Here is a 144179-nt window from a genome sequence, read left to right on the forward strand (position 1 = left end):
TGCGGAATCTGCACGTTCTCCTCGTGTCTGCATGGGTTTCCTCCGGGTGCTCTGGTTTCCTCCCACAATCTGAAAGACGTGCTGGTTAGGGTGCATTGGCCGTGATAAATTCTCCCTCAGTGTACCCAAACAGGCGCCGGAGTGTGGTGGCTGAGCGATTTTCACAGGAACTTCATTACAGTGTTAATGTAAGCCTACTTGTGACACTAATAAATAAACTTTAAACTTAGTTTTGGTCTTTTTATCTGAAGAATAATGTTCTTGCTATGGGAGTACTCCAGTTTCCTCCCACAGTCCAAAAATGTGGAGGTTAGGATGGATTGGCAATGCTAAATTGTCCCTTAGTGTCCAAAGATGTGTAGGTTAGGTGGATTGGCCATGCTAAATTGCCCCTTTAGTGTCCAAAGATGTGCAGGTTAGGGTGGATTGGCCAAGCTAAATTTCCCCTTAGTGTCCAAAGATGTGTAGGTTAGGTGGATTGGCCATGCTAAATTGCCTCTTAGTGCCCAAAGATGTGTAGGTTTGGTGGATTGGCCATGCTAAATTGCCCCTTAGTGTCCAAAGATGTGTAGGTTAGGTGGATTGGCCATGCTAAATTGCCCCTTAGTGTCCAAAGATGTGTAGGTTAGATGGATTGGCCATGCTGATTTGCCCCTGAGTGTCCAAAGATTTGCAGGTTAGGGTGGATTGGCCATGCTAAATTGCTCCTTAGTGTCCAAAGATGTGTAAGTTAGGTGGATTGGCCATGCTAAATTGCCCCTTAGTGTCAGGGGAATTAACAGGGTAAATAGGTGGGGTTACTTGGATAGGGCCTGGGTGGGATTGTTGTCCGTATAGGCCCGATGGGCCGAATGGCCCCTTTAAAAAAAACAATCACTGGCAAGGTCAAACATTCATTATATCTGTGCAATTTCTGAATCATATTTGAATTGTTGAGGAGAATGCTCTGTCGTGAATATATATCAAGTGCTCAGCACTTCAGGGAACAGCTGTCACTCATTCAGTTATGAAGTGTTTTGTCACCCCCTAGCTGTGAGAGGAAACTACTGCGAGACAAGGCGTTTTGTTCCTCTTCTGGGCTGATCTTTCATAGGCATTCAATGAGTGCATGCGATTGTATGTGTATGTCTGTATCTGAGTGCGGTTGTAGGGGGGGATCCATGTCGAGTGGTCTTGCCTGGTTGATTTGATTTGATTTGATTTATTATTGTCATATGCATTAGTATACAGTGAAAAGTATTGTTGCTTGCACTCTATACAGACAAAGCATACCGTTCATAGAGAAGGAAACGGGAGAGTGCAGAATGTAGTCATCATAAAATCCCGACAGTGCAGAAGGAGGCTATTCGGCCCTTCGAGTCTGCACTGACCACAATCCCACCCAGACCCTACTCCTGAAAACCCACATATTTGCCCTCCAATCCCCTGACACTAAGATCAATTTAGCACTGCCAATCAACCGAATCCGCACATCTTTGGACATCTTTGGTTACAGTCATAGCCAGTGTGTAGAGAAAGATCGACTTAGTTTTGGTTTCTTTATCTGAGGAAAGATGTTCTTGCTATGGAGAGTGTTCCAGTTTCCTCCCACAGTGCAAAGATGTGAAGGTTAGGTGGATTGGCCATGCTAATTTTGATTTGATTTGATTTATTATTGTCACATGTATTAACATACAGTGAAAAGTATTGTTTCTTGTGCACTATACAGACAAAACATACCGTTCATAGAGAAGGAAAGGAGAGAGTGCAGAATGTAGTGTTACAGTCATAGCTAGGGTGTAGAGAAAGATCAACTTAATGCAAGGTAGGTCCATTCAAAAGTCTGACAGCAGCAGGGAAGAAGCTGTTCTTGAGTCGGTTGGTACGTGGCCTCAGACTTTTGTATCTTTTTCCCGGCGGAAGAAAGTGGAAGAGAGAATGTCCGGGGTGCGTGGGGTCCTTGATTGTGCTGGCTACTTTGCTGAGGCAACGGGAAGTGTAGACAGAGTCAATGGATGGGAGGCTGGTTTGCCTGATGGATTGGGCTACATTCATGACCTTTTGTAGTTCCTTGCAGTCTTGGTCAGAGCAGGAGCCATACCAAGCTGTGGTACAACCAGAAAGGATGCTTTCTGTAAAAGTTGGTGAGAGTCGTAGCGGACATGCCAAATTTTCTTAGTCTCCTGAGAAAGTCGAGGTGTTGGTGGGCTTTCTTAACTACAGTTGCAACATGGGGGCATCAGGACAGGCTGTTGGTGATCTGGACACCTAATAATGTGAAGCTCTCGAACATTTCTACTTCGTCCCTGTTGATGTAGACAGGGGCACGTTCTCCTTTATGCTTCCTGAAGTCGGTGACAATCTCCTTTGTTTTGTTGACATTGAGGGAGAGATTATTGTTGCCGCACCAGTTCACCAGATTCTCTCTCTCATTCCTGTACTCTGTCTCGTCATTGTTTGAGATCCAACCCACTACAGGTGACATCAGCAAATTTGAAAATGGAGTTGGGGGCTGGAGAGTTGGCCTCTTTTAGAAGTCATAGAAACCCTACAGTGCAGAAGGAGGCCATTCGGCCCATCAAGTCTGCACCGACCACAATCCCACCCAGGCCCTACCCCCACATATTTACCCACTAATCCTTCTAACCTACACATCCCAGGACTCTAAGGGGCAATTTTTAACCTGACCAATCAACCTAACCCGCACATCTTTGCAGGAGGTTTTCCAAATCACACGCCAATCAGGCCTTGGCGATGCCAGCTCCAGGCCTTCCCCCAGAACAAAACTGCACCCCCCGATCCGAGGGCCAATGTCACGCCAACCGTGAGCTGGCAGCCAATCAGGGGCCATTGTACTCAGGAGGGCATGTGACCCAGGCCGCAGGTACAGCAATGTCAGACAGGAGGGGACTTTGGCAGGGAAGGTACGGAGAGGGGTGCTGGGGAAGGGGGGGGGGGGGCAACATGGGGTAGTCAGCAGTAAAGGTGGTGGGATAGTCCCTTGAGAGAAATGCAATGGGAGGCGGAAGAGGAACTGCACCACCCTCCCCCTGCCCCCCCAGCCCCCCCCCCACCACCACCACCTCCGCCGCCCCCCCCCCCCCCCCCCCCCCCCCCCCCCCCCCCACATCCTCTCCATCCACAGAGCTGAAAAGCTGACAGTTGTAGCCATTGCGCAAACAAGCAGCACGGTGGCACAGTGGTTAGCACTGCTGCCTCACAGCGCCAGGGACCCGGGTTCGATTCCCGGCTTGGGTCACTGTCTGTGCGGAGTCTGCACGTTCTCCCCATGTCTGCGTGGGTTTCCTCCGGGTGCTCCGGTTTCCTCCCACAGTCTGAAAGACGTGCTGGTTAGGGTGCATTGGCCGTGCTAAATTCTCCCTCAGTGTACCCGAACAGGCGCCGGTGTGTGGCGACTAGGGGAATTTCACAGCAACTTCATTGCAGTGTTAATGTAAGCCGACTTGTGAAACTAATAAATAGACTTAGTTTTGGTTTCTTTATCTGAGGAAAGATGTTCTTGCTATGGAGAGTGTTCCAGTTTCCTCCCACAGTGCAAAGATGTGAGGGTTAGGTGGATTGGCCATGCTAATTTTGATTTGATTTGATTTATTATTGTCACATGTATTAACATACAGTGAAAAGTATTGTTTCTTGTGCACTATACAGACAAAACATACCGTTCATAGAGAAGGAAAGGAGAGAGTGCAGAATGTAGTGTTACGGTCATAGCTAGGGTGTAGAGAAAGATCAACTTAATGTGAGATAGGTCCATTCAAAAGTCTGACGGCAGCAGGGAAGAAGCTGTTCTTGAGTCGGTTGGTACGTGACGTCAGACTTTTGTATCTTTTTCCCGGCGGAAGAAGGTGGAAGAGAGAATGTCCGGGGTACGTGGGGACCTTAATTATGCTAGCTGCTTTGCCGAGGCAGCGGGAAGTGTAGACAGAGTCAATGGATGGGAGGCTGGTTTGAGTGATGGATTGGGCTACATTCACGATCTTTTGTAGTTTCTTGCAGCCTTGGGCAGAGCAGGAGCCCATACCAAGCTGTGATACAACCAGAAAAAATGCATTCTATGGTGCATCTGTAAAAGTTGGTGAGAGTCATAGCGGACATACCAAATTTTCTTAGTCTTCTGAGAAAGTAGGAGCGTTGGTGGAGCTTTCTTAACTATAGTGTTGGCATGGGGGGACCAGGACAGGTGGTTGGTGATCTGGACACCTAAAAACTTGAAGCTCTCGATCCTTTCTACTTCATCCCCGTTGACGCTTCCTGAAGTCGATGATAATCTCCTTCATTTTGTTATAATTGAGGGTGAGATTATTGTTGCTGCACCAGTTCACCAGATTCTCTATCTCATTCCTGTACTCTGTCTCATCATTGCCCCTTAGTGTCCAAAGATGTGTAGGTTAGGTGGATTGGCCATGCTAAATTGCCCCTTAGTGTCCAAAGATATGTAGGTTAGGTGGATTAGCCATGCTAAATTGCCCCTTAGTGTCCAAAGATGTGCAGGTTAGGTGGATTGGCCATGCTAAATTGCCCCTTAATGTCCAAAGATGTGCAGGTTAGGTGGATTGGCCATGATAAATTGCCTCTTAGTATCCAAAGATGTGCAGGTTAGTTGGATTGGCCATGCTAAATTGCCCCTTAGTGTCCAAAGATGTGTAGGTTCGGGTGGATTGGCCATGCTAAATTGCCCCTTAGTGTCCAAAGATGTGTAGGTTCGGGTGGATTGGCCATGCTTAATTGCCCCTTAGTGTCCAAAGATGTGTAGGTTAGGTGGATTGGCCATGCTAAATTGCCCCGTAGAGTCAGAGGGATTAGCAGGGTAAATATGTGAGGTTACAGGGATAGGGCCTGGGTGGAATTGTGGTCAGTGCAGGCTCAATGGGCTGAATGGCCTCCTTCTGCACTGTAGGGATTCTATGATGTCACTTTTACATCGAATTATCAACTGTGATTTTTGCCAACCACTAGATGGCAGGAAGTGTTTCCCAGCCTTGCATTTACCTCATATCCCAGACATGGTCTCCAGTGAGGTGAATTGTTTTGTTAGTTATTTTATGATATTTGAGAAACTTTGTTTCCTACTGTACGGGAGTTATAATTTCAGAACACAAAAACCAACAACGGTTCGCACCCCAAGTCTCTGATTAACACCCATTGACTGCAGAATAGAGTAGAATAGAATCTTGGCCTCAACAATTTCTGTGGTAGTGAATTCTACACATTCACCACTCTCTGGGTGAAGAAATTTCTCCTCACCTCAGTCCTAAAAGATCGACCCCTTATCCTCAAACTGTGACCCCTAGTTCTGGACTCCCCCACCATCGGGAACATCCTTGCTCCATCTACCCCGTCTAGCCTTGTTAGAGTTTTATTTGTTTTTAACAGATCCCTCCCTCATTCTTCTAAACTCCAGCAAACTCAATCCTAACCCACTCAATCTCTCCTCATACATCAGTCCCAGGAGTCAGGCTGGTGAACCTCCTCTGCGCTCCCTCAAGAGCAAGAATATCCTTCCTCAGGTAACAGCACACAATATTCCAGGTGTGGCCTCACCAAGGCCCCGTATAATTGCAACAACACATCCCTGCTCCTGTACGCGAATCCTCTCGCTATGAGGACCAACATACCATTTGCCTTCTTTACCGCCTGCTGCACCTGCATGCTTACCTTCAGCGACTGGTGTACAAGAACACCCAGGTCTCATTGCACACTCCCCTCTCCTAATTTATAGTCAGTCAAACATTAATCATAAAATCCCTATAGTGCAGAAAGAGGCCATTCAGCCCATCGAATCTGCACCGACTCTCTGACAGAGCATCATACCCAAGCCACCACGTCTGCTAACCCCGCATACTTATCCTGCTAATACCCCTAGCATACACATCTTTGGACACTAAGGGGCAATTTAGCACGGCCAATCCACCTAACCCGCATGTCTTCCGGACTGTGGGAGGAAACCGGAGCACCCGGAGGAAACCCACGCAGAAACAGTGAGAATGTGCAGACTCCACACAGACAGTGACCCAAGCCGGGAATCGAACCCAGGTCCCTGGCGCTGTGAGGCAGCAGTGCTAACCACTGTGCCACCGTGCAAGGGTTCATTCACATGGGTGGCACAGTGGGTTAGCACTGCTGCCTCACAGCGCCAGAGACCCGGGTTCGATTCCCAGCCTCGGGTCACTGCCTGTGCGGAGTCTGCACGTTCTCCCTGTGTCTGCGTGGGTTTCCTCCGGGTGCTCCGGTTTCCTCCCACAGTCCGAAAGACGTGCTGGTTAGGGTGCATTGGCCGTGCTAAATTCTCCCTCAGTGTACCCGAACAGGCGCCGGAGTGTGGCGACTAGGGCATTTTCACAGTAACTTCATTGCAGTGTTAAGGTAAGCCTACTTGTGACTAATGAATAAACTTTAACTCAGACACGGGAGTAACTCCACACAGACAGTCACTCTAGGCCGGAATTGTACCCGGGTCCCTGGCGCTGTGAGGCAGCAATGCCACTCTGCCACCCGTTTAGCTCCCTCATCGTTAATACATATCCTGAATAGCTGTGGGTCGAACCTGCATCTGACCTTGAAGGAAAAGGCTACAAGATGAATCGTTCATGTCTTTACTGACGTGTACTGTGCTTAGATACAGGGACTTTGCCTTGCGACGGATGAATCACACAGTCACAGACTGAGTGAATCATCTGTTTAATCTGAGGTGTATAGCAGAAAGGTATGAGTTGCCATGAGATATACCTGAATCACACTGGAGAAGGGCGTGTGTCCTTAGCTTTTGACCTGGTATGCAGGATGCATGCAAAAGCCAGCATGCAAATTACAGCATGAATCAGACGAGATTTCCTGTATATTTTCATGACATTCAGACTCATCCTGCATCTCCCAGTCAAAAACAAACTTTTTTTTAAAGTTTATTTATCAGTGTCACAAGTAAGGCTCATATTAACACTGCAATGAAGTTACTGTGAACATACCCCTGGTCGCCACACTCTGGCGCCTGTTCGGGTTACACTGAGGGAGAATTTAGCACGGCCAATGCACGCGAACCAGCACGTCTTTCGGACTGTGGGAGGAAACCGGAGCACCCGGAGGAAACCCACGCAGACACAGGGGAGAACGTGCAAACTCCACACAGACAGTGATCCGAGGCCGGGAATCGAACCTGGGTCCCTAGTGCTGTGAGGCAGCAGTGCTAATCACTGTGCCGTAACCAGCACGTCTTTCGGACTGTGGGAGCAATGATTCTGTTCAGATAACTCCCCACCATTCACAAACAGGAATGTGAGGGCAAGCTCAAGGCTTCTGGAGGACATAAGCAGACCGGTAAAATGGACAGACGCAAGGTGGATGAAACTTAATGCTATGAATTGTAAAGTGACCAATTTTTAGTCAGGAGAATGAGAAATGGTATTAAAAAACAACCCCCAAAGATTCTCAGCTGGTGAGGTAGTGTCTGAAGTAGCATCGGGTAGAATGCCGAGGTGGCACGGTGGCACAGTGGTTAGCACTGCTGCCTCACAGCGCCAGGGACCCGGGTTCAATTCCGGCCTAGAGTGACTGTCTGTGCGGAGCCTGCACATTCTCCCCGTGTCTGCGTGGGTTTCCTACGGGTGCTCTGGTTTCCTCCCACACTCCAAAAATGTGCAGGTTAGGCAGGTTGGCCATGCTAAATTGCCCCTTAGTGTCAGGGTGATTAGCTGGGTAAATATGTGGGGTTACAGGGATCGGGCCTGGGTGGGATTGTAGTCAGTGCAGACTTGATGGGCCGAATGGCCTCCTTCTGCTTTGTAGGGACTCTATGGTTCTAATTGAATGGAATTGATTTGATTTATTATTGTCACATGTATTGGGACACAGTGAAAAGTATTTTTTCTTGCGTGCTCGACAGACAAAGCATACCGTTCATAGAGTACACAGGGGAGAAGGAAAGGAGAGAGTGCAGAATGCAGCGTTGCAGTCACAACTAGAGAAAGATCAGCTTAATATATGGTAGGTCCATTCAAAAGTCTGACAGCAGCAGGGAAGAAGCTGTTCTTGAGTCGGTTGGTACGTGACCTCAGACTTCTGTATCTTTTTCTCCGACGGAAGAAGGTGGAAGAGAGAATGTCCGGGATGAGTTTCCTCCCACAGTCTGAAAGATGTGCTGGTTAGGGTGCATTGGCCGTGCTAAATTCTCCCTTCATGATTATGCTGGCTGCTTTTCAAGGCAGTGGGAAGTGTAGATGGTGTCAATGGATGGGAGGCTGGTTTGCGTGATGGGCTGGGCTACGTTCACAACCCTTTGTAGTTTCTTGCGACCTTGGGCAGAACAGGAGCCCACACCAAGCTGTGATACAACCAGAAAGGATGCTTTCTATGGTGCAGCTGTAAAAATTGGTGAGAATTTGTGGGAAGAGAGACGGAGGGGGGACTTTTCCCGTCCTGCCTGCCACAGGAATCGTAGCGGGCAGGGGTGGTGCGGGGAGGGGGAGGTCGATCCCAATGTCGGCTGACCTCGGATGGGATTTTTCAGTTTCGGGGTGAGCGAGGCTGGAAAATCCCGCTCAGAGTTATCTGTTTCGGGTCAATGACTTTACATCAGAGAAGTTTGATATGTTTACGGAAGGATAGAGGCAGGGGATGGGAGGGGGTGTGGGGGCGGGTAGATCAAAAAGGAAGGACTATGGTACCCTGGAAGGCAGGAGATGTTAAATAACAAACGACAATGGAGCAAGGCAAAAGGACTTTCTTGTTCTTTCATTGGAGGTGGGATTCACTGGGCAAAGCCAATGTTTCTTACCCATCCCTAATTACCCTTGAACTCAATATTTCAGAGACGCAACCACATTGCTGTGGGTCTGGAGTCACATGTAGGCCAGACTGGGTAAGGGCGGCAGATTTCCTTCCCTGAAGGGGCATTAATGACCCAGATGTGTTTTTACGATAATCAATGATAGTTGTCATGGTCACCATCACTGGGGCTAATTCCAGATTTATTAATTGAATTTAAATTCCCCCAGCTGCCGTGGGATTTGAACCCGTGTCCCCAGGAGTACAAGCCACTGGATTATCAGCCCAGTGACATTATGACTTTGTCATTATCTCCCTCTTGACCGTAGCACAAGTAACGGAACAAAGGTTGAGTCTGGAGGAGTTGCGGATGGTAAATACAATCCTGACGATCTCTACAGTGCAGAAGGAGGCCATTCAGCCCATTGGGTCTGTACCAACTCTCTGGAAGAGCATGTCACTCAGGCCCACTCCACCCACCCTATCCCCATAGTCCTGTGCATTTACCCATGGCCAATCCGCCTAACCCACACATCTTTGGACACTAAGGGGCAATTTAGCATGGCCAATCCACCTAACCTGCACATCTTTGGACACCAAGGGGCAATTTAGTATGGCCAATCCACCTAACCTGCACATCTTTGGACACCAAGGGGCAATTTAGTATGGCCAATCCACCTAACCTGCACATCTTAGGACACTAAGGGGCAATTTAGCATGGCCAATCCACCTAACCTGCACATCTTTGGACACTAAGGGGCAATTTAGCATGGCCAATCCACCTAACCTGCACATCTTTGGCCAACAAGGGGCAATTTAGCATGGCCAATCCACCTAACCTGCACATCTTTGGACACTAAGGGGCTACTTAGCATGGCCAATCCACCTAACCTGCACATCTTTGGACACCAAGGGGCAATTTAGCATGGCCAATCCACCTAACCCGCACATCTTTGGACAACAAGGGGCAATTTATCATGGCCAATCCACCTAACCTGCACATCTTTGGACAACAAGGGGCAATTTAGCATGGCCAATCCACCTAACCTGCACATCTTAGGACACTAAGGGGCAATTTAGCATGGCCAATCCACCTAACCTGCACATCTTTGGCCAACAAGGGGCAATTTAGCATGGCCAATCCACCTAACCTGCACATCTTTGGACACTAAGGGGCTACTTAGCATGGCCAATCCACCTAACCTGCACATCTTTGGACACCAAGGGGCAATTTAGCATGGCCAATCCACCTAACCCGCACATCTTTGGACAACAAGGGGCAATTTATCATGGCCAATCCACCTAACCTGAACATCTTTGGACAACAAGGGGCAATTTAGCATGGCCAATCCACCTAATCTGCACATCTTTGGACACTAAGGGGCTACTTAGCATGGCCAATCCACCTAACCTGCACATCTTTGGACACTAAGGGGCTACTTAGCATGGCCAATCCACCTAGCCCGCACATCTTTGGGCACTAAGGGGCAATTTATCATGGCCAATCCAGCTAACCTGTACATTTTTGGACACGAAGGGGCAATTTAGCCAGGCCAATCCACCTAACCCGCACATCTTTGGACACTAAGGGGCAATTTAGCATGTCCAATCCACCTAACCTGCACATCTTTGGACACTAAGGGGCAATTTAGCATGGCCAATCCACCTAACCCGCACATCTTTGGACACTAAGGGGAAATTTAGCATGGCCAATCCACCTAACCCGCACATCTTTGGACACTAAGGGGCAATTTAGCATGGCCAATCCACCTAACCTACACATCTTTGGACTATTTGACTTTGCTGATATGACAGAAAGCCATTAACAATTGCTGTGCACCTTTGTGGCCAATCATCGTCACACGCACCCTATCAGGATGGTGTCACCGTTCATCGCTGATCCAATGCCTTGAAGAAATGGACCGTCCTGTCGTTTATTTTGTTGCTGTTTGCGCGTTTCACTTCCCAATTCTTCTAGAAATGGAGAAACAGTCTGATCGGAGGGGCACACTGTGCAGACAAGGACACAAAGGCTGAATATCTTGGACACAGGGAGTCAGAATTAGAAACAGAAAGTCGTGGAAGACAGATCCGGCAGTGTTTACAGAGAGAGACAAACAGACCTTACAGGTCGTTGACTTCCCGTAACCTAACGTGATTCACCTCAGCACAATCATTTAAACAATGATAATTAAGATCCTAGACGTCAGCGGGATTTCAGAACTCATAGCAATGAACTTCCTCATTCACAACCCTTCTTTAAGACACGGAAACTGTGATCTCACTCAGCAGTGACACCTGCAGGTGACAACAACTTGCTTCTTATAGCTTCTTAAGACATCCTTCCGGCATGGTGGCACAGTGGTTAGCACTGCTGCCTCACAGCGCCAGGGACCCAGGTTCAATTCCAGCCTTGGATCATTCTCTGTGTGGAGTTTGCACAATCTCCCCATGTCTGCGTGGGTTGCCTCCGGGTGCTCCGGTTTCCTCCCACAGTCCAAAGATGTGCGGGTTAGGTTGATTGGCCAGGTTAAAAATTGCCCCTTAGAGTCCTGGGATGTGTAGGTTGGAGGGATTAGCGGGTAAATATGTGGGGGTAGGGCCTGGGTGGGATTGTGGTTGGTGCAGACTCGATGGGCCGAGTGGCCTCCTTCTGCACTGTAGGGTTTCTATGAGATGTGCAGGTTAGGTGGATTGGCCATGCTAAATTGCCCCTTAGTGTCTAAAGATGTGCAGGTTAGGTGGATTGGCCATGCTAAATTGCCCTTTAGTGTCCAAAGATGTGCAGGTTAGGTGGATTGACCATGCTAAATTGCCCCTTAGTGTCTAAAGAAGTGCAGGTTAGGTGGATTGGCCATGATAAATTGCCCCTTAGGGTCCAAAGACGTGCAGGTTAGGTGGATTGGCCATGCTAAATTGCCCCTTAGGGTCCAAAGATGTGCAGATTAGGTGGATTGGCCATGCTAAATTGCCCCTTAGTGTCTAAAGATGAGCAGGTTAGGTGGATTGGCCATGCTAAATTGCCCCTTAGCGTCCAAAGATGTGTAGGTTAGAGGGGTAAATACGTGTGGTTATGGGGACAGGGTCTGGGTGGGATGCTCTGTTGGAGATTCAGTAAAGGCTCGTTGACTGAATGGCCTCCTTCTGCACTGTAGGGATTCTATGACTTTTGTTCCACTATCATCTGGAAGGACAAGGGCAGCAGATACCTGGGAACACCACCAACTGAAAGTTCCCCACCAAGTAACTCAACGTCCTGGGAAATATATCGGCCATGCCTTCACTGTCGCTAAATCAAAATCCTGGAACTCTTCTGAAAGACGGTGACAGTGCAGCACTCCCTCAGTAATGAACTGGGACTGTCAGCCTCGGTCGCTTTGAGCTCACAATCTCTGGAGAGGGACTCCAGCCCACAACTCCCTGACCCAGAGACAAGATGACCCAGAGACAAGGTGACCCAGAGACAGGGTGACCCAGAGACAGGGTGACCCAGAGACAGGGTGACCCAGAGACAAGGTGACCCAGAGACAGGGTGACCCAGAGACAAGGTGACCCAGAGACAGGGTGACCCAGAGACAAGATGACCAAAGGTAGGGGAGTCTAAACTTTTCCCAAAGGTCGGGAAGTCTAAAACCAGAGGGCATAGGCTTAAGGTGAGAGGGGAGAGATACAAAAGGGTCCAGAGGGGCAATTGTTTCACACAGAGGGTGGTGAGTGTCTGGAACAAGCTGCCAGAGGTAGTAGTAGAGGCGGGTACAATTTTGTCTTTTAAAAAGCATTTAGATAGTTACATGGGTACGATGGGTATAGAGGGATATGGGCCAAATGCGGGCAATTGGGATGAGCTTAGGGGTTTAAAAAAAAAGGGCAGCATGGACAAGTTGGGCCAAAGGGCCTGTTTCCATGCTGTAAACCTCTATGACTCTGTGACCAAGATCAGCATTGGAGGATGTGGACAAAGCAGCAAAGATCAGGAAAGCGAAGAGAGATAAATGAAAATCGTAGCAGGCGGGACAGAAAATTTGGTGGAACATTTAAAGGTCCGCTGACTTCAGATGGGATTTTCCAGTCCCGCTGAAGTTTTTGAGCACATCTCTCACACACACCGGGTAGGATTTTCTGTGCAACCCGCCGTATTTTTGACGGTGACGGAGGTGTCCCGCCATTGGCTGGCGGTGGGATCTCTGGCCCCATCTTTGTCAGCGGGGTTTCCCGCTGAATGAACCCCTCGCTGCCTGGAGACGCCGGCATGAACAGCCCAGAAAATTCCAGCAAACGTTTATCCCTTTGGGAAATAGTGGGGGTAGGGTGAAACCTAAAGAGAAAACGTTGGAAAATCTCAGCAGGTCTGGCAGCGTCTGTGAGGAGAGAAAAGAGCTGAAGTTTCGAGTCCAGACAACCCTTTGTCAAAGCTAAAAGGCCTAGAAAGTGGGAGATATTTATACTGCAGGGTGAGGGAATGAAAGATGATTCATAGCCACGGAAACCAGGGGAAAGGCTGCTAATGGCAGCCCACAGAGAGAATAAAGGGTGTGAATGGCCAAACAGCAGAGAAGCTGAAATCAGAGGGTAAACTGTGACGATGAGGATGTTGGGGGGAGATGGGTGGGAGAGAGATAAAATTGAGAAAAAGGGGGAAGGGGAAGCAAACGGGGAGAAAAGGTAAGGAAAGGAGAGATAAAGTAGGGGGGGAAGAATAGGGGGGAAGAAAAATGAAGAAAGGCAATAAAGAAATAATAGGTAGGGAACAGTAAAAAATTAAACAAAATAGAATGAAAACAAAGGGGTGGAGGTGGGGTCGAGCGAATCATCTGAAGTTGTTGAATTCGATGTTGAGGCCGGAAGGCTGTAAAGTGCCCAGCCGGAAGATGAGATGCTGTTCCTCCGGTTTGCGTTGAGCTTCACTGGAACATTGCAGCAGACCAAGGACAGACATGTGGGCATGAGAGCAGGATCGAGTGTTACAATGGAAAGCAACCGGCAGGTCAGGGTCCTGATTGCGCACAGACCGAAGGTGCTCAGCAAAGCGATCACCCAGTCTACGCTTGGTCTCTCCGATATAGAGGAGACCACATTGGGAGCAGCGAATGCAATAGATCAAATTGAAAAAGGTACAAATGAAACACTGCTTAACCTGGAATGAGTGTTTTGGACCCTGGATGGTGAGCATGGAAGAGGTAAAGGGACAGGTGTTACACCTTCTGTGATTGCATAGGAAGGTGCCGTGAGTGACGGGAGAGGTGTTGGGTATAGTGGAGGAGTGGACTAGGTTATCCCGGAGGGAATGGTCTCTGCGGAATGCTGACAGAGGGAGTGAAGGGAAGATGTGTTTGGTGGTGACATCACGCTGGAGTTGGCGAAAATGGCGGAGGATTATGCTTTGCATGCGGAAGCTGGCGGGGTGAAATGTGAGAACAAGAGAGACTCTATCCTTGTTCTGGGAGGGAGGGGAGGGAGTGAGGGTCGTGGTGTGGGTTGAAGGGGGAAGGGTTCCTGAGCTGACTATCAGCCTGCCAGACTGCATTATGAATGCTCCTTCCATGGTCAACAGGTTCTGGTGTTGGGCTTGAACCCAGAGATCTAGTCCAGAGGTAGGGACACCACAAGACCTCCCTTACAAAGTAATAAAGACACAGGTCCTATTGTATACTCTTAAAATGCTCCATTGGTTAGAGTTATATCTGTCGCAAAGGGAAATGCTGGTGATGGTTGGAGGTCAAGGTTTACCAGGATGGTATGGAGGGCATTAGCTAAGAGGAGAGGTTAGATAAACTTGGTTTGTTCTCACTGGAACAACGGAGGTTGAGGGGCGACCTGATAGAAGTCCACAAGATTATGAGGGGCATGGACAGAGTGGATAGTCAGCAGCTTTTTCCCAGGGTGGAAGAGTCAATTACTAGGGGGCACAGGTTTAAGGTGCGAGTGGCAAGGTTTAAAGGAGATGCACGAGGCAAGTCTTTTTGCACAGAGAGTGGTGGGTGCCTGGAACGTGCTGCTGGGGGAGGTAGTGGAAGCGGATACGATAGTGCCCCTTCGTCCAAAGATGTGCAGGTTAGGTGCATTGACTATGCTAAATTGACTCTTAGTGTCCTGGGATGCGTAGGTTAGAGGGATTAGCAGGGTGAATATATGGGATTACGGGGATAGGGCCTGGGTGGGATTGTTGTCAGTGCAGACTCGATGGGCTGAATGGCCTCCTTTTGCACTGTAGGGATTCTATGTATCTATGATAGTGACTTTTAAGGGGTGTCTGGACAAATACATGAATAGGGTGGGAATAGAGGGATATGGTCCCCGGAAGGGTAGGGGTTTTAGTTCAGTCGGCAGCATGGTCGGTGCAGGCTTGGAGGGCCGAAGGGCCTATTCCTGTGCTGTAATTTTCTTTGTTCTTTGATCTTTGTCGATGATCTTAGTTCCAGGACATCACTGCAGGAGTTCCTCAGGGGAATTTCTTAGATCCAACCGTCTTCAGCTGCCTTATCAATGACCTTCCTTCCGTCATGAGTGGGGATGTTTGCTGATGATTGCACAACGTTCAGCTCCATTCACGACTCTGCAGATACTGAAGCACTCCATGTGCAAATGCAGCAACATTCACACCAAACAAATACTCAGCAATGACCAAATCCAACAGGAGATCATAGTCCGTTGACATTCAATGGCATTCCCATGGCTGAATCCCGCACTGTCAACATCCCGGGAGTTACCATTGACCAGAAATTGAACTGGGATCCAGCCATATAAACACAGTGGCTACAACAGCAGGTCAGAGGCTGGGAATCCTGCTGCGAATAACTTACCTCCTGATTCTCCAAAGCCTGTCCATGATCTACAAGGCACAAGTCAGTGATGGAATACTTCCCATTTGTCTGGATGAGTGCAGCTCCAACAACACTCAAGAAGCTTGACCCCCATCTAAGACAACGCAACCCACTTGATTGGCACCACATCCACAAATATTCACTCCCTCCACCATGGACACACAGTGGCAGCCGTGTGTACCATCTACAAGATGCACTGCAGCAACTCACCAAGGCTCCTTAGACAGCACCTTCCAAGCCCACGGCCACAGCCATCTCGAAGAACAAAAGCAGGAGATACATGTGAACACCATCACTTGGAAGTTCCCCTCCAAGCCACTCACCATCCTGATTTGGAAATATATCTGCTGTTCCTTCATTGTTGCTGGGTCAAAATTCTGGAACTCCCTCCACGCCGACACTATAGTTAAGAAAGCCCACCAATGCCTCTACCTTCCAGGGGGCTATGGAAATTTGGCATGTCCTCGATGACTCTCACCAACTTTTACAGATACACCATAGAAAGCATTATTTCCGGATGTATCACAGCTTGGTATGGCTCCTGCTCTGTCCAAGACCGTAAGAAACTACAAAGGGTTGTGAACATAGCCCAGTCCATCACGCAAACCAATATCCCATCCATTGACTCTGTCTACACTTCCCGCTGCCTCGGCAAAGCAGCCAGCATAATCAAGGACCCCACGCACCCAGGACATTCTCTCTTCCACCTTCTTCCATTGGGAAAAAGATACAAAATCTGAGATCACGTACCAACCCACTCAAGAACAGCATCTTCCCTGCTGCCATCAGACTTTTGAATGGACCTGCCTCGCATTAAGTTGATCTTTCTCTACACCCTAGCTGTGACTGTAACACTACATTCTGCACTTTCTCCTTTCCTTCTCCCCTATGTACTCTATGAATGGTATGTTTTGTCGGTATAGTGTGCAAGAAACAATACTGTTCACTGTATCCCAATACATGTGACAATAATAAATCAAATAGAACAAAGAACAGTACAGCACAGGAACAGGCCCTTCGGCCCACCAAGCCTGAGCCAATCCTGTTGTCCTATCTAGACCAACCGCCTGTATCCCTCTATTCCCCATCTGTTCATGTGTCTATCCAGATAAGTCTTAAATGTCACTAACGTGTCTGTCTTCACCACCTCACTTGGCAGTGCATTCCAGGCATCACCTCTCTGTGTAAAACACTTCCCCCGCACATCTCTACTAAACCTTTCCCCCCTTACCTTGAACTTGTGCCCCCCTTGCAATTGTCATTACTGCCCTGTTCACCTTACCTATGCCTCTCACAATTTTATAAACTTCTATTAGGTTGCCCCTTAGCCTCCGTCTTTCCAGGGAGAACAATCTCAGTTTGTTCAAAAGAGAAAATGCTGGAAAATCTCAGCAGGTCTGGCAGCATCTGAAAGGAGAGAAAAGAGCTGACGTTTCGAGTCCAGATGACCCTTTGTCAAAGACCCTTTGTCAGTTTATTCAATCTCTCCTCGTAGCTAATACCCTCCATACCAGGCGACATCCTGGTAAACCTTTTCTGTGCTCCCTTCAAAGCCTCCACATCAAATCAAACCTAACAGCACTGTGGGTGTACCTACAACTCAGGGACTGCAGCGGTTCAAGATGTGGAGATGCCGGCGTTGGACTGGGGTGGGCACAATAAGAAGTCTCACAACACCAGGTTAAAGTCCAACAGGTTTATTTGGTATCACGAGCTTTCGGAGCGCTGCTCCTTCATCGGGTGAGACTTCTTGCAGTTCAAGATGGCAGCTCACCACCACCTTCTCAAGTGGCAATTAGGGATGGGCAGTTAGTACATCTCTTAGACGAATAAGAAATAAGATTGCAAAGTATTTTGGCCTGCAGAGGGAATTCTGGAGGCTCTTTCTTAATTGACACGTTTTGTCGTGTGATACTTATGTGCCACAAGGCAGATTTTTTCATATTCAGGTAAAATCTGGGAGCACTGCCAGTTGTGTATCGAAGCATAGGGTGGGGTACAGGTGGGAGCTCTGGATTGTGTCCAGCACCCTGTCCAGTCTTGTCCTATTTTGCAGATTCCAGTATTCCGATTCTGGGGAATGTTGAGTTGAATCAATGCACAGCCGTCCAATCTGGAAGGGACAGATAGTTTGGGATTTTGGGTATGGCCTTTCGTATTCCCATCCTTGCTGGGAGTAAGACGCAGGAGCAGAAGTAGGCCATTCGGCCCATCAGGTCTGCTCCACCATTCAATGAAATCCTGGCTGATCCTCAACTCCCGCTGTAATAACTTAGGAAGCCAACTAGAACGGAACGACATTTTATTTGCCAAAGCAAAGTTTAAACCACAACCCTGTGGTACATGTACGTGAGTCCCATCCAGACAATAGAATAGTGGACCCACTCAGGGGTCTGCCTTGTCAAGGGCTCAGGACACAAGTTCCACCCAGTTAGGCAATTGCCTATTGCCACAGAAACTTGTTTTCCACCAGTCCCATTGGGAGGTCTATTAGAGATTGTCCATGTAAGTCCTGGGGGCTATCACACCGCCTTGTCCCCATAACCCTAGATTCCCTTACTGATTAAAAATCTGTCTATCTCTGCCTTGAACCATACTCAGTGACCCAGCCTCTACAGCCCTCTGTGGTAAAGAATTCCACAGATTCACCACTCTCTGGGAGAAGAGATTCCTCCCCAAATCTGTTTTAAGGTAACCCCTTACTCTGAGATTATGACCTCTAGCTGTTCACCCTCCCCCTTCAGAGTGTCCTTATGGGAAGGCGATGGCCTGGTGGCATTATCGCCAAATTATTAATCCCGAAAGTTGGCTAACGTTCTGGGGACCTGGGTTCGAATCCCGCCACGGCGGAATTTGAATTCAATAAAAATCTGGAATTAAGAATCTACTGATGACCATGAAACCATTGTCAATTGTCGGAAAAACCCATCTGGTTCACTAATGTCCCTTTAGGGAAGGAAATTTGCCTAGTCTGGCCTACTCGCCATAGACAATACCTTTCAAAACTCAGTCGGTTGGTGCTCGCTGTTCCCCCTCTCTGCTCTCGGCCATTGGCCATTGGGCGGCACGGTAGCACAGTGGTTAGCACTGCTGCTTCACAGCTCCAGGGACCTGGGTTCGATTCCCGGCTCGGGTCACTGTCTGTGTGGAGTTTGCACATTCTCCTCGTGTCTGCGTGGGTTTCCTCCGGGTGCTCCGGTTTCCTCCCACAGTCCAAAGATGTGCGGGTTAGGTTGATTGGCCATGCTAAATTTGCCCCTTAGTGTCCTGAGATGCGTAGGTTAGAGGGATGAGCGGGTAAATATGTAGGGATATGGGGGTAGGGCCTGGGTGGGATTGTGGTCGGTGCAGACTTGATGGGCCGAATGGCCTCTTTCTGCACTGTAGGGTTTCTATGATTGCCTCTCTGGCCTACATGTGACACAGTAAGAAGTGTCACAACATCAGGTTAAAGTCCAACAGGTTTATTTGGTAGCACAAGCCACTGTGCTACCAAATAAACCTGTTGGACTTTAACCTGGTGTTGTGAGACTTCTTACTGCATTTACCCCAGTCCAACGCCGGCATCTCCTCACCATGGCTACATGTGACTCCAGAGACGCAGCAACGTGGTTGACTCTCAACTTCCCTCCAACATTCTAAAACAATCCACAATGTTCTAAAAGAAAAGCAAATTTGCCAAACCTGCCAAAATGAAGAGAACCTTGAAAGACTTTTCAGATCTGGATCTGCATCTTGGGGAAAAAATAACAGAAGTTCTTCCTTGGACCATGCCCGACACATGTACCAAATTTCCTTGAAATCCGTCCATTCCTTTTTGAGATATATTGTCTACAAGCCAACAGATAAACGGACCAAGGAGTGAAAGCATTTACCCCCCCATTCACCTTCAGTGGTGGAGGTAGTTAACAGTTGATCCAACATCAATGACCACTTTCTGAAGATGGTTTTAAAACTTCTGCCACTATTTTAAAACGACGATGGATAAATCCACAGCACACTCTGCCAGTTGCTGTTTGGAGGGTCACTTCACTCGGCGCAATCCCCTGCTGACAGCAGATTTCCTTCCCTAAAGGGAAGACTCCCTAAAGTGAACCAGATGGGTTTTTCCAACAATCGTTTCATGGTCATCTGTAGACTCCTAATTCCAGGTTTATTTTGCTGAATTCAAATTCCACTATCTGCCATGACGGGGTGGCACAGTGGGTTAGCGCTGCTGCCTCACAGCTCCAGGGACCTGGGTTCAATTCCCCGGCTTGGGTCACTGTCTGTGTGGAGTCTGCACCTTCTCCCCGTGTCTGCGTGGGTTTCCTCCGGGTGCTCCGGTTTCCTCCCACAGTCCAAAGATGTGCGGGTTGGGTGGATTGGCCATGCTAAATTGCCCCTTAGTGTCAGGGGGACTAGCTAAGGTAAATGCATGGGGTTATGGGGATAGGGCCTGGGTGGGATTGCGGTTGGTGCAGACTCGATGGGCCAAATGGCCTCCTTCTGCACTGTAGGGATTCTATGATTCTATGACGGGTTTCGAACACTGGGTCCCCACCTGTGTCTCTGGATTAATAGCCGAGCAATAATACCACTTGGCCATCGCCTCCACCAAAGTCTTTGGCGACTTCCCGATTGGACCTTCTCCATTTTAGGGCAGCACGGCAGCACAGTGGTTAGCACTGCTGCTTCACAGCTCCAGGGACCTGGGTTCGATTCCCGGCTTGGGTCACTGTCTGTGTGGAGTTTGCACATTCTCCTCGTGTCTGCGTGGGTTTCCTCCGGGTGCTCCGGTTTCCTCCCACAGTCCAAAGATGTGCGGGTTAGGTTGATTGGCCATGCTAAAATTGCCCCTTAGTGTCCTGAGATGTGTAGGTTAGAGGGATTAGCGGGTAAAATATGTAGGGATATGGGGGTAGGGCCTGGGTGGGATTGTGGTCGGTCGGTGCAGACTCGATGGGCCGAATGGCCTCCTTCTGCACTGTAGGGTTTCTATGATTCTATGATTTTGGGTCTGCCACTCGACAAGTACACCCGTGAATTGGTGGGTATGTTTTAACATCTTCGGGGATGCTTTGAGCCCATTCCGAAAGGGCTTCCATTATCCTCCTGTCAATCTTCTGCTGTGATCAAGTTCTGAACTGCTTTGGGACAAAAACAGAAAATGGCAGAAAGTCTCAGCAAGCCTGACAGCATCTGCGGAGAGAGAATCGAGCCAACGTTTCGAGTCTGAATGACACTTCGTCAGAGTTCCGGGAGCCTGGTGTCAGGCATACGAGCACCATGGTCTCTCCGGAGGAACTGGTTTGGGGTGATTATTGCCTCGATGCTGGGCGGGTTGTCTTGGGAGACGACACTGATTTTGGACCATCTTTCCTCCCACCGGAATTGGAGGATCTTGGGAAGGAGATACTCCTCCAGTGCTTTGAGGTGGCTGCTGTAGATCATCCAAGACTCCGAAGCTTATAGGAGCATGGGAATTTTGATTTTGGTTTGATTTATTATTGTCACGTGTATTCGTATGCCGTGAAAAGTATTGTTTTTCTTGCGCGCTATCCAGACAAAGCATACCGTTCATATAGAAGGAAAGGAGAGAGTGCAGAATGAGATGTTACACTCGAGTGCAGAGAAAGATCAACTTAGTGCATGGTAGGTCCGTTCAAAAGTCTGATGACAACAGGGAAGAAGCCGTTCTTTAGTCGGTTAGTATATGATCTCAGACTTTTGTATCTTTTTCCCGAAGGAAGAAGGTGGAAGAGAGAATGTCTTGGGTGCGTGGGGTCCTTAATTATGCTGGCTGCTTTGCCAAGGCAGTGGGAAGTATAGACAATGGATGGGAGGCTGGTTTGAGTGATGGACTGGGCTACGTTCAGGTTAGGCTAAACCTAACCTTTTGTAGTTTCTTGCGGTCTTGGGCAGAGCAGGCGCCATACCAAGCTGTGATACATCCAGAAAGAATGCTTTCTATGGTGCATCTGTAAAAGTTGGTGAGAGTCGTAGCTGACATGCCAAGTTTCCTTATCGCTATTCACTACTGCCTGGTAAACCCTGACCTTCGTCACCAGTTGCAGATCCTGCCCCTCAGTCTTTCCCTCGATCAGCCGGGATATGAACAGGCACCTTGGAGACAATGAAGGATTTTGTTATGCATCTGCCTTCGTACAGAAGATACTCTCAAGAAATGGAACGGAGTCCGCATTTTCCAATATCTCACCGCTGATCTTAACTGACCATGATGTGGAGATGCCGGCATTGGACTGGGGTGGGCACAGTAAGAAGTCTCACAACACCAGGTTAAAGTCCAACAGGTTTATTTGGTATCACGAGCTTTCGGAGCACTGCTCCGTCATCAGGTTAATGAAGAGTTGGGTTCACAAACAGGGCATATATAGGCAGAGACACAATTGCAAGATGATGGTTGGAATACGAGTGTTAACGGATGATCAAGTCTTTACAGGTACAGACAATGCAAGTGGCGAGAGGGATAATCACAGGTTAAAGAGATGTGTATTGTCTCCAGCCAGGACAGCTAGTGAGATTTTGCAAGCCCAGGCAAGTCATGGGGGTTGCACGTAGTGTGACATGAACCCAAGATCCCGGTTGAGGCCGTGTGTGCGGAACTTGGCTATCAATTTCTGCTCGGCCATTCTGCGTTGTCATGTGTCTTGAAGGCTGCCTTGGAGAACTGACAAAGGGAGGGAGGTTATATTTTAATAATTAATTCCTGGGACATGGGCAGCGAGTTCCAGGTTCCCACCACCCTCTGGTGAAAAGGCCTTTCCTCAAATCCCCTCTAAATCTCCTGCCCCTTACCTTAAATCCCCCTGGTTCTTGACCCCTTTACTAAGGAGAAAAGCTCCTTCCTATCTACCCTTCCTAAGTCCCTCATAATTTTGTACACCTCCATCAGGTCTTCTCTGCTCCAAGGAAAACAACCCCAGTCTCTTCATAAGATGGCACCATGGCACAGTGGTTAGCACTGCTGCCTCACAGCGCCAGGGACCCGGTTCAATTCCAGCCTCAGGTCACTGTCTGTGTGGAGTTTGCACGTTCTGGTTTTGTAAGAGGGAGGTCGTGCCTTACAAATTTGGTGGAGTTTTTTGAGGAAGTGACAAAAACGGTTGATGAAGGAAGGGCCGTGGATGTCGTCTATATGGATTTCAGTAAGGCATTTGACAAAGTCCCACATGGCAGGTTGGTTAAGAAGGTTAAGGCTCATGGGATACAAGGAGAAGTGGCTAGATGGGTGGAGAACTGGCTTGGCCATAGGAGACAGAGGGTAGTGGTCGAAGGGTCTTTTTCCGGCTGGAGGTCTGTGACCAGTGGTGTTCCGCAGGGCTCTGTACTGGGACCTCTGCTATTTGTGATATATATAAATGATTTGGAAGAAGGTGTAACTGGTGTAATCAGCAAGTTTGCGGATGACACGAAGATGGCTGGACTTGCGGATAGCGAAGAGCATTGTCGGGCAATACAGCAGGATATAGATAGGCTGGAAAATTGGGCGGAGAGGTGGCAGATGGAGTTTAATCCGGATAAATGCGAAGTGATGCATTTTGGAAGAAATAATGTAGGGAGGAGTTATACAATAAATGGCAGAGTCATCAGGAGTATAGAAACACAGAGGGACCTAGGTGTGCAAGTCCACAAATCCTTGAAGGTGGCAACACAGGTGGAGAAGGTGGTGAAGAAGGCATATGGTATGCTTGCCTTTATAGGACGGGGTATAGAGTATAAAAGCTGGAGTCTGATGATGCAGCTGTATAGAACGCTGGTTAGGCCACATTTGGAGTACTGCGTCCAGTTCTGGTCGCCGCACTACCAGAAGGACGTGGAGGCATTGGAGAGAGTGCAGAGAAGGTTTACCAGGATGTTGCCTGGTATGGAGGGTCTTAGCTATGAGGAGAGATTGGGTAGACTGGGGTTGTTCTCCTTGGAAAGACGGAGAATGAGGGGAGATCTAATAGAGGTGTACAAGATTATGAAGGGTATCGATAGGGTGAACAGTGGGAAGCTTTTTCCCAGGTCGGAGGTGACGATCACGAGGGGTCACGGGCTCAAGCTGAGAGGGGCGAAGTATAACTCGGATATCAGAGGGACGTTTTTTACACAGAGGGTGGTGGGGGCCTGGAATGCGCTGCCAAGTAGGGTGGTGGAGGCAGGCACGCTGACATCGTTTAAGACTTACCTGGATAGTCACATGAGCAGCCTGGGAATGGAGGGATACAAACGATTGGTCTAGTTGGACCAAGGAGCGGCACAGGCTTGGAGGGCCGAAGGGCCTGTTTCCTGTGCTGTACTGTTCTTTGTTCTTTGTCCTTTCTCCCTGTGTCTGCGTGGGTTTCCTCCGGGTGCTCCAGTTTCCTCCCATTGTGCAAAAATGTGAGGGTTAGGTGGATTGGCCTTGCTAAGCTGCCCGTTAGTGACAGAGGGACTAGTTGGGTAAATACGTGGGGTTACAGGGATAGGGGCTAGGTGGGATTGTTGTCGGTGCAGACTTGATGGGCCGAATGGCCTCTTTCTGCAATGTTGGGATTCTATAATTCATTGCCTGGCAACATCCTGGTGAATCTCCTCAGCACCCTCTCAAAGTGCAATCTTAAGCATCCTTTCCGGATGTATCACAGCTTGGTATGGCTCCTGCTCTGACCAAGACCACAAGAAACTACAAAAGGTCGTGAACGTAACCCAGTCCATCACGTAAACCAGCCTCCCATCCATTGACTCTGTCTACACTTCCCACTGCCTCGGCAAAGCAGCCAGCTTAATCGAGGTCCCCATGCACCCCGGACATTCTCTCTTCCACCTTCTTCCATTGGGAAAAAGATACAAAAGTCTGAGGTCACGTACCAACCGACTCAAAAATAGCTCCTTCCCTGCTGCTGTCAGACTTTTGAATGGACCTATTATATATTAAGTTGATCTTTCTCTACACCCTAGCTGTGACTGTAAACTACATTCTGTACCCTCTCGTTTCCTTCTCTCTTATGTACTCTATGAACGGTATGTTTTGTCTGTATAGTGTGCAAGAAACAATACTTTTCACTATATACATGTAACAATAATAAATCAAATCACATCCTTCCTATAGGGTGGAGACCAGAACTGCACACAGTCCTCGAGCTGTGGTCTAACAAGCATTTTATACAGTTTATAAAGGGTTTCTACCATCATGCCATTGTGTCCTCTTCTATGTAACCGTTCAAACATTTTGATAGCTGGAGACATGAATGGGCAGAGAGAGGGAGAGAGAGAGAGAGACTGACAGAGACAGAGAGAGAGTGAGAGACAGAGAGAGAGACCGACACAGACAGAGAGAGAGTGAGAGACCGACACAGACAGAGAGAGACCAACACAGACAGAGAGAGAGAGAGAGAGAGAGACCGACACAGACAGAGAGAGAGTGAGAGACAGAGAGAGAAAGAGACCGACACAGACAGAGAGAGAGTGAGAGACAGAGAGAGAGAGAGAGACCGACACAGACAGAGAGAGACCAACACAGACAGAGAGAGAGAGAGACAGACAGAGAGAGAGAGAGAGACCGACACAGACAGAGAGAGAGTGAGAGACAGAGAGAGAGAGAGACCGACACAGACACAGAGAGAGTGAGAGAGAGAGAGAGACCGACACAGACAGAGAGTGAGAGACAGAGAGAGAGAGAGAGACCGACACAGACAGAGAGAGATAGACAGGGACAGACACACACACACAAAGACACAGAGAGAGACAGAGACACACAGACAGAGAGAGAGCGACCGACACAGACACAGAGAGAGAAACATGCAGACAGAGAGAGTGAGAGACAGAGACCGACACAGACAGAGGCAGACAGACAGAAAGAGAGAGAGAGACACACACAGACACAGAGAGAGACACATGCAAGCAGAGAGATAGAGACACTCAGACAGAGAGAAAGAGACCGACACAGAAACAGAGAGAGACAGAGACACACAGAGAGAGACCTACACAGACAGAGAGCGAGAGACCTACACAGACTCACAGAGAGATAGAGTATTTGATTTTACCACTTGCAGTTTAGATCATCACTGATAGGCAAATTGCAAATTGCAATTTATGGGAATGATTGCTCCCATATTGACAGCTGGGGGCCCCTCCCCTAAGGGAGGACTGTCCAATCAGGTAGAGGGGAGGCGGGGCCAGGTGCCCAATGATTGACAGGAGAATCAGGCCAACTTGCTGGTCATGATTGACACCAGAGAGAACCAATCAGAGACAGAAGGAGGCAGGGTTGGCCAATGGGGGTGGAGGGGGTGTGGGAGCCAGGGTTCATGTTTGGTTTAAGGAGCAGCGCAGAGTTAGGGTGGTGGCTGAGTCTGAGAGAAGAGTTTGGTGCATCTCTTTAATCGCTTGTTTCCCCCCACAGTTCATCCTTTCCCAGTGGCACTTTTTCTCTCTCCCTCATTCTAATTTTGACCTTTAATTTCTGGGAGACTTTGAAGCCTTCAGTACATCCAGTTTGGAAAATGCAGGCCATTAAATGTGTGGTGGTGGGGGATGGGTAAGTCACAACTCCAACTTTTCTCACAAAACTTTTTCTGAAGTTTTAAAAGTTTGTTTTTCTGTGTCCCTGACCAGATTTGAACTTTTAGCTAACACTGTTGCAATAATTCCACATGTGCTTTTTGAATTATTTTAAGTCAGATGAAAAATTTAAAGAGTTCCTCTTTCATTTCCCCTAATTGTGTGTCTAGATATTATAATACTTCTGCAACACCGTTTACCCCGTTCCCTCAGACTTACTCTTAAAAAGAATCTGCTCTTAATAATCTGTCCCTCTATATTTTATGACCCATGTGTTTTTAATGTCGATTAGAAGTGCAGAATTAATCTTGACAACTTTTGTTTCTAAAGTGGGTTTCAAAAGGCTGTAACTTTTGCTTAAAACTACTTCTTGCGTGTGGCTTGGGCATCCCATGAGGATACAATTTAATCTTAGCTGACTGGTTCGAAATTTTGTAAGATTTTCCAGTAGCTTTTTAACTTAACTGTGTGCTCTTTGCTCACACACACACACAAGTGTATCAGTTTGGGGGTTTTAGCTACTTGGGGGATTGTTGCTACCCTCGTGTGGGTTGCTGTCCTGAAACTAAACTAAACTAAATGTTTGTGCGTACTCCACCACATTTGGAGCTACGTGTGTTTTTTTAAATTGTTTAGCCTGAGGACTCATCTGAGGGTGCATTGAGGAAGGTGTGGCAGTTATCATAGCTACAGGGATCTTTTTTTAACAGCTATCTGGATGGGATCTGGGAATTAAAATTGCAGACTTTTGAGTGGGAATAAAGGAACCCCCAGAGCTAAATTGTGATTAAAACTGAATTGTGTGGATGTAAAGGATGCAGTGACAGAGAGAGCAGGGCAGTTTACATCAAATTTCAGAATGTTATTTATTTCCTTCAGCTAACGGTTATGGTGGCACAGTGGGGTTAGCACTGCTGCCTCACGGTGCCAGGGACCCAGGGTTCGATTCCGGCCTTGGGTGACTGTCTGTGTGGAGCCTGCACGTTCTCCCCGTGTCTGCGTGGGTTTCCTCCGGGTGCTCCGGTTTCCGCCCACAGTCCGAAAGATGTGTAGGTTAGGTGGATTGGCCACATTAAATTGTGCCTTAGTGCCTGAAGATATGTAGATTAATTGAATTGGCCTCGCCAGATGTATCGTAGTGTACCAAGATGTGCAGGCTGGGTGGATTGGTCATGCTAAATGGCCCCCTTAGTGTATCAAGATGTGTCGGTTAGGGGGATTAGCAGGGTAAATACGTGGGGTTATAGGGTTAGGGTTGGGACACTCTGTTGGAGAGTTGGTACAGGCCTGATGGGCTGAATGGCCTACTACTGCACTGTAGGGATTCTAAGAAACATGTATCTGAATATTTGGACACTGTCACGTTGCTATTTGTGGGATCTTGCTGTGCTTGGTTTGGCTGATGTATTTCAAAGAAGTTCTTCACCCTGAGGTTGTGAAAGGTGCTATGTAAATACGCGTCCTTTCTTTAGCTGATTAGCGTGCATAGGTTTTATCTGAAGATTCAAAAGTATGCCTTTTAGAACATAGAACAGTACAGCACAGAACAGGCCCTTCGGCCCACGATGTTATGCCGAGCTTTATCTGAAACCAAGATCAAGCTATCCCACTCCCTATCATCCTGGTGTGCTCCATGTGCCTATCCAATAACCGCTTAAATGTTCCTAAAGTGTCTGACTCCACTATCACTGCAGGCAGTCCATTCCACACCCCAACCACTCTTTTGTAACTCATCTCTTTCCTGTCTCCGAACTGCTCACCGCAACCAGAAACCCCAACTCCCACCCTGCCGCATTCCCTCCAGTGGGGTTTATCGTGCAGTGTTTATGGTCCTCAGTTCACCAGCAGGGAGTCGGTCTCTTTCTGGGGTGTAGCTGGCTCGTTGACGACTGGCCCCGTGGTGGGGGCACAGAGCATGGGCTGTTGAATCTGGGAGTTGTTTTTTTATTTTGACGCCTGCTTTCCATCGTCAAACCCGAGGGTCTGAATTTTGCGGAGGGGGTGGAAATGGGCCTGTCTCTTCCACCCATTTTTCCCCCCCCCCAATCCCCCCAAACATGCTTCATCATTCAGTTAGATGTTGTGTGAGCAAAGTTTGACAGCTTGCTGTGCAAACCTTACCACTCACTCAACCCGCACACTAGCTGACGTGTTTCCTGTATTACTAAAGTGACAAAGCTCTGTTGGATTACTCCATTGTTTCCAATGCACTTTGGGGCAATCTTGTGGCCTTGTGTAAATCCGAGTCTTTCTCCTTTTGGGATGGGGGATGGAAATGAGTAGCTTCCAGCAACTCCTGTTCCAATGGGGGAAACGTATTACGCTATCTGCTCCCCATGCCCCCATCCCAGCCAACACTGTTGACATTGTCCTTGAACAGGAAATGTGGGATGATATCCAGGTTGCATTAGGGAATACGGGAGGACCCCCCCAATTAGCCATGTCAAGAGTCCACCATTGGTGGCCAATCATGTCACCATATACTCAACTGTTGTTTGTCCAGGTAGTTAGTGAATAATGCAATTTTAAGGTGGGGGAAAAGAAGAATTGATTGCGTGTAGCTTTGGTAAAAATGGTACACCGGACAGGAGAGTCAGTATCAGAACCCCTGCCTTGACGATCAAATTTATAATCTGGTTTGAGCCCTTAACCCAAAAGTCTTTTTCTCACTTTAAGATTCTTGAAACATCTTGACCCATTGTTAGAATCATAAAGTCCCTGCGGTGTAGAAAAGGCCATTTGGCCCATCAAGCCTGCACCGACTCACTGACAGAGACTCACTGACCGAGTTTCTGACCCAGGCACTATCCCTGTAACCCCACACATTTAGCATGGCCAATCCATCTAACCTGCGCATCTTTAGTGTGGGAGGAAACCAGAGCACTTGGAGGAAATCATAGAATTCCTACAGTGCAGAAGGAGGCCATTTGGCCCATCAAGTCTGAACCGACCACAATTCCACCCAGGCCCTAATCCCATAACCCCACGTATTTACCCTGCTAACCCCCCTGGCACTAAGGGGCAATTTAGCATGGCCAATCCACCTAACCTGCCCACCTTTGGGCACTAAGGGACAATTTAGCATGGCCAATCCACCTAACCTGCACATCTTTGGAATGTGGGGAAACCCACGCAGACACGGGGAAAATGTGCAAACTCCACACGGGCAGTGACCCGAGGCTGGAATTGAACCCGGGTCCCTGGCCCTGTGAGGCAGCAGTGCTAACCGCTGTGCCACCGTTGCGAAGGCTACAGACGTAGCTGCAGCATCTTGGGTTGTTGGATGGAATACCATTCATCTCCCAAATCACTTTGCCCAGGCACGAACAAGATGGGGGCTGATCGAAGATCATTCAGAGCAGGGTGAGCACAATCAATGGGGGTGGAAAGCCCCAAGGTGCTGGTGTGGAACTAGCTCCAGAGAAATGAACTCGAGCTTCGCGAAGCGGGGTACGAGAGGCTGTGGTTGGAGATGTGGACAGGCTGAGAGGCTTGGAGAGGTTACAGAGGAATGGGGGAGCTGAGATCCTGAAGGGATTTGAGCACAATTTGACATTGAAGCATTTGGGTGCCGCGAGGAGAAGGAGTGATGAGAAAACAGGACTTCGATAAAGGGGTGGCACAGCGGTTAGCACTGCTGCCTCACAGGGACCCGGGTTCAATTCCGGCCTCGGGTCACTGTCTGTTTGTTTGGAGTTTGCACATTCTTCCCGTGTCTGCGTGGGTTTCCTCCGGGTGCTCCGGTTTCCTCCCACAGTCCGAAAGATGTGCGGGTTAGGTTGATTGGCCGTGCTAAATTGACCCTAGTGTCAATGGAATTGGCAGGGTAAATATGTGGGGTTACAGGAATAGGGCCCGGGTGAGATTGTAGTCAGTGCAAACTCGATGGGCCGAATGGCCTTTTTCTACACTGTCGGGGTTCTGTGATTCTATGCAAGATGCCATAGGAAGTGGAGGTTTAAATGAGTTAGTGTCAATAGGCAGGGTGAAGATCGGAGACTGGTAAGAATCCGTTCATCAAATCTAGAAGTGAGCTTTTTTTAGTTATATATCAGTGTCACAAGTCGGCTGACATTAACACTGCAATGTAGTTACTGTGAAAATCCCCTAGTCGCCACTGGCACCTATTCGGGTACACCTGAGGGAGAATTTAGCACGGCCAATGCACCTAACCAGCACGTCTTTCGGACTGTGGGAGGAAACTGGAGGAAACACGGGGAGAACGCGCAGACTCCGCACAGTGACCCAAGACCGGGGATCGAATCCGGGTCCCTGGTGCTTTGAGGCAGCAGTGCTAACCACTGTGCCACTCTGCAAAGTACAAGAGCTTCAGGCGATGTTTGGGAGGGGAGAGTAAGTGGTCCTTCTGATTAGCCAAACAGAAACATCAAAGTTGTGTCCAATCTGGTTAAGTGTTGATGGGGTGGAGTCCTTGGCAGATATCGTGGTGATTGCAGAGTGGCCTGAGGCTGATGTTTTCAATCATCCTAGCGTCCAGCCAGAAGAAACTTGAGACTTGCCCCGCCACCGAGAGAGGGATTGAGCCTGGTGGCATGTCGGGAGCTGGTGATGCCAGGTGCAGCACGTGGATGAGTGGGTGGAGGGTGGCTTTGGAGACTGTGTGGAGGTGTTAAATTTCCCCTGAAATGAATCCCCCGTGGCAACACAATGAAACAGCCCTGGCTCCTTAGCATCAGTTCAGCTTTGCGTACTGTACTGTTTTTGAAGGAGTGGTGTTGACTTGGGCAATAAACCAATATCCTGTGAGCTATTGCATCATGGACCAACATCTTGTGAGGACTTGCACCATTTACCTGTGTTAGTTAACAAACGTCTTGTCAAGCAAAGGGAAGCAATATCTAGGCAGTATTCAAATGGGAAATTGTTGGGGGGAGGGGGGATTTTTGGGACACTAGGTGACGAGTACATCAATATATCCAGGGGAATAGATAAGAAATAATATCTGTTGATTTAGGGACCTAGAACCAGGAGGCATAATGATTTGGTTTATTATTGTCACATGTATCGGGACGCAGTGAAACGTATTGTTTCTTGCGCTATACAGACACTGGACAGTGGTTAGCACTATAGCCTCACAGCGCCAGGGACCCGGCATCGATGCCCAGCTTGGGTCACTGTCTGTGTGGAGTCTGCACGTTCTCCCCGTGTCTACATGGGTTTCCTCCGGGCGCTCCGGTTTCCTCCCACAGTCTGAAAGACGTGCTAGTTAGGTGCATTGGCTGTGCTAAATTCTCCCTCAGTGTACCCGAACAGGTGCCAACTAGGGGATTTTCACAGTAACTTCATTGCAGCGTTAATGTAAACCTGCTTGCGACTAATAAATATACTTTACAATGAATTGCACAGATTCACCACCCTCTGGCTGAAGAAATTCCTCCACATCTCGGTTCTAAAGGGTCGTCCCTTTATTCTGAGGCTGTGCCCTTGGATCCTAGTCTCCCCTACTAATGGAAACATCTTCCCCCACCCCCCTCCCCATGTCCACTCCATCCAGGCCTTTCAATGTGCTCCTTGAATAGTTCCGTGGGATCTTTTATCATGCTCTGCTCTGTCGGCTTTGGCATCTATGATACAAACTGATGCCACTCACTGACTTTAGTTTAAAATTGCTTTCCTCCCCGCCTGTAAGTGCGAACTGCACACAGGATACAGTTCCATTCGCCAATACCTTGTTCACGTGGTCTTTGTTCCTGAACCTTGATGATAACAGTTGGTTAGCTATCTCTGCCTGTCAAGATGCTCCACTTATGTTGAAGTGCTTGCATACATTCTGACCACTGTCACTTTAGCCTAAGATATCCACTCCATCTGACGAAGGAGCTGTGCTCCGAAAGCTTATGGTATTTGCTACCAAATAAACCTGTTGGACTTTAACCTGGTGTTGTGAGACTTCTTACTGTGCTTACCCCAGTCCAACGCCGGCATCTCCACATCATGACTTTAGCCTAATGCCACCTCTTAAACTTGGCACTGAGCTACAAGGTGCATACAACTAGATTGTCACTAGAGTCGTAGAATCCCTACAGTGCAAAATGAGGCCATTCGGCCCATCGAGCCTGCACCGACCACAATCCCACCCAGGCCCCATCCCCGTAACCCCATGTATTTATCCTGCTGACACTAAGGGGCAATTCAGCATGGTCAGTCCACCTAATCTGCACATCTTTGGACTGTGGAAGGAAACTGGAGCACCCGGACGAAACCCATGCAGACATGGAGAGAATGTACAAACTCCACACAGACAGTGACCCCCAAGGCCAGAATTGAACCCGGGTCCCTGGCGCTGTGAGGCAACTGTGTGCTAACTGTTGATTTGATTTTATTATTGTCGCACGTATTGGGATACAGTGAAAAGTATTGTTTCTTGCGCGCTATTCAGACAAAGCATACCGTTCATAGAGTACATAGGGGAGAAGGAAAGGAGTGGGTGCAGTGGGTTACAGTCACAGCTAGGTTGTAAAGTAGATCCATTCAGAAGTCTGACAGCAGCAGGGAAGAAGCTGTTCTTGAGTCAGTCGGTACGTGACCTCAGACTTTTGTATCTTTTTCCCTGACGGAAGAAGGTGGAAGAGAGAATGTCCGGGGTGTGTGGGGTCCTTGATTATGCTGGCTGCTTTCCCGAGGTGGAAGAGAGTCTGTCCACTGGCTACCTGACTAGGTGAAAAACCCTAGTTGGGGAAATTTTCCTTTTCAATAGACCCTTCCTTCTCTATAAATTACACCCCCCACCCCCCCCATGCCCCCAAGACACAACCCTCACCCCCCCCCCTCCCCTTCCGCCCCAGTTTGGCCATATTGAGTGCTCCAAGAGAATGATAAACATGGTGAAGTTTAACCTGTTCATTTAGAATGGCTTCAGAGAGTCACATGATCGGCAAGTGGTCAAATTTAATAGTTAGGAAACTGGTTTCGCCCATTATTGGGCAGCGCGGTGCCATTGTGGTTAGCACTGCTGCTTCACAGTGCCAGGGATATGGGCTCCATTCCAGCCTCCGGTCACTGTGCGGAGTCAGCATGTTCTCCCCATATCTGCAAGGGGGCGCCCCGGTTTCCTCCCACACTCCAAAGATGTGCGTGTTGGGTGGAATGGCCGTGCTAAATTGGCCCTTGGTGTCAGGGGGACTAGCTAGGGTAAATGCATGGGGATAGGGCCTGGGTGGGATTGTGGTCGATGGGCTGAATGGCCTCCTTCTGCACTGTAGGGATTCTGATTATTACAGCATTTCATAACACCCTGATTAACTTGAAAACTATTTTCAATTTTTTTGCCAACTATCTTGTTGACTCGTGTGCTTCACCTCTGGAATGTGATACAGGTTGAGGCACTTAATGCCAAAAGGAATACTGAGTTGTCCAGTGCAGCACCGTCTAGGACCTGGCCTCCTCGTATCTAAATATAGGGTTATGCTACTGAAATATTTATTTATCTTCCTCCTTGTATCATTGGAATAAAAAGCAACTGGAAAATCTGTTGCTTTTGGTTCCCCATCTTCTAAAGTAGAAGTAATTACAGGAACCAATCCTTATGATGTCATAGGCATAAGTCATACAATTTTACAGCACAGAAAGAGGCCCTTCAGCCCATCGCGCCTGCGCTGGCCATCAAGCACATATCTATTCTAATCCCATTTTCCAGCACTTGCCCCATATCATAAGAACATAAGAAATAGGAGCAGGAGTAGGCCACCTAGCCCCTCGAGCCTGCCCCGCCATTCAATAAGATCATGGCTGATCTGAAGTGGATCAGTTCCACTTACCCGCCTGATCCCTATAACCCCTAATTCCCTTACTGATCAGGAATCCATCTATCCGTGATTTAAACACATTCAACGAGGTAGCCTCCACCACTTCAGCGGGCAGAGAATTCCAGAGATTCACCACCCTCTGAGAGAAGAAGTTCCTCCTCAACTCTGTCCTAAACTGACCCCCCCTTTATTTTGAGGCTGTGCCCTCTAGTTCTAGCTTCCTTTCTAAGTGGAAAGAATCTCTCCACCTCTACCCTATCCAGCCCCTTCATTATCTTATAGGTCTCTATAAGATCCCTCCTCAGCCTTCTAAATTCCAACGAGTACAAACCCAATCTGCTCAGTCTCTCCTCATAATCAACACCCCTCATCTCCGGTATCAACCTGGTGAACCTTCTCTGCACTCCCTCCAAGGCCAATATATCCTTCCGCAAATAAGGGGACCAATACTGCACACAGTATTCCAGCTGCGGCCTCACCAATGCCCTGTACAGATGCAGCAAGACATCTCTGCTTTTATATTCTATCCCCCTTGCGATATAGGCCAACATCCCATTTGCCTTCTTGATCACCTGTTGCACCTGCAGACTGGGTTTTTGCGTCTCATGCACAAGGACCCCCAGGTCCCTCTGCACAGCAGCACGTTGTAATTTTTTTCCATTTAGATAATAATCCAATTTGCCATTATTTCCTCCAAAGTGAATAACCTCGCATTTGTCAACGTTATACTCCATCTGCCAGATCCTCGCCCACTCACTCAGCCTGTCCAAATCTCTCTGCAGACCTTCTACGCCCTCCACACGATTCACTTCTCCACTTATCACGTATCTTGTATGCTATGGAGTTTTAAGTGCTCATCTAAATGCTTCTTAAATGTTGAGGGTTCCCGCCTCTGCCACCCTCCCAGGCAGCGAGTTCCAGGTTCCCACCACCTTCTAGGTGAAAGGATTTTCCTCAAATCCCCTCTGAATCTCCTGCCCCCTTACCTTAAATCCCCCTGGTTATTGACCCCTCTACTCAGGGGGAAAAGTTTATTCCTTTCTACATCCCTCTCAATCTTGTATGCCTCGATCAGATCTCCTCGGGGTGGCACAGTGGTTAGCACTGCTGCCTCACAGCACCAGGGACCCGGGTTCGATTCCGACCTTGGGTCACTGTCTGTGCGAAGTTTGCACGTTCTCCCCGTGTCTGCGTGGGTTTCTTCCGGGTGCTCCGGTTTCCTCCCACAGTCCAAAAATCTGAGGGTTAGGTTGCTAAATTGCCCCTTGATGCCAGGGGGACCAGTAGGGTAAACATATGGGGTTACAGGGATAGGACCTGGGTCTTGCAGGCTCAATGGGCCAAATGGCCTCCTGCACTGTTGAGATTCTAAGATTCATTGCCAGCAACATCCTGGTGAATCTTCTCTGCACCTTCTAGTGTGATCACATCCTTCCTATAGTGTGGCGACCAGAACTGCACACTCTAGTTGTGTCCTAACAAGTGTTTAATACAGCTCCATCGTAACTTCCACACTCTTATGTCCTATGGTGGAAGAGGGGGAGCACAGGAGTGAGAGACAGACCTCTGTCTCAATTATGATATTGAGTTCCAACATTCTGTGCGGTTTAATTAGATTTGGAAGTGTCCTTACTCCTTCAGTGTTGGGGAATTGAGGCAGAGAGACCCTGAAAGGTTTTCTATTCAATCCCAACTCAACTGTGCTGAGTTGATTGGTTTCAGGCAGGGACAGTGGCGAGGGGGAAAGGCACCGAGTGATTCCTTCATCATGCCTTGTGCACCAACCCAAGCCCTTGCTCTGGATCTCGAGTCAGCTGGAAGAATGAGTTTGAGTATGTACATCGATTTGTGATATGAATCATCCCTGCGATTAATAACTTGCCATCGCTCCCTGTCTGGGCTCGTGGAGAAATGAGCCCTTGGGTGAAATCCTGAATAGGTTCCAAATGGCTGAAGAAACTAACATTTCAACCCTTGAGACCTTTGAGTGAAGAAATTATAGGGTTATGCTATGCTTCAGATTTGACCACATGCATACGTTCTCCATGTTGATGGTCCAATTCAGTACTGAGGGAGTGCTACATTGTTGGATGTGCCATCTTAGAAACATAGAAAGAAACATAGAAAAACTACAGCACAAGTTGTGCCGAACATATCCCTACCTTTTAGGCCTACCTATAACCCTCCATCCTAATAGAAAAATAGAAATCTTTGGTTGAGATTTTGTTTTAGAAAAAAGCACTCCAGGCTGTGTCAGTCAGGTCAATGTAAAAGAAAGTGGGGTGGCACAGTGGTTAGCACTGCTGCCTCACAGCGCCAGGGTCCCGGGTTCGATTCCTGGCTCGGGTCACTGTCTGAGCGGAGTCTGCACGTTCTCCCCGTGTCTGCGTGGGTTTCCTCCGGGTGCTCCGGTTTCCTCCCACAGTCCGAAAGATGTTGGTTAGGTACATTGGCCGTGCTAAATTCTCCCTCTCTGTACCCGAACAGGCACCGGAGTGTGGCGACTCGGATTTTAACAGTAACTTCATTGCGGTGTTAATGAATAAACTAAAGAGAGGGCGGCACAGTGGTTAGCACTGTTGTCTCTCAGTGCCACGGACCCAGGTTCAGTTCTGGCCATGGGTGACTTGTGTAGTTTGCATGTTCTCCCATGTACTTTTGGGAGTTAGATACTGAGTGCATGATCAGTCTTGCTCCTATTGAATGGTGGAGCAGGCTTGAAGGGCCGAATGGCCTACTCCTGCACCTATTTTCAATGTTTCTATAAGATGTGCAGGTCAGGTGGAATTTTTTTTAGAATCCCTACAGTGCAGAAGGAGACCATTTGGCCCATCAAGCCTGCACCAACAACAATCCCACCCAGGCCCTATCCCCGGAACCCCATGCACCCATCCTAGCTAATCCCCTGACACTAAGGGGCAATTAAGCATGGCCAATGCACCTAATCCGCACATCTTTGGAGTGTGGGAGGAAACCCACGCAGAACGTGGGGCCTCCACACAGACAGTGACCCAAGGTCGGAATCGAACCCGGGTCCTTAGCACTGTGAGGCAGCGGTGCTAACCACTGTGCCACCCATGCTGCCCATTGGCCAAGCTAAAATGTCCCTTGGTGTATTATCTTCTGGATGGCACAGTGGTTAGCACTACTGCCTCACTGCGCTAGGGACCCGGGTTCGGTTCCCGGCTTGGGTCACTGTCTGTGTGGAGTCTGCATGTTCTCCCCGTGTCTGCGTGGGTTTCCTCCGGGTGCTCCGGTTTCCTCCCACAGTCCAAAGATGTGCCGGTTAGGTGGATTGGCCATGCTAAATTGCCCCTTAGCGTCAGGGCGACCAGAAGGATAAATGCATGGGGCTTTGAGGATAGGGCCTGTGTGGGATTGTGGTCAGTGCAGACTCGATGGGCCAAATGGCCACCTCCTGCCCTGTAGGATTCTATTCTATGGTGTCCAGAGATGTGTAGGTTGGGGGGGATTAGCCATGGTAAATGCACAGGGTCATGATGTGGAGATGCCGGCGTTGGACTGGGGTAAACACAGTAAGAAGTCTCACAACACCAGGTTAAAGTCCAACAGGTTTATTTGTTAGCAAAAGCCACTAGCTTTCGGAGCGCTGCTCCTTTGTCAGGCAAGTGGGAGTTCTGTTCACAAACAGGACATATAAAGACACAAACTCAATTTGCAAAATGCACAGGGATGGGGTGGGCCTGGGCAAGGTGCTCTGTCAGAGTTAGCACGGGCTTGATGGGCTGAAAGGCCCCCTACTCTGCTAGCGATGCTATGACTCTCCCCAGTATCTTGGCCACTATTTAACCCTCAAACAACAGCATTTTTTTCTTAACAAAGTATCAGGGTCATTATCTTGCTGTGCAAGGAAGCTGATTGGCTGCCATGTCTCTTGCAATGACCCACTCTTTGGGAAGTACTCCATTGGCTGTAAGTGTGTTGGGGGAGTGGTTGGGGCGGGGGGGGGGGGGTGGGGGGGGGGGGTGGTTCCTGAGGTTGCAGAAAGGTGCTACGTAAATGCAATTTTTTTTTTCGTCGACCTAATCTTACGAGAACTCAAACCACACGGGGCGGCAAACAACCTAGCACCTCGGTTTAAACGGAAGTGCTCACTTCCTGCAAGGCTGGTGTGCTTATCTGTTGGGTTTTAACAGTGTACATTTTACTCCTTCATTGTCCTCCTCTCTTTGTTTTAATATCGGGGATTGAACCTAATTGAAAACCAGTGTTTTGTGTTGCACAGAACTCTTGATAGAATTGACCCCCAAGCTGGTCAGACTGTTTTTCTTGTATTTATTTTTTAAAAAAATTTTTTTGTCTTGGCTGAGAGGGACAGAAGGCTTGTGTAGATTGTGATCTATCTTGTAAAGGATGAGGGCTGCGTACTTATTTCCTGCCTATAACTGTCATCTGGGTCGAATACCACACTGCACTCCTCATCTACGCTCGATCCAACCTTGTGGTGGAAAGGAAACTCATTCTCATTTGAATTTGTTGGAATTTAAATGGTCTTTCTGTCCTCCCAGGTTTCTGTTTGGATTAATCAAAGCTTCAGTGGAAAATTCTGAAAGCAGGAAGTTCTTAAGAAAACACACACGCAAGTTCATTTAAGGACAGCACGGTGGCACAGTGCTTAGCACTGCTGCCTCACAGCGCCAGAAACCCGGGTTCGATTCCCAGTTTGGGTCACTGTCTGTGTGGAGCCTGCACGTTATCCCCCGTGTCTGCTTGGGTTTCCTCCGGGTGCTCCAGTTTCCTCCCACAGTCCGAAAGATGTGCGGGTTAGGTGGATTGGCCATGCTCAGGGGGATTAGCAGGGTAAATATGTGGGGTTACGGGAGTAGGGCCTGCGTGGGATTGTGGTGGGTACAGACTTGATGGGCCAAATGGCCTCCTGTACTGTAAGGATTCTATGAAGTTGGCATGTCTCGGCACTAGGTGTCATTTGGGGTAGCGGTAGACACATCACATAACTTTGCCGCTTTGTGTTCTTGCAATGGGATGAGCACGTGTATGATCTGGTGCCTAAAGGGGTTTTTCCACCATGTAGGACTTGGAGGGTTAAGCCAATTTGATCTCCTTCTGTCAAATTACCCAGTGTTTTGTTTTCCCCATTGCATTGTTTCTCAGTAGGAGGCCCCATGGTTTGTTATAGATTAGTGTCGCAACTAGGCTTGCATAAACCATTAACTCAAGGTTGGCAAGACAAGAGTAGAGCAAATTACAATGCTCCTTCAAAGAACTGGCACTGATACAATGAACCATGGGGCCTCCTACTGAGATACAATACAATGGGGGAAACAAAATCCTGGGTAATTTGACTAAAGGAGATCAAATTGGCTTAACCCTCCAAATCTATCTGGTGGGAAAACCCCCTTTAGGCACCACAGTGTACATGTGCACATCCCATTGCAAAAACACAAGGCGGCAGAGTTACGTGACGTGTCCACCGCAACCCAAAATGACACCCAGTGCCGAGACAGTAATGAGGTTGCTGTGAAAATCCCCCTAGTCGCCACACTCCGGCGCCTGTTCAGGCACACCTGAGGGAGAATTTAGCATGGCCAATGCACCCTAACCAGCACGTCTTTCGGACTGTGGGAGGAAACCGGAGCACCCGGAGGAAACCCACGCAGACACAAGGAGAATGTGCAGACGGTGACCCCAGGTCCCTGGCGCTGTGAGGCAGCAGTGCTAACCACTGCCACCGCACGGTCCTTCTGAGTCTATTTGCTTCAGGTACCATGAGAAATATGAGCAGAATTAGGCCATTCGGCCCATCGAGTCTGCTCCGCTATTCGATTGTGGCTGAGATAATTCTAATTTCCTATTCTCCTGCCTTCTGCCCATAACTCTAGATCCCCCAAGAACCTATCTATCTCTGTCTTAAAGACACTCAATGTCCTGGCCTCCAGAGCCTCCTGCGGCAATGATTTCCATAGATTCACCACCCTCTGGCTGAAGAAATTCCTCCATCTCCGTTCTAAAGGAGCGTCCCTTCACTCTGAGGTTGTGCCCTCGAGTTCTAGTCTCCCCCATTAGTGGAAACATCCTCTCCACGTCCACTCTATCCAGGCCTCTCGGTATTCTCCCTACCAGCACTGTGGGCACGGAAGGCAGCTCACCACCACCTTCTCAAGGGACAATTGGGGATGGGCAACAAATGTTGGCTTAGCCAGTGATGCCTACATCCTGTGAAAGACTTTTTTTTAAAATAAGAAGTCTGCATCACCTTCCCTTTTGAAAGGTACAAGTGAATTTGCTTGTAGCAGCTTTTCAGGCCTGCCACTATTCTGTCCTCAACTTACCCCTTCAAATAATTTCCCCTCGCTGGGATTTTCTAACTTGAGAATCCCACATGCTAGGAGGTCCCAGTTTGAGTGTTGGTCTGTTCTACATCACATGACCCTGGCTGTGATGGGGTGAATGGTGGAAGTACATTATGCACTAGGCATCATGGCCACGCACCATAACGTATGATTCATCAAGGTTCCTTCGACAGCACCTTCTAAAACCCCTGGCCTCTGCCGCCCAGAAGGAGAAAGGCAGCAGACACGTGGGAACACCACCACCTGCAAGTTGCCCTCCCAAGTCGCGCAACATCCCGACTTGGAAATATATCGGCTGTTCCTTTGCTGTCACTGGGTCCAAATCCTGGAACTCCATCTCTAACAGCACTGTGGTTGTGGCTACGCCTCAGACTGTACGGTTCTGGTCACCCTATTATAGAAAGGATATTATTAAATTAGGAGTGCAGAAAAGATTTACTCGGATGCTACGGGGACTTGATGGTTTGAGTTATAAGGAGAGGCTGGATAGACTGGGACTTTTTTCTCTGGAGCATAGGCGGCTTGGGGATGGTCTTATAGAGGTCGATAAAATAATGAAGGGCATAGATCAGCTAGATAGTCAATATCTTTTCCCAAAGGTAGGGGAGTCTAAAACTAGAGGGCATAGGTTTAAGGGGAGAGATACAAAAGTGTCCAGAGGGGCAATTTTTTCACTCGAGGGTGGTGAGTGTCTGGAACAAGCTGCCAGAGGTAGTAGTAGAGGTGGGTACAATTTTGTCTTTTAAAAAGCATTTAGACAGTTACATGGGTACATAGAAACCTAGAACATTACAGCGCAGTACAGGCCCTTCGGCCCTCGATGTTGCGCCGACCAGTGAAACCAATCTAAAGCCCATCTAACCTACACTATTCCAATATTATCCATATGTTTATCCAATGACCATTTAAATGCCCTGAAACTTGGCAAAGGTCCAGTTGGACAATCTGGCACATCACATAATGGAGCCAATGCCATTTTTTCTGTGCACATGGAAGGAGAACTCTCAAACATGAACCAAACCACCTGAAAAGCTAATGCAGCAGAGGCACATTTTTGGCGAGCTAGTACTCTTACGTTGTCCCTTCAAAGGCAAGAAGCGATGGGTATAGAGGGATATGGGCCAAATGGGGGCAATTGGGGCTAGCTTAGGGCTTTTTTAAAAAAAGGGATGGCATGGACAAGTTGGCCCGAAGGGCCTGTTTCCATGCTGCAAACCTGAGTCTATGCAGCAGTTAAAGACGGCAGCTCACCACCACCTTCTCAAGGGCCGTTGAGGAGGGATGGGAAATGTTGTGCCTTGCCAGCGATGCCCACATCCCATGTAAGAATAAAGTGGCGGGAGAGCTGGCTTCCTTGACATCGCTTGAACGCAGGGTTGGCCTACACTGTCTGAAAAGCCTGTCAGACATCCGACTGGCGCGTGAAGAACTGTCATGTGAGGTCCGATGGGTGCTGACATTGTCCAAAAGTTGCTGCAGTGTCTCACTCGGAATTGCCTTCAGATGCTTGATTTAAGCTGCAGTTGCAATCAGTTACATTATGGAGGCATCTTGTCCTGTGACAAGACACTGGAGAGAGATTTTGTTTGGAATTTGTGAAAACCAACTTTGTGTTTTGCAAAGCGTTCTCTCCGACCTGGAATGCGACCTCACCCCAACACGCACACTTGTTTAATCTTGTGCGTCAGTCTCTGGCTTGCAAGGATTGTTTGGAATATCGTGTTCTCTCTCTCTCATTGAGGGGAGGCCATAGGCAGTGATTGGGTGAATAGTGAATTTTCACATGTGATGACCTGTGTTCAACGCTGGATTTACAGGACGTTCCCTTCTCGGGATTACAATAAAAAACATACAATTAACTCCCAGCTGGATCTACGTCCGAAAGACGTGCTGGTTAGATGCATTGGCCATACTAAATTCTCCCTCTGTGTACCCGAACAGTGTGGCGACTAGGGGATTTTCACAGTAACTTCATTGTAGTGTTAATGTAAGCCTACTTGTGACACTAATAAATAAACTTTCTGACAGTCAAGTGTTTTGTTCCAAGTTGATTGCGCTGGGGGATGGGTGGCTAATGTATACAAATGGGAATATTTAGCGGGGGGGAGGAGCTCTGTAGGGTTAGAATTCAAATACATTTTGGGGACACATTAACTGAACTCGCTTGGGTGGGCTCAGTGGGTAGTTATTGTATTTCTGAGCTGGGAGGCCCTGGGTTCAAGTTCCGCCCCAGGATTTGTTGGTGGGGAAGGAGGTTTCACAGGGGGACTAAGGAAATTCAGCAGGTCCGCTATGTCTCTCTCCAATTCATACAGGTGCACCATAGAAAGCATCCTTTCCAGATGTATCACAGCTTGGTATGGGCTCCAGCTCTGACCAAGACCGCAAGAAACTACAAAGGGTCGTGAATATAGCCCAATCCATCATGCAAACCAGCCTCCCATCCATTGACTCTGTCTACACTTCCCGCTGACCTGGAAAAGCAGCCAGCATAATCAAAGACCCCACGCACCCCTTCAAATTTCTAGGTGTCCAGATCACCAACAACCTGTCCTGGTCCCTCCACGCCAACGCTATAGTTAAGAAAGCCCACCAACGCCTCTATTTTCTCAGAAGACTAAAGAAATTTGGCATATCCGTTACAACTCTCCAATTTTTACAGATGCACCATAGAAAGCATCCTTTCTGGATGTATCACAGCTTGGTATGGCTCCTGCTCTGTCCAAGACCGCAAGAAACTAAGGGTTGTGAATGGAGCCCAGTCCATCTCTCAAACCAGCCTCCCAACCATTGACTCCGTCTACACTTCCCGCTGCCTCGGCAAAGCAGCCAGCATAATTAAGGACCCCACGCATCCTGGACATTCTTCCGACGGGGGGGAGAAAGATACAAAAGCCTGAGGTCACGTACCAACCAACTCAAGAACAGCTTCTTCCCTGCTGCCATCAGACTTTTGAATGGACCTACCTACCTACTGGCTATCTAACAGAAAGCAGAGAGTCGGAATAAATGGGTGCTTTTCCGGTTGGCAATCAGTGACTAGTGGCGTGCCGCAGGGATCGGTGCTGGGGCCTCAACTATTTACCATATACATAGACGATCTGGAGGAGGGGACCGAGTGTAGGGTAACAAAGTTTGCGGATGACACAAAGATGAGTGGGAAAGCAAATTGCATGGAGGACAAAGTCTGCAGAGAGATTTGGATAGGCTGAGTGAGTGGGCAAGGATCTGGCAGATGGAGTATAACGTTGACAAGTGTGAGGTTATCCACTTTGGAAGGAATAATAGTAAAATGGACTATTATTTAAACGGTGAAAAATTACAACATGCTACTGTGCAGAGGGACCTGGGGGTCCTTGTGCATGAATCGCAAAAACTCAGTTTGCAGGTGCAGCAGGTAATCAAGAAGGCAAATGGAATGTTGGTCTTTATCGCGAGAGGGATGGAGTATAAAAGCAGGGAGGTCTTGCCTGCAACTGTCCAGGGTACTGGTGAGGCCACACCTAGAGTACTGTGTACAATTTTGGTCTCCTTATTTAAGAAAGGATATATTGGCTTTGGAGCGGGTACAGAGAAGGTTCACCAGGTTGATTCCAGAGATGAGGGGGTTAGCTTATGAGGAGAGATTGAGTAGACTGGGCCTGTACTCATTGGAGTTTAGAAGGTTGAGGGGAGATCTTATAGAGACACAAGATAATGAAGGGGCTCGACAGGGTAGAGGCAGCGAGGTTATTTCCACTTACAATGGAAACAAGAACTCGGGGGCATAGCCTCAAAATACAGTGGAGTCAATTTAGAACAGAGTTGAGGAGGAACGTCTTCTCCCAGAGGGTAGTGAATCTTTGGAATTCTCTGCCCAATGAAGCAGTAGAGGCTACCTCGTTAATGGTCAAAAATCTGCGACTTAAACACATTTAAGGGTTATGGGGAGTGGGCGGGTAAGTGGAACTGAACCCACTATCCGATCAGCCATGATCTTATTGAATGGTGGAGCAGGCTTGAGAGGCCAGATGGCCTACTCCTGCTCCTATTTCTTGTGTTCTTATTACCTCGCGCTAAGCTGATCTACACCCTAGCTATGACTGTAACACTACATTCTGCACTCTCTCTCCTTTTCCTTCTCTATGAATGGTATGCTTTGCCTGTATAGGGTGCGAGAAGCAATACTTGTCACATTTATTGGGATACAATGAAAATAATAAACCAAATGACGGGTGGAGGGAGGCAAGCTGATGTATGTTTTCCACTGCTGGTCCCCTGTCCCAATTAAATGGGGACAGTCAGCGGCAAGAAGGGCATCCACTGTGCGATCACCCACTGGCTCCAAGAAAAATGAAGGGCGGCAAGGTGGCCATCCAGCACGATGGTGATCCCACCTAACACTAGGGTGGCACAGTGGTTAGCACTGCTTCCTCACAACGCCAGGGACCCAGGTTCAATTCTGGCCTCGGGTCACTGTCTGTGTGGAGTTTGCACGTTCTCCCCGTGTCTGCGTGGGTTTCCTCCGGGTGCTCTGATTTCCTCCCAAAGATGTGCAGGTTCGATGGCCATGCTAAATTGACCCTCCGTGTTAGGGGAATTAGCAGGGTAAATGTGTGGGGTTACGGGGATAGGGCCTGGGTGGGATTGTGGTCGGTGCAGACTTGATGGGCAGAATGGCCTCCCGTACTGTACAGCTATGATGAACACGAGAAAATCCAAAGGGGGAGGCAGTAACTGGACCCACTTCGCTAATATTCATCTCCACCAACAGCACCTCTTAACATTCAAATCATTTTTTAAAAATCGCGTTGTTGTTTATGGGATCTTGCTGTGCCCAATTTGGATGCAGCATTTCCTTTCTTGTGCTTTTTTTGACATTGCAGTCACCGTCGCATGTCATTAGCTGGATTGGGCCTTGGGGCATTCTGCTATTTATCCATCACCCAGTACCACTTAATATTGTTGTTAATCGGGTTGCTGTTTCTGGGATCTTGCTGTGCACAACTTCGATGCAAGCATTTGCTTTTTGACATCGCAATTTCCGTTGTATTTCATTAGCTGGACTTTGTGCTAGTTATCAACCGCTTTGCCATATCTGGATAATTGTTCTTAAATCAGATTGTTTGTGGGATCCTGCTGTGCACACTTGGATATGGACATTTCTTCCTTTTTGCTTCCTGACATTGCCGTCACCATTGTGCTTCATTGGCTGGGAAGACTCTTGAGGTATTCCAACGTCGTGATTTATACGGGAAGTCTTTTTTTTAGAAAATGTAAGGTGTGAGTTTAGATCTTAGTTTAGAATTTAGGGTGGCACAGTGGTTAGCACTGCTGCCTCACAGCACCAGGGACCCGGGTTCGATTCCCGGCTTGGGTCACTGTCTGTGCGGAGTCTGCACGTTCTCCCCGTGTCTGCGTGGGTTTCCTCCCACAGTCCAAAAGACGTGCTGGTTAAGGTGCATTGGTTAAATTCTCTCAGTGAACCCGAACAGGAGTGAGGCGACTAGGGGATTTTCACAGTAACTTCATTGCAGTGTTAGAACATAGAACATAGAACATAGAACATTACAGCGCAGAACAGGCCCTTCGGCCCACGATGTTGCACCGACCAGTTAAAAAAAAAAAACTGTGACCCTCCAACCTAAACCAATTTCTTTTCGTCCATGAACCTATCTACGGATCTCTTAAACGCCCCCAAACTAGGCGCATTTACTACTGATGCTGGCAGGGCATTCCAATCCCTCACCACCCTCTGGGTAAAGAACCTACCCCTGACATCGGTTCTATAACTACCCCCCCTCAATTTAAAGCCATGCCCCCTCGTGCTGGATTTCTCCATCAGAGGAAAAAGGCTATCACTATCCACCCTATCTAAACCTCTAATCATCTTATATGTTTCAATAAGATCCCCTCTTAGCCGCCGCCTTTCCAGCGAAAACAATCCCAAATCCCTCAGCCTCTCCTCATAGGATCTCCCCTCCATACCAGGCAACATCCTGGTAAACCTCCTCTGCACCCTCTCCAAAGCCTCCACATCCTTCCTGTAATGTGGGGACCAGAACTGCACACAGTACTCCAAGTGCGGCCTCACCAGAGTTGTGTACAGTTGCAACATAACGCTACGACTCCTAAATTCAATCCCCCTACCAATAAACGCCAAGACACCATATGCCTTCTTAACAACCTTATCTACTTGATTCCCAACTTAAGTCTACTTGTGACACGAATAAAATAAACTTTATTCTGTGTCGGCTGATATTTAATTTATGCCTTTTGCAAACGTTAATGGAGGTTGGGAATCCAGATGTTGAGGGAAAAACCAATAAACCCGCTCAATGCTCTGGCCCACTCGCTGTTCACTATTCTCTTCCAAGTTCCAGCTGTGCCTTTTGGCATCCGATTTAGTTCTGTGGTTACATGGTGAGTTGACTGTTGGGTAGAGGCTTGTCTGAGTGTCTGGCCAGTTATTTCTATGTTTGATTGTAAATTAACAAGGGAGTTGATTAACCCAGTTGATAACATTCTTTGTTGACTTGGAGATTAAGAATTGCATTTGCAGCCATGATCATTCTACAGATGCTTCTGCCATTGGTGTGTTTGTGAGTCACAGAATTTTCTGTGCAGAAGTAAACCATTTGACGCAATGGGTCTGTGTCCAATGCCAGCCTCCTCCTATCCAGTGCCATTTAACCCTATCAGCACACTCCTTTCTCCCTCATGTACTTATCATAGAAATCATAGAAACCCTACAGTGCAGAAGGAGGCCATTCAACCCATCGAGTCGGCACCGACCACAATCCCACCCAGGCCCTACCCCCATATCCCTACATATTTACCCGCTAATCTCTCTAACCTACGCATCTCAGGACTCTAAGGGGCAATTTTTAACATGGCCAATCAACCTAACCTGCACATCTTTGGACTGTGGGAGGAAACCGGAGCACCCGGAGGAAACCCACGCAGACACGAGGAGAATATGCAAACTCCACACACACAGTGACCCAAGCCGGAAATCGAACCCAGGTCCCTGGAGCTGTGAAGCAGCAGTGCTAACCACTGTGCTACCGTGCCGCCCCTTCTTCTGCGTTCAGGTCAACCACTCCATGGTTTGGGAAGGCGATGGCCTAGTGGTATTATCATTAGACTGTTAATCCAGAAATGTTTTGGGGACCCGGGTTCAAATCCCGCCAAGGCAGATGGTGGAATTTGAATTCAATAAAAATCTGGAATTGAGAATTTACTGATGACCATGAACCCATTGTCAGGGAAAAACCCATCTGGTCCTTTAGGGAAGGAAATCTGTCGTCCTTACCAGGTCTGGCCTCCATGTGAATCCAAAGCCACAGCAATGTGGTTGACTCTCGACTGTCCTCGGGCAACTAGGGATGGGCAATAAATGACGCTACGACAATGGATGAATGAACACCGCTCGACAATCACCAGGCAAGACTGTTCTCTTCCTGTGGGGGAGCACTTCAGCAGTCACGGGCATTCAGCCTCTGGTCTTCAGGTAAGCGTTCTCCAAGGCGGCCTTCACGACACAGCGCAGAGTCGCTGAGCAGAAACTGATAGCCAAGTTCCGCACACATGAGGACGGCCTAAACCGGGACGTTGGATTTATGCCACATTATCAGTAACCCCCACAGCTTGCCTCCTGGACTTGCAGGCTGTCCTGTCTGGAGACAATACACATCTCTTTAACTGTGCTTAATGCTCCCTCCACCCACATTGTCTGTACCTTTAAGATCTGGCTGGTTGTAGGGATTCGCATTCTAATCAGTATTCTGTAACTTCATTTTTGTGTCTCTGTGCCCTGTTTGAGAGCACATTTCCACTCCATCTGACGAAGGAGCAGCGCTCCGAAAGCTAATGGTATTTGCTACCAAATAAACCTGTTGGACTTTAACCTGGTGTTGTTAAAACTCTTACTGAATAAATGCTGGCCAGCCAGTGACGCCCATGCTTTTTAAAGTTTATTTATTAGTGTCACGAGTAGGCTTACATTAACACTGCAATGAAGTTACTGTGAAAATCCCCTAGTTGCCACACTCTGGCGCCTATTCGGGTACATTTGAGGGAGAATTTAGCACCTAACCAGCACGTCTTTCGGACTGTGGGAGGAAACCAGAGCACCTGGAGGCAACCCACGCAGACATGGGGAGAACGTGCAGACTCCGCACAGACAGTGACCCCAGGCAGCAATCTAACCTAGGTCCCTGACGCTGAGGCAAGGACTAACCACTGTGCTGCCCGCATTCCACGAATGAATTTTAAAAAAAGAAATGTGGTAGCCAGTTCCACATGCTTGCCACGCTTTTTTTTTTAGAGAGAGTTTTCTCCTGAAATTCCTTTATAGGGTATATTGGTGTCTGTCGTTGTATTGGTGACTAATGCTACATGTGGAAACTGTCCTGGTCAACCTTTCCAATCCAACCCCCTTAAGAGCTCGACCATCTAGCGAGTGACTCAGAGGAAGAAAGAGAGGCTTGTATCTATATAGGGGCCTGATCCTTCCAAAATGCTTTGCGATGGGGTTTACCATTGACCACGTGAACACACTGGCTCCGAGAGCAGGTCAGACTCCGGCCCACCCGGAGGAAACCCACGCAGACATTGGGAGAACGTGCAAACTCCCCACACCTCGCCCAGGGCCAGAATCGAACCCGGGTCCCTGGCGCCATGAGGTACCAAGCTGCCCTGTGTTACAATCTTCTGGCGCTCCCATGATTTGCAATTGCCTGTTCCACCTGCATTCTCAAATGAATAACAGCCACTGGGAAGAGGCGCTAGGGGATGGCTTATTCTGGTGGAACTGTTCCTTCTCGAGCCAGAAGTGTCGGGAGAAATGGGGGCAGGGGGACTAGTCTAGAATACTCGGCTGGGGACATTCCAGAATGACGGGAACCTCTACAATGCCGAGTTTGAGTCTGATGGGGGAACATTCTTTCAAAGCTGATTCCTAATCTGCCTGATTCTAGCTAGCCACACAGGAGGGCTTGGGAAATTGAGCTAGTATTTGATTCATGGGACATGGGCGTCGCTGGCTGGGCCAACATTTATTGCCCATCCCTAGTTGCCTGAGGGCAGTTGAGTCAACCACACATTGCTGTGGCTCTGGAGCCACATGTAGGCCAGACCAGGTAAAGATGGCAGATTTCCTTCCCTAGAGGACATTAGTGACTGAGATGGGTTTTTCCGACAATGGTTTCATGGTCATCCAGCAGATTCTTAATTCCAGATTTTTTTAAAAAATTGAATTCAAATTCCACCATCTGCTGTGGATTCGAACCCGGGTCCCCAGAACATTAGCGGAGTTTTTGGATTAATAGCCTGGCGATTAATACCACTAGGCCGTCACCTCTTAGCGGTTGATTGCTGTTGACCGGTGAACAGAAAACCCTCTGCCAGGGTGATTTTTATTTGAGCTGAACACCTCGCTTGGCACTAGTTTTAACGCTTGAGGGGTCTCTCATTTCACAGGAAGTCCTGACTATTTTTCTTGCAAGTGACATTTCAAAACTTTCCGTCAGGTGCTGGGCACAGGGGCTTGTCAAGCCCCGTGTTGTGTCGGAAAATTGTTCATCCCTTTTAGTTTTTTTGGTGATCGTATTTTTGAGTTGTGAAATGAGACTGCTTGCTACGGTTTCCGACCACTTCCTTCCTGTCAGCTGAGTGCAGCAATAGCAGAGGCTGGGTGACTCCCAATGGGGCCTTGGCCTATCTGCTGCAAACCCCCACCCCTTCCCCTCATTGTCCACCATACCCATCAATTGATAGAAACCATGAAGGATGCGGGTTTATACCCAAACCTGGCAACTCCTTGTGCCTTTCAGTTTGGAACCATGACAAACATTGTTACCACCTGAGGTTTGTCTTTCCCGTCATTCAGGCAAAACACTGGGCTTGCCAGCATCACTCGCATTGTAAGGAGAAAGGATATAAAGGACGAAGATAATTACAGCACAGGAACAGGCCCTCCTGACCGACCATGCTGCCCGACTTAACTAAAACCCCCTACCCTTCCGGGGACCATATCCCTCTATTCCCATCCTATTCTTGTATTTGTCCAGACGCCCCTTAAAAACTCACTATCGTATCCGCTTCCTCCGGCAGCGAGTTCCAGGCACCCACCACCCTCTGTGTACAAAAAAACTTGCCTCGTACATCTCCTTTAACCCTTGCCCCTCGCACCTTAAACCTGTGCCCCCTAGTAATTGACTCTTCCACCCTGGGGAAAAAGCTTCTGACTATCCACTCTGTCCATGCCCCTCATAATCTTGTAGACTTACTATCAGGTCGCCCCTCAACCTCCGTCGCTCCAGTGAGAACAAACCAAGTTTCTCCAACCTCTCCTCATAGATAATGCCCTCCATGCCAGGCAACATCCTGGTAAATCTTTTCTGTACCCTCTCCAAAGCCTCCGCATCCTTCTGGCAGTGTGGAGACCAGAATTGAACAATTGATATTTCAAGGGAAATGGGTTTCAAATGACGACTTAAATGGATTTGCAGCCAGTGGTATCTTTTTCTTTTAATTTATTTCATGGGATGTAGGCATCTCCTGGCTACATTTATTGCTCATCTCTAAATTTGTTTATATTCCTTGAGCGTAGAGCATCACCAGTGGCACAGTGGTTAGCAATGCTACCTCAGTGTCAGGGACCCGACTTCAATTCCCGGTTGGGTCACTGTGCGGAGTCTGCACGTTCTCCCCGTATCTGCGTGGGTTTCCTCTGGGTGCTCCAGTTTCCTCCCACACTCCAAAGTTGTGCAGGTTGAGTAGATTGGCCATGCTAAATTGCCTCTTAGTGTCAGGGGACTAGCTAGGGTAAATACATGGGGTTATGGGGATAGGGTTATGGGTGGGATTGTGGTCGTTGCAGACTCAATGGGCCAAATGGCGGCCTCCTCCACTGTAGGGATTCTTGTGATTTATTGTGCACCTGTAATTGCCCTTGTTCAGAGAGTAGTTGAGAGTCAACCACGTTGCTGTGGCTCTGGAGTCACATGTAGGCCAGACCGGGTAAGGATGGCAGATTTCCTTCCCTAAAGGGACATTAGTGAACCAGATGGGTTTTTCTAACAATCGGCAATGGTTTCATGGTCATCAGTAGATTCTTAATTCCAGATATTTTTTATTGAATTGAAATTCCACCAGCTGTCGTGGAGGGATTCGAACCCGGGTCCCCGGAACATTAGCTGAGTTTCTGGATTAATTGTCTAGCTATAATATCATTAGGCCATCGCCTCCCTGAAGATGGTGGTGAGCCACTGCCTTGAACCTTTGCTGTCCATGGGTGTGGGTAGACGCACAGTGCTGTTAGGGAGAGAGTTCCAGGATTTTGACCCAGCGGCAGTGAAGGAATGGCCAATGTGTTTCCAAGTGAAGATGATGTGGGGCTTGAGGGGAACTTGCAGGTGGTGGTGGTCCCATGTATCCGCTGCCCTTGTCCTTCCAGGTGGTAGTGGTTTGGAAGTTGCTGTTGAAGGTGCCTTGGTGAGTTGTTGCAGTGCATCTTGTAGATAGTGGCTGCCATGTATCGGTGGTGGAGGGAATGGATGTTGGGTGCCAATTAACTGCTTTGTCCTGGATGGTGTCGAGCTTCTTGGCGGTATCAATGTTCCCAATTTTTTTTCTCACTTGAGGTGTGGGCATCGCTGGCAAGGCCAACATTTATTGCCCATCCCTAAAATGTCCTTGGCTGTTCTAGTTGTCCTTGTCTCTTGTGGCAGACAAGAGATTCTGCCTCTGCCCCTGAGGGCTTGTGTGTTTAAGGAGTATATGTACAACTCGGGTCTCTGGGACAACAGTATAGGAACCTAACAGTGTCCAAAAAATGGCTCTCGCCACCAGGTTAGAAGAGAACAGTTTGGGTAAGAGCAGGGACTTGTTTGTAGATACCAGCACATCGAGGATTGAGCTGTTGTGACTTGAATGTCTCAAACTGTTTGTGTGAAATTTTCCAGTAGTGACAGCTGGGTTATTGAATTTATTTGAAGGCAGAGTTAGATTTTTGTGAGGGAACCTCGGGTGATGGGAAGCCAATAGGAAAATGGAGTTGATTCCATGACATTCAATGGCAGAGTGGGATCCAAGGGCTGAATGACTTACACCTGCTGCCATTTTCCTAAAACTGGGACTGTTGAATTTTAATGGGACCTTTTTTATTTGGAGGGCTTGATTTTTTTATCCCTCCTTGGCGGATACAAGTTGAAGACGAGAGGAGGGATAGGCCGTTAAAATGAGGGCAGTGACTTCCTCGAATCCCTTGCAGTATGGAAGAAGGCCATTTGGCCCATCGCGTCTGCACTGACTCTCTGACAAAGTGTTTTACCCAGGCCCTATCCCCTGTAACCCCGCACTTTGACCCTCTGATCCCACTGCCTTTCTGTCACCTCTATTTTGAGCATCCAACCTAATCGGGTGACATCCTCCTCTTTAAAAATGTTGGAAGCATGTGGTGTAGCGGTATTGCCACTGGACTAGTGATCCAGAGACCCAGTGTAATGCTTTTGGGGACCTGGGTTCGAATCTCCTCATGGCAGACGGTGAAACTTGATTTGAATAAAAAATGGCCATGAAACCATTGATTGTCGTTAAAAACCCATCTGGTTCACTAATATCACTTCAGGGAAGAAAATCTGCTGACCTTACCCAGTCTGGCCTACGTTGGGTGGCACAGTGGTTAGCACAGCTGCCTCACGGTGCCAGGGACCCAGGTTCAATTCCCAGTTTGGGTGACTGCCTGTGTGGAGTTTGCACGTTCTCCCCGTGTCTGCATGGGTTTCCTCCCACAGTCCGAAAGACGTGCTGGTTAGGTGCATTGGCCATGCTAAATTCTCCCTCGGTGTGCCCGAACAGGCGCTGGACTGTGCTCACTAGAGGATTTTCACAGTAACTTCATTGCAGTGTTAATGTCAGCCGAATCGGTCAACTTTAATTTGACTTCAGAGCCACAGCAATGGGGTTGATTCTTAGTTGCCCCTCTGAAATGGCCGCGCAAGCCGCTCAGTTCAAGGGCAACTAGGGATGGGCAACAAATGGTGCCCCAGCCAGCGATGCCCACATCCTTGAACAAATTTAAACCTTTGCCATCCTTGCGAATTAGTGCAAGCCTTGGGCAGGGTTGGGAAGCGGGACAGGGCTTGTGAGACAGAGAAACCTTGTGTTGAGACTTGGGTCATAAAATAAGAGGTGCCCGAGTGTTGAGAATGCGGAACTTGCCGCCCAGTGGCGTCATTGAGGTGAATAAGGGGAAGCTGTGTAAATGCACAAGGGAAAAGTAGAGGATATGCTGATGGGCTTCGAGCAAAGAGGAAGCACGAGGAGGCTAGTGTGTAGCATGGACCCGTTGGGCCGAATGGCCTGTCTGGACAGCGCGCTTTGGATTTAGTGGCGAAATTTCCTCTTTTTGTTTGGAAAAGGAATGCAAAGTTACTGACTACCCACACGTCCCTTTGCTCGTGCTTCCCCGCCACCCCTGCCCTGGTGTGTGACCCTGCCTTGTACCCAGCATGGCTTACTGGGAACTCATCAGAAATAGGGTTGGTGCCTTCCCTCAGTTTTTATGCACCTTTTCCTTTTTGTGAGGCTGGCTGTTCCAGTCGGGATGGAATTTTGGTCTGTGTGGCCCAAGATCATTAGTGAGCAGTGTTTTTGCTAAATGCACCCAGTGGATCTGACTTTGTTGGAATTCGTTGCCCTGCCATAGAATCCCAACAGTGCAGAAGGAGGCCATTCGGCCCATTGAGTCTGCACTGATTATCTTACCAAGGCCCCCTCCTCATAACCCCAAGCATTTAAACATGGCCCATCCACCTAACCTGCCCATCCTTGAAAACCAAAGGATAATTTATCATGGCCAATCCACTTAACCTGCCCATCTTTGGACACCAAGGGATAATTTAGCATGGCCAATTCACATAGCCTACATGTCTTTTGACACTATGGGGCAATTTAGCCCGGCCAACCCACTTAACCTGCACGTCTTTGGACACCAAGAGGTAATTTAGGATGGCCAATCCCCCTAACCTGCACATCTTGGGACTGTGGGAGGAAACCGCCGACACAGGGAAAACCTGCAAACTCCAAACGGACAGTCACCCAAGACTGGAATCTGGCGCAATGAGTCAGCAGTGCCACGGTCCTTGCAGATACCCTGCAAGTTATTCACCCTTGAAAACAAATTGATTTTGAAGCCAAGCTCCCACTCCTTTTGGAGTGGCCTTTCCAAAGAACAATACAGCACAGGAACAGGCCCTTCGGCCCTCCAAGCCTGCGCCGCTCATGTGCCCAACTAGACCATTCGTTTGTCTCCCTCTATTCCCACTCTGTTCATGTGGCTATCTAAATAAGTCTTAAACGATCCCAGCGTGTCTGCCTCAATCACCTTGCTTGGCAGTGCATTCCAGGCTCCCCACCACCCTCTGTGTAAAATACGTCCCCCTGACATCTGTGGTGAACCTTGCCCCCCTCACCTTGAACCCGTGACCCCTTGTGTTCGTCACCTCCGACCTGGGAAAAAGCTTCCCACTGTTCACCCTATCTATGCCCTTCATAATTTTGTACACCTCTATTAGGTCGCCCCTCGTCCTCCGTCTTTCCAGGGAGAACAACCCCAGTTTACCCAATCTCTCCTCATAGCTAAGACCCTCCATACCAGGCAACATCCTGGTAAACCTTTTTCTGTACTCTCTCCAAAGCCTCCACGTCCTTCCGGTAGTGTGGTGACCAGAACTGGACTCAGTATTCCAAATGTGGCCTAACCAACGTTCTATACAGCTGCAACATCATATGCCAACTTTTATATTCTATGCCCCGTCCAAAAAAGGCAAGCATGCCATATGCCTTCTTCACCACCCTCTCCACCTGTGCTGTCACCTTTTAGGATCTGTGGACTTGTAATCCTATCCACCTTCCAATCCTATCCACCTTCTAGAAGCTCACCTGCCCAAGCATTTATATGCGGTGAAGCTGCCAGACTCTGGTTACTGGGCTAGCAGCCAGGGCTCCCGACCGCAAATTCCTGCACAAGCAAATTGTGAAATTGAACTCCATAAATCTGGTAACTTCTTGTAAGATCAGCCAGGAAAGATGTCGCATTGTCACGAAGCTCTGACTGGGTCATGGTGTGCTTCAGGGAAAAAGAATCTGCCTTTGTGACCCATAGAATATATTCACAGAATCCCTACAGTGCAGAAGGAGGCCACTTGGCCCATCGAGTCTGCACTGACAACTATCCCACCCAGGCCCTATCCCTGCAGTCCCACACATTTATCCTGCTAATCCCTCTAACCAATGCATTCCAGGACACTAAGGGGCAATGTAGCACGGCCAGTGCACCTAACCAGCACATCTTTGGACTGTGGGAGGAAACCGGAGCACCCGGAGGAAACCCACGCAGACACGGGGAGAATGTGCAAACTCCACACAGACAGTGACCCAAGCCGGGTATCGAACCCTGGCGCTGTGAGGCAGCAGTGCTAACCACTGTGCCACCCAGACTACCTGTCTCTGGCCCCACATTTGGGATGTTCCTGGCACCCCCAATGTTGCCCATGTGTCAACATGAGGTGGTGGTGGAGTAGTGGTATTGTCACTGGACTAGTAATCAGATATAGGAGCCGAATTAGGCCATTCGGCCCATTGAATCTGCTCTGCCATTCAATCATGGCTGATAAGTTTCTCAACCCCATTGTCCCACCTTTTCACTTCAACCTTCAATCCTCTTGCCAATTCAGAACCTATCCACCTCAGTCTTAAGTACACTCATGGGGCCCAGTGTACTGCTTTCGGGACCCGGGTTCGAATCCCGCCACAGCCGATGGTGAAATTTGAATTCAATAAAAATCTGGAACTAAAAGTCTACTGATAACCATGAAACCATTGTCGAAAAAACCCATCTGGTTCACTAATGTCTTTTAATCCTTAACCAGTCTGGCCTACATGTGACTCCAGAGCCACAACAGTGTGGTTGACTCTCAACTGCCCTCTGAAACGGTTGAGGACTCTGGGTCTGTACTTGTTGGAGTTTGGAAAGACGAGGGGGGATCTTATTGAAACTTACAGGATACTGCGAGACCTGGATAGAGTGGACATTGAGAGGACGTTTCCACGAGTAGGAAAAACTAGAACCAGAGGGCACAACCTCAGGCTAAAGGAACAATCATTTAAAACAGAGATGAGGAGGAATTTCTTCAGCCAGAGAGTGGTGAATCTGTGGAACTCTTTGCCGCAGAAGGCTGTGGAGGCCAGGTCATTGAGTGTCTTTAAGACCGAGATAGATAGGTTCTTGATTGATAAGGGGATCGGGGGTTAAAAGGGAAAAGGCGGGAGAATGGGGATGAGAAAAATATCAGCCATGATTGAATGGCGGAGCAGATTCGATGGGCCGAGTGGTCTAATTCTGCTCCTATGTCTTGTGAAATGGCCGAGCGAGCCACTCGGTCAAGGGGCAATTAGGGATGGGCAATAACTACTGGCCTTGCTGCCAAAACCCGCGTCCCATGAAAGGAACAATTAATAAATACATGTGTGTCTCTTTGAGATGTTCTCACCATGAAAGGTACTGTACAAATCCAAATCATTGCTTTTGCAAAGTCTGGCCAGGATTTCTGCTTAAGAAAGATGTTTTTATTTTTGTCAGGCTGATATCATTTGTCCTCCATCTTCACCTTAGCCGTTTCATCCCTTTCTTGTCATAAAGGCCAGATTTCCCGCTGGCAAGACGTGGCTTAGGTGATACAGAAACTTGACAATTTCAGACTACGAGAGAAAACAACTTTTTGACACCTTTTTGAGCTTTGAAGTTGGAATCTTTTTTTGTTTTCAATCTTTGCTTATACCCAGCCTAATGAATTTATTCGTTGATAACAGCGCCAGGGACCTGGGTTCAATTCCCGTTCTGTGCGGAGTCTGCGGTTCTCCCCGTGCCTGCGTGGGTTTCCTCCGGGTGGCTCCGGTTTCCTCCCACAGTCCAAAGATGTGTAGGTTAGGGGGATTGGCCATGCTAAATTGCCCCTCGGTGTCCAAAAGATGTGTAGGTTAGGAGGATTAGTGGGGTGGTACAGTGGTTAGCACTGCTGCCTCTCGGCGCCAGGGACCCGGGTTCGATTCCCGGCTTGGGTCACTGTCTGTGCGGAATCTACACATTCTCCCCGTGTCTGCGTGGGTTTCTTCCAGGTGCTCCGGTTTCCTCCCACAGTCTGAAAGAACTGTCCTGGTTAGATGCTATTTTCTTCCTCGGTGTACCCGAACAGGTGCCGGAGTTTGTGCGACTAGGGGATTTTCACAGTAACTTCATTGCAGTGTTAATGTAAGCCCACTTGTGACACTAATAAATAAACTTTCTTTACTTTCAACTTTAAATATGTGGGGTAATGGGGATAGGGCCTGGTGGGATTGTTGTCAGTGCAGGCTCGATGGGCTGAATGGCCTCCTTCTGCACTGTAGGGATTCTGTGTTGTTATTTTTAAATGTTTTTATCATATCCCTACAGTGCAGAAGGAGGCCATTCAGCCCATCGAGTCTGCACTGACAACAATCCCACCCAGGCCCAATCCCCGTAACCTCGTGTATTTCGCCCACTAATCCCCCTAACCTACACATCTTGGAACACTAAGGGGCAATTGTCCAATTCACCTAACTTGCACATCTTTAGACTGTGGGACGCACGCAGAGGAAACCCACACAGACACGGGGAGAACATGCAGACTCCACACAGTGACCTGAGTCGGAACCCAGGTCCCTGGCGCTGTGAGGCCGCAGTGCTAACCACTGTGCCGCCATGAAATACAAATAATAGTTAGTCAACTGTTTGACATTTTAAATCTTGTTTTTGTGAATCTCTGCCAGTCGGAGAGACCAGGTTTTTGGCTTGAGGAATGATGCCAGGTTGGTTCAATTTGGCACTTTCCAAGACTTGATCTGTCGTCCTCCCCTGTGCCAATATTCCAGTGTAAGTTGATACCTGAGAGGTAACGGGACAAGTTTACAGATTACAGCCACTTGCTGTACAGCCAGGTATATGTAGCACTCCCCACGTGGGTTGAGAGACGATGTGTGGTTGATTTTTATTTCAGAAAGGGAGGGTATTGCCTAAGAACCCATCTCAACCCTTTTTCTGAACATGTTGTGCACTTAAGACCAATTGGCAAGGTTGAGGAGGGGCGGGATGACTGGAGGGGCTAATAGGGCTTGCACAGGCATGATGGACCGAATAACCACCTCCTGTGCCGTTGATCATTCAACAATTATTGAGGAATCAGCTTTGCAGCACAGACTATTCAGCCCATCGCACCTGGTACTGAGAGATCGGTCCCAGGGTAGTACAGCGGTTAGCGCTGCTGCCTCACAGCACCAGGGACCCGGGTTCGATTCCCGGCTTGGGTCACTGTCTGTGCGGAGTCTGCACGTTCTCCCTGTGTCTGCGTGGGTTTCCTCCGGGTGCTCCGGTTTCCTCCCACGATCCATTAATGTGCAGGTTGGGTGGATTGGCCATGCTAAATTGCCCCTTAGTGTCAGGGGGGATTAGCAGGGTAAATATGTGGGATTACAGGGATCGGGCCTGGGTGGGATTGTGGCCGGTGCAGCCTCGATGGGCCGAATGGAGTGGTAGGATGTTGGAACAGTATGTGAAGTGGGGGGGCGTGGAGGGAGGTATGGTTGGTGTTGCTGGATGAGTAATCCAGAGGCCCAGTCCCCCTCCGGGTGCTCCGGTTTCCTCCCACAGTCCGAAAGACGTGCATGGTTTGGCCATGATAAATTGACCCTCAGTTGTATCCAAACAGGCGCAGAGTGTGGCGACTAGGGGATTTTCACAGTAACTTCATTGCAGTGTAAATATAAGCTTACTTATGACACTAATAAATAAATTTAAAACAGGCCGATCTTCCCATCTTCCTGCATATCTCTCCGATTGTTTGAGTAGTTTCAGTTGAATCTGCTTTCCTGACTGGCCAATCGTTCCAGTTTGTAACAACTCGCTGCGTTAAATGGTCTTGCCTCCAATTCTTTGTCACTTATCCTAAAACAGTGTCCTCTGGTTACTGACCCGACCACCAATGAAATTGATTCTGTTTAATCGCCCTACTAACACACCCATTAAATTTGCTCTTGCTCCAAGAGAGTGGCGGTCTCCCCTGGGTTAATTTGGACTCTGAGAATGCTCTGGACCAGGGTGTCTCAACCTGGGTTCCTCAGAACCCTGGCGTCCCATACGATGCTTCACGGGTCACCCTGCAGTGTGGGCCATGTGTAGGCCCAGGCTTGTCCAGTTCACAGCCTTCAACTCCATGAAGGAGCTTCTCGTCCAATCAGGGACTGATTTCTTCTCTCTGCATTGGCTGCTGTAAGAAACCAGCGTGTGATTGGGTGAGCCAGGAAGAAGAAATGTTCTTTAAGGTAAAACTCTGGGGTGGAAGGGAGGGGGGAGGGCATGTGGGTCTCTGAGTGAGGAGGCCTGCACTTCAGGATTCTTTCAATACTCTTGCTGGGGTCCAAGGAGCTCTGTTGCCTGATACATTTGGAAGACACTACCACAGTTCCACAATGAATGGCCTCCCTCAGTGACGATCTAGGAGCCTTTCATGTGGAGCTCAATTTGGGCTGAAACTTGAAACTGGAAGTTTGGTTTGAACAAGAAATAGGAAATGCACATTCTTGAGAAATATTGGAGAAACCTTTGGCTTTAGGTTGTGCAGGAAGTTGCTTACAGCTCGTGATGCGAAGTTTCCCCAGTGTTTGAACCCAAATCTGAATCGCGTTTCCTAACGTTAATCAAATAATAGACCCCCGACTGTTCAGAAGAGGCCATTCAGCCCATCACGTCTGTACCGATCCTCTGAAAGAGCACCCTACCCAGGACCAATCCCCTGCCCTAACCCTGTGCATGGCTAATCCACCTAACCTAAACACCTTAACACTAAGGGGTAATTTAGCATGGCCAATCCACCAAGGATTATAGATTCATCACAGCACAGAAGGGCACCATCTATCCCCATAACGCCATGTATTTACCCTGCTAATCCCCTTGACACTAAGGGGCAATTTAGCATGACCAATCAGCCTAACCCGCACATCTTTGGACTGTGGGAGTAAACCGGAGCACCCGGGAGGAAACCCACGCAGACACGGGGAGAACGTGTAAACTCCGCACAAACAGTGACCCAAGCTGGGAATCGAACCCGGGTCCCTGGCGCTGTGAGGCAGCAGTGCTAATCACTGTGCTACCATCGTGCCGCTCCTGTTAAATTGGGGAAAGTGCATAATGTAACTAAATCTTTCCAGAAAAATTATAGTCCGTTTTGAACAGAATCGTCAAATGAAAATCGGGGCTAAATAGTTCTTCCAAAATGTGCGGCAATTTGGATTGGATTAATGCATAGGTGAGAAGACCCAGGAAATAATAACTTGTTCCCTTTCCCTGCCCAGAAAAGTGGCAAAGCAGTCAAAATTCTGTGGTGTGTAGTCAAAACCATAAGACCGCAAGTTCAGAGTCTTCGCAATGCATTTTTAAAATTCATTTATGGGACATGGGCATCACTGGCTGGCCAGCATTTATTGATGTGGAGATGCCGGCGTTGGATTGGGGTAAACACAGTAAGAGTTTTAACAACAGGTTAAAGTCCAACAGCTTTATTTGGTAGCAAATGCCATTAGCTTTTGGAGCGTTGCTCCTTCGTCAGATGGGAGTGGATATCTGCTGATATCCAGAGCAGATATCCACTCCATCTGACGAAGGAGCAGCGCTCTGAAAGCTAATGGCACTTGCTACCAAATAAACCTGTTGGACTTTAATCTGGTGTTGTTAAAACTCTTACAGCATTTATTGCCCATCCCTAGTTGCCTGAGGGCAGTTGAGAGTCAACCACATTGCTGTGGCTCTGGAGTCATATATAGGCCAGACCGGGTAAGGACGGCAGATTTCCTTCCCTAAAGGACATTAGTGAACCAGATGGGTTTTTCCAACAATCGACAATGGTTTCATGGTCATCAGTAGATTCTTAATTCCAGATTTCTTTTTATTGAGTTCAAATTCCACCGTCTGCCGTGGTGGGATTCGAACCCGGGTCCCCAGAGCATTAGCAGAGTTTCTGGATTAATAGTCTAGCGATAATACCACTAGGCCATAGTTTTACAAGGTGTCAGACTGTGTTGTTTAAATTTTAGTGCCTGCGCTGCAGACAAAATGTCAACATTGGAAAGGACCCAGCAAAGAACAAGACTGATCTTTGAAAGAAGAGTGAGTCACTGCGCTGCGTAAATAAAAGGAAAAAAAAACACGGTATAGATAAGCAAGGGCCAGAATCTTCTTCCTTGGGGACCCAAGTTTAAATTCCAAGAAGTTGATGGGTTTTGCGTGGAACTCATTCACTCACTGCTTAAATGATAAAAATGCTCTTTTCCAAGGGATAAACCCATTCCAAATGTGACTGAATGATGAAGAGGTATCCAGAATATGCATTGTGATGAGCTGAGGGGTGAATCTTTGTCCTTTTTATGGAGTGTTTGTTTTAAGTCCGCCCAGTGATGCAACAGGTCTGAACAATCATCATTTTTTTTTCCCAACTGCATTTTAAAATATGCATGCAATTCTCTTGCAGCAATCCCTTTTTTTTTCCTGATAATATATTGCTTTCCCTGATTTCTCTTTTGCACGCTACTCTTCCCACCTCCCTTTCTACTCTATCCAAGACCGCAAAAAAACTACAAAGGGTCGTGAACAAAGCCCAGTCCATCACTCAAACCAGCCTCCCATCCATTGACTCTGTCTACACTTCCCGCTGCCTCGGAAAAGCAGCCAGCGTAATCGAGGGCGCCACGCACCCCTGGGCATACTCTCTTCCATCGAGAAAAGATACAAAAGTCTGAGGTCACGTACCAACCGATTCAAGAACAGCTTCTTCCCTGCTGCTGTCAGGCTTTTGAATGGATCTTTCTCTACACCCTAGCTATGACTGTGTAACATGATGTGGAGATGCTGGCGTTGGACTGGGGTGGGCACAGTAAGAAGCCTCTCAACACCAGGTTAAAGCCCAACAGGTTTATTTGGAATCACAAGCTCGCTCTCTCGCTCTCTCGCTCTCTCGCTCTCTCGCTCTCTCGCTCTCTCGCTCTCTCGCTCTCTCGCTCTCTCGCTCTCTCGCTCTCTCGCTCTCTCGCTCTCTCGCTCTCTCGCTCTCTCGCTCTCTCGCTCTCTCGCTCTCTCGCTCTCTCGCTCTCTCGCTCTCTCGCTCTCTCGCTCTCTCGCTCTCTCGCTCTCTCGCTCTCTCGCTCTCTCGCTCTCTCGCTCTCTCGCTCTCTCGCTCTCTCGCTCTCTCGCTCTCTCGCTCCCCCCACCCCACCCTTTTCCAGTTTCAAGTAGGCGTCATTGTAATAACAAACATTTTGTCCTAAAAATCTTCCAGCAGTGGGACTTGAACCAGCTTACCATCAATCTGCTCAGGCGTGTGAAATATATCCACCCCATTCCCTGCTATATCTCTCTTGTAATCCAATTATATCAGCAAGTTTGCCTCGCCTTCATGAGGGCAGCAGCGATTTAATTTCGAGTTAGAGCCTTGATGATTTCCCAAAAGTCAGCCTGAATGGGGCTTGAGGGATTAGTGGCAATTGTTTCATCCTGAGCGGGTGTTCGAACTGGAAGCCTTGGCATTATTTCACATCCCACACACACAAACAACTCCTTTCTGCTGATTAATCCTGTTGCTAAGTCTCATCAAGCAAAATCTTAGCAACGGAAAGAAAGGTGACTCTATTATTGCATTGAGAGACCAGTTTAGGGATTTAGAGTCGGAGGTTTACTGCATGGAAACGGGCCTTTCAGCCCAACTTGTCCATTCCGCCCCTTTTTTTAAACCACTAAGCTAATCCCAATTGCCCGCATTTGGCCCATATATACCCATCCTACCCATGTGACTGTCTAAACGCTTTTTAAAAGACAAAATTGTACCCACCTCTACTACTGCCTCTGGCAGCTCGTTCTAGATACTCACCACCCTCTGAAAAAATTGCCCCTCTGGACCCTTTTATATCTCTCCCCTCACCTTAAACCTATGTCCTCTAGTTTTAGACTCCCCTATCTTTGGGAAAAGGTAGACTATCTAGCTGACCTATTATTTTATAGACCTCTATAAGATCACACCTCAGTGTTCTTCGCTCCAGAGAAAAAAGTCCCAGTCAATCCAGCCTCTCCTTATAACTCGTAGCATCTTAGTAAATCTTTTCTGCACTCCTTCTCTAGTTAGAAACATAGAAAACTACAGCACAAAACAGGCCCTTTGGCCCCACAAGTAATGCCGAACATATCCCTCCCTTCTAGGCCTACCTATAACCCTCCATCCTATTAAGTCCCATGTACTCATCCAGGAGTCTCTTAAAAGACCCTATTGAGTTTGCCTCCACCACCACTGACGGCAGCCGATTCCACTCGCCCACCACCCTCTGTGTGAAAAACTTCCCCCTAACATTTCCCCTGTACCTACCCCCCAGCACCTTAAACCTGTGTCCTCTCGTAGCAGCCATTTCCACCCTGGGAAAAAGCCTCTGAGAGTCCACCCGATCTATGCCTCTCAACATCTTATACCCCTCTATTAGGTCTCCTCTCATCCTACGTCTCTCCAAGGAGAAAAGACCGAGCTCCCTCAGCCTATCCTCATAAGGCATGCCACTCAATCCAGGCAACATCCTTGTGAATAATATCCTTTCCATAATGGGGGGGATCAGGACTGTACACAGTATTCCAAGGTTTGACTGCAGAAATTAATGAAGTTTCTTTATTAGTGTCACGAGTAGGCTTGCGTTAACACTGCAATGAAGTTACTGTGAGAATCCCCTAGTCGCCACACTCCGGTACCTGTTCGGGTACGCTGAGGGAGAATTTAGCATGGCCAACGCACCCTAACCAGCACGTCTTTCAAACTGTGGGAGGAAACCGGAGCACCCGGAGGAAACCCACGCAGACACGGGGAGAATGTGCAAACTCCACACACACACTGACCCAAGCCGGGAATCGAACCCGGGTCCCTGGCGCTGTGAGGCAGCTGTGCTTGCCACCATGCTGCCCAGTTCTTGTTCAGTCTAGAGCTGGCACTGCTGGGCTCTCTGTCCTCGACCTGACCCCCTCTGAAATCTAAGAGTGTCGTATCCCAGATTTCCAGCACCCTCTTTCCCCCAAATCTTCCTCCTTTTTCATTTTCGTCGTGCTCTGCACCTATTATGTAAGTAAAGGTCACATGATGACCAAGTATGCAGAGGGGGGAGGCCTGTGAGAAGCCTCGTGCTTATTGTGTGCATAATTAGAGGGATGATCAATAAAAGGTTTACAACAGCCTTGCCTCCCGCAGTCTCTCTTGATTCTAACCAAGGACAACCTGGGCTAAGACCCACAGCGGTGATAACAGAAGGTGCTCAGCTTCTCACACTCGAGTCATAGAAGAATACGGCACAGAAACAGGCCCTTCTGCCCAACCAGTCCATGGTGCTCTCCCAGCTCGTCCCCACTGCCCGCGTTTGGCCTCATCCTTTTCCATCCAAATGCTTTTTCAATGTTGCTATAGTACCTGTCTCAACCACTTTCTCTGGCAGCTCATTCCATGCGCACCACCCTCTGTGAAGAAGTTACCCCTTGGGTCCCTCCTACTACCTCTTCCCTGCTGCCATCGGGCTTTTGAATGGACCTACCTCGCTCTAAGTTGATCTTTCTCTACACCCGAGCTGTGACTGTAACACTACATTCTGCACTCTCTCTCCTTTCCTTCTCTATGAACGGTATGCTTTGCCTGTATGGCACGCAAGAAACAATACTTTTCACTGTCCCAATACATGTGACAATAATAAATCAAATCTTGCGACACTAATGAATAAACTTTTAAATCTTTCCCCCCTCACCTTAAACCTATACCCTCGAGTTTTCAATCCCTCTTCCCGGCGGGGAATGGAAGTATAGGGCCGGGGTGAGATTGGTGTTGGTGCAGGCTCGATGGGCTGAATGGCCTCCTTCTGCACTGTAGGGATTCTGAGATGAGAATGGAAGATGGCGGAAGTTCTCAGCTGGTCTTTCTGGCGGCATCTGAGTTGACGTTCCGGGTCGGTGACCTGGTGTCGGGCTTGGAAAGGAGATGAGAGCGGTTTTGAACAAGTCGCGGTAGGGTTGTGGGGGAGGAAATAAAGAAAAGGAAGGGCTGTGTGGCAGGAGAGAACAAAATGACAAAAGGGATGATGTCGCAAGGCAAAAGGACATGGTAACGGAAGGAGAGACAAAATATGGGACCTCGGGAAGAACCAAATCATCACCAACAAGTGTGGAAAAATGGTGGCAGTGCTTACAATCTAAAACTGTTCAATTCTTTGCGTCAAAGCGGCTGTAAATTGCTATTTTGTACTCTATCCATCGTTTAAACTCCAGCCCATTCTTTTTTGGCCGCACTATTCCTCTTACTCCTGTGGTGCAACCTGAAACTTCCAAGCAAGCTGTTCAATGTGTGTGACTTGCAGTTTTTTTACAGCCCGTGTTGTAACCGGAAGTCTGTGATCATTTTAATTGTTGCGTCAGGTGTCAGAGCACTGCACAGTTTGCAGTGGAGACAGTCTGGGAAGTTTGCTTGGTAGTTGCTGGAATCATCGAATCCCTACAGTGCAGAAGGAGGCCATTTGGCCCATCGAGTCTGCGCCAACCACAATCCCACCCAGACCCTATCCCCACAACCCCCAAAAGGAGGGGGAAACAGCCTAGCTAGTCCCAATGACACTAAGGGGCAATTTAGCATAGCCAATCCACCGAACCCGCACATCTTTGAAGGGCCGGTGATGGAATCTAGACAGGACAGCAGATGTTTATTCCTTCAACATGAGTGTCAGTCGCTTCTTCCTGAGTCATCACTTCTTCTTCTCTAATGTTCCTGCTCCTCTCTGCGCTGCATTCTCTCTCTTTGTTTGACTTGGCGGTGGACTCCCTTGAGTGGCCAATGACATTGTACCCCAGTGCGATTGGACACCTTGGGCAAGATGGTGTGATTAAAAATAAATGAACGCGCTGGCAAAATAATGGAAGTTTCAGATTTTGAATCTGTGGAATTCCCTGCCCAGTGAAGCAGTTGAGGCATAGAAACGTAGAAGATAGGAGGAGGCCATTCGGCCCTTCGAGCCTGCTCCGCCGTTCATCACGATCATGGCTGATCGTCCAACTCAATAGCCTAATCCTGCTTTTTCCTCATAACCTATGGTCCCATTCGCCCCGGGTGCTATACTGTAATAACCCCACTGAGGCAAAAGTCACCAAGTTGCTTTATTTACACCATACACCTATATGCAGCCAGCTCTCCAGTTGCTTTCCTGCTGAATGCAGGCAGGGAGTCTGACACACCTGCTTTAAATAAGGAGCATGAGGGTCCCTGATTTAACCACCAAGTAGGATTCATCAGGTAGTTCTTTTCAGATACCAATCAATTAAATGAACTGAGGGACAACTTAAAAAGGGCAACTCCCCAAAAGGAGGGGGAACAGCCCGAACCAAAAAGCAAAGCAGAAAGGAAACTTAAAACATCAAATTAAAATGTATTATTGACCTCAATAACCACACCCCAGCCTCTGCGGTGCCCAGCGGACGCGGAAGGAAGTCTCATCAGTAATCTCTTTTAGGTACCAACGTAATAAATTAACTGAGGGACAAATTAAAAGGGGCAGCTCCCCAAAAGGAGGGGGAACAGCCCGAATCGAAAACAGAGTCGAAATGAAACTTAAAACATTAAATCATCATGTGATTTTCATGGTTAATAATACACCCCAGCCCCTGCGGTGCCCAGCGGACACGGAAGGAAGGCTCATCAGAGAGTTCATACTCTAACAAGCCAACCTCGTTAGCCTGGCTGAAGTCTTCAGATATACCTAGCCGCCTGTTGAATACATTCAATGTCTTGACACCAACTACTTCCTGTGGTAATGAATTCCACAGGCTCACCACTGTTTGGGTGAAGAAATGTCTCCTCCCCTCTGTTCTAAATGGTCTACCCTGTATCCTCAAACTGTGACCCCTGGGTCTGGACTGTCACAGTAAGAGTTTTAACAACACCAGGTTAAAGTCCAGCAGGTTTATTTGGTAGCAAATGCCATTAGCTTTCGGAGCGCTGCTCCTTCGTCAGATGGAGTGGAAATCTGCTCTGGACTGTCCCACCATTGGGAGCATCTACCCTGTCTAGTCCTGTTAGAATGTTATAAGTCTCTGAGATCCCCACCACCCCCCCCCCCCCATTCGTCTAAACACCAGCGAAAACAATCCTAACCTAGTCAATCCCTCCTCGTACATCAGTCCTGCCATCCCCGGAATCAGCCTGGTAAACCTTCACGGCACTCCCTCAAGAGCAAGAACATCCTCATTGAATGTTTTTAAGGCAAGGATAGATAAATTTTTGAACAGTAAAGGAATTAAGGGATATGGTGAGCGGGCGGGTAAGTGGAGCCGAGTCCACGAAAAGATCAGCCATGATCTTATTGAATGGCGGAGCAGGCTCGAGGGGCCAGATGGCCTACTCCTGCTCCCAGTTCTTGTGTTCATTCAGCCCTTCAATGACAGAACCAGATCCTGGGATTCTCCCTTTTTTTTTAAAGAACAAAGAACAAAGAACAAAGAACAAAGAACAATACAGCACAGGAACAGGCCCTTCGGCCCTCCAAGCCCGCGCCGCTCCCCGGTCCAGGATTGAATCCTGAATCCAGGATCCCCGCCCAATTTTCCAGCCTATCTACATACCAATATCCTATCCACCGAGCTGTCCCTCACAGCTACGATGCTTTGTTCATTACAACCTATTAACTTACCCCCACCCCCCCATTCCAGACCATGTGATCTCCAGGGAGAGGCGAAAACCCAGAGTGAAAAACCCCAGGGCCAATATGGGGAAAAAAAAATCTGGGAAATTCCTCTCCGACCCCCTGAGGCGATCAAAACGAGTCCAGGAGATCACAATGGCCCCGATCGGAAAATGCTTCCCAACCCGAGTCATTTCCACTTCCACGAACACCATATGAATCCCCTGCCCCCGAGACAGGTTCCCAACTATCCGCAGTCTCACTCTGTACTGGCACCAGCAAGATGATCGTAGAATGAAGCCTTGAAACGATAAACCAGGAACAATTAGCCCGTGCCGCTCCCTGGTCCAAACTAGATCACTCTTTTGTATCCCTCCATTCCCACTCCGTTCATATAGCTGTCTAGATAAGTCTTAAACGTTCCCAGTGTGTCCGCCTCCACCACCTTGCCCGGCAACACATTCCAGGCCCCCACGACCCTCTGTGTGAAATATGTCCTTCTGATATCTGTGTTAAACCTCCCCCCCTTCACCTTGAACCTATGACCCCTCGTGAACGTCACCACCGACCCGGGGAAAAGCTTCCCACCGTTCACCCTATCTATGCCTTTCATAATTTTATACACCTCTATTAAGTCTCCCCTCATCCTCCTTTCCAAGGAGAACAACCCCAGTTTCCCCAATCTCTCCTCATAACCAAGCCCCTCCATACCAGGCAACATCCTGGTAAACCTCCTCTGTACTCTCTCCAAAGCCTCCACGTCCTTCTGGTAGTGTGGCGACCAGAACTGGACGCAGTATTCCAAATGCGGCCGAACCAACGTTCTATACATCTGCAACATCAGACCCCAACTTTTATACTCTATGCCCCGTCCTATAAAGGCAAGCATGCCATATGCCTTCTTCACCACCTTCTCCACCTGTGACGTCACCTTCAAAGATCTGTGGACTTGCACACCCAGGTCCCTCTGCGTCTCTACACCCTTTATGGTTCTTCCATTTATCGTGTAGCTCCTCCCTACATTATTCCCACCAAAATGCATCACTTCGCATTTATCAGGATTGAACTCCATCTGCCATTTCCTTGCCCAAATTTCCAGCCTATCTATATCCTTCTGTAGCCTCTGACAATGTTCCTCACTATCTGCAAGTCCTGCCAGTTTGGTGTCGTCCGCAAACTTACTGATCACCCCAGTTACTCCTTCTTCCAGATCATTTATATAAATCACAAACAGCAGAGGTCCCAATACAGAGCCCTGCGGTACACCACTAGTCACAGGCCTCCAGCCGGAAAAAGACCCTTCCACTACCACCCTCTGTCTTCTATGACCAAGCCAGTTCTCCACCCATCTAGCCACCTCCCCCTTTATCCCATGGGATCCAACCTTTTTCACTAGCCTACCATGAGGGACTTTGTCAAACGCTTTACTAAAGTCCATATAGACAACATCCACGGCCCTTCCTTCGTCAACCATTTTGGTCACTTCTTCAAAAAACACCACCAGGTTCGTGAGGCATGACCTCCCTCTCACAAAACCATGTTGACTATCGTTAATGAGTTTATTCCTTTCTAAATGCGCATACATCCTATCTTTAAGAATCTTCTCCAACAACTTCCCCACCACGGACGTCAAGCTCACCGGCCTATAATTACCCGGGTTATCCTTCCTACCCTTCTTAAATAACGGGACCACATTGGCTATCCTCCAATCCTCTGGGACCTCACCTGTGTCCAGTGACGAGTCAAAGATTTGCGTCAGAGGCCCAACTATTTCACCTCTCGTCTCCCTGAGCAGCCTTGGATAGATTCCATCAGGCCCTGGGGATTTGTCAGTCTTTATATTCTCTAACAAACCTAACACTTCCTCCTTTGTAATGGAGATTTTCTCCAACGGTTCAACACTCCCCTCCGAGACACTCCCAGTCAACACATCCCTCTCCTTAGTGAATACCGACGCAAAGTATTCATTTAGGATCTCCCCTACCTCTTTGGGCTCCAAGCATAAGTCCCCACTTTTGTCCCTGAGAGGTCCGATTTTTTCCCTTACAACCCTTTTGTTCCTAACGTATGAATAAAATGCCTTGGGATTCTCCTTAATCCTGTCTGCCAAGAACATTTCGTGACCCCTTTTTGCTCTTCTAATTCCCCGTTTGAGTATTTTCCTACTTTCATTATACTCCTCCAGAGCTCCCTCCGTTTTTAGCTGCTTGGACCTAACATACGCCTCTCTTTTCCTTTTGACCAGTCCCTCAATTTCCCTGGTTATCCACGGTTCTCTAATCCTACCCTTCCTATCCTTCTTTTTTACAGGCACATGCTTGTCCTGTAGCCCTAACAACCGTTCCTTAAAAGACTGCCACATACCAGATGTGGATTTACCCTCAAACAGCCTCTCCCAATCAAGAGCTGCCAATTTCTGCCTGATCCCAATAAAGTTAGCCTTCCCCCAATCCAACACCTTACCCTTGGGACACCACTCATCCTTTTCCATCACTATCCTAAAGCTAACAGAATTGTGGTCACTATTTGCCACATGTTCCCCGACCAAAACTTTGAAGACCTGACCGGGTTCATTCCCCAGCACCAGGTCCAGTATAGCCCCCTCTCTAGTTGGGCTGTCCACATATTGTTCCAACGAACCCTCCTGTACACATTTTACAAATGCCTCACCATCCAGAGTCCCTGCCCTCAGCGATTTCCAGTCTATACCAGGGAAATTGAAGTCTCCCACTACAACAACCCTATATTTCCTGCACCTATCCAGTATCTCCTGACATATCCATTCTTCCACTTCCCTTGGGCTGTTGGGGGGCCTGTAGTACACCCCCAACATAGTGACTGCGCCTTTCCTGTTTCTAAGCTCCACCCAGAGTGACTCGCTACACGACTCCTCTGAATTGTCCTCCCTCTGCACCGCTGTAATATGCTCTCCAACCAATACCGCTACTCCCCCACCTCTTTTGGCCCCTCCTCTGTCTCGTCTAAAACACTTGTACCCTGGAATATTCAGCTGCCAGTCCTGTCCCTCTTTCAACCAAGTCTCCGTCACCGCAACCACATCCAAATTCCTCGTGCGCATTAAGGCCCCAAGTTCGTCTGTTTTACCTGCTACGCTCCTTGCATTGAAGTATAAGCACTCCAGACCCCCAGGCTCAGTGAGGTCGTCCTCCCCCAGAGTGCTCTTCTTCTTTGCCAGCCTTGTCCCAGCCCCAAGCTCGTCCCCAGCCACCACACTTATAGACCTAATAGTTTGATCCCCACCCCCCTGCCACACTAGTTTAAACCCCCCCGAACTGCATTAGCAAAGCTCCCAGCCAGGATATTTGTGCCCTTCCAACTTAGTTGTGACCCCTCCCTCTTGTACAGGTGCCATCCTCTCCTGAAAACCTCCCATTGGTCTATGAAAATAAAGCCCTCCCTCCTGGACCAGTCCTTTAGCCAGGCATTCATTTGAACCAACTCCCTATTCTTATCCTCACTGGCACGAGGCATTGGGAGCAGCCCAGAGATGGCCACCCTAGTGACCCTACTTTTTAACCTATTTCCCAACTCCCTGAATTGCTCCCTTAGGACCCCCCTACTCTTCCTATCTACGTCATTTCCACCAATGTGTATAATGGCATCCGTTTCTTTATCTTCCCCTTTTAAAATGCCTCCTATCCGCTCGGAGACATCCGTGACCCCAGCACCAGGTAGGCAGACTACCATCCTGGAGTCCCGTTCGCCCCCACAGAATCGCCTGTCTGTCCCCAAAGAGGAATTGGTTTGATTGGAAAAGGAATATTTTGCACTCTTTTACCTAAGCAAGAGTATGCGTGTCTTAAAGGAAGTGTTTTTATTCATTCGTGGGACATGGGTGTCACTGGCTGGGCCAGCATTTATTACCCATCCCTAGTTGTCCCTTCGAGGGCAGTTGAGAGTCAACCACATTGCTGTGGCTCTGGAGTTCCATGCAGGCCAGACTGGGTAAGGACGGCAGATTTCCTTCCCTAAAGGACCTTAGTGAACCAGATGGGTTTTTCCAACAATCAACCATGGTTTCATGGTCATCCAGTAATTTTTTTAATTGAATTCTAATTCTACCATCTGCTGTGGCGGGATTCGAACCCGGGTCCCCAGAACCTTAGCTGAGTGTCTGGATTAATAGTCCGGCGATAATACCACTCGGCCATCGCCTCCCCTATAAACGGAATATTACTATATTGATCCCTGAGATGAGACATAAGAACATAAGAAATAGGAGCAGGAGTAGGCCATCTAGCCCCTCGAGCCTGCCCCGCCATTCAATAAGATCATGGCTGATCTGACGTGGATCAGTACCACTTACCCGCCTGATCCCCATAACCCTTAATTCCCTTACCGATCAGGAATCCATCCATCCGCGCTTTAAACATATTCAGCGAGGTCGCCTCCACCACCATTGGTCCATCAATTGTCCATTGAGAGGGGATTGAGTAGACTTAGCTTAACAGTCCCAGAGAAAAGACTGCACCTCTTGTGATGCCTGCCCCAACGGTGAATACAAAGAACAAAGAACAATACAGCACAGGAACAGGCCCTTCGGCCCTCCAAGCCCCCGCCGCTCCCTGGTCCAAACTAGACCATTCTTTTGTATCCCTCCATTCCCACTCCATTCATGTGGCTGTCTAGATAAGTCTTAAACGTTCCCAGTGTGTCCGCCTCCACCACCTTGCCTGGCAGCGCATTCCAGGCCCCCACCACCCTCTGTGTATGGCCACCACTATCTTGATGCCTTTCCGCAATAGTACGCCAAAGGGTTGGAACTTCTGTAGAACCTCAGGAACTGTGTGTCTGACATTGTAAACCATCCAGAGTTCAGTCTTGTTTTGAAACCTTGGAATGGAATATACTGGGGAGACACGAGTTGAATTTTGTGCGCTTTAAGAGGCTTGACAGGGCAAATCCTGGAAGGCCATTCCCTCTGGCTGGGGAATCTGGAAGCAGGGATCCCGGTCTCCCAGAAACTGTCTCCAAGAAAAGATGTTGGATAGTTAGAATGGAGATGAGATTTTTTTTTTTGTCCACTCAAAACTTTGCAATTCCCAACCCCAGAAAGCTGTGGATGTTCTGTTGTAGAGTATGTTCAAGACTTGAGAGGTCCACAGATTTTTGGATACTAAGGGAGTGGTGAGATGTTGGAACGTTGTGTGAAAGTGGGGGGTAGTGTTGATAGATGAGTAATCCAGAGGCCCAGTGCCTCCGGCTGCTCTGGTTTCCTCCCACAGTCCGAAAGATGTGCTGGTTAGGTGCGTTGGCCATGCTAAATTCTCCCTCCGTGTACCCGAACAGGCGCCAGAGTGTGGCGACTAGGGGATTTTCACAGTAACTTCATTGCAGTGTTAATTAAGCCTGTGACTAATAAATGAACTTTAATACTATGTGAACACGTGTTCCAATCCCACAACAGCCACTGGTTGAACTTCAATTTGGATTTAGTTAATGAATTGAAAGCAAGTCTCAGTAATGGTGATCATGAAATATCTGGTTCAACAATGTCCTTGGGGAAGAAAATCTACCATCCTGGTGGCACAGCGGTTAGCACTGCTGCCTCACAGTGCCGGGGACCCGGGTTCAATTCCCGGCTTGGGTCACTGTGTGGAGTTTGCACGTTCTCCCCATGTCTGCGTGGGTTTCCTCCGGGTGCACTGGTTTCCTCCCACACTCCAAAGATGTGTGGGTTGGGTTGATTGGCCATGCTAAATTGCCCTTTAGTGTCAGGGGGATTATCACAGTAAATACATGGATTATCAGGGAAAATACATGGGGATAGACCCTGGTTGGGATTGTTGCCGGTGCAGGCCCGATGGGCCAAATGGCCTCCTCCTGCATTGTAGGGAAGCTATGATCCTTACCTGGTCCAGCCTACATTTTCATTCAATTCACTCTCAGTATGTGGGCGTTGCTGGCTAGGCTGCCATCTAATGCCCATTCCTAGTTGCCCTTGAGAAGATGGCGGTGAGCTGCCTTGAACTAGTAAGGCCACACTTGGAATACTGTGCAATTCGGGTCACCCTATTGTAGAAAGGATATTATTAAACTAGAAAGAGTGCAGAAAAGATTTATTAGGATGCTACCAGGACTTGATGGATTGAGTTATAAGGAGAGGCTGGATAGACTGGGACTTTTTTCTCTGGCGCGTAAGAGGCTGAGGGGTGACCTGATAGAGGTCTATAAAATAATGAGAGGCATAGACAAGGTAGATAGTCAATATCTTTTCCCAAAGGTAGGGGAGTCTAAAACTAGAGGGTATAGGTTTAAGGTGAGAGGGGAGAGATACAAAAGTGTCCAGAGGGGCAATTTTTTCACAGAGTGGTGAGTGTCTGGAACGAGCTGCCAGAGGTAGTAGCAGAGGTGGGTACAATTTTATCTTTTAAAAAGCATTTAGATAGTTACATGGGTACGATGGGTATAGAGGGATATGGGCCAAATGCAGGCAATTGGGATTAGTTTAGGGTTTTTTAAAAAAAAAAGGGCGGCATGGACAAATTGGGCCGAAGGGCCTGTTTCCATGCTGTAAACCCCTCTGACTTGATGCTGCAATCTATGCGGTGTGGGTATACCTAACAGCACTGCGGGTTTACCTACACCATTGACTGCAGTGGGCAATTGGGGATGGGCTATAAATGTTGGCATTGCCAGCGACACCCACTTACTGTGACAGAATAAAGAAAAATAATGAAGGGCGTAGATCAGGTAGATAGTCAACATCTTTACCCAAAGATGGGGGAGTCTAAAACTAGCGGGCATAGGTTTAAGGGGAGAGATACAAAAGGGTTCAGAGGTGGTGAGTATCTGGAATGAGCTGCCAGACGTGGTAGTAGAGGTGGGTACAATTTTGTCTTTTAAAAAGCATTTAGATAGTTACATGGGTACGATGGGTATAGAGGGATATGGGCCAAATGTGGGCAATTGGGACTAGCTTTGTGGTTTAAAAACTGGGCAGCATGGACAGGTTGGGCCGAAGGGCCTGTTTCCATGCTGTAAACCTCTGACTCTATGAAAGGAGTCACAGTGAAAGTTTGGTCAATACTTAGTGAGTGATAGATGGTCTTGATGACTCAAACGGCCTATTCCTAGTAATTCATTTGGATTATGGCTGATCTATATCTTCATACTTCATAAGACCATAAGATATCAGAGCAGAATTAGGCCATTCGGCCCAACGAGTCTGCCTGCCATTCGATCATGGCTGGTATGTTCCTCATCCCCATTTTCCTGCCTTCTCCCAATAACCCTTCAACCCATTACCAATTAAAAATCTGTCTAACTCCTCCTCAAATGTACTCACTGTCCCAGCATCCACTGCACTTTGGGGTAGCGAATTCCACAGATTCACAACTCTTTGGGAGAAGTAGTTTCTCCTCAACTCTGTTTTAAATTTTCTACCCCTTATCCTAAGTCTATGTTCTCTCGTCCTAGAATGCCCCACAAGAGGAAGCATCCGCTCCACGTCTACTTTATCCGTACCTTTTATCATCTTGTATACCTCAATTTGAGCTCCCCTCATTTGTCCAAATTCCAGAGAGTATAGGCCTAATCTCCACTCACTATGGCTTTATATGCCTTGATAATCCTTATCTAACCAAAGTCTACTTTAGTCTTGGAAAAAGTTGTTCCATACCTGACCCATGCCCTTTTTGGGGAGGGATCTTTCTAGTGTCATTACAAATATTAAGGTCTCCGAACATTATTTTTATTCCTGGGAGCATCACCAGAAGGGCCAGCATTTAATCCCCGATTGCCCCAGAACTGAGTGGCTTTCTAGGCCATTTCAGAAGGCTTTTCAGAGTCAACCACATTACTGTGGGTCTGAAGTAGTGTGTAGGCCAGACTGGGTAAGGACGGCAGATTCCCTCTCTTCAAGGGTACTACTGAACCAGATGGGTGTTTACGTTAATCCTATGATTTCATAATCATCGTGACTAAATTAATCATCACTAATGACTAATTGTCTCATCGTTAGTGATGACGGATCACAAGAAAGAGATAGAGAATCGGGTGAAATAATGTGGCGACAATCTCTCCCTCAGTGACAGTAAAACGAAGGAGATAGCCATCGACTTCAGTGGAGGGCATGCCCCTGTCTACATCACTGGGCATGAAGTGGAAATGGTCGAGAGCTTCAGGTTTCTAGGTGTTCAGATCACCAACAACCTGTCCTGGTCCCTCCACGCTGACGCTATAGTTAAGGAAGCTCACCAAGGCCTCTACTTTTTCAGGAGACTAAGGAAATTCGGCATGTCCGCTACGGCTCTCACCAATTTTTACAGATGCACCATAGAAAGCATCCTTTCTGGATGTATCACAGCTTGGTATGGCTTCTGCTCTGCCCAAGACCGCAAGAAACTACGAAGTCCAGTCCATCACGCAAACCAGCCTCCCATCCATTGACTCCGTCCACACTTCCCGCTGCCTCGGAGGAAAATATTGTATGCAAATGTGTGTTTTAAGAGGAAAGAAAGAGTTCTGTACTTGGGGAGGCGATGGTAGAGTGGTGTTATCGTCTGACCCAGTGTCCGGGGTAATAGAACATAGAACATAGAAAGCCACAGCACAAACAGGACCTTCGGCCCACAAGTTGCGCTGATCATATCCCTACCTCTAGGCCTATCTCTAGCCCTCAATCCCATTAAATCCCATGTACTCATCCAGAAGTCTCTTAAAAGACCCCAACGAGTTTGCCTCCACCACCACCGACGTCAGCCGATTCCACTCACCCACCACCCTCTGAGTGAAAAACTTACCCCTGACATCTCCTCTGTACCTACCCCCCAGCACCTTAAACCTGTGTCCTCTCGTAGCAACCATTTCAGCCCTTGGAAATAGCCTCTGAGAGTCTACCCTATCCAGACCTCTCAACATCTTGTAAACCTCTATCAGGTCACCTCTCATCCTTCGTCTCTCCAGGGAGAAGAGACCAAGCTCCCTCAACCTATCCTCATAAGGCATGCCCCCCAATCCAGGCAACATCCTTGTAAATCTCCTCTGCACCCTTTCAATGGCTTCAACATCTTTCCTGTAATGAGGTGACCAGAACTGCGCGCAGTACTCCAAGTGGGGTCTAACCAGGGTCCTATAAAGCTGCAGCATTATCTCCCTACTCCTAAACTCAATCCCTCGATTAATGAAGGCCAGTACGCCGTACGCCTTCTTGACCGCATCCTCCACCTGCGAGGCCGATTTAAGAGTCCTATGGACCCGGACTCCAAGGTCCTTCTGATCCTCTACACTGCTAAGAATGGTACCCTTCATATTATACTGCTGCTTCATCCCATTGGATCTGCCAAAATGGATCACTACACACTTATCCGGGTTGAAGTCCATCTGCCACTTCTCCGCCCAGTCTTGCATTCTATCTATGTCTCGCTGCAACTTCTGACATCCCTCCAAACTATCCACAACACCACCTACCTTGGTGTCATCAGCAAACTTACCAACCCATCCCTCCACTTCCTCATCCAGGTCATTTATGAAAATGACAAACAGCAAGGGTCCCAGAACAGATTCCTGGGGCACTCCACTGGTCACTGACCTCCATGCAGAGAAAAACCCCTCCACAGCCACTCTCTGCCTTCTGCAGGCAAGCCAGTTCTGTATCCACAAGGCAACAGCCCCTTGGATCCCATGCCCTCTCACTTTCTCAAGAAGTCTTGCATGGGGGACCTTATCGAACGCCTTGCTGAAGTCCATATAGACCACATCCACCGCTCTTCCTTCGTCAATGTGTTTGGTCACATTTTCAAAGAACTCAACCAGGCTCGTAAGGCACGACCTGCCCTTGACAAAGCCGTGCTGACTACTTTTGATCATACTAAACTTCTCTAGATGATCATAAATCCTGTCTCTCAGGATCCTCTCCATCAACTTACCAACCACTGAGGTTAGACTCACCGGTCGGTAATTTCCCGGGCTGTCCCTGTTCCCTTTCTTGAATATAGGGACCACATCTGCAATCCTCCAATCCTCCGGAACCTCTCCCGTCTCCATCGACGATGCAAAGATCATCGCCAAAGGCTCCGCAATCTCCTCCCTCGCCTCCCACAGTAACCTGGGGTACATCCCATCCGGTCCCGGCGACTTACCAACCTTGATGCCATTCAATAGTTCCAACACATCCTCTTTCTTTATGTCCACATGCTCGATCTACCATGGCAGGCAGTAAAATTTGAATTCAATAAAAACAAATAAATCTGTCTGCGTGGATTTCCTCCGTTTCCTGCCACAGTCCAAAGATGTGCGGGTTAGGTGGATTGACCATAGTAAATTGCCGCTGAGTGTCAGGGGGATTAGCAAGGTAAATACATGAGGTTACGGGGATAGGGCCTGGGTGGGTGCAGGCTCGATGGCGTGAATGGCCTCCTTCTGCACTGTAGGGATTCTATGATCTGGTTCACCAACCTCCTTTGGAAAGGAAATCTGCCATCCTTAGCTGGTCTGGCCTACTTGTGACTCCAGAGCCACAGCAATGTGGTTGACTCTACGCTGAGGAGCAGTTAGGAATGACCAATAAATGGTGGTCTCGGCCAATGATGCAACATCCCATAATGAATTTTAAGAAGAAAACCCTTTTATTTGAAACACCTTTTAGTGCGGAACTTCCTTGGTTTTGAGTTTATTTCTGGTGAATCACACACTGGTTCCATGTGTTCATTAAATTGACATGTTTGACATCATCTCTCTCACAGTTGTCCCATTTTTACTTCCTTCAGTCGAGTACCATCTAAAACACCCCATCAAATGGTGCATTTTATTTCACATTATTTAAAGTGTGAGTGGTGCTGTCAGACCCATCAGCACATTTAGCATTGTTGAGAATTTTTCTTTTTGTTCTTGTCAACGTCTCCTGCGGTCACAGACGGGAGGGGGGCGTGGAACAGCCAGTTGACCCATCTTTCCAAAATGGCAATTAAATCCCCCGCCACCCTCGTGTCGACCAAACCCCGCTGCATTTAACACTTCCTTTCGTTGCAGCAATCTCTGGTGCGGATGATATGAGCGAGGTTACTGGGTAACGCTGCTGTTCCCTGGACTCTTTCTCGGACCAACCTGTGTCAACAGAGGGGCGGCACAGTGCTTAGCACTGCTGCCTCACAGCGCCAGGAACCTGGGTTCGATTCCCGGCTTGGGTCACTGTCTGTGCGGAGTCTGCATGTTCTCCCCGTGTCTGCGTGGGTTTCCTCCCACAATCCGAAAGACGTGCTGGTTAGGGTGCATTGGCCGTGCTAAATTGTCCCTCGGTGTTACCCGAACAGGCGCCGGAGAGTGGCGACTAGGGGATTTTCATAGTAACTTCATTGCCGTGTGAATATAAGCCTACTTCATAAAATCTACAGTACAGAAGGAGGCCATTTGGCCCATTGAGCCTGCACCGTTGATAAACTCACCCTATCCTCGTAACCCCACATTACTTACCCTTCTAATCCCCCTAACACTAAGGGGCAATTTAGCAAGGCCAATCCACCTAACCCGAACATCTTTGGAGTTTTGGAGGAAACGGGAGCATCCGGAGGAAACCCACGCAGACACGGGGAGAACGTGCTGACTCCGCACAGTGACCCAAGCCAGGAATCGAACCAGAGTCCCTGGCGCTGTGAGGCAGCAGTGCTAACCGCTGTGCCACCCTTTAAAGGTCAGGCAGATGCTTGACTAACACTGTCCCAAGTCTTCGAGAAACTCATTAATATATTTTGTTTCTCGGGGCTGGTTGTCTACCCTACGTCAATCACTTGTTCGAATAGTTCCAGCCACCGACTACAGGACACCCGCGGTATCAAGGAGGGGGTGGGTCACCACCTCCGTGATAACAGAAACAACACTGCATTCTCAAAGCTACAAAGCCAGGGCTCAGAATGGACCAGGCAAACCCATTGCTTGCTCCAAAAACAAAGCTCAAAATCTAATTCGAGCTCCCCACAAGGGAGACAGCATCCAAGTTGACGAGGTGAGGTCACCTTGGGTTTGATTGCCTCGAAGAGAGTTCCTTCTATTGCTGACCAGGTGGAAGCTATTGAGGTGCTGAACAGGCCAACTGTTCCACAGCGTAATGACGGCACGGTGGCGCAGTGGTTAGCACTGCTGCCTCACAGCCTCAGGGACCCGGGTTCGATTCCCGGCTTGGGTCACTGTCTGTGTGGAGTCTGCATGTTCTCCCCGTGTCTGCGTGGGTTTCCGGGTGCTCCGGTTTCCTCCCACAGTCTGAAGGACGTGCTGGTTAGGTGCATTGGCTATGCTAAATTCTCCCTCAGTGTACCCGAACAGGCGCTGGAGTGTGGCGACTGGGGGATTTTCTCAGTAACTTCATTGCAGTGTTAATGTAAGCATACGTGTGACACTAATAAATTAACTTGATCTTCGCCAAAAGCCCAAGAAGTGGTAAAGAGACAACGCTAATTCTTTTGAATTGAATTGGATATAAACAATCAAAGTTACAACAAGTTGAGACATTCCCGATCCAAGCTGACAAGACCGGGCTCTCACCTCCTGTCTTGGGCTTGATCTACATGATCCAAGCTGATTGCAGCAGGCATTGCACCTCCTCCAAGGCTTGATTCCATTTGCATCTTAGCCAAAAGGCCGAGATGCCACTTTAAAAAATGGCTTCAAATGATGCCTCAGTGTAACCTCATGGCTTCAACCAAGTGCAGGATGCAAGAACTACACTTGATCTTAGCCAAAAGAGACAACTCTTATTGGTCTGATAGAGGAGTCCAGAGCAATGTTGCATTGCCTGCAGAGGGCATTCCGGATTAGTCACAGGAAGCACATCTTCACACCCAGGGGAGTTTTTTTTATTCGTTCATGGGACATGGGCATCTCTAGCTGTCCAGCATTTATTGCCCATCCCTCGTCACCCTTGAGAAGGAGTGTCTTGCTAGGCCATTTCTAAGGGCAGTTGAGTCAACCACATTGCTCTGGACTCATGTAGGCCAGACCAGGTAAGGACAGCAGATTTCCTTACCTAAAGGAGTCTTAGTGAACCAGATGGGTTTTTTCAGCAATGGTTTCGTGGTCATCAGTAGATTCTTAATTCCAGATTTTTTTCTTAATTGAATCCAAATTCCACCATCTAACATGGCGGGATTTGAACCCGGGTCCCCAGAACGTTAGTTGAGGATTAATAGTCGAGCAATAATACCGCTAGGCCATCGCCTCCCCAGTGGAAATCTGAAACACCCTCCCATTAAAAAGGAGGGTCAATGTTGAGACTGGAAGGTCAATCTCAAAACTCAACACTTTTGAGATAGAGTTGGAGAGGATTATTGAGAGGGTACGGGAGTGAGGGGGAGAGATGGATAGAATTATTGAGGGCCTATGGGAGCGAGGGGGAGAGTTGGATAGGATTATTGTAGGGGTACGGGAGTGAGGGGGAGAGTTGGATGGGATTATTGAGGGCCTATGGGAGTGAGGGGGAGATTGGATAGGATGAGTGAGGGTGAGAGCTGGATAGGATTATTGAGGGCCTATGGGAGTGAGGGGGAGAGTTGGATAGGATGAGTGAGGGCCTATGGGAGTGAGGGGGAGAGTTGGATAGGATGAGTGAGGGCCTATGGGAGTGAGGGGGAGAGTTGGATAGGATTATTGAGGGCCTATGGGAGTGAGGGTGAGAGTTGCCCATCAGCCAGGATCTAATTGAATGCTGCAGTGGATTTGATGGGCTGAATGGCCACCTCCGGTTCCTGAGTTCCTCTACTTCCTCCTCAGCTGTCGGGCCTGTACACGAGCTGCTCGGGATTTTGAACTGTTGTCAGCTTTTGCCAGTTTTCTAGAGTACGATTTGGAGTTGCCGAGATGAATTTCTCTATTTCTGGGCCTTTTCATAATTTTGAAGCCTTAGACTTGATTAGATTGTTCAAACCCGTGGAAGTTGGCCTACTCTAGGTTCTCTTTAGGGGTTTTGCTACCTTTCAGCTGGTTTATCTTTTTGTTATTGAATTGAGGCAATGGAATGTGAGCTAAAAGCAGAGAGTGCAGAAACAGCACAGCACGGTGGTTAACATTTACAAAAACCTTTATTCAAAAACAAAGGACGTGTTTCTGTGCACCCTGTAGTTCCTCACCCAGAATCTATCTTCTCATAGCCCAGCATTGTATGTCTAGCTCAGAGTTCCCCCTTCTACATTTTTTCTTTTACACTTGCATTTGTATAGCACCTTTCAGGGACAGGATATTGCGCTCATCCATAGGAGGCCATTTGGCCCACATTGAGCCTGCACCGACAACAAACCCATACAAACACTATCCCTGTAACCCCATGTATCTACCCTGCTAATCCCCCCACTCCGGGGCAAATTTAGCATGGCCAATCCACCTGACCTACACATCTTGGGCACTAAGGGACAATTTAGCATGGCCAATCCACCTAACCTGCACATCTTGGGCACTAAGGGGCAATTTACCATGGCCAATCCACCTAACCTACACATCTTTGGATACTAAGGGGCAATTTAGCATGGCCAATCCACCTGACCTACACATCTTGGGCACTAAGGGACAATTTAGCATGGCCAATCCACCTAACCTGCACATCTTGGGCACTAAGGGGCAATTTACCATGGCCAATCCACCTAACCTACACATCTTTGGATACTAAGGGGCAATTTAGCATGGCCAATCCACCTGACCTACACATCTTGGGCACTAAGGGGTACTTTAGCACGGCCAATCCACCTGACCTACACATCTTGGGCACTAAGGGGCAATTTACCATGGCCAATCCACCTAACCTACACATCTTTGGATACTAAGGGGCAATTTAGCATGGCCAATCCACCTGACCTACACATCTTGGGCACTAAGGGGTACTTTAGCACGGCCAATCCACCTGACCTACACATCTTGGGCACTAAGGGGCAATTTACCATGGCCAATCCACCTAACCTACACAAGTTTGGATACTAAGGGGCAATTTAGCATGGCCAATTCACCTGACCACATATTGGGCACTAAGGGACAATTTACCATGGCCAATCCACCTAGCCTACACATCTTAAGACACTAAGGGTCAATTTAGAATGGCTAATTATCCTAACCCGCACATCTTTGGACTGTGGGAGGAAACCGGAGCACCCGGAGGAAACCCATGCAGACACGGGGAGAACGTGCAAACTCCACACACACAGTGACGCGAGCCAGGAATCGAACCCAGGTCCCTGGTGCTGAGAGGCAGCAAGTGCTAACCACTGTGCTACCCATAATACACTATTGAAGTGAGGTCACTAGTGTAATGCAGGGGGCACAGCACCTGATTTGCAGAGTGTGATTAATGGAGGATCAGTCATTGTCCGTGTTGATAACCTCCGCCTGTGTTTCTCTATTTCCTCACCAGAGCCGTGGGTAAAACCTGTCTTCTGATCAGCTACACGACCAACGCCTTTCCCGGCGAGTACATCCCGACTGTGTAAGTATCCTGGAGCTGACTGTGTTCAACCCTTCACGGAGTTAGATTTACTCAACAGAAAAAACAGCCATTGGGAATAACTAACTAACTCCGCTCGGTGTAGACAACAAACAAAGACTACTTTGATTGACACCATCTTGGGCCATTTGTGGTATTTGCTCTTGCTCCAACATCGCACAACAATTATAGCACAAAAACAGACCATCCAGCCCAATATCTCCATCTTATTCACCCCGTGGGCCATTATTGCATTTAATAGTCACCATCTTCGAATCACACAGTGCAGAAGAGGCCCTTCGGCCCATCGAGTCAGCACCGACCCGTGAGAAACCCCTGCCCTCCCACCTAATCCCACTTGCCAGCACTAGGCCCGTAGCCTTGAATGTTACGACGTGCCCAGTGCTCACCCAGGTACTTTTTAAAAGGATGTGAGGCATCCCGCCCCCACCACCCTCCCAGGCAGCGCATTCCAGACCCTCTGGGTAAAAAATGTTTTACTTCGCAACCCCTAAACCTGTGAAAATCCCCTGGTCGCCACACTCCGGCGCCTGTTCGGGCACAGCTGAGGGAAAATTTAGCACGGCCAATGCACCCTAACCCGCACGTCTTTCGGACTGTGGGAGGAAACCCACGCAGACATGGGGAGAACGTGCAGACTCCACACAGACAGTGACCCGAGGCCGGGAGTCGAACTCTGGGTCCCTGGCGCTGTGTTGTGGCCGTACTGAGTGACGGCAGCCAACACACAGCTATTCTTTGAAATAAGAAAGATTCTGTTGGTTCCTGTTGCTGAAGAACTTCCCTCTTCACGGCTGTTCACTCAGCAACTCTTTGTGCTCTGGTGGGGGTTTTTTTTTGGATCTGCAGATTACTGGTTCTCTTTTCCATTAACCAAAATCCCTTTAGCTCCACCAATTCTCATGATGTCGCAAGCACTGCCACAGGGGCTCCCTGGCGCACGAGAGGGGACACTGATATTCAGGGTGGAGCTGCGCACCAGGGGTTGGATTATTGTAGTAATAATCACTTCAGGCAGGCAAGTGCTTCAAGAAAAGTGTATTTAATTTGTACAAAAAAGGGCCTGAAGTACCAATGCTCCTAACTTTGGGTGCACCAGGTGTTCCTTTCCACAACAGTGGCTACAATAATTTCATAGAACTCCCACAGTGCAGAAGGAGGCCATTTGGCCCATCAAGTCTGCACTAACTCTCTGACAGAGCACCCCCCCCAGGCCCCATAACCCCCATGCATTTATCATAGCCAATCCACCTAACCTGCACATCTTTGGCCAGTAAGGAACAACTTAACATGGCTACTCCCTCTAACCTACATGTCTTTGGACACCAAGGGGCAATTTAGCATGGCCGATCCAACTAACCAATTGGGCAAAGGAATTTTATTTATTATTTGTACTTGAGGTGTGTGACACTGACCAGTCCAACAATTATTGTCCATCTCTAATTCCCCTTTGAACTGACAAACTTGCAAGGTTACTTCAGAGGGCAGTTGAGAATTAACCACATTGCTGTGGCACTGGAGTCACATGTAGGCCAGACCGGGTAAGGATGGCAGATTTCCTTCCCTAAAGGACATTAGTGAACCAGATGGGTTTTTACAACAGTCCAGTAGTTTCATGATTATTGTTAAGATGATGAGCACTTTTTCCAGATTTATTAGAGAAAAAAAGGTGACTTACTGTCAAAGCTTTTCATCTTGCACTCAACAGGACAGATGCAAGAAAAGCAAATTTTCAAAGGGAACAACAATTTATACTGCATGAGAATAGGGGTGTTGGTTGGTTGGCAAGCTGGCTCTGGTTGAGATGTAGCTGAGGTGAATGGACCAGAGGCTATTGTCTTGGTTTTATTTATTCAACAAAGGGGTAATGTCTCGACTTTTGAATTTAAATCCATCCCCCCTTCCTCGGCTGTTGTGGTCGGATTTGAGTTTGCATCTCCTGAGTATAGTTCAGGCCTCTGGATTGCTAGCCCAGTAACATTGCCACTGTGCTTCCACTCCCCTATTTCAGTCCTGGGCGGCACAGTGGTTGGCATTGCTGCCTCACAGCGCTAGGGAGCCGGGTTCAATTCTGGCCTTGGGTGACTGTCTGTCTGTGCGGAGTCTGCACGTTCTCCCCGTGTCTGTGTGGGTTTCCTCTGGGTGCCCCGGTTTCCTCCCACAGTCCAAGGATGTGCAGGTTAGGTGGATTGGCCATGCTAAATTGCCCCTTAGTGTCCCAAAATGTGTAGGTTAGGTGGAACTAGTGGGGTAAATATGTGGGGTTATGGAGATAGGGCCTGGGTTATTTGAAAGTTTATTTATTAGTCTCGCAAGTGGGCTTACATTAACATTGCAATGAAGTTACTGTGAAAATCCCCTAGTTGCCACACTCCGGCACCTGTTCAGGTACACTTGGGCAATTTTGCATGGTCAATACACCTAACCGCGTCTTTCAGACTGTGGGAGGAAACTGGAGCACCCGGGGGAAACCCACGCAGACACTGGGAGAACGTGCAGACGCTGCTCAATCACCCAAGCCGGGGAATCAAACCCGGGTCCCTGGTGCTGTGAGGCAGCTGTGATAACCACTGTGCTGCCCACATTGTAAGGTAGGTTGATTGGCCATGCTGAATTGCCCCTTAGTGTCAGGGGGATTAGCAGGGTAAATATGTGGGGTTATGGGGATTGTCTGGGCCCGAATGGCCTCCTTCTGCACTGTCAGGATTCTATGATTCTAAGCTCTGAAGAAGTGTCATATCTGGTTCAAAACATTAATTCTGTTCCTCTCTCCACAGATGTTGCTGGACCAGCTGAGTTTATCCAGCGTTTTCTGTTTTTGTTTCAGAAAACCAGCATCCTCCGTATTTTGCTTTTTTATTCATCTGTTGCAACAAAATGTCCTTCTTACAGATTTGATAACTATTCCGCCAATGTGATGGTCGATGGGAAGCCAGTGAACCTGGGGCTATGGGATACGGCTGGACAAGAGGATTACGATCGGCTCCGACCCCTCTCTTACCCACAGACCGTACGTAGATCTAGTTCGGGTTGCAGTTTGGCCCAGTAGGCATTCCCAAGTGTTTATCCTCCCACCCCTCCATCTAACTCCTATCCCCCTGTAATCCTTCCTCATGTATTTATCTAGCCTCAGTGTTCACTGCGTATGTGCTAATCGCCTCAGCTATTCCCATGTAGCAGCAAGTTCCCCATTTTCTGGGTAAAGACGTTTCTCGTGAAATAGCAAGAAACTACGAAGGGTCGTGAGCGTAGTCCAGCCCGTCACACAAACCAGCCTCCCATCCATTGACTCCGTCTACACTTCTTCCCGCTGCCTTGGCAAAGCAGCCAGCGTAATCAAGGACCCCACGCACCTTGGACATTCCCTCTTCCAACTTCTTCCGTCGGGGAAAAAGAGACAAAAGTCTGGGGTCACGTACCAACCGACACAAGAACAGCTTCTTCCCTGCTGCCATCAGACTTCTGAATGGACTTACCTTGTATTAAGTCGATCTTTCTCTACACCCTAGCTATGACTGTAACACTACATTCTGCACCCTCTCCCTTCCTTCTCCCCTATGCACTCTATGCTATGTCTGTATAGCGCACAAGAAAATGCTTTTCACTATATCCCAATACCTGTGAAAATAAATGAATTATTTTTATTAATTCGTGGGACATGGGTGTCGCTGGCTGGGCCAGCATTTATTGCCCATCCCTAGTTGCCTGAGGGCAGTTGAGAGTCAACCACATTGCTGTGGCTCTGGAGTCACTTGTAGGCCAGACCGGGTAAGGACAGCAGATTTCCTTCCCTAAAGGGACATTAGTGACCCAGATGGGTTTTTCCGACAATCGACAATGGTTTCATGGTCATCAGTAGATTCTTAATTCCAGATATTTTGTATTGAATTCATTATCCACCAGCTTCTGTAGCGGGATTCGAACCCGGGTCCCCAGAACATTAGCTGAATTTCTGGACTATTAGTCTAGCGATAATACCACTAGGCCATCGCCTTCCCCTGGATTTGGGATGGCACAGTGTGAGGCGTGGATTTCCTCCAGGTGCTCTCGTTTCCTTTATCTTTTAAAAAGCATTTAGACAGTTACATGGGTACGATGGGTATAGAGGGATATGGGCCAAATGTGGGCAATTGGGATTAGCTTCGGGGTTTTAAAAAAAAAAAAGGGTAGCATGGACAAGTTGGGCTGAAGGGCCCGTTTCCATGCTGTAAACCTCTATGACTCTAAATGGATAAGATATAGGAGCTGGAGTCCTTTGAGCCTGCCGCACCATTCGCTAGGATGAAGGCGATCTTCAAGTTGCACTCCCACTTTGCTCATTTTCCTTTACTCTTCATCTTTTGTCTTAGAAAATAGGAACAGGAGTAGGCCATTCAGCCCCTCGAGCCTGTTCCGCCATTCAGTGAGATCGTGGCTGATCTGAGGCCTTTTCTCCTTCATACCTTTGCTTTTAACCAAAATTTATCTTTCTCGGATTGAAAATTAGCCACTGATCTTGCATCATCTGGGGTGGCACGGTGGCACAGTGGGTTAGCACTGCTGCCTCACAGCGCCAGGGACCCGGGTTCAGTTCCGGCCTTGGGTCACTGTCTGTGTGGAGTTTGCCCATTCTCCCCGTGTCTGCGTGGGTTTCCTCCAGGTGCTCCGCTTTCCTCCCACAGTTCGAAAGACGTGCTGGTTAGATGGATTGGCCATGCTAAATTAACCCTAGTGTCAGGGGTAATAGCAGGGTAAATATGAGGGGTTACGGGAATAGGGCCTGGGTAGGAATGTGGTCGGTGCAGACTCGATGGGCCGAATGGCCTCCCTTTCTGCACTGTAGCGATTCTACGAACTGCTGTTTGTGGGAGAGAGTTCCCAACCTCTGCCACCCTTTGTGCGTAGAAGTTTTCCATGGAGCGTGGGAGGCTTGGCGATGATCTTATAGAGGTCTATAAAGTAATGAGGGGCATAGATCAGCTAGATAGTCAACATCTAAATGTTTTTTAAAAGACAAAATTGTACCCGCCTCTGCTACCTCGTTCCAGATACTCACTGCCCTCTGGGAGAAAGAAGTGCCCTTTCTATTTCCCCTTTGGACGCAAATAAATTTATTAGGTGGAGTGTGAGGGAGGATTAATGAAAGGAGCCTTTTCCAAAAAAAAAAGCCAGACAGTTTGCTGTGAGGAAATGGCCACCTCTCTGGACAGGCCTGGTTTTTTTTTGTAGGCCAGTCTTGAATTCTGGGAGTGTTAACACCAGCATGGGCCGAATGGCCTGTTTCTGCACCCTGTAACCCCCTTGCTGAAGTGACGATTAATTTTCCTTTTCTTTTTTCCAGGATGTGTTCTTGATCTGTTTTTCGTTGGTCAGTCCTGCATCGTTTGAAAATGTCCGTGCCAAGGTAAACACCAGCGTCTCGCCATCGCTCTGTTCTCCTGCCAGCAACGTCCTTCCATCTTCTCCAAAAGCTGTTCAGTCTTCCTCGTTATGGTTGCAGCCTATCAAAAACTGGGATAAGCCCGGCTTCCAAGACATCCCTGCTCGAGGCAGGGAATTTTGCTCCAATCCAGTTTCCATCATTCCCGAGCTTGTTGGGATTGTGGTTTCAAAATGGCTGCCGTTGTTGATCCCCAACAGTGGCCTTGGCAACTCTGTAGGCAATGTGGTCAGCCCTGCTGCCCCACAGCACCAGATGGTTCAATTCCAGCCTTGGGTGTGGCGTCTGCACGTTCTCCCCGTGTCCGTGTGGGTTTCCTCCAGTTGCTCTGGTTTCCTCCCACAGTCCAAGGAAGTGCAGGTTAGGTGGATTGGCCATGCTCAATTGTCCTCTTATAGAATCAAAGAATCTACAGTGCAGTAGGAGGCCATTTGGCCCATCGAGCCAGCACCAACAACAATCCTACCCAAGTCCTGTCCTATCCCCGCAACCCCACATATGTTTACCCTCCTAACCGTCCAGACACTAAGAGACAATTTAGCATGGCCAATCAACCTAACCTGCATGTATTGGACTGTGGGAAGAAACTGGAGGAAACCCACGCAGACACGGGGGAGAAGGTGAGGCAGCAGTGCTAACCACTATGTCACCGTGCCACCCTTGGGTGTCTTGAGATTAAGTGATTAGTGGGGTTACAGGGATAGGGCCTGGGTCAGATGTTCTTTCGTAGAGTCTTAGAACCCCTGCAGTGCAGAAGGAGGCCATTCAGCCCATCGAGTCTGCACCGACCACAATCCCATCCAAGCCCTAGCCCCATAACCCCATGCATTTTTACCCTAGCGAGTCCCCCTGACACTAAGAGGCAATTTAGCATGGTCAATCAACCTAACCCGCACATCTTTGGACTGTGGAAGGAAACCGGAGCACCCGGAGGAAACCCACGCAGACACGGGGAGAACGTGCCGACAGTGACCCAAGCCGGGAATCGAACCCGGGTCCCTGGTGCTCTGAGGCAGCAGTGCTAATCACTATGCCACCGTGCCGCCCCCTTTCAAAAGAGTTGGTGCAGACTCGATGGGCCAAATGGCCTCCTTCTGTACTGCAGGGATTTAATGGTTCTGTATTGGTGAGCCACCATATTTTTTGATGCCCAATAATTCCCCAATAGCTCTTAAATGTGTCCATCCCAAACCTAAAGAATGTAGATTCCACATATTTCTAATTCAAATTCCACCACCTGCCGTGCGGAGTTGTTGACCGGTTCGCTGACCTATTGACCTTCTTCTCTCAGTGGTACCCCGAGGTGCGGCATCACTGTCCCAGCACTCCCATCATCCTCGTGGGCACCAAGCTGGACTTGAGGGACGACAAAGATACCATCGAGAAACTCAAGGAGAAGAAGCTGGCTCCCATCACCTACCCACAAGGACTCGCCATGACAAAGGAGATTGGTATGGTTCCTCCTTCTCTGGGGCAGTGCTGCATTTACTGTACAAAAGGGCTGATGGTGATGACTAGTTGGGCTGTCCAACAAGTGGCACAGTGGTTAGAATGGAACTTATAAAATTCTAACAGGATTAGACAGGGTAGATTCACAGAGAATGTTCCTGATGGTGGGGAGAGTCCAGAACTAGGGGGTCACAGCCTGAGGATGAGGGGTAAACACGGTGGCACAGTGGTTAGCACTGCTGCCTCACAGCACCAAGGACCCAGGTTCGATTCCCGGCTTAGGTCACTGTCAGTGTGGAGTCTGCACATTCTCCCCGTGTCTGCGTGGGTTTCCTCCGGGTGCTCCGGTTCCCTTCCACAGTCCGAAAGATGTGCAGGTTAGGTGCATTGGCCGTGCTAAATCCTCCCTCAGTGTACCCGAACAGGCGCCGGAGTGTGGCGACTAGGGGATTTTCACAGTAACTTCATTGCAGTGTTAATGTAAGCCTACTTGTGACGCTAATAAATAAATAAACTTTTTTTAAAAAATGGTTTTTAGGACTGAGGTGAGGAGAAATTTCTTCACCCAGAGGGTGGTGAATGTGTGGAATTCACTCCCACAGAAAGTAGCTGAGGTCAAAGTGTCTGATTCCAAGGAGAAATTAGATTTAGCTCTTGGGACTAAAGGGATATGGGAGAAGGGGGGAATCAGGATATTGAATTTGATGATCAGCCATGATCAAAATGAATGATGGAGCAGGATTGAAGGGCAGAATGGCCTCCTCCTGCTTCTAGTTTCTGGTAATTGACGGTGTGGAGTTTGTACGTTCTCCCCGTGTCTGCGTGGGTTTCCTCGGGGTGCTCCGGTTTCCTCCCAAAGATGTGCAGGTTAGATGGATTGGCCATGCTAAATTGTACCTTTGCAGTCAAGGAGATTATCAGGGTAAATGAATTGGGTGAAGGGGATGGGGCTTGGGCAGGATTGTTGTCAGTGCAGGCTCAATGGGCTGAATGGCCTCCTTCTGCAGTGTCAGGATTCTATGACTTAGGACCTTGCTTGATGTACGAGGAGCGTTTGAGGACTCTGGGTCTGTACTCAGTGGGGTTTAAAAGGATGAAGGGGGATCACATTGAAACTTACAGAATACTGAAAGGCCTGGATAGAGTGGACGTGGGGAAGATGTTTCCATTAGACTAGGATCCGAGGGCACAGCCTTGGAGTAAAGGGACAACCCTTTAGAACCGAGATGAGGAGGAATTTCTTCAGCCGGAGGGTGATAAATCTATGGAATTCATTGCCACAGAGGAGGCCGGGTCATTGAGTGTATTTAAGACAGAGATAGATAGGTTCTTGATTGTTACGGGGAAAAGGCGGGAGAATGGAGTTGAGAAACATATCAACCATGACCGAATGGCGGAGCAGATTCAATGGGCCCGAATTCTGTTCCTATAATCTTATGGCCTTGTTGGGCTGAATCCAGAGCTGGAGGGGCCCAAGTCTCGAATGTTGAAGGGCTGGAGGTGGTTACAGAGGTGGGGAGCTTTGAATTCTCGATTCCACCCTCCACGCCTAATGCCTGTTGTCAGTGAGACTAAACACTGCAGGTTTGTGGGCATGTTGCGTCATAGGAACGAATCGTTAAAGGAGACATTTTCCTTACAGTTCTTCATTCTCTATGTGCGTCAGACTTGTATGAAAAGATCGTTTAGATTCTCGGATCCCTTTTATTCATCTGAGAAACCATTCCTTGTGTGTGTGCACCAGTTCCCAGAATACGATTGTGCATGACTGTAGGTTCCGTCTTTAGATGGCGTTGTGGTTGTCTGCCTCCCTCTAGCCTTACACTGGCGGTACTCGTAGTGAGTGTGGATCCAATGCAAGTATTCGAAGGGGACCCGGACAAGTTGCCCATCTCCGCAGTGTCAGTCGTGGCTCAGTGGTTGGTGCGTTTGTCTCTGGGTCAAAAGGTCATGGGTTCAGGTTCCCCTTCAGAGAAAAAGGTCTGTGTGACACTCCAAGGGAGTGGTGGGGGGGGGGGGGGGGGGGGTTGGTGGATTGGCCATGCTAAATTGCCCCTTAGTGTCTGAAGATGTGTAGGTTAGGCGGATTGGCCATGCTAAATTGCCCCTTAGTGTCTGAAGACATGTAGGTTAGGCGGATTGGCCATGCTAAATTGCCCCTTAGTGTCTGAAGACGTGTAAGTTAGGCGGATTGGCCATGCTAAATTGCCCCTTAGTGTCTGAAGACGTGTAAGTTAGGCGGATTGGCCATGCTAAATTGCCCCTTAGTGTCTGAAGACGTGTAAGTTAGGTGGATTGGCCATGCTAAATTGCCCCTTAGTGTCTGAAGACGTGTAGGTTAGGTGGATTGGCCGTGCTAAATTGCCCCTTAGTGTCTGAAGACGTGTAAGTTAGGCGGATTGGCCATGCTAAATTGCCCCTTAGTGTCTGAAGACGTGTAAGTTAGGCGGATTGGCCATGCTAAATTGCCCCTTAGTGTCTGGGGGATTAGCAGGGTAAATACGTGGGGTTATGGGGATAGGGCCTGGGTGGGATTGTTATCGGTGCAGACTTGATGGACTGAATGGCCTCCTTCTGCACTGTCGGGATTCTACAATTCCTACGTTACAACCGTGACGCCTCCTTTGAAAGTGCTTCATTGGCTGTAAAGCCTTTTGGAATGTCCTGAGCCAATGAAAGGCAAAAGACCTTTCTGCTGGTGGGTAGATGCATCATGTGGCCGGTTCCTGTCGAACACGATCTGGCTCGTTCTTGCTTTATCTTTGGCTGGGGAAACATTGCCCCCAGCATCCTTTCTCCCTAAATTAGCTGAAAGTATTTATTTTGTGTGTGCGGGTGTCCTCCCTCGCTGTTGAAGCACAGAAAGCAGGAACCAACTAACGGAAGTCTAACATACTCAAGAGTTCTCTTTGCCAAGACATTGCACAAGGACTAATTGCCCAATACCGGCATTTGGTGCATTTCTGTCCTACTGTGTCGGTTTTCTCTTGGCTTGCCAAGAAGCCAGGGTTAGCAGAAGCAAAAATAGTTGGGTTATTTTAGAAATCTTCATTTTGGAAATGCACTCTGGGAGGGCTAATAGTCACGTGGGGCGTTTAGGGATGTAGCAAAATCAATTTAATCATTCGTCAGAGACCCGGGGAGGCGCAATGAAAAGAGACCTTCATTTGTATAGCCCCGCCGGACATCTCAAAACCCTTGAAAGTCAATTTATGGGGATGCGATGGCCTAGTGATATTATCACTAGACTGTTAATCCAAAAACTCAGCTAATGTTCTGGGGACCCGAGTTCGAATCTCGCCACGGCAGATGGTGGAATTTGAATTCAGTCAAAAAATATCTGGAATTGAGAATCTACTGATTGTCGGAAAAACCCATCTGGTTCACTAATGTCCTTGAGGGAAGGAAATCTGCCGTCCTTACCCGGCCTGGCCTACATGTGACTCCAGAGCCACAGCAATGTGGTTGACTCTCAACTGCCCTCCAAGGGCAACTAGGGATGGGCAATAAATGCTGGCCCAGCCAGCGACGCCCATGTCCCACGAATGAATAAAGATTGAGTATTGTTGGAGTGAGGTTGCTGTTGTAATGCAGGAAACGCAGCAGTCAATTTGTGCATAGCAAGCTCCCACATACAGCAATGTGATCGGGGCCAGACAAATATGTTTTTTTTGTCGATTTGAGGGATGAATGTTGGCCAGGACACCACAGCTCATTCTTCTTTCGCAATAATGCCGTGGGATCTTCCCTCCAACCCAAGCAGACAGATGGGGCCCTCAGGGTTTTTGAAGTCTCATCCAAAAGATGGCACCCTCCAACAGCCTCCTTGGGTACTACACCAGTGTGTGTCCGCATCAAATTCTGTGCTTGGGGAGCCTGGAGTATCTTGAACCTGGAACCCTGTGATTCTGAAGAGAAAGTGTTGCCAACCAAGTCATGGCTGGCCCATGGGTAGGAAAAATATTCCAAGCTACTGGTGATGCCTTCCAGTCCTCGGAATGCTGGCTGTGCTGTAGACAATTCTGTGTCTTCCCTGTCCTACCGATGACTGTTTTTCAGTCGATGCACTCTGACACTGAACGAAAAAGGTTTTGAGTTGGCTTATGATTTGAGTATACCCGACTGAGGGTTGTTAATCGGTGTAGGCCACATGGGATCTGTAGCTCTTAATTGTGTCTTGAGCGCAAGTTATGAAGGTACAGTAGTTACAAATGCACCATAGAAAGCATCCTTTCTGGATGTATCACAGCTTGGTATGGTTCCTGCTCTGCCCAAGACTGCAAGAAACTACAAAAGGTTGTGAATGTAGCCCAATCCATCAGGCAAACCAGCCTCCCATCCATTGACTCTGTCTACACTTCCTGTTGCCTCGGAAAAGCAACCAGCATAATTAAGGACCCCACGCACCCCGGACATTCTCTCTTCCACCTTCTTCCATCAGGAAAAAGATACAAAAGTCTGAGGTCACGTACCAACCGACTCCAAGAACAGCTTCTTCCCTGCTGCCATCAGACCTTTGAATGGACCTACCTTATATTAAGCTGATCTTTCTCTACACCCTAGCTGTGACTGTAACACTACATTCTGCACCCTCTCCTTTCCTTCTCCCCTATGTACTCTATGAATGGTATGCTGTGTCTGTATAGCGCGCAAGAAACAATACTTTTCACTGTATCACAATACACTTGACAAGAATAAATCAAATCAAAACGCACGCCTGTGCGGCCCAACCGCCGCCTCCTGCCCTCAGCTGCTTGTTCGTGTTGGTTTAGGTGACCTAGGCTATAGAGGTGAAAGGTCAGGAACGTCCATTCTGCATCTCCTGGGTGCATGACTCATTCGCGCCTTCGCGAATGATTAAAAACTGGAATCTGAAACGAAAACAGAAAATGCTGGAAAATCTCAGCAGATCCGGCAGCATCTGTGGAGAGAGAATAGAGCCAACGTTTCGAGTCTGCATGACCCTTCGTCCGAGAATGGGAGAAATAGGTAAGATATTGGAGCTGGAGGCAGACATTTTGTCCTTTTTGAGCTTGCCCCACCATTCACTAGGTTCAAGGCGATCTTCTACCTGAACTCCCACTTTCCTCTTTCCTTTCATGTTCAATGATCTAGTCATCCTTTGACATCCAAGTGACTAAAATATATTTATTTTCTTTATATTTCTACTTCTGTGGTTGAGTTTCGCCAGCCTGAAGGCTCGATTTCTGACACCTTTTGGTGACTAAACCGTGAATCAGAACACCTCCATCTGTTGACGCTGGGAACATGAGATGTAGAAAAAAGTTGACAGAAGTGTGGATATAAAGTTTACATCAGAGTCCTCCTCTTCATGATGTGACCCGATCCGAAGATTGGAGGCTTGGACCCCAGTCTTGTTCTCATCCATTGAAAACAATACCAACAGTGGGGCAGCACGGTGGCACAATGGTTAGCACTGCTGCCCCACACCGCCAGGGACCCGGGTTCGATTCCCGGCTTGGGTCACTGTCTGTGTAGAGTCTGCACGTTCTCCCCGTGTCTGCGTGGGTTTCCTCCCACAGTCCAAAGATGTGCGGGTTAGGTTGATTGGCCATGCTAAATTGCCCCTTAGTGTCAGGGGGATTAGCAGGGTAAATGTGTGGGGTTATGGGAATAGAGCCTGGGTGGGATTGTGGTCGGTACAGATTTGATGGGTCGAATGGCCTCATTCTGTACTAAAGGGATTCTATGACTCTATATGAATTTACCATGGCCAATTTACCTAACCTGCACATCTTTGGACTGTGGGAGGAAACTGGAGCACTTGGAGGAAACCCACACAGACACGGGGAGAACGTGCAGACTCCACACAGATAGTGACCCAAGGCCAGAATTGAACCTGGGTCTCTGGTGCCAAAGGCAGCAGTGCTAACCACTGTGCCACCGTGCTGCCCTTAACCTGCACAGAAAGATGGCAAACTACCACAGTACCTTGCCAAACAAAACCGTCATTTTGTGCAGGTTTGGGGAGGCACAGTGGTTAGCACTGCTGCCTCAGTGCCGGGGACCCGGGTTCGATTCCAACCTTGGGTGACTGTCTGTCTGTGCGGAGTTTGCACATATTGCCCACACATGGAAGTCCATGGTACCTGAAAAAGAGTGCGATCTGAACAGGAGGAATGCAGGATTACTGGGAGAAGGCCCTGGAATGGCACTAGGTACATTGCTCATTCAGAGAACCAGTGCAGACAAGATGGGCCAAAAGGCCTCTTCCTGTGCTGTCCTGTGGACCACCTCACCTAATCTAAGAGCCTGCGCTTGCTTTCTTTCTCAACTCGCTGCCGCTCCCTTTTGGGGCTGACTCACACACGGAGTTATATTGACGCCGGTGTTGTCTCCTTGGGCATGAGGCCATCGGTGAACATGTGAGAGAATCCGTCTTAGCAGTTTCCATCATGGATTGAACTCCCAACCTCTAGTGAACTATTTTTAGTCCCTGCCAATGATGCTGCCTAGCCACAAAGGAATAGGCTTTGTGCCCATTATTTTTATCCAAGAACTATTCAGGTCCTGAAGAAGACCAAAATGGTCCCTTCTCATTCAATCCTCTTTTTAAAAAAAATAATAATTTGCTCATTCCTGATGAATCTTGACGCTTTCTGACTTGATAATTGCTTGAACCATGTTTGGCTAAGGTAGGCCCCAGGCTTACTCCTTGTGGGGAGCAACCAGGGTTAGATCACCACCTGGTGGCTGGAGTTGAACATTGACAACACGGCCTGTGATTCTGTTGTTACCATCAACTGACTGCAACTAATGCTTGCCTGTCAACCATTGCGCCATAGTTTTGAAGTTATATGACTTGAGTTCTGGTGTTTGCTATTAAAGAATATTCATAACTCTTGAGCGACTGTTGTATATTTTAAATCTCAGATTTGGGCTGAAGATGACACTAGTTTTCGTTTGAGTAACAGGGTTTCATGCAGAATGTTTCAAAATGTCCACTGTAGCTTCTAGCTCTTTTTCTATACTTTTCTTTGCCTGAATCCACACCCAGGCTTAATGAATCGAGCATAGCAAACATCAATTGGTTACCAGACTTGTATAACCAAACTCAGAACAGTTAAACACCACAATGACTTCACCTTCAGGCCACAGGGTAGAAGTAGACTTCTGATAAAACTCAAACTAGGGCAAGATGTTGGAAAAACCATTTGATTTATCATTGTCACATGTATTGGGATACAGTGAGAAGTGTTTCTTGCGCACTATACAGACAAAGCACACCGTTCATAGAGAAGGAAAGGAGAGAGTGCAGAATGTAGTGTTACAGTCATAGCTAGGATGTAAGAGAAAGATCAACTTAATGCGAGGTAGGTCCATTCAAAGGTCTAACAGCAGCAGGGAAGAAGCTGTTCTTGAGTCGGTTGGTACGTGACCTCAGACTTTTGTATCTGTTTCCCGACGGAAGAAGGTGGAAGAGGGAATGTCCGGGGTGCGTGGGGTCCTTGATTATGCTGGCTGCTTTGCTGAGGCAGCAGGAAGTGTAGACGGAGTCAATGGATGGGGGGCTGGTTTGCGCGATGGGTGGGCTACATTCATGACCTTTTGTAGGTTCCTACAGCCATATAGGCTGTGCCAAAGCCAAATGGTTGACAACAGAACCAAGTAGTCCCGCTTGATTGGCATCCCATCCTTCAACGTTCCACCACTACACAGTGGCAAAAGTGTGTACCATCCACATTCACCCAAGGTTCCTTCTAAACCCGTGACTTGTACCATCTAGAAGGGCAAGGGCAGCAGATAAATGGGAACACCACCACTTACAAGTTCCCCTCCAAGCCACTCACCATCCTGACTTGGAAATATATCGGCTGTTCGCTGGGTCAAAATCCTGGAACACCCTCCCTAACAGCACTGCATGTATTTGCATCATCTGGTCCGTAGCGGGTTCAAGAAGGCAGCTCACCACCACTTCTCAAGGGGCAATTAGCGATGGGCAATAAATGCTGGTTTAGCCAGCGATGCTAATATCCCACAAGTTAATAATATATAAAATAAATTGATGCCCTAACTTTGTAAACTTCCATTTTAGCTTGGACTGGACCAACATTTCGAACTGAAATGCCCGTCTGTGTGAGACCTACAAGGTTTGACGTTGAATGGCATCTGACCATTGTGTATCCTAGTGACTGGAGAGGTGATGGCCTAGTGGTATTATCGCTAGACTATTAATGCAGAAACTCAGCCAAAGTTCTGGGGACCCGGCTTCGAATCCCGCCACGGCAGATGGTGGAATTTGAATTCAATAAAAAATATCTGGAATTAAGAATCTGCTGATGACCATGAAACCATTGTCGATTGTTGGAAAAACCCATCTGGTTCACCAGTGTCCTTTAGGGAAGGAAATCTGCTGTCCTTACCCGGTCTGGCCTACATGTGACTCCAGAGCCACAGCAATGTGGTTGACTCTCAACTGCCCTCCAAGGGCAACTAGGGACCTGCAATAAATGCTGTCCCAGCCAGCGACACCCATGTCCCACGAATGAGTTAAATAGTGCAAAAGAGCTGTAGTTCGAAGCGTTTAGCTTCTGAGATTTATGCAAGATTTTCTGCACTGTAAGTTAAAGCGGGAGAATTCTCATCCTGGTTTTCCAATCCCTTGTTCCTCTTTATCTCCGCAACCTCTCTCCAACCCTCTGATTTCCACATTCCTCCAATTCTGACTTGCCCAGTCTTCATGGGTGGCGCAGTGGTTGGCACTGCTGCCTCACTGCACCAGGGACCCGGGGTCGATTCTCGGCTCTGTTTAGAGTTTGCGCATTCTCCCCATGTCTGCGTGGGTTTCCTCCGGGTGCTCCGGTTTCCTCCCACAGTTTGAAAGACGTGCTGGTTAGGTGCATTGGCCATGCTAAATTCACCTCAGTGTACCCGAACAGGCGCTGGAGTGTGGCGACTAGGAGATTTTCACAGTAACTTCATTGCAGTGTTAATGGAAGCCAACTTGTGACACTAATAAACTTTATTGGTGGCCACATCTTCATCTGCCTGTGGGATCCTAAGCTCTGGAATTCTCGACCTGCATCTCTCCACTGCTTTTTTTTAACGGAGGTCCTTGTATCTTTGCTCTTTGACCAAGCTAAGGTTGCTGGTCCCTCAAATAATTTGAAATAAAAAGTGCTGGAAATACTCAGGAGGCCTGGCAGTGTCTGTGGAGTTAACGTCTCGAGTCCGATTGCCTTCAGAACTCTTTTAAAGGAAGAGTCATTTTAGACTCAACACTATCTCTGCTCCCGTCTCCACAGACGCTGCCAGACCTGCTGGGTTTTCCAGCACTTTCTGTTTTTATTTTGGATTTCCGGCGGCTGTAGTAGTTTATTTTTATTCTAGTATAAGATTGTTGTGGTCTGAATATGAAATAGTGTTTGCTGCTCCTCCCTCTGCCTGGGGGGTTCCACTGCATTGAGGGTGCTATGTAGACACAAGTTGTTGTTGGTGATGCCCCCCCCCCCCCCCGGGACATTCACCACAGTTCAGTGGTTGGGGCAGAGGACAGGCCATTCACCAGGACTTTAAACACCTCCACTGAATCCGAATCAAATATCTGATTGTCAAGATGTCTGCTGATATTTTTTTTTCTCCTCCCCTTCTTCTTTCCTCTTTCTCTCTCTCCTTTCTTTCTTCTTTCTTTCTCCTTCTTTCTTTCATTTTCTCTCTCTCTTCTTTTCTTTCTTTCTCTCTCTCTTTCTTTCTTTCCTTCTTTCCTTTCTTTCTTTCTTTCTCTCTCTCTCCTTTCTTTCGTTCTCTCGCTCTCGCTCTCACTCTCTCCTTTCGTTCGCTCTCGCTCTCTCCTTTCTTTCGCTCGCGCTCTCTCTCTCTCCTTTCTTTCGTTCGCTCTCTCTCTCCTTTCTTTCGCTCGCGCTCTCTCTCTCTCTCCTTTCTTTCGCTCGCGCTCTCTCTCTCTCTTTTCTTTCGCTCGCGCTCTCTCTCCTTTCTTTCGCTCGCGCTCTCTCTCTCTCTCTCCTTTCTTTCGCTCGCGCTCTCTCTCTCTCTCCTTTCTTTCGCTCGCGCTCTCTCTCTCTCTCCTTTCGCTCGCGCTCTCTCTCTCCTTTCTTTCGCTCGCGCTCTCTCTCTCTCTCCTTTCTTTCGCTCGCGCTCTCTCTCTCTCCTTTCTTTTGCTCGCGCTCTCTCTCTCTCTCCTTTCTTTCGCTCGCGCTCTCTCTCTCTCTCTCTCCTTTCTTTCGCTCGCGCTCTCTCTCTCTCTCCTTTCTTTCGCTCGCGCTCTCTCTCTCCTTTCTTTCGCTCGCGCTCTCTCTCTCCTTTCTTTCGCTCGCGCTCTCTCTCTCTCCTTTCTTTCGCTCGCGCTCTCTCTCTCCTTTCTTTCGCTCGCGCTCTCTCTCTCCTTTCTTTCGCTCGCGCTCTCTCTCTCCTTTCTTTCGCTCGCGCTCTCTCTCTCCTTTCTTTCGCTCGCGCTCTCTCTCTCTCCTTTCTTTCGCTCGCGCTCTCTCTCTCTCTCCTTTCTTTCGCTCGCGCTCTCTCTCTCTCCTTTCTTTCGCTCGCGCTCTCTCTCCTTTCTTTCGCTCGCGCTCTCTCTCTCCTTTCTTTCGCTCGCGCTCTCTCTCTCCTTTCTTTCGCTCGCGCTCTCTCTCTCCTTTCTTTCGCTCGCGCTCTCTCTCTCTCCTTTCTTTCGCTCGCGCGCTCTCTCTCTCTCTCCTTTCTTTCGCTCGCGCTCTCTCTCTCTCTCTCCTTTCTTTCGCTCGCGCTCTCTCTCTCTCTCTCTCTCTCTCCTTTCTTTCGCTCACGCTCTCTCTCTCTCTCCTTTCTTTCGCTCGCGCTCTCTCTCTCTCTCTCTCCTTTCTTTCGCTCGCGCTCTCTCTCTCCTTTCTTTCGCTCGCGCTCTCTCTCTCTTTCGCTCGCGCTCTCTCTCTCTCTCCTTTCTTTCGCTCGCGCTCTCTCTCTCTCTCCTTTCTTTCGCTCGCACTCTCTCTCTCTCTCCTTTCGCTCGCGCTCTCTCTCTCTCTCCTTTCTTTCGCTCGCACTCTCTCTCTCCTTTCTTTCGCTCGCGCTCTCTCTCTCTCTCCTTTCTTTCGCTCGCGCTCTCTCTCTCTCTCCTTTCTTTCGCTCGCGCTCTCTCTCTCTCCTTTCTTTCGCTCGCGCTCTCTCTCTCTCTCTCTCCTTTCTTTCGCTCGCGCTCTCTCTCTCTCTCTCCTTTCTTTCGCTCGCGCTCTCTCTCTCTCTCCTTTCTTTCGCTCGCGCTCTCTCTCTCTCTCCTTTCTTTCGCTCGCGCTCTCTCTCTCTCTCCTTTCTTTCGCTCGCACTCTCTCTCTCTCTCTCCTTTCGCTCGCGCTCTCTCTCTCTCCTTTCTTTCGCTCGCGCTCTCTCTCTCTCTCCTTTCTTTCGCTCGCGCTCTCTCTCTCTCTCCTTTCTTTCGCTCGCGCTCTCTCTCTCTCCTTTCTTTCGCTCGCGCTCTCTCTCTCTCTCCTTTCGCTCGCGCTCTCTCTCTCTCCTTTCTTTCGCTCGCGCTCTCTCTCTCTCTCCTTTCTTTCGCTCGCGCTCTCTCTCTCTCTCCTTTCTTTCGCTCGCGCTCTCTCTCTCTCTCTCTCCTTTCTTTCGCTCGCGCTCTCTCTCTCTCTCTCTCTCTCTCTCCTTTCTTTCGCTCGCGCTCTCTCTCTCTCTCTCTCCTTTCGCTCGCGCTCTCTCTCTCTCTCTCCTTTCTTTCGCTCGCGCTCTCTCTCTCTCTCTCCTTTCTTTCGCTCGCGCTCTCTCTCTCTCCTTTCTTTCGCTCGCGCTCTCTCTCTCCTTTCTTTCGCTCGCGCTCTCTCTCTCCTTTCTTTCGCTCGCGCTCTCTCTCTCCTTTCTTTCGCTCGCGCTCTCTCTCTCCTTTCTTTCGCTCGCGCTCTCTCTCTCTCTCCTTTCTTTCGCTCGCGCTCTCTCTCTCTCTCCTTTCTTTCGCTCGCGCTCTCTCTCTCTCTCTCCTTTCTTTCGCTCGCGCTCTCTCTCTCTCTCCTTTCTTTCGCTCGCGCTCTCTCTCTCTCCTTTCTTTCGCTCGCGCTCTCTCTCTCTCTCCTTTCTTTCGCTCGCGCTCTCTCTCTCTCTCCTTTCTTTCGCTCGCGCTCTCTCTCTCTCTCTCTCTCGCTCTTTCGCTCACGCTCTCTCTCGCTCTCTCTCTCTCTCTGGCTCTTTCGTTCTCTCTCTCTCCAAAAGGCTCTATGCGGTACCTCGAGTGTTCTGCGCTCACACAGCGAGGTTTGAAGACGGTGTTTGATGAAGCTATCCGTGCGGTGCTGTGCCCGGCTCCTGAAGAGAGGAAGAAACGGAAGTGTCTGCTGCTGTAAAGGTATTTGTCGTTTTGCTGGTGGTACGGAGCGGAGTGGACCATTCAGCCCCACCCTGCCCCTACCCCTCTGCTAGGCCACACACCGCTGTTTAGTACCTTGGCTCCATTTCTCCGGCTTTTTTCCCTGTCAGTGATTCCCAACCGGAGTGTTGCCGGCACTAAACCAAAACTAACCTTCGCCTTTGGCTCTGGGGTCGGCGAATCCCGGGCCTCCTGCGTGTGGGCGGCGGCTGGGAAGGAGCTGGGGGTGGGGTTCAGATTGTTTACACCGGTCAGGCCCAGTCCGTGACCCCTGGAAGCTGAAGACACAGGTCCCACACGAAGCGAAAACTCAAAGACGCAAAAACCCCTGGGGGAAGCGAGAGAGACGGGGGTTGTTTTTAAAATAAGAAGCACAGGCAAGTGGAGAGGGAGAAGTTTAAAGTTCCCTGTAAGGGAAGAAGACAGAAAATAGGAAGCGTGCCTCAACCTTTCTTCATAGTTCAGGGTAGCACGGTGGTTCGCACTGCTGCCTCACAGCGCCAGGAAGCTGGGTTCGATTCCTGGCTCGCGTCACTGTGTGTGGAGTCTGCACGTTCTCCCCATGTCTGCGTGGGTTTCCTCCGGGTGCTCCAGTTTCCTCCCACAGTCCGAAAGATGTGTGGGTTAGGTGGATTGGCCGTGCTAAATTGCCCCTTAGTGCCCAAAGATGTGTGGGTTAGGTGGATTGGCCATGCTAAATTGCCTCTTAGTGCCCAAAGATGTGTGGGTTAGGGGGATTGGCCGTGCTAAATTGCCTCTTAGTGCCCAAAGATGTGTGGGTTAGGTGGATTGGCCGTGCTAAATTGCCTCTTAGTGCCCAAAGATGTGTGGGTTAGGGGGATTGGCCGTGCTAAATTGCCCCTTAGTGCCCAAAGATGTGTGGGTTAGGTGGATTGGCCGTGCTAAATTGCCTCTTAGTGCCCAAAGATGTGTGGGTTAGGTGGATTGGCCGTGCTAAATTGCCTCTTAGTGCCCAAAGATGTGTGGGTTAGGTGGATTGGCCGTGCTAAATTGCCTCTTAGTGCCCAAAGATGTGTGGGTTAGGGGGATTGGCCGTGCTAAATTGCCTCTTAGTGCCCAAAGATGTGTGGGTTAGGTGGATTGGCCGTGCTAAATTGCCTCTTAGTGCCCAAAGATGTGTGGGTTAGGTGGATTGGCCGTGCTAAATTGCCTCTTAGTGCTCAAAGATGTGTGGGTTAGGTGGATTGTCCATGCTAAATTGCCTCTTAGTGCCCAAAGATGTGTGGGTTAGGGGGATTGGCCGTGCTAAATTGCCTCTTAGTGCCCAAAGATGTGTGGGTTAGGGGGATTGGCCATGCTAAATTGCCCCTTAGTGCTCAAAGATGTGTGGGTTGGGGGATTGGCCGTGCTAAATTGCCCCTTAGTGCTCAAAGATGTGCAGGTTAGGGGGATTGGCCATGCTAAATGTGGGGTAGAGGCTCTGGGTGAGATGCTCTGTCAGAGTCAGTGTAGACACGATGGGCCAAACATCCTCCTAATGCGTCGTGGGGATTCTGGGAGTGTGCCGTGTCGGGGACCGGTGCTCCATATCATCCGTCGTTGTTTTCGGCTCAGGATAGGCTTTGAGACGGTGCCGCGGTTATCTGGTTTCTGCGTGATGGGGTGGGGGGGGGTGGGGGTGGGGGGTGGGTTCGGAAACCCACCGCAGTTACTCCGAACTCTCGTAACGCGCGGCTAAATCTCGGCAAATCCACGTTGTGTCTGTTTGTTTCGCCCGACCTGTGTTCTGGAGCCACCCACGGGTCTTTTTCCTTTTGGGATGCCCTGAAGTTTCTAGATCGAACACCAGTTTCTCCCCCCCCCCCCCCCCCCCCCCCTCTCTATCTCCATTTCCCAAAGAATTGCAGTATCTCCTGCCAACACCAGATGGTGCTGCTGGCAGTGGTTCCTGCTGGCTCGCTGCACAGACCGTATTAGCGCGGTCGCACTGGGGCATCACGGATTTCCAAGAACTTGTAGTTGAAAATTGAAAGCAGCTTTCTGGAATTCCCCACCCCCTTACCCACCCCCCCTCCCCCCGTCCCCCCGCCTCCCACTGGTAGGTTGTTACGTGTGTTCCCTGTCCAAAAGGCAGCAATAATATGGTTCCCCCCCCCACCCCCCAAAATTCCTAGCCACACTCTCTCCGCAAGCATCAGGAACCCCTGGAACACTCTGCTGTACCATCTGATACTGAAGGAGCGGAATGCGACATGTCCGGGTCCCCCTTGTGGGACAGTCCGGCCCATGTGATCACCCAGCAGGGCAGGGGCCTAGTGGAAAAGAGCAAATTACTGCGGGTGCTGGAATCTGAAACCAAAAGAGAAAATGCTGGAAAATCTCAGCAGGTCTGGCAGCATCTGTCAGGAGCGATGAGAGCTGACGTTTCGAGTCCGGATGACCCTTTGTCAAAGCTGCGTAGTGGTATTGTCTCTGGACCAGTAATCCAGGGGCCCATGTTCTGGGGACCCGGGTTCGAATCCCACCACAGCAGAGGGTGAAATTTTGAATTCAATAAAAATCTGTAATTAAAAGTCTACTGATGACCATTGTCGGAAAAGCCCATCTGGTTCTCTAATATCCCTTCGGGGAAGGAAATCTGCCGTCCTTACCCGGTCTGGCCTACATGTGACTCCAGAGCCACAACAATGTGGTTGACTCTCAAATACTCTCTGGGATGGGCAATAAATGCTGGCCCAGCCAGCGATGCCCACATCCCATGAACGAATAAGGGTTAAAAGGTACGTTGCGGTTGCTATGATTGGCAACGCCCTCTTGCACTGGCAGAGCTGTGGTGAATGGGTCCAGTGTTGGGCGGGGGGGAGATTAACGGCGCTTGAGGGATGGTTCCGAGCCAGGCTGGCCGGCCCTGTGTTAACGTAACAAACTCTCTCTAATCCGTTTTCCTCTTCACATTCCAGCTGCACGGGCGATCGAGATTTCCAGACCCAGCCAAAGGAATGTGCCAGAAGGATCGAGTTGGAGCCCAGTGTCCCTGGATTAGTGATGCAATCTTTTGTAAGATACTCTGGGGGACCGGTTTAAAATTTTTTTTTTTTTTGGAAAACAAATTATTTTTGCTGTTTCTTTTGTAAATTGTTGAGTCCAGACCAAAAAAAAAAAGGCTTTTTCTTTTCGCTTGTGTTTGACATTGATCCTGTCTGTGTACAACACCCTAACGACGCCGGTTCCTTTGTTTTGACATCCCATCGCTTTAATAGTTTATCAAACCTTGAAATATCTGTTGCTGGGGGGGGGCGGGGGAGGGGGATGATGTATATTTTCTTTCTGGGTCCTTCTACACTTTTGAGCCAGTAGCGTGTGATGTCCTCCCAGAATATCCGCTCGAGGGAGCCGGGAAGATGCCGAGATTTTCGCTGAAAGCTCGATTACTCTCTCTCAAGTTGCGAAGCGTTTAAGACTCTTGTATTCGGCCCTTTTATTGAAACAAACTTCTTGACCCGTAAGGAAGTTGCATTTATATTTCTCTCTCTCTCTCTGAAATCTGTGTTGGAAGGAACGGCATTGCAAAGAGCTCTTCTCCAATGAAACCTAATGTCCGCATCAAGTGCCCCCAGGTTAGCCACAGCATAGTTAAATATAGAGCATTGACGCATCAGTATTTAAATAGTGTTTAGATGATTTCGAATCCAAGGCGCATTCAGTTGAAGTTCTCCCCCTCCCCTCTCAACTATTCCAACTATAGAACCAAAAATGAAAGCCCCTCACCTTTCCCGGCGAGTTAAATCTGTGCCACCTTCAGCAGTGTAGATGCTTGTTGTGTGTGTAGAATGTGCCAGGTGCTCTGAGTCCCTCCTGTTTGTCCCGCATGTTGGGGGAGGTTTCTGGAGTGGACTTGCTGGGGGCGCGGGTGGGCTTCGCATTGCTGCTATATAATCCGCTGTCCCTGTGGGTGCAGATCAGCTGTCACCCAGTCCCTGGCTAAAAGATTTTGGCTGGGGCTGGGGGGGGGAGAGGGGGCGTCAGAATTGGGTTGAACCCTTGCCTGTCTCACGGGGACTGTGTAACGAAGATGATGCTTCCCGCCCAGTTCCCTTCTAAATATTGTGGGCCTGTCTGCGTGTGTGTCTGCGTGTGTGTGTGTGTGTGTCTGCGTGTGTGTGTGTCTGCGTGTGTGTGTGTCTGCGTGTGTGTGTGTCTGCGTGTGTGTGTGTCTGCGTGTGTGTGTGTCTGCGTGTGTGTGTGTCTGCGTGTGTGTGTGTCTGCGTGTGTGTGTGTCTGCGTGTGTGTGTGTCTGCGTGTGTGTGTGTCTGCGTGTGTGTGTGTCTGCGTGTGTGTGTGTCTGCGTGTGTGTGTGTCTGCGTGTGTGTGTGTCTGCGTGTGTGTGTGTCTGCGTGTGTGTGTGTCTGCGTGTGTGTGTGTCTGCGTGTGTGTGCGTCTGCGTGTGTGCGTGTGTGTCTGCGCATTACAGCAAATGCAGCCTTTGATTCTGATTGATTTGCGCTCAGGCAGGTTAAAATCTAGTCAGGGGATAGTTTGTGCCACGATCTCTCATCACCGTCATTACCCCCCGCAGAGGGCGAAGGACTTACTGAACATGGAAATGTTGTGGCCCTAATTAATGCCACGGATGACTATGGCATCAACTTCTGAAGGGCCCACGTGGGGACTGAACCCCCCCCAACTGCACAAGAGGCCACGGACCTGCTGGTACCTTTACATCTCTCTCCACCGCCCCTCCCACCTCCACTCCCAAACCATTGCCAATTCGTACCCCAGGGATTCCTTTTTTCCCCCCCGGGTGTTGCCGGGAGTTTTCCCAGATAGATTTTGGGGACCATTTGAATGAGATCCCGGCGATAAGATGCTGGGAATTCCCAGCCCTGGCTGCATCACAGTGAAAATGGAGCCTGTCTTGTTTCGGAAGCAACGAATGCCTTTAGCTTTCCTTGTGGCCGCACTTTGCTTACCCCCCCCCCCCCCCCCCCCCCGCCCCCCTCTGCCGCGAGTCTCGGGGGACATTGCCCTCCAGAGATTGCTGTTCCAGGTTTCCTCTGAAACATTAGCTTTAATCGCGTCATGTACAATCTTCTTCCAGTAGCTGTCACGCTAGGCTGTACAAAAATTAAACTGTACAATCTCCAAGTATAATTAATATACAGTGTCATTCTGCTTTTGTGCCTTGCAACTTGTGTGAGAGCTGCTGGGCTCAAAATAGTCAGGATTTGAGAGATTTGCTATGAACTTGTCAATGCTTTTTCTAAGAAAATAAACTCAATGCTCTGAAACTCTGGACTCTCTACTTTTTATTTTTGTTCCTCTGCTTTGTAATACCCAAGGTTGACAGTCCATTCAGTTGAATCCATTTGACGCAATGTCAGTGGTTGTGATTGCCACTGTGAGTGGGTCTCACGTGGCAGGAGTGAGGGTGGTTGATCTGACACAGACGGCCAAGGTCGCAATTTGAGCTCTTGTTATTTATCATTTGTCACAAGTTAGGCTTACATTAACACGGCAATGAAGTTACTTTGAAAATCCCCCTAGTCGCCACACTCTGGCGCCTGTTCGGGTAACACTGGGCGAGGATTTAGCACCTAACCTGTACAGTCATAGAGGCTAGAGTCATCGAGGTTTACAGCATGGAAACAGGCCCTCCGGCCCAACTTGTCCATGCTTAGGGTTTTTTTTTAAACCCTGAAGCTAGTCCCAATTGCCCGCATTTGGCCCATATCCCTCTATACCCATCTTACCCATGTAACTATCTAAATGCTTTTTAAAAGATAAAATTGTACCCGCCTCTACTGCTACCTCTGGCAGCTCGTTCCAGACACTCACCACCCTCTGTGTGGAAAAAATTGCCCCTCTGGACACTTCTGTATCTCTCCCCTCTCACCTTAAGCTTATGCCCTCTAGCTTTAGACTCCCCTACCTTTGGGAAAAGATATTGACTATCTAGCTGACCTGTGCCCCTCGTTATTTTATAGACCTCTATAAGATCACCCCTCAGCCTCCTACGCTCCAGAGAAAAAAGTCCCAGTCTATGCAGCCTCTCCTTGTAACTCAAACCATCAAGTCCTGGTAGCATCCTAGTAAATCCTTTCTGCACTCTTTCTAGTTTAATATCCTTTCGATAATAGGGTGACCAGAACTATACACAGTATTCCAAGTGTGGCCTTACCAATGTCTTGTACAACTTCAACAAGACATCCCAACTCCTGTATTCAATGTTCTGACCGATGAAACCAAGCATGCCGAATGCCGCCTTCACCGCTCTGTCCACCTGTGACTCCACTTTCAAGGAGCTATGAACATGTACCCCTAGATCTCTATGTTCTGTAACTCTCCCCAACGCCCTACCATTAACTGAGTAAGTCCTGCCCTGGTTCAATCCACCAAACTACATCACCTCGCATTTACCTAAATTAAACTCCATCTACCATTCGTCAGCCCACTGGCCCAATTGATCAAGATCCCGTTGCAATTGGAGATAACTTTCTTTACTGTCCACTATGCCACCAATCTTAGTGTCATCTACAAGCTTACTAACCATGCCTCCTATATTCTCATCCAAATCATTAATATAAATGACAAATAACAGTGGACCCAGCACTGATCCCTGAGGCACACCGCTGGTCACAGGCCTCCAGTTTGAAAAACAACCCTCTACAACCACCCTCTGGCTTCTGTCAAGAAGCCAATTTTGTATCCATTTAGATACCTCGCCCTGGATCCCGTGAGATTTAACCTTATGCAACAACCTACCATGTGTTACCTTGTCAAAGGCCTTGCTAAAGTCCATGTAGACAACATCAACTGCACTGCCCTCATCTACCTTCTTGGTTACCACTTCAAAAAACTCAATCAAATTTGTGAGACATGATTTTCCACTCACAAAGCCATAATGACTGTCCCTAATCAGTCCTTGCGTCTCTAAATGCCTGTAGATCCTGTCTCTCAAAATACCTTCCAACAACTTACCCACCACAGATGTGAGGCTCACTGGCCTGTAGTCCCCAGCCTTTTTAAACAAAGGCACAACATTTGCCACTCTCCAATCTTCAGGCACCTCACCCGTGACTATCGATGACTCAAATATTTCAGCTAGGGGACCCACAATTTCCTCCCTAGCCTCCCACAAAGTCCTGGGATACACTTCATCAGGTCCCGGGGATTTATCTACTTTGATGCGCTTTAAGACTTCCAGCACCTCCTTCTCTGTAATACGTACACTCCTCAAGACATCACCATTTATTTCCCCAAGTTCCCAACATCCATGCTTTTCTCAATAGTGAATACTGATGAGAAATATTCATTTAGGATCTCACCCATCTCTTGTGGATCGGCACATAGATGACCTTGTTGATCCTTAAGAGGCCCTACTCTCTCCCTTGTTACTCTTTTGCCCTTTATGTATTTGTAGAAGCTGTTTGGATTCTCCTTTGCCTTATCTACCAAAACAATCTCGTGTCCCCTTTTTGCCCTCCTGATTTCTCTCTCAACTCTACTCCTACACCCCCTGTACTCTTCAAAGGATTCACTTGATCCCAGCTGCTTATGCACGTCATGTGCCTCTTTCTTCTTCTTGACCAGGGCCTCAATATCCCGAGTCATTCAGGGTTCCCGACTTCTGCCAGCCTTGCCCTTCACTCTAAGAGGAATGTGCTTACCCTGAACCCTGGTTAACACACTTTTGAAAGCGTGCCACTTAGCAGACGTCCCTTTGCCTTTCCACAGACTCCCCCAATTAACTTTTGCAAGTTCCTGCCTGATATCATCAAAATTGGCCTTGCCCCAATTTAGGATTTTAACTTTTGGGCTGGACCTATCATTCTCCATAGCGATCTTAAAACTAATGCAATTATGGTCACTGGTCCCTCACTAATACTTCTGTCACTTGCCCTTCCTTATTTCCCAAGAGGAGGTCAAGTTTTGCCCCCTCTCCAGTTGGGCCATCCACATACTGAATGAGAAATCCCTCCTGAATACACTAAAAATTTCTCTCCATCCAACCCTCTAATACTATGGCTGTCCCAGTCAATGTTGGGAAAGTTAAAATCTCCGACTATTACCACCCTATTTTTCTTGGAGCTATCTGTAATCTCCTTACATATTTGCTCCTCAATTTCCCGCCGACTATTTGGGGGCCTATAGTACACCCCTATCAAAGTGATTTCCCCCTTCTTATTTCTCAGTTTCTTTCAGACTGTGGGAGGAAACCGGAGCACCCGGAGGAAACCCACGCAGACACGGGGAGAACGTGCAGACTTCGCACAGACAGTGACCCAAGCCGAGAATCGAACCCGGGTCCCTGGCGTTGTGAGGTAGCAGTGCTAACCACTGTGCCACCATGCCGTCCCATTTATTGTCCATCTCGAGTTGCCGTTCGGAAGGTGGTGGGTGAGCTGCCACCTTGAACCACTGCAGTCCCTGAGGTGTAGGTACACCCACACTGCTGTTAGGGAGGCAGTGTAGTTGTATTATCGCTAGGCTCTTAATCCAGAGACTTGGCTAACGTTCTGGGGACCCAGGGTCGAATCCCACCACGGCAGATGGTGGAATTTGAATCCGACATATAAAACAAAATATCTGGAATTAAGAATCTGCTGATGACCATGAAACCATTGTCGATTGTCGAAAAAACCCATCTGGTTCATTAATGTCCTTGAGGGAAGGAAATCTGCCATCCTTACCCGGTCTGGCCTACATGTGATTCCAGAGCCACAGCAATGTGGTTGACTCTCAACTGCCCTCGGGCAACTAGGGATGGGCAATACATGCTGGCCCAGCCAGCGACGCCCATGTCCCACAAATGAATTTTTAAAGAAAAGGTGGGGTGGAGTTACAGGATTTTGACCCAGCGATTATATATTTCCAAGTCAGGATGGTGAGTGGCTGGGAGGGGAACTTGGTGGTGTTCCCATGTATCTGCTGCTCTTGCCCTTCTAGATGGTAGAGGTCATGGGTTTGGAAGATGCTGGTCAAGGAGCCTTGGTGAGTTGTTGCAGTGCATCTTGTAGATGGTACACACGACTGCCACTGTGCGTCGATGGTGTAGGGAGTGGATATTTGTGGATGTGGCGCCAATCAAGCGGGGCTGCTTTGTCCCGGGTGGTGTTGAGCTTCTTGAGTGCTGTTGGAGCTGCCCCCATCCAGGCAAGTGAGGAGTATTCCATCACACTCCTGACTTTTGCCTTGTGGAGCGTGGAAGGCTTTGGGGAGTCAGGAGGTGAGTTACTTGTCACAGGATCCCCATTCTCTGATAATCCTCTGGTAGCCACAATATATGGCGAGGCCAATTCAGTTTCAGGTCCATAGTAACCCCAGGATATAGATAGTTGCTAATCCCCCTGACACTAAGGGGCAATTTAGCATAGCCATTGCACCTAACCTGCACATCTTTGGGAGAAAACAGGACCACCCGGAGGAAACCCACACAGACACAGGGAGAACGTGCAAACTCCACACAGACAGTCGCCCAAGGCTGGAATTGAACCCAGGTCCCTGGCGCTATGAGGCAGCAGTGCTATTCACTGTGCCGCCCCATTCAAGCCCTATTACAGGACCTCATCTCGGGGATAGTCAGACAAAAGGTCTCAACAGAAGAATAACCTAGGACATTGGGATGACGTTCCCAGAATTGTCTAGTTAAGACGCTGGTTGCTACTCAGTTTTGAGTAGATGAGAGAGCAGGGGCCATGATTATAAGTTGAACAAGAAAGTAAAGTTTATTAGTCACAAGTAGGCTTACATTAACACTGCAATGAAGTTACTGTGAAAATCCCCCAGTCGCCACACTCCGGTGCCTGTTCGGGTTACACTGAGGGAGAATTTAGCATGGCCAATGTACCTGACCAGCACGTCTTTCAGACTGTGGGAGGAAACTGGAGCACCCGGAGGAAACCCACGCAGACACGGGGAGAACCTACATGCCCCACGCAGACAGTGACCCTGGTGCTGTGAGGCAGCAGTGCCACCCATAAAAGTCGAAGGAGTGTTAAAAGAATTTGCAGCACAGGAACCAACTATTTGGCTAACCGGTCGATGCCTGTGTATGTTCCACATCAGCCGCTGCCCGTCTTACACAGAGGGAAAGGAACTTAAAAAGATAAACTAAGTGTCTCGACCCTTGTGATTATGCAGTTGGAAAGGCCCTTGGCAGGGCGCATTACTGTGCGGGTAGTAGTATTGTGGTAAGGTTATTGGATTGGTAATCCAGATGCCCGGACTCGTGCTTTGGAGACGCGAGTTCAAATCCCACCGCAGGAGCTGAGGGGATTTAAATTTAATTAATAAATCTGGAATGAAAGGCCAGTCTTATCAATCATGATCACGGAACTACTGAATTTGTGGTTTAGCGAAAATCTATCTGGTCCCCAAACTGTTGTTCAGGAGAGGAAGCCTGCCATCCTTGTCTGCTCTGACCTACACAGTGGTTAGCACTGCTGCCTCACAGCGCCACGGACCCGGGTTCAATTCCGGCCCCAGGTGACTGTGTGGAGTCTGCACGTTCTCCCCGTGTCTGCATGGGTTTCCTCCCGGGTGCTCCGGTTTCCTCCCACAGTCCAAAGATGTGCAGGTTAGGTGGATTGGCCATGTTAAATTGTCCCTTAGTGTCCAAAGATGTGCAGGTTAGGGGGATTGGCCATGCTAAATTGTCCCTTAGTGCCCAAAGATGTGCAGGTTAGGGGGATTGGCCATGCTAAATTGCCCCTTAGTGTCCAAAGATGTGTAGGTTAGGTGGATTGGCCATGCTAAATTGCCCCTTAGTGTCCCAAGATGTGTAGGTTAGGGGGGTTGGCCATGCTAAATTGTCCCTCAGTGCCCAAAGATGTGCAGGTTAGGGGGATTGGCCATGCTAAATTGCCCCTTAGTGTCCAAAGATGTGCAGGTTAGGGGGATTGGCCATGCTAAATTGCCCCTTAGTGTCCAAAGATGTGTAGGTTAGGGGGATTGGCCATGCTAAATTGCCCCTTAGTGCCCAAAGATGTGTAGGTTAGGGGGGTTGGCCATGCTAAATACGTGGGGTTGTGGGGAGGGGAGAGGGCCTGGGTAAGATACTCTGTGAGAGAGTCGGTGCAGACGCGAGGGGCCGAATGGCCTTTTTCTGCACTATAGGGATTCTATGATTCTATACAAGTGACTCCAAGCCACACAACAGTGTGGCTGACTTTTAACTGGTCTCAACCCACGCAATTGTGCCGGGGCAAGTGGTGGGGCATGGGGCAGAGGGGGGGTGTGGGTCAGGGGGGAGGGGGGGGGGTGTGGGGGAGTATGGGGCAGTGGTAAGCACTGTGGGTATATCTGCACCACATGGACCCCATGCCCTCCCCCCCCTGCGCCGTTCAAGAAAACGGCCCACCACCATCACCTGGCGAGCATTTGGGATTGGGAAACAAACGTCGGCCTAGCCTTTGGTCCGCTCATCCCAGGAATGCATAAATTTAGAAAAAAAATAATTTTGGCCTTGTGTCAATAATGATTATCGCCAGCGCAGTGACCTTGTCTGGGGGGGGAGAGGGAATGTGTCGTGATGCTGTTGCCGGGTGGAGGGGCACTCAGTGCTCAGATAGATGGTGCAGTCAACTCGCACTCTCTCTTACGGTGACCTGACCACCTGACGCTGTTCAGGTCCTGATAACTTCCCCTGGAGGCCAGGTTGCCCAGGCGATTGTCATCAGCATTTTCTGCCTCTGTAGGTTTTTCTATATTACAATGAGAAATCATGTGTGAACACTTGACGGAGGAAGGAATCTAATTGGTTTACTCACCTTGACGACCGCACTATGTTAAGCCTGGCTGAGTTTAGCTCAAACTAACCTACCTATATCTATCTCTCTCTGTCTCTCTTGCTCTCTCTCTCTCTCTCCTTTGTCCCCACTGTAAAAACCATGACCCAGAAGTTGCCGGATCTCTCAATGATGTAGGCCATTGCTGTTCATTAGAACATAGAACAGTACAGACAAGGAACAGGCCCTTCGGCCCACAATGTTGGGCCGAACATGACGCCAAATTCAACTAATCCCTATTGCCCCCCCCTTGGTCCATATCATAGAATCCCTACAGTGCAGAAGGAGGCCATTCGGCCCATCGAGTCTGCGCCGATCACAATCCCACCCAGGCCCTATTCCCGTAACCCCACATATTTACCCTGCTAATCCCCCCTGACACTAAGGGGCAATTTAGCATGGCCAATCAACCTAACCCGCACATCTTTGGACTGTGGGAGGAAACCGGAGCACCCGGAAGAAACCCACACAGACACGGGGAGAATGTGTAAACTTCGCATAGACAGTGACCCAAAACCGGAATTTAACCCGGGTCCCGGGTACTATGAGGTAGCAGTGCCAACCACTGTGCCACCGTGCCGCCCCTCTATTCCTTGCATATTCATGTGCTTATCTAAAAGCCCCTTAAATGCTTCTATCGTATCTGCCTCCACCACCACCCCTGGCGGTGCATTCCAGACACCTACCACTCTTTGTGTAAAAAAACTTGCCCTTCACATCTTTAAACTTTCCCATAAGATTGGGGGTTGAATTAGGCCATCCGGCCCATCGAGTCTGCTCCGCCATTCAATCATGGCTGATATGATTGTCATCCCCATTCTCCATAACCCCTGATCTCCTTATTAATCAAGAACCTATCTATCTCTGTCTTAAAGACACTCAATGACCTGGCCTCCACAGCCTTCTGCGGCAAAGAGTTCCACAGATTCACCACCCTCTGGCTGAAGAAATTCCTCCTCATCTCTGTTTTAAAGGAGCGTCCCTCTACTCTGAGGTTGTGCCCTCGGGTACTGCTCCCTCCCACGAGTGGAAACATCCTCTCCACATAGAATCCCTACAGTGCAGAAGGTGGCCATTCGGCCCATTGTGCCTACACCGACCACAATCCCACCCAAGCCCTATCCCCATAACCCCAGGTAGTCCCCCCGACATTAAGGGGCAATTTATCATGGCCAATGCACCTAACCAGCACGTCTTTCAGACTGTGGGAGGAAACCCATGCAGACACGGGGAGAATGTGCAAACTCCACACAGACAGTGACCCAAGCCGGGAATCAAACCCGGGTCCCTGGCGCTGTGAGACAGCAGTGCTAACCACTTTGCCACTGTGTCCACTCTATCTAGTTTCTGTCAGTATCCTCTGAGTTCCTCCTCTCATCTTAAGTGCGTGCCTCCTAGTATTGGACATTTCCACTCTGGGCAAAAGAGTCTGACTGTCGACCCTATCGATGCCTCTCATAATTTTATAGACTTCTATCAGGTCTCCCCTCAGCCTCCGCCGCTCCAGAGAAAACAACCCTAGTTTGTCCAACCTCTCCTAATAGCTCATACCCTCTAACCCAGGCAGCATCCTGGTAAACCTCTTCTGCACCCTCTCCAAAGCCTCCGCATCCTTCCTGTAATGTGGCGACCGGAATTGAACGCAAGGACCGGCCGAACCAAAGTTTGCCCCCTCAATCATCATCACAAAAACCCACGATCCGCTCATTCCCAAACTGCTGTGTGTGGGATCTTGCTGTGCGCAAATTGGCGACATTGAGACAGTGACTACACTTCAAAAAAGTACCTCATTGGGCGTAAAGCACTTTTAAGACACCCCGTGGTCACGCAAGGTGTGATATAAATGCAGGTCTGCCTTTTCCATTGCAATTATGAGGTTGTTGGATTGCCCACATTGGGCTAAACATTATGGCCCCGCATGGGCAAGTTGATGGGAAGGGGGAGGGTGGGTAGAGTTTCAGTGGTGTAATGCCCTTCACATGCCTGCGATCACCTACCCACCCATGGGCATTTCATTGGCACCAAAGGGGGTGTCAAACTGCCAAGTCATGGGCAAATCAATGGCCATTGAAGAGCCTCCTCTTGCCCTCGCTGGCATCTTACTCATCCTCCGAGAAGGCCGGTACTGCATGTCCACCTTCATGGCTGTGTTGGGGAGGAACCTATTGATTGGCCACACATCAGAGTCTCCCACGCCCCCTGTATATTTCTCCTCCCCTTTTGCTCTGTTGATCTTACCTCTCCTAGCCAGCAGGCTCCTGGGAGACTCCAGGCTCCTGCTCCCTGCTGCTCCTCTCCAGGATTGCCTGAAGTTCCAGCAGCGGCCACAGCACCCGGTGGTGCTGTTCGGACTAGAGCTGTCAGCCACTTGGTTGGCCCGGCAGCTTTTAGAGGCAGGGCTTCCTCTCCGATGGGGGCGGGAAAGCGTGCGTCAAAGTGATTAATGGCCCGGTGATTGCAGACCTGCCCAAGTGCAGGGCGGTAGTGCAGTGGTATTATCACTGGGCTAGTAATCCAGAGACCCAGGATAATGTTCTGGGGACCCGGATTCGAATCCCACCACGGCAGATGGTGAAATTTGAATTCATTAAAAATCCGGAATTAAAAGTCTAAAGATGTCCATGAAACCATTGTCGGAAAAATCCATCTGGTTCACTAATTCGCTAGTGGTTCTGGTTAGTGGCACGGTTAACACTGCCTCACAGCGCCAGGGACCAGGGTTCGATTCCCGGCTTGGGTCACTGTCTGTGTGGAGTTTGCACATTCTCCCCGTGTCTGCGTGAGTTTCCTCCGGGTGCTCCCGTTTCCTCCCACACTCAAAAGATGTGCGGGTTAGGTGCGTTGGCCATTGCCCCACCCCCACAGACATTGCCCCACTCCCACAACATTACTGGCCCCCTTATCCTCCCACCTCCCGCTACCGAGATCGATTGTGGCCCCCTGCCCCCCTTCGCCTCCCACTGATTGCCCGCAGAGTGGCAGTGGACCCCCCTGCCCCACCCTGCCCCCCGAACCTTCCCAACAGAGAATGATCTGTTAAGTGGATTGGCTGTGCTAAATTATCCTTTGGTATCTGGGAACTAACTAGGGTAAATGCATGGGGATAGGGCCTGGGTAGGATTGTGGTCGGTGCAGACTCGATGGGCCGAATGGCCTCCTTCTGCACTGTAGGGATTCTATGTCCCCTCGTAACTGACCCTTCAACTAAGACAGAATCACAGAATACTACAATATTCATGTATATTTGAATCCAATTTAACGTCCCCCACAAGAGGGACATACAATATCCAAATTGACAAGATTAAGATTAAGAGATTCCTGGATGAGTACATGGGACTTAATAGGATGGAGGGTTATAGTTAGGCCTAAAAGGTAGGGATATGTTCGGCACAACTTGTGGGGCTGAAGGGCCTGTTTTGTGCTGTAGTTTTTCTTTCTTTCTTTCTGAGATAAGGGGCAGCATGGTGACACAGTGGTTAGCACTGCTGCCTCACAGTGCCAGGGACCCTGGTTCAATTCCGGCCACGGATGACTATCTGTGTGGAGTTTGCACATTCTCCCCGTGTCTGCTTGAGTTTCCTCCGGGTGCACCGGTTTCCTCCCACAGTCCAAAGATGTGCAGGTTAGGTTGATGGGCCATGCTAAATTGCCCTTTAGTGTCTCAAGATGTGTAGGTTAGGGGGATTAGCCATGCTAAATTGCCCCTTAGTGTCCCAGGATGTGTAGGTTAGGTGGATTGCCCATGCTAAATTGTCCCTTAGTGTCCCAAGATGTGTAGGTTAGGTGGATCGGCCATGCTAAATTGCCCCTTAGTGTCCCAAGATGTGCGGGTTAGGTGGATTGGCCATGCTAAATTGCTCCTTAGTGTCCCAAGATATGCAGGTTAGGTGGATTGGCCATGCTAAATTGCCCCTTAGTGTCCCAAGATGTGCAGGTTAGGTGGATTGGCCATGCTAAATTGCCCCTTAGTGTCCCAAGATGTGCGGGTTAGGTGGATTGGCCATGCTAAATTGCCCCTTAGAGTCCAAAGCTGTGCAGGTTAGGTGGATTGGTCATGCTAAATTGCCCCTTAGAGTCCAAAGATGTGCAGGTTAGGTGGATTGGCCATACTAAACTGCTCCTTAGTGTCCCAAGATGTGCAGGTTAGGTGGATTGGCCATGCTAAATTGCCCCTTAGAGTCCAAAGATGTGCAGGTTAGGTGGATTGGTCATGCTAAATTGTCCCTTAGTGTCCAAAGATGGGCGGCATGGTAGCACAGTGGTTAGCACTGCTGCTTCACAGCTCCAGGGACCTGGGTTCGATTCCTGGCTTGGGTCACTGTCTGTGTGGAGTTTGCACATTCTCCTCGTGTCTGCGTGGGTTTCCTCCGGGTGCTCCGGTTTCCTCCCACCGTCCAAAGATGTGCAGGTTAGGTTGATTGGCCATGCTAAAATTGACCCTTCGAGTCCTGAGATGTCTAGGTTAGAGAGATTAGTGGGTGGGATATGGGGATAGGGCCTGGGTGGGATTGTGGTCGGTGCAGACTCGATGGGCCGAAGGGCCTCTTTCTGCACTGTAGGGTATCTATCTATCTATCTATGTGTAGTTTAGGGGGATTAGCAGGGTAAATACGTAGGTTACGGGATAGGAGCTGGGTGGGATATTTGTCGGTGCAGGCTCAATGGGCTGAATGGCCTCTGACTGCACTGTAGGGATTCTATGATATGGAATTGCCCATCTTGGGCTTGACCTGAGCCAAAAGCCAATCAATTAATTCTGCAGCTGCTATGAATGGACATGAATTCCAGATCATTAGTCCCCGTTGCACTGTGGATGTACCTGCGCTGATAAAAATCTAGAGGCATAGATGGGGTGGATAGTCAGAGGCTTTTCCCCAGAGTGGAAGGGTATGAGAGGGCACAGGTTTTAGTTGGTGTTAAGTTCCGGGGAGACGTGAGGGGAAGGTTTTTCACACAGAGGGTGGTGGGTGCTTCGAACGCGCTGCCAGTGGAGGTGGTGGAAGCGGGCACATTGGCAACACGTATCCTGACAGACACATGAACAGGAAGTGAACAGAGGGATAGAACCCATGGCCGGAATTTTAGCAGGTCTGGCAGCATCTGCAAGGAGAGAAAAGAGCTGACGTTTCGAGTCCAGATGACCCTTTGTCAAAGCTAAAAGGCCTAGAAAGTGGGAGATATTTATACTGCAGGGGGACGGAATGAAAGCTGATTCATAGCCACAGAAACCAGGGGAAAGGCTAAGAGGTGCTAATGGTTTCAGCCTCTCTGCCGTTTGGCCATTCACACCCTTTATTCTCTCTATGGACAGCCATTAGCAGTCTTTTCCCCTAGTTTTTGTGGCTATGACTCATCGAAGTGGCACAGTGGTTAGCACTGCTGCTTCACAGCGCCATGGACCCGGGTTCGATTCCCGGCTTGGGTCTGTGTGGAGTTTGCATGTTCGCCCCGTGTCTGCGTGGGTTTCCTCCGGATGCTCTGGTTTCCTCCCACATTCTGAAAGATGTGCTGGTTAGATGCATTGACCCGAACAGGCGCTGGACTGTGGCGACTCGGGGAATTTCACAGTAACTTCATTGCAGTGTCAATGTAAGCTTACTTGTGACTAATAAATAAACTTCAACATCTTTCATTCCCTCCCCCTGCAGTATAAATATCTCCCACTTTCTCTGCCTTTTAGCTTTGACAAAGGGTCGTCTGGACTCGAAACGTCAGCTCTTTTCTTTCCTGACAGATGCTGCCAGACCCGCTGAGATTTTCCAGCGTTTTCTCCTTTGATTCCAGCATCCGCAATAATTTGCTCTTATCGTGGCCAGAATTTCACTGCCCCACCCGCCACGGGAATCGGAGCGGGTGAGGGACGGACAATGGAAATGTCGGGCGGGGTTTTACGGTTTCGGGACGTGCGATGCTGTAAAGTCCCACCCTGCGTATCGGCACGGGCTTGGTGGGCCGAAGGGCCTGTTCCTGTGCTGTGTTGTTCTTCGTGCATCACACCACTCCAGGCCGATCACCACCAGCACCTTAAGGGCAATTAAGAATGGGCAACAAATGTTGGCCCAGCCCACATGGAATACTAAGATAGATAGAATCACTGCAGTGCAGAAGGAGACCATTCGGCCCGTCAAGCCTGCATTGACAACAATCCCACCCAGGCCCCGTAACCCCATGTATTTACCCTGCTAATCCCCCAGACACTATGGAGGCAATTTATCACGGCCAATCAACCTAGCCTGCACATCTTTGGACTGTGGCAGGAAACCAGAGCAGCCGGAGGAAATCCACGCAGAACGGGAAGAATGTGCACAGACAGTCACCCAAAGCCGGAATTGAATCCGGGTCCCTGGCGCTCTGAGGCAGCAGTGCTACCCCACTGTGCCACTGCGCCGCCCTATTAAAAAATGCCTGTGGCTTACAACCCTAGTCGCTTAACCATAATGCTACCATACTCTCTTCCTCCTCCTCTGGGAGTTCAGTGGGGATGGCAAGGCTGAAGGTTTTATACATCCAAGGGGATGAAAATCAGCCCCGGCTCGTGTCAAAGTGGAATGGAACGAGAGACCAGCCACACAGACTGAGTTGGGGGCGGCTGAGTGACTCGAAGAGATTTTAATGGCTATTTGGCAAGCATCCACTCCGGGGATCCTTTCGTCAAAGTAGATCATCCACAAGTGAAACCCTGACAGGCCCAAGGGTAGATTTCAGCCCTCAGAGTTGGCAGAAAATGGATAGCAAAATTGATCACCCAATCTCCGCGCCCCTTGTTCATGAATCGCAGAGGGATCTGGGTGTCTTTGTTCATGAATCGCAGAGAGATCTGGGTGACTTTGTTCATGAATCGCAGAGGGATCTGGGTGTCTTTGTTCATGAATCGCAGAGGGATCTGGGTGTCTTTGTTCATGAATCGCAGAGGGATCTGGGTGTCTTTGTTCATGAATCGCAGAGGGATCTGGGTGACTTTGTTCATGAATCACAGAGGGATCTGGGTGACTTTGTTCATGAATCGCAGAGGGATCTGGGTGACTTCGTTCATGAATCGCAGAGGGATCTGGGTGTCTTTGTTCATGAATCACAGAGGGATCTGGGTGACTTTGTTCATGAATCGCAGAGGGATCTGGGTGACTTTGTTCATGAATCGCAGAGGGATCTGGGTGACTTTGTTCATGAATCGCAGAGGGATCTGGGTGACTTTGTTCATGAATCGCAGAGGGATCTGGGTGACTTTGTTCATGAATCGCAGAGGGATCTGGGTGTCTTTGTTCATGAATCGCAGAGGGATCTGGGTGACTTTGTTCATGAATCGCAGAGGGATCTGGGTGTCTTTGTTCATGAATCACAGAGGGATCTGGGTGACTTTGTTCATGAATCGCAGAGGGATCTGGGTGTCTTTGTTCATGAATCGCAGAGAGATCTGGGTGACTTTGTTCATGAATCGCAGAGGGATCTGGGTGTCTTTGTTCATGAATCGCAGAGGGATCTGGGTGTCTTTGTCCATGAATCACAGAGGGATCTGGGTGTCTTTGTCCATGAATCGCAGAGGGATCTGGGTGTCTTTGTTCATGAATCGCAGAGGGATCTGGGTGACTTTGTTCATGAATCGCAGAGGGATCTGGGTGACTTTGTTCATGAATCGCAGAGGGATCTGGGTGACTTTGTTCATGAATCGCAGAGGGATCTGGGTGACTTTGTTCATGAATCACAGAGGGATCTGGGTGTCTTTGTTCATGAATCGCAGAGGGATCTGGGTGACTTTGTTCATGAATCGCAGAGGGATCTGGGTGACTTTGTTCATGAATCGCAGAGGGATCTGGGTGACTTTGTTCATGAATCACAGAGGGATCTGGGTGACTTTGTTCATGAATCACAGAGGGATCTGGGTGTCTTTGTTCATGAATCGCAGAGGGATCTGGGTGTCTCTCCATGAATCACAGAGGGATCTGGGTGACTTTGTTCATGAATCACAGAGGGATCTGGGTGACTTTGTTCATGAATCACAGAGGGATCTGGGTGACTTTGTTCATGAATCACAGAGGGATCTGGGTGTCTCTCCATGAATCGCAGAGGGATCTGGGTGACTTTGTTCATGAATCGCAGAGGGATCTGGGTGACTTTGTTCATGAATCACAAAGGGATCTGGGTGACTTTGTTCATGAATCGCAGAGGGATCTGGGTGTCTTTGTTCATGAATCAGAGGGATCTGGGTGTCTTTGTTCATGAATCGCAGAGGGATCTGGGTGTCTTTGTCCATGAATCACAAAGTCAGAATGCAGGTGCAGCATTTAATAAAAAAGGCATTTATTGCAAAGGGACTGGAGTATAACAGTAGAGAAGTGTTGTAGCAATTGTACAGGGTGTTGGTGAGACCACATCTGGAGTGTTGTGTCCAGTTTTGGTCTCCTTATTTGAGGAAGGATGTGGGTGGCATTGGAGGCAGTTCAGAGGAGGTTCACTAGATTGATTCCGGGGATGAAGGGGTTGACGTATGAGGAGAGATTGAACAGTTTGGGCTTGTACTCGCTGGGGTTTAGAAGGATGAGGGGGGATCTGATCGAGGGATATAAAATTTTAAAAGGGATTGATAAAGTAAATGTAGACCAAATATTTCCTCTTACGGGGCAATCTCGGACAAGAGGTCACAGGTATAGGTTGAGAGGCGGTAGATTTAAAACTGAGATGAGGAGGAACTACTTCTCACAGAGGGTGGTGAATTTGTGGAACTCGCTGCCCCGTCGCGCGGTGGAGTCTGAATCATTGAATGATTCCAAGAAGGAGATGGATATATTTCTGATTTAAAAAAACGGGCTGAAGGGATATGGGGAACAGGTGGGAGGTGGATTTGAGACCAGGGAGAGATCAGCCATGATCTGATTGAATGGCGGAGCAGGCTCGAAGGGCTGAATGGCCTACTTCTGCTCCTAATTCCGGTTGGCCAGGACAATCGGGACGGCGAGGTCAAGGGGCGACCGCCTCGTTTCTACCACTTAGAGTCTCCCTCCTTCAGTCGGTAGCACCAGCCCACTCCGGAACCTTCTCTTGGCTTATTGAGATGTTGTGGGGGATGGGTGAGAGGGAGGGGAGGGGGGCGAGGGAGGGTTAAATGCCATTGTTTTGCAGTATTAACAAAAGCCGCGCACACACTGAGGCACAAGTACTCTCTTGTTTCCATGGTGATGCCATTGCCTGAGAGGTTGCTGAGGACAGGTGTCACAATACGCTGAATGAAGCTTAATGCCTCTCTCTTCAGCGGTGAAAGTCACTGTTTACCTTGACATCTCCAATCATTGAGAGAAAGGCGAGCGATCCAGCCATGGCAAATTAGCTCAGCCTGTCCGTGTCAAGCGTGAGGATTTAAATCCCAGCTGAGCACAGCCTCGTTCATCGTCTCCATCCTTCCCCTCTCCCAGCCCCCTCCTCCCCATGACTCTCGCTGGGCTTCGATGCCTCACAGCGCTGGGACCCGGGGTCGATTCCGACCTCGGGTGACTGTGCGGAGAACACACATTCTCACTGCATCTGCATGGGCTTCCTCCGGGTGCTCCAATTTCCTCCCTCAGTCCAAAGATCTGTAGGTTAGGTGGATTGGCCATGCTAAATTGTCCCTTAGTGCCCAATGATGTATGGATTAGGTGGATTGGCCGTGCTAAATTGCCTCTTAGTGTCCAATGATGTGTGGATTAGGTGGATTGGCTATGCTGAAGTGTCCCTTGGTGTCCAAAGATATGTAGGTTAGATGGATTGGCCATGCTAAGTTGCCCTTAGTGTTCAAAGGTGTGCGGGTTAGCTGGACTGGCCATTGTAAATCACCACTTAGTGTCCAAAGGTGTACGGGTTGGGTGGATTGGCCATGCTAAATTGCCCCTTAGTGTCCCAAGATTTGTGGTTTAGAGGGATTAGTGGGATACATACATGGGGTTACGGGGATACGGGTCAGATGATCTGTCGGAGAGTTGGTGCAGACTCGATGGGCCGAATGGCCTCCATCTTCACTGTGGGGATTCTATGATTCTCTCTCGAGTTTAACACACGACTGATGGACGTCAGTGATGCATCATCACCTCTGTCAAACATTAGCATGCTCCTTCTGTTAACCCTTTATACCACACCGCCGACTTTATCCATAAGAGCATAAGACATAGGAGCAGAATTAGGCCACTCGGCCCATCGAGTCTGCTCCGCCATTCAATCATGGCTGACCCCACCCTCCTGGAATTGAGTCGGACGTGTGAAGATTTTCCAGCTGCACCTGAAATTCCTCTCTTCGACCGAGCTGCTTTAGGACTGAGACGTTGATCCTCTTCCTCTTGGACATTTTGGGATGTGTTGGTGTGAGGTGGTTCATCACCGTATGAAGAAATCTGTGATCTGTCAAACAAAGTGGAGATGCCGGCGTTGGACTGGGGTAAGCACAGTAAGAAGTCTCACAACACCAGGTTAAAGTCCAACAGGTTTATTTGGCAGCACAAGCTTTCGGAGTCTCGCTCCTTCTTCAGGTGAGTGAAGAGTTGTGTTCACAAACAGGGCATATACAGACACAAACTCAATTTACAAGATAATGGTTGGAATGCGAGTCTTTCCAGGTAATCAAGTCTTTACAGGTACAGACAATGTGAGTGGAGAGAGGGTTAAGCACAGGTTAAAGAGATGTGTATTGTCTCCAGCCAGGACAGTTAGTGAGATTTTTGCAAGCCCAGGCAAGTCGTGGGGGTTACAGATAGTGTGACATGAACCCAAGATCCCGGTTGAGGCCGTCCTCATGTGTGCGGAACTTGGCTATCAGTTTCTGCTCAGCGACTCTGCGCTGTCGTGTGTCATGAAGGCCGCCTTGGAGAACGCTTACCCGAAGATCAGAGGCTGAGTGCCCGTGACCGCTGAAGTGTTCCCCGACTGGAAGAGAACACTCCTGCCTGGTGATTGTCGAGCAGTGTTCATTCATCCGTTGTCGTAGCATGATGCAGACGTCACTTAGATCTTTGACCCAAACGGTGACATAATTCAGGAGGTGCCAATGCTTTGATCTATGAATCTTCCTTGCGATTTTGCATTTTTCCTCCTGGTGGAAGAGGGTGTTTGTTTTAAGGAGGCCAGGCTGAGGGAGGACACCATTTGCATTGGTTTTCCTCATCCCACTTTTCCCCAAAAGGTGACATCAGAGTCATGACAAATCCTGATTAAAGTTTCCAGAAGGATAATTATTTTTTCTTTTTGGATGGATTCAACATTCGAATTGAACTTTTCCTTAACATCGTCATCAGAGAGTCATGGGTCGGGGCATAAAGCTGTTGACGATAGGGCGGCACGGTGGCACAGTGGTTAACACTGCTGCCTCACAACGCCGGGGACCCGGGTTCGATTCCTGGCTTGGGTCATTCTGTGCAGAGTCTGCATGTTCCCCACGTGTCTGCATGGGTTTTCTCCGGGTGTTCCGGTTTCCTCCCACAGTCCAAAGATGTGCAGATTAGGTTAACTTGCCGTGCTAAATTGCTCCTTAGTGTCCCGGGATGCTTAGGTTAGATGGATTAGCGGGGTAAATATGTGGGGTTGAGGGGATAGGGCCTGGGTGGGATTGTTATTGGTGCTGATGGGCCGAATGGCCTCCTTCTGCACTACAGTGATTCTATGATAGCATATTAGTTGTGGCTAACCTGTCGGTGAAATGTCACGAGCTTTTTACTTGAACGATTGAGGAGTTCTGGCAATGTATCCAAGATGGCAAAAGCATGGATGGAGCTTGATGTGGCGGCGAGCTTAGTGATGATTCTGTGAATGATGCCTTCAGCAAACTTCTCACTCCTGATCGGGTCACCCAGGGTGGCAGGGTTGATGGAGGAGAGGGGGGGGGGGGGGGGCGGGGGAGGGGGCAGTGTCAGACACAATGTGGTCCAAAAGGTCATAGAATCATAGAGTGTCTACGGTGCAGATTTGTGGATCATTGGGATCTCATCTGGGGCAGGTTGTTGTTGAGGGTTGTTTTTCAAACTGGAGGCGTGTGACCAGCGGTGTGCCTCAGGGATCAGTACTGGGTCCATTGCTATTTGTAATTTATATCAATGATTTGGATGAGAATTTAGGAGGCATGGTTAGTAAGTTTGCAGATGCCACTAAGATTGGTGGCATAGTGGATAGTGAAGAAAGTTATCTCCAATTGCAACGGGATCTTGATCAATTGGGCCAGTGGGCTGACGAATGGCAGATGGAGTTTAATTTAGATAAATGCGAGTTGATGTATTTTGGTGGATTGAACCAGGGCAGGACTTACTCAGTTAATGGTAGGGCATTGGGGAGAGTTACAGAACAAGAGATCTAGGGGTACATGTTCATAGCTCCTTGAAAGTGGAGTCACAGATGGACAGAGTGGTGAAGAAGGCATTCGGCATGCTTGGTTTCATTGGTCAGAACATTGAATACAGGAGTTGGGACGTCTTGTTGAAGTTGTACAGGACATTAGTAAGGCCACACTTGGAATACTGTGTACAGTTCTGGTCACTCTACCATAGAAAGGATATTATTAGAAAGAGTGCAGAAAAGATTTACTAGGATGCTACCGGGACTTGATGGTTTGAGTTATAAGTAGAGACTGGATAGACTGGGACTTTTTTCCCTGGAGCGTAGGAGGCTTAGGAGTGATCTTATAGAGGTCTATAAAATAATGAGGGGCATAGATAAGGTAGATAGTCAGTATCTTTTCCCAAAGGTAGGGGAGTCTAAGACGAGAGGGTATAGGTTTAAGGTGAGAGGGGAGAGATACAAAAGGGACCAGAGGGGCAATTTTTTCACACAGAGGGTGGTGAGTGTTTGGAATGAGCTGACAGAGGTAGTAGAACATAGAACATAGAACATTACAGCGCAGTACAAGCCCTTCGGCCCTCGATGTTGCGCCGACCAGTAGAACCAATCTAAAGCCCCTCTAATCTACACTATTCCAATATCATCCATATGTTTATCCAATAACCATTTGAATGCTCTTAATGTTGACGAGTCCACTACTGCTGCAGGCAGGGCATTCCACGCCCTTACTACTCTGAGTAAAGAACCTACCTCTAACATCTGTCCTATATCTCTCACCCCTCAATTTAAAGCTATGTCCCCTCGTACTAGCCATCACCATCCGAGGAAAAAGGCTCTCACTATCCACCCTATCTAATCCTCTGATCATCTTGTATGCCTCTATTAAGTCACCTCTTAACCTTCTTCTCTCTAACGAAAACAACCTCAAGCCCCTCAGCCTTTCCTCATACGATTTTCCCACCATACCAGGCAACATCCTGGTAAATCTCCTCTGCACCCTTTCCAACACTTCCACATCTTTCCTATAATACGGCGACCAGAACTGTACGCAATACTCCAAATGTGGCCGCACCAGAGTTTTGTACAGTTGCAGCATGACCTCCTGGCTCCGAAACTCAATCCCTCTACCAATAAAAGCCAACACACCGTACGCCTTCTTAACAACCCTATCAACCTGGGTGCCAACTTTCAGGGATCTATGCACATGGACACCCAGATCCCTCTGTAGTAGAGGCGGGTACAATTTTGTCTTTTAGAAAACATTTAGGCACTAACATGGGTGTAATAAGTTCATGGAGGCAGAAGTCCCTTCACCAGAATCTATTTGTTTACAATTCCAAGAGCAGTACACAGAGTGCTATCAGTCAGCTGTCTACCTTTGGGAGTGATGTGGAGATGCCGGCGTTGGACTGGGGTAAACACAGTAAGAAGTTTAACAACACCAGGTTACAAAATAAACCTGTTGGACTTTAACCTGGTGTTGTTAAACTTCTTACTGTGTTTACCTTTGGGAGTGCCAGAGGAACTGACACTCCTGGTTATGTACAAAGTAAAGTCTCCCTATTGGCCCATCAATTGGCCCCTTCATCACGGGACATCTTTTATTGGCCCCTTAATCAGGGAGTTCATATTCCAATGGCCTGATTAAAGTCATTACAATGGGTAAGATGGGTACAGAGGGATATGGGCCAAAGGTGGGCAACTGGAGCTAGCTTAGTGGTTAAAAACTGGGCGGCATGGACAAATTGGGCTGAAGGGCCTGTTTCCATGCTGTAAACCACTATGACTCTATGATCATAATCATTGGTGGAGCAGGTGCGAAGGGCCGAATAGCCTACTCCTGCTTCTAGTTTCTGTGTTTCTAAGTTTAATTCGATGGTGAGATGGCCAATTCTGGCCACGAATTGGCAAACCTAGAAAAAATCGCAATTGGGTGTCTGTTACCCCCTCAGTCTGGACTCCCAGACCACAGCAACGGGGCCAGGTCCGTGAGGGAAATCTGGCCCTCCCAGTGCCTGTTGTAACTTGCCGGTGCTAATGCCTCCAGCACACACAAAGCATAATTCGCAAAGGGGAAAGGAAACTAGGGGGATGCTGCCTGCCGTTGGAGAGGGGGAGGGGGAGGGGAAGGGGGAGGGGGGAAGGGGGAGGGGGAGAGGGTAGGTGACAGATGGGCTCCGGGGTGGCGGGCGAGAAAGCAAGACAGCTCATGAAGTAAAAAAACATATCACCTGGAAGCACAGACAGCTGACAGGGAAAGTGCATCAGGAAACAATCTGGTGTCTGATTCCCAGCAAACACTTGAGAGAGGCAACACAAACAGAACAGGTTTGTTCAGACGCTCTGCACCAGTGATTATTCAGAAATCATAGAATCCCTACAGTGCAGAAGGAGGCCATTCGGCCCATCGAGTCTGCACCGACCACAATCCCACCAAGGCCTCATCCCCGTAACCCCATGCATTTTCCCCAGCTAGTCCCCCTGACACTAAGGGGCAATTTAGCATGGCCAATCCACCTAACCCGCACATCTTTGGGCTGTGGGAGGAAACCGGAGCACTCGGAGGAAACCCTCGCAGACACGGGGAGAACAAGCAGATTCTGCACAGATAGTGACCCAGCCGGGAATCGAACCCAGGGTCCCTGGCGCTGTGAGGCAGCCATGCTTACCATTGGGCCACAATAATTCGTCTAAGAGCCTGAGGTAAAAGTGACCCAAGCCGGGATTATTGCCGAGGTTCAACAAAATTGACGAGTTGTAGTGTGATGTGGTACAAAAGGAGGCCATTCAGCCCATTATGTCTATACTAGCTCATTGAAAGACCAATCACCCTCACTAACGTCTCTGCCTTTTCCCAATGGCCCCACTAGATCTCTCCTTGAGCGTTGCTCCAGTCTTCTTTTCGAAAGGAGTGGGCTGTTGTGATCTCTCTCCTTAAGACAGCATAGCAGAAGATGGTCACCTGGCCTGATTGAGGCCTGAAGTACTTCAGGCCTCCGATTGAGGTCTGAAGTGTTTTGATGTTGCCCAAGGGGTGCCACGCTACTACATTGACTAAATCTTCTTTCACCTCCGGCAACACATCCCAGATCATAACAACTTGCTGCTTTTAGAGAAAATGTTGAGTTGAGAGAAGAGCATGACTAAACCTAATCGAGAGGAGAGCTGGGTTGTAAAGGGTAATTCAGGCCCAGGAATAAATACGTGACTAGTACTTCGAAAGGCAAAACCAACACCGTGTACATGACAGTCCCCAGTAGAAGGTATATTTTCCTGCTTGTTCTGTCAGCATGGGGCCAACGGTGGCACAGTGGTTAGCACTGCTGCCTCACAGCACCAACGGCCCAGGTTCTGTGTGGAGTTTGCATGTTCTCCCTGTGTCTGCGTGGGTTTCCTCCGGGTATTCCAGTTTCCTCCCACAATCCAAAGATGTGCGGGTTATGTGGATTGGCCATGCTAACTTGAACTTAGTGTCCAAAGATGTGTAGGTTAGGTGGATTGGCCATGGTAAATTGCCCCGAGTGTCCAAACATGTGCAGGTTATGTGGATTGGCCATGCTAAATTACCCTTTAGTATCAAAAGATGTGCTGGTTAGGCGAATTGGCCATGCTAAATTGCCACTTAGTGCCCAAAGATATGCAGGTTAGGTGAATTGGCCATGCTAAATTGCCCCATAGTGTCCAAAGATGTGTGGGTTAGGTGGATTGGCCATGCTAAATTGCCCCTTAGTGTCCAAAGATGTGCAGGTGAGGTGGATTGGCCATGCTAAATTGCCCCTTAGTGTCCAAAGATGTGCAGGTTAGGTGGATTGGCCATGCTAAATTGCCCCTTAGTGTCCAAAGATGTGCAGGTTAGGTGGATTGGCCATGCTAAATTGGCCCTTAGTGTCCAAAGATGTGCAGGTGAGGTGGATTGGCCATGCTAAATTACCCCTTAGTGTCCAAAGATGTGCAGGTTAGGTGGATTGGCCATGCTAAGTTGCCCCTTAGTGTCCAAAGATGTGCAGGTTAGGTGGATTGGCCATGCTAAGTTGCCCCTTAGTGTCCAAAGATGTGCAGGTTAGGTGGATTGGCCATGCCAAATTGCCATTTAGCGTCAGGGGGATTAGTGGGGTAAATACGTGGGGTTACGGCGATAGAGCCTGGGTGGGATTGTTGTTGGCGCAGACTTGACGGGTTGAATGGCCTCCTTCTGCACTGCAGGGAATCCATGGGCGCAATTTTCCCGTGCCGCCCGCCGCGGGAATCGTAGCGGGCGTGGGACATGGACCATGCCCGCTGACCACGGTCTTGGGGCGAGCGCGACCTATGATTCCGTGACTGCGACCTGGGGGTTCAGTCTGTCGTGTTGGATTTGAGATTCCATCATAATAGCTGCTTCATTCCTCCACCCAAGGAGATCATGACAGGTACAGTCGCACCGTTACAAGCCAGCACTTGTCAACCTTCAAAACAACTGAAGGATAAATTATGTTCACTTGTGCGACCTTCTAAGCTCCACGAGAGAAACAGATTAACATAATTGTTTCGCAATCTGTTTGAAAGAAGCAGAATTGACTTTGAAATACAGATGAATGGTACAAAAGGAGCGGGGGCTGGAGGGGGGGGAAGCAGCTACGAGAAAGGTTGAGTTCTATTTCAAATGATTAGAAGCAAATAAAACACTCCCACACGCTGCCCACACACACTTAACTCAAACTAAAAAAAAGTCTGGTGCTTATGAACGCTTGTCGTTGAGCCTGGACCTGCTGCACCTCCTGAATCCGGCACATTCTCATTCTCAAATTGGGTTTAACAGGTGCTGACACAGATGGAAATAATAAAAACCGCTTGACTGAATCGATCTGCATGATGTTCGAGTCAGTCAATTCTAGCGATGCCTCACAACCGCCTGCTCCAATGAGCGCTGCCAAACCAGAGAATTTTGTAGACACCAGCCTCTCTCTAACTGTCTGGTCGTCAATTAGAATTAATCCTGAGGGAAAACGCCGCCACACAATTTGTTCCATCTCACCGCGCGCCCACGAATCCCGGGTTGGTCATTAGGATTTCAAAATGGCCGTCCAGATACTAGGTTGGGCCAGAGCCAACGTTTCGAATCAGGGTGACCCTTCCTCCTTGACTCGGAACGTTGGCTCTGTTTCTCTCTCAGACCTGCTGAGGTTTTCCAGCGTTTTCTGTTTCTTCCAGCGTCCGCAGTATTTTGCTTTTACACCAGGTTGGCTGTTCAGATTTCAAGATGGCCGCCCAGTTACTAGGTTGGGCTGCATTTGTTTTTCACTCATTCATGGGATGTGAGCTACGCCCTCCATTGGTAGCCCATCCCTAATGGTTCTCGAAAGGGTGGGTGTTCCCTACACAGCTCTGGTCCTTCCAGGTGGTACAAGTCACGGGGGCGGGGAGGCGCTGTGATTGGAGGGTCGATGAGTTCCTACAGTGCATCTTTTTGTTGTGTGCCAATGATGGAGAGAGTGGATGTTGAAGATGGTGGATGGGGGGCCGATCAAATGGACGGCTTTGCCCTGGATGGTGTCGAGCTCAGGATCCATAGAATCCCTACAGTGCAGATGGAGGGCATTTGACCCATCGAGTCTGCATCGACTCTCCAAAAGAGCATCCCCCTAGGCCCATCCCCATAACCCTGAGCATTTACCATGGCCAATCTACCTAACCTGCACATCTTTGGACACAAAGGGGCAATTTAGCATGGCCAATCCACCTAACCTGCACATCTTTGGACACGAAGGGGCAATTTAGCATGGCCAATCCGCCTAACCTGCACATATTGGGACACTAAAGGGCAATTTAGCACGGCCAATCCACCTAACCTACACATCTTTCAACTGAGGGAGGAAACCGGAGCACCCGGAGGAAACCCATGCAGACACGGGGAGAAGATGCAAACTCCACACAGACAGCCACCCAAGACAATTTAGCATGGCTAATCCACCTAACCTACACGTCTTGGGACAGCAAGGAACTACAAAAGGTCGTGAATGTAGCCCAGTCCATCACTCAAACCAGCCTCCCATCCATTGACTCTGTCAACACTTCCCGCTGCCTCGGCAAAGCAGCCAGCATAATCAAGGACCCCATGCATCCCGGACATTCTCTCTTCCACCTTCTTTCGTCGGGAAAAAGATACAAAAGTCTGAAGTCACGCACCAACCGACTCAAGAACAGCTTCTTCCCTGCTGCTGTCAGACTTTTGAATGGACCTACCTTGCATTAAGTTAATCTTTCTCTACACCCTAGCTATGACTGTAACACTACAGTCTGAACTCTCTCATTTCCTTCTCTATGAACGGTATGCTTTGTCTGTATAGCGCGCAAGAAACAATACTTTTCACTGTATGTTAATACACGTGACAATAATAAATCAAATCAAATCAAACTAAAGGAAATTTAGCCTGGCCAATCCACCCAACCTGCACATTTTTGGAGTGTGGGAGGAAGCAGATGTCTTGCTGCAGTTATACAGGACCTTGCTGGGTTTAATTTGATTTGATTTATTATTGTCACATGTATTAGCATACAGTGAAAAGTATTGTTTCTTGCGCTCTATACAGACAAAGCATACCGTTCATAGGGCTACACCTTGAGTGCAGTTTTGGTCTCCTAGTCTGAGGATGGACATTCTTACTATTGGGGGAATCGAGCGAAGGTTCACCAGACTGATTCCCGAAGTGTCAGGATTGACATATGAAGAGAGACTGGATAGACTGGGCTGCAATTTAGAAGAACGAGAGGAGATCTCATAGAAACATATAAAATCCTGATGGATTGGACAAGCTAGATACGGGAAGAATGTTCCTGATGTTGGGGAAGTCCAGAACTAGGGGTCACAGTCTAAGAATAAGGGGTAAGCCCATCCAGGACTGAGATGAGGAAGAACTTCTTCACTCAGAGTTGTGAATGTGTGGAATTCTCTACCTCAGAAAGCTGATGGGGCCACTTCGTCAGAGATGTTCAAGAGGGCGCTGGACGTGGCCCTTGCGGCTAAAGGGATCAAAGGAGAGAAAGTGGGAGTGGGACACTGAAAGTGCATGATCAGCCGTGATCGTATTGTCTTAGGTCACTGTGTGGAGTTTGTACGTTCTCTCCGTGTCTGCATGGGTTTCCTCCGGGTGCTCCGGTTCCCTCCCTTAGTCGAAAGATGTGTACGTTAGGTGGATTGGCCATGCTAAATTGCCCTTTGATGTCCAAAGATGTGAAGGTTAGGTGGATTGACCATGCTAAATTGCCCCTTAGTGTCCAAAGATGCGCAGGTTAGGTGGATTGGCCATGCTAAATTGCCCCTTAGTGTCCAAAGATGCGCAGGTTAGGTGGATTGGCCATGCTAAATTGCCCCTTAGTGTCCAGGTTCGAAGGGCCTATTGGCCTACTCCTGCATCCATTTTCTACGTTCCGAAACCAGAGCACCCAGTGGAAACCCACGCAGACACGGGGAGAACGTGCAGACTCTGCACAGACAGTGACCCAAGCTGGGAATCGAACCCGTGTCCCTTGCACTGTGAGGCCGCAGTGCTAACCAGTGTGCCATCGTGCCGCCCTTTAGTGGCAGAGATTCTCTTCCGTGGACTTATTAATACAGTTTCCCGCCCAGATAGAGTTGGAGTGTCAGGTGGGAAATACTGACTCTTTTGATTTGATTTGATTTATTATTGTCACATGTATTAGTATACAGTGAAAAGTATTGTTTCTTGCGCACTATACAGACAAAGCATACCGTAGGAAACGAGAGAGTGCAGAATGTAGTGTTACAGTCACAGCTAGGGTGCAGAGAAAGATCAACTTAGTGCGAGGTACATCAGAACATAGGAACATAAGAACTAGGAGCAGGAGTCGGCCATCTGGCCCCTCGAGCCTGCTCCGCCATTCAATAAGATCATGGCTGATCTTTTCGTGGACTCAGCTCCACTTACCCGCCTGCTCACCATAACCCTTAATTCCTTTACTGTTCAAAAATGTATCTATCCTTGCCTTAAAATCATTCAATGAGATAGCAGCAACTGCTTCACTGGGCAGAGAATTCCATAGATAGGTAGGTCCATTGATAAGTCTGATGGCAGCAGGGAAGAAGCCATTCTTGAGTTGGTTGGTACGTGATCTCAGACCTTTGTATCTTATTCCCGACGGAAGAAGGTGGAAGAGAGAATGTCCGGGGTGCGTGGGGTCCTTGATTATGCTGGCTGCTTTTCCGAGACTCCGGGAAGTGCAGACGGAGTCAGTGGACATGGGTTTAAAAAGTCACCACAGCGGACTTTGTTATGACAGGTTTTTAGTCCTTATGAATCTGGAAGGAACTTTGTGCCGTGTGTTGTTGCTTTGAGTTGAAAAAGAAAGGGGATGTTGTTTAGATAACACTGAGTAAACAAGTGTTACTCTCAGTAACGCTGAGAGTACTTCACACACGGTTAACTGCTATGCAGAACAGTTTCCTCTCCTTGTCCATATGGAAGCCATCTTGCAGACATTAGCACTCCGTAAACAGCAATGAGATTAAGGACAGATTAATCTTTCAAAAACAGAACAAACTGGAAAATCTCAGCAGGTCTGACAGCATCTGCGGAGAGAGAAGAGAGCTGATGTTTCGAGTCTGGATCATCCTTCGCCAGAGCTGAAGCCAAAGAACATAGAATCACAGAATCCCTACAGTGCAGAAGGAGGCCATTCAGCCCATCGAGTCTGCACCGACCACAATCCCCCCCCAGGCCCTATCCCCATAACCCCACATATTTACCCTGCTAGTCCCCCTGACACTAAGGGGCAATTTAGCCCGGCCAATCAATCTAACCCGCACATCTTTGGACCATGGGAGGAAACCGGAGCACCCGGAGGAAACCCACGCAGACACGAGGAGAACGTGCAGACTCCACACAGACAGTGACCCAAGCCGGGAATCAAACCCGTGTCCCTGGCGCTGTGAGGCAGCAGTGCTAACCACTGTGCCACCGTAAAGTTAAAGATTATTTATAAGTCACAAGTAAGGCTTACATTAACACTGCAATGAAGTTACTGTGAAAATCCCCCAGTCACATTCCGGCGTCTGTTCGGGTACACTGAGGGAGAATTTAGCACGGCCAATGCACCCTAACCAGCACATCTTTCAGACTGTGGGAGGAAACCGGAGCCCTCGGAGGAAATCCACACAGACATGGGGAGAACGTGCAAACTCCGCACAGACAGTGACCCAAGCCGGGAATCGAACCCGGGTCCCTGGTGCTGTGAGGCAGCAGTGCTAACCACTATGCCACTGTGCCACCCCACTTTGGGACAGTTCAAGTTCGTGAAAGGTGCGACGTAAAGCGGAGGCGATGGCTGAGTGGTATTATCACTAGATTATTAATCCAGAAATTCAGCTAATGTCCTGGGGACTCGTGTTCGAATCCCGCCACGGCAGATGGTGGAATTTGAATTCAATTTTAAAAATCTGAAATTAAGAATCTACTGATGACCATGAAACCATTGACGATTGTTGGAAAAATCCATCTGGTTCACTAATGTCCTTTAGGGAAGGAAATCTGCCGTCCTTACCTGGTCTGGCCTACATGCGACTCCAGAGCCACAGCAACATGGTTGACTCTTAACTGCCCTCTGGAATGGCCGAGTGGTAAACTACTGTTAGCTTATTACCTGTATATGCGACATGCCTGGACACATCCCTGCCGACCCTACCCGAGACTCCTTTCCCGCCCCGGTCCAGGTATAAAGGCGACTGCTCCCCACCCCCCTGCCTCAGTCTGGACCAGTTCATCGGCATGGGTGTGCTCCAAGTCTTTTGCTAATAAAAGCCTATTTGTTCTTGCATACAAACTAGTCTTTGCTCTATTGATGGTGCATCAGTGAGACAGTCAGTTCAAGGGGCAATTAGGGATGGGCACCGAATATTGGCTTGCCAGCGACACCCACATCCTGTGAAAAAAAAAATAAAAGCTTTCTTTGATCACAGTTTTATATTGCTGACCAATCTTAATGGATTTGCTAGCCAGGAAGAATAGTCTTTACTGGGAGTTAGTGGCAAAGTGGTGTTGTCACTAGGCGAATATTTCAGGAGCCAGGTTAATGCTCTGGGGACCCGGGTTCGAATCCCGCCAAGGCAGATGGCGGAGTTTGAATTCAATAATAATCTGGAATTAAAAGTCTAATGATGACCATACTTGTCACTTATCGTAAAGATAAAACCCATGCGGTTAGAATCATAGAATCCCTACAGTGCAGAAGGAGGCCATTCAGCCCATCGAATCTGCATTGATCACAATCCCACCCAGGCCCTATTCCCATAACCCTGCTAGTCCCCTGATATTAGGGGCAATTTAGCACGGCCAATCCACCTAATCTGCACATCTTTGGAGTGTGTGAGGAAACAGGAGCACCCGGAGGAAACCCACACAGACACGGGGAGAACGTGCAGACTCCACACAGACAGTGACACGAGACTGGAATTGAACCCGGGTCCCTGGTGCTGTGAGGCAGCAGTGCTAAGCACTCTGCCACCGTGCCACCCCCACGGTTCACCAAAGGGAAAGGAATCTGATCTGGCTGATATGTTTTCTCCAGACTGACAACCTTGGTTGATTCTGAGCGACCCACAGTTCATGAGATGGGCTACAAATGTTGACTTCATGAGTGACATTTTGATTTGATTTGATTTATTATTGTCACATGTATACAGTGAAAAGTATTGTTTCTTGCGCACTATACAGACAAAGCATACTGTTCATAGACAAGGAAAAGAGAGACTGCAAAATGTAGGGTTACAGTCATAGCTAGGGTGTAGAGAAAGATCAACTTAATGCGATTTAGGTCCATTCAAAAGTCTGATGGCAGCAGGGAAGAAGCTGTTCTTGAGTCGGTTGGTACGTGACCTCAGACTTTTGTACCTTTTTCCCGAAGGAAGAAGGTGGAAGAGAGAATGTCCGGGGTGTGTGGGGTCCTTAATTATGCTGGCTGCGTTGCCGAGGCAGCGGGAAGAGTAGACGGAGTCAATGGATGGGAGGCTGGTTTGCGTGATGGACTGGGCTTCGTTCACAACTCTTTGCTGTTTCTTGTGGTCTTGGACAGGACAGGAGCCATACCATACAGCCAGAAAGAATGCTTTCTATGGTGCATCCGTACAAATTGGTGAGAGTCATAGCTGACATGCCAAATTTCCTTAGCCTCCTGAGAAAGTAGAGGCGTTGGTGGGTTTTCGTAACTATAGTGTCGGCGTGGAGGGACCAGGACAAGTTGTTGGTGATCGGGACACCTAAAAACTTGAAGCTCTTGGCCATTTCTAAGCCCCTCCCCACCCTCGCCTTGGGCTGGCGTGTTATCCAACAGCCTGATTTCCCACAACAAATAATCTCTCAGCTCTGTTTTGTTGAGATTAAGTCACTGGCAGCAATCCACCGCCTTGAAATCTGATTCACTTTGATGCGCCTATTAACCCTTGACCCCAATATTTCTAACTTCATCTCACCCTGGCTTTCTGCGTCAGCAACTGTCAATTCTAACTCACGGCACCCTGATTCCAACCATTCAGTGTTGGCAAACGCTAGGATATATTTATCCCTACACCCTCTGCTCTGTCAGGGAATGAGAGACAGGGAAGGCACATCTCACAGTCCTGATGGCAGTGGGGCAAGGTTCCAGTTTAATTACTGGCTGACCCCCGATGTAATGAGGTCCGCTTGCTTGTGGCGTGGGCACTCACTCACTTTGTGAAGCTTCTTTTACGGAGGATCACAGAAACATCGAAGATAGGAGCAGGAGGAGGCCATTCGGCCCTTCGAGCCTGCTCCACCATTCATTACGATCATGGCTGATCATCCAACTCAATAGCCTAATCCTGTTTTCTCCCCATAACCTTTGATCCCATTCGCCCCAACTGCCATATCCAGCCGCCTCTTGAATACATTCAATGTTTTGGCATCAACTACTTCCTGTGGTAATGAATTCCACAGGCTCACCACTCTTTGGGTGAAGAAATATCTCCTCATCTCCGGCCTAAATGGTCTACCCAAAATTCTCAGACTGTGACCCCTGTTTCTGGTTAAAGTTTATTTATTAGTGTCACAACCAGGCTTGCATTAACACTGCAATGAAGTGACTGTGAAAATCCCCCAGTCGCCGCACTCCGGTGCCTGTTCAGGTTCACTGAGGGAGAATTTAGCACGGCCAATGCGCCCTAACCAGCACGTCTTTCAGGCTGTGGGAGGAAACCGGGGCACCCGGAGGAAACCCACGCAGACACGGGGAGAACGTGCCGACTCCACACAGACAGTGACCCGAGCCGGGAATCGAACCCGGGTCCCTGGTGCCGTGAGGCAGCAGTGCTAACCACTGTGCCACCTGATGGGACATTCGATTCAGGCTTGGTCTGGCCTCTCTGGTGGATGTAATAGATCCTTGGGGATTAGAGTAAAGATGAGGTGTGGGAGCGGGAGGGGAGGGGAGGGGGGGGGGTGCCCACTTGTCCCCTTGTTGGTGTCTTACCCCTCACACACTGTGAGTAAAACCGGTGATCTTGATAGAATTTCATTGGTGTTCGTGGGATCTTGCTGTGCGTACATTGGCATTTCTTAAATTCACTGGCTGGAAAGCGCCTGGTGGAATCCTGAGGTCGCCAGAGGAGCTTCAAGACGCCAAGTCTTCACCCTGTCAAATTCTATTGACCTCCCGCCTGGAGCTATTTCATTTCTCATCCCCAAACGTACCCTCCTCAGATTGTCGGCCATTTTTACACATTTCAGAGGGGCTCCGATAGCAGATTGTGGGGAGGTGCCTGTCTCTCAAGCATCGTGTCTCTCCGGCCTACATTTCGCCAGGTTAGTCAGTTGGACATTAACAAAGAAAGAAAAGTCTTTATTGGAGGCACTGGGAGGCACATCGCAACAAGAATCACTCCTTCAGATGAGGAAGAATGTTGTCCTTCTGCCTGTCTGGCTCATATATTTAGCTGACTGGCGTTAGTTGCGGGGAAATGTAATTTGGTTGTGTCACAAGTCGGCTTACATTAACACTGCAATGAAGTTACTGTGAAAATCCCCAAGTTGCCACATTCCGGTGCCTGTTCGGGTACACTGAGGGAGAATTTAGCACGGCCAATGCACCCTAACCGGCACGTCTTCCAGACTTGTGGGAGGAAACTGGAGCACCCGGAGGAAACCCACACAGACACGGGGAGAACGTGCAGAGAGCCCAAGCTGCGAATCGAACCCGGGTCCCTGGCGCTGTGAGGCAGCAGTGCTAACCACAGTGGGCTTGAAGAAGTTTTCTCCCAGGTAGGCCACTATAAAACGACATGCGTATCTGCAGGACTGTGAGGCAGATTCGGAAGAAGGAAGTTTAGAGACTGGGTGGAAATATGGCAAAAATCAAACCCTGGAATGGTTGCAGCCTCCCATCCATTGACTCTGTCTACACTTCCCGCTGCCTTGGAACAGCAGCCAGCATAATCAAGGACCCAACGCACCCCGGGCATTCTCTCTTCCATCTTCTTCCATTGGGAAAAAGATACAAAAGTCTGAGATCACGTACCAACCGACTCAAGAACAGCTTCTTCCTTGCTGCCATCAGACTTTTGAATGGACTTACCTTATATTAAGTTGATCTTTCTCTACACCCGAGCTGTGACTGTGACACTAAATTCTGCACTCTCTACTTTCCTTCCCCCATGCACTCTATGAACGGTATGCTTTGTCTGTACAGCGCACAAGAAACAATACTTTTCACTATATCCCAATACATGTGACAATAATAAATCAAATCAAAATCATCTCTTCATTTGCCTCACAGTCTCAAACTTCGTTTGACACTCTGGGATGGTTTGCTTCACTGTGGGTGGCACGGTGGCACAGTGGGTTAGCACTGCTGCCTCACAGCACCAGGGACTCAGGTTCGATTCCCGGCTCGGGTCACTGTCTGTGTGGAGTTTGCATGTTCTCCCCGTGTCTGCCTGGGTTTCCTCCGGGTGCTCCGGTTTCCTCCCACAGTCCAAAGGTGTGCGGGTTAGGGTGGATTGGCCATGCTAAATTCTCCCTTAGTGTCAGGGGGACGAGCTAGGGTAAATATGTGGGGATGGGGGTTGGTGGGATTGCGGTCGGTGCAGACTCCATGGGCCGAATGGCCTCCTTCTGCACTGTAGGGATTCTATGATTCTATGAAAAAGGTTCCATACGAAGGCAAGTTGCTGTTGTTGAACAAAGAACAATACAGCACAGGAGCAGGCCCTTCGGCCCTCCAAGCCTGCGCCGCTCATGTGCCCACATTGAGTGGTGAGTAAGGGCAGAATTTTCCTGTCCCAACAACCAGGGGAATCGTAGTGGGCGGGACACGGACCCTGGGGCGAGCGCGACTGGAAAATTCCGCCGCAAATCTCGTCGCTCTCCCTGCTTAGCGACCCTGCCTTCCCAACTCTGGAGCACTGGGGCAGCCCTGGAAAAATTTACCCTCCAGAAAGTATTTTGCTTTTAAATGAAAAGTAAAGGAAGCTGCTTCTAATTTTGCTGGGCCGTGTTGTCAGTTCATCCTTTACACAGCAAGTGACTGCTGACATTATCTAGATGAGTGCCGTGGGAGTTACCATGGCTGACAGTGTGTGGGGGTGTGAATTATCACTAATAGAGAGAGACAGCCATTAATCCAAAGGGCTTCAGAACGCACTGTCAGGTCTTGCCCCGCAGTGTTGGACTCATTTGAAAACAGTACATGGCTAACCCCGCGTGCCCTGGCAAACCTCCCGCATTCTCACTTGCTCATCTCCAGCTCCACTTCAGACACGCTCCCTTGCCACCGGCGTCTCCCGCTCACACAGCAACACTGAGAGGACATAGACGGTCACCAAGGAAACCACTTCTTCCCCAAAGACGGGGCGACGATGGCAGCTGCCGTACCAGGAATTTAGACTCGTCATCCCGACAGTGCAGAAAGAGGTCCATTCAGCCCATCGGGCCCGCACTGACCCTCCGACAGAGCACCCATTCCAGGCCCACTCTGCCCTACCTCCATAAGCTCCTATATTTACCCCACTAATCCACCTAACCTGCACATCTTTGGACTATGGGAGGAAACTGGAGCACAAGGAGGTAACCCAGGCAGACACAGGGAGAACGTGCAGACTCCACACAGTTAGTGACCCAAGTCTGGAATTGAACCCGGGTCCCTGGTGCTTTAAGGCCATTTAGGACTGAGATAAAGAGACATTTCTTCACTCTTCCCAGCTTTACGACAATAACACTGTCCCCATCAAACACTCCCAGGACAGGGACAGCACAGGGTTAGATACAGAGTAAAGCTCCCTCAACACTGTCCCCATCAAACACTCCCAGGACAGGGACAGCACAGGGTTAGATACAGAGTAAAGCTCCCTCTACACTGTTCCCATTAAACACTCCCAGGACAGGTACAGCACGTGGTTAGATACAGAGTAAAGCTCGCACTACACTGTCCCCATCAAACACTCCCAGGACAGGTACAGCATGGGGTTAGATACAGAGTGAAGCTCCCTCTACACTGTCCCCCATCAAGCACTCCCAGCACAAGTACAGCACGGGGTTAGATACAGAGTAAAGCTTCCTCTACACTGTCCCAATCAAACACTCCCAGGACAGGCCCAGCACGGGGTTAGATACAGAGTGAAGCTCCCTCTCCACTGTCCCCATCAAACACTCCCAGGACAGGTATAGCACGGGGTTAGATACACAGTGAAGCTCCCTCTCCACTGTCCCTATCAAACATTCCCAAGTAGGTAGTGGCGGGGGGGGGGGGGGGGGGGGTAGTTAGGTGTTTTGAGGGGGGTTTTGGGGGAGTGAGGGGCTGGTGGTGAGGGTGGTCAGACCCTGATGATAACTCAAGCGAGTGTTTTACTAAAGGCAGCAGCTGCCTTCAGTAAAACACTCTCTTGCGTTATCGTCCTTTTCACTCACAGATACAGGCTGATGACTCACTGACTCAATCTGCTGTTATCCTTAATGGGGTTATCTTATGTTGCCCCCTGCATTGCCGTTTTAACGTGGGCACCGGTTTAAGAAGATTACTGAAAAATTAAAATGGTTACAGAAAATGATGACAGGTTGAACAGGCTGAGAACAATAAAGGCAAAAAGAAAAAATTCGGAAACGTAAACTGCTTTGGTAATCTGTCAGGAAATAAAACCTTACTGTTATCAGAATGCTCAAATTACTTTACTCACAGTAAGTAAATACATCTCCATTATCTAGCTCAAATATGCTCTTAACTCTGGTATACAATCACACGGAGTGGCTTACTCCCCTAGCTGTGTACTCTATTACCCAGAATCAGTCAGGTGGCACAGTGGTTGGCACTGCTGCCTCACAGCGCCAAAGACCCGGGTTCGATTCCCAGCTTGGGTCACTGTCTGTGCGGAGTCTGCACTTTCTCTGCGTGGGTTTGCTCTGGTTTCCTCCCACAGTCCGGACGACGTGCTGGTGAGATGCATTGGCCGTGCTAAGTTCTTCCTCTCTGTGTCCGAACTGGCGCCCAAATGTGGCGACTAGAGGATTTTCACAGCAACTCCATTGCAGTGTTAATGTAAGCCTACTTGCGACACTAATAAAAATAAACTTTAGGCTTGCTCTTTTTGATCTCCTTCCCTCAATTCGTGAGGGCCTTGCTACTTTGATTTAATGGGCTTGTTTTTAATTTGTTGATGGGATGTGGGTATCACTGGCTGGGCCCATCCCTCACTGCCCCTCATTTCAGAGGGTAGTTGAGAGTCAACCACATTTTGCTTTTATTAATTCATGGGACATGGGCGTCGCTGGTTGGCCATCCCTTGTTGGCTCAGGAACAGTTGAGAGTCAACCACATTGCTGTGGCTCTGGAGTCACGTGTAGGCCAGACCAGGTAAGGACATCAGATTTCCTTCCCTAAAGGACATGAATGACCAGATGGGTTTTTCCGACAATCGGCAATGGTTTCATCAGTAGATTCTTAATTCCAGATTTTTTTTTCTTGAATTCAAATTCTGCTAGCTGCCGTGGTGAGATTTGAACCCGGGTCTCCAGGACATTACCCTATGTCCTTGGATCCAGTGGCCATACCCACTGCACCACTGTCTCCCCGTGGGTTAAGATTGGTGGATTTCCTTCCCGACAAAATATTCATGAACTGGCGGGTTTTTACAACAACAATGATAGGTTTCATGTTCGCCATTACAGAGACTAGCTTTGTATTCCAGATGTGTTCATTGAATTGCTACCAGCTGCCAGAGCGGGATTTGAACGCCCTGGGCAGGATTTTTCACCATCCCTGCCGTGTTTTCCAGCGGTGAGGACAATTTGCCATTGGCCTCCAGTGGGTTCTTCCGGTCCCGCCAATGTCTACGGCGGTTTACCTGACTCACCAGTCCCGACACCAGGGAATACGCCGCAGAGGGTCGTCGTCAACAGGACCAGGAAGATCCGGCCCTGGGGAAAGGCCGATAATCCCGTCCCCTGTATCCAATGAAATAGCTCAGGAACTCTGGATTGCTAACTGCCACTAGGTCCCAAAAAGGAAAGTGACCACTAAGTCTATGACTCACCCCACCCT

At 48.8% G+C, this 144179-nt stretch overlaps 1 protein-coding gene across 1 annotated transcript; it reads left to right on the top strand.

Annotated features, from left to right (window-relative positions):
* Positions 1-25877: 25877 nt before the first annotated feature.
* LOC144509119 (ras-related C3 botulinum toxin substrate 1-like) lies at positions 25878-107861 on the top strand. The gene is made up of 7 exons (XM_078237491.1): positions 25878-26082; positions 83336-83407; positions 86318-86435; positions 88746-88808; positions 90136-90295; positions 102459-102591; positions 105534-107861. Exons 1-6 carry the CDS (start codon positions 26048-26050, stop codon positions 102587-102589), a joined length of 579 nt encoding a protein of 192 aa, XP_078093617.1. The 5' UTR covers positions 25878-26047; the 3' UTR covers positions 102590-102591; positions 105534-107861.
* The last annotated feature ends 36318 nt before the right edge of the window (positions 107862-144179 follow it).

Source organism: Mustelus asterias, chromosome 21 (assembly GCF_964213995.1).
Source record: "Mustelus asterias chromosome 21, sMusAst1.hap1.1, whole genome shotgun sequence".
Lineage (NCBI taxonomy): Eukaryota > Metazoa > Chordata > Chondrichthyes > Carcharhiniformes > Triakidae > Mustelus > Mustelus asterias.

Bases quoted from the DNA above. Each gene is read 5' to 3' on its own strand.
- LOC144509119 (XM_078237491.1), top strand. From the start codon at position 26,048: ATGCAGGCCATTAAATGTGTGGTGGTGGGGGATGG. The intron at 26,083-83,335 runs GTAAGTCACAAC...TTTCCTCACCAG, and splicing joins TGTGTGGTGGTGGGGGATGG to AGCCGTGGGTAAAACCTGTC. The intron at 90,296-102,458 runs GTATGGTTCCTC...TCTCTCCAAAAG, and splicing joins CGCCATGACAAAGGAGATTG to GCTCTATGCGGTACCTCGAG.